Genomic DNA, 144,179 nt, shown 5'->3' with positions numbered 1-144,179 from the left:
TGTTGAAAGCACAGAAGGAGTGGAATTCTATGCTTTGGAGGGCTGCATGTTGATTGCAAATAAATTAAAGATTGTAAAAGAGATAAGTATCACAAAATCGTATTATTTATTGTATTCAAAATGAGTGACATCTTCGGAGTACTAAGGGATTGTTCATCATTGTGTTAGGATTTTACTTCACTTGTTGGTTCATATTCTCCAAAAATTGGACGTAAAATTTATTTGAACTTAGCTTATTTTAGTTGTTTCCCTAATTATCTATCTTAATTTCAAATTATTAGTGTATACGTAGAAAAGAAGTAATTACAATTTATTTTAGTAGGTGACTGAAGAAGATGAGTTCGATGTGTTTAAAGCTCTGCAAACACAAAAGTTAATCATCCATAAAAGGAAGTGTTCAAAATGAATGTGGTGCTGGTATTTTTCCTTAGGTGCTTTTCTTTATTGATTGGGAGATAGTGGTTGATGTAATTTTATAGGTTGTTTGTTAAAAAATAGTAGATAATTAGTCTAAGTTTTGGGATGAATGATTTTACTTGTAGTATGCAATTGTTCTCAAGTTAAGTTATACATAATTGGCTTGTAAGTAGTTGATGAATGTTTTAGTCATCTTACTGAGTGACACTAATATAATGACTTTTATAAAATTTAATGAATATAACATTAAATATTTTACTCTCATTTGTAATTTAATTTTGCATATTGCAATGTATGATATTTGGGGTGCTTTTCAAAAATTCTGACATTAATAATACAAAGTCAACTACTTGTCTAGTGTGGCATTCAAGCATACAAAAAAGTATCAAAATGTCATTTCAAATTCAAAATAGTTCAAGTATGGTACAAAAGTGAAATCTAGATTGTAATTTTAATTTAGACTTTGATTAGTAATAATTGTACAAGATGTACTACATTAGCAACATATTACAAAAGCCAAAAAAGTCTTCCAAACTATATTGTTGTTTGAACTAAATTAATCAATGTGTTTCTCATGATATCTTTCCAATATAACAAACAAATTTTTCTAGCCTTCTTTTGATCAGAGTTGGAGTAGAATAAACATTAACTGCACTTTCACCACTTTCTTGGATAGTTTTGGTGAACCTTGTCTCTGTAGTTTTGAGATAGAATTTTATTAACTTCACTTTTAATGGCACCTTAAGTTGGACCACTTAGCCTAGCTACTCCTTATTTCTACATTTGAATTACTCTGAGTTTGTTACACTAGATCCATCAAAAAGCTTCAGTTGAGATGATAATTGCAATTTGAATTTGCTACTCCAAATTTACTCTTCCCTTAACTCTTTTACCATTTTCTCCCTGCCACTTGTTCCTTTATTAATTACAAAAAGAGTTTAGATTTATTAATTACAAAAATGGTATTTATGTAAGCTGCAAATAATAGTTGATGCTTGAATGGGTTCGTTCACTGGTAGAACATTTGGTTGATTACTTGCATCATCCTATGATGGCTTACTTAATTACTTGCATGTAGTCTTATTACCCTTATGAAACCTAACAGACTCTTTTAGGGCTTGATGCATAGTCTTTTCTATTAAATATGCATTTTGGAAGTTTAGACACAACCTATTATAAATGAGTTGAAGTTAAGCCTTAAAATGGTTAGGTCATAAGCTTATTCCTCCTTTCATGAATAATTTGTCTAAGTCTTTTTATATCACAATAATAAATCTATGTTCACATTACAATTTTCCACGTTTATTTTTTTTCTTCTATAATTTATATAACCATAGTTAAATTTTAATATTGCTTGCAATTATGAAAACTCATGTCAATTTTTTGACATTGCCTGCAAGTTATTAATAAGTACGGTTAATTAACAAGGGTTTTAAATTTTCAACTTCATCTTACCATAATTCTCTTATGTTGTTGCCTCTCCACTAAAATCTCTCTCTCTTTCCATTGATTTTGCCTCACTCACTTCTGAAATTTTAGGTGCTCTCCAACGTCAATGCCAACATAATCATGTTCTTTATACTAACTTTATTATTTATTAATATAAAATTAATAATAACGATAGTTACAAGTGTAATGGTGGGTACAAAGAACTAACAGTAAATTTTACCTCATATACAATTAAGCAAACGGATGCTTGGAATGATAATGTAATTAAATGAACATTTATTGTTGCCTTGAAATTGTATACGTTCAATCTACCCCAAACAAACGACTCAAGTAAATCCCAAGAGAATGAACAGTTTGGGTTGAAATTCCTTTCTCCAGCATCGGCCCCAAAAGAACAGTGTAAAAAAGTCACAATGAACTGCAGGAAAAGGACAGTTCTCCTACCTTGTACTGTTGATTTCTGAGGATAGATTCTCTTTTGGGTCTCTTAAGATTTGTTTTGCCATTTAATTGTTGGCTTGTCTTAGTAAGCACAGGCAATAGGCCAAGTGCAGTTGATGTTGATACTCTGAATTGGTGTAACACCGACACACTTACACTTAATCCAACCATGTTTCCAAGTTTCGTTTATCGTCACTACCAAGTACCAAATCAAAGTATATGCTTCGTACTTTCTAATACCTATATCATAATTTAGGTATTAAGTATACATCCATCTTTTACTTAGACAAATTTTAATTTTAAAGAAAAGAAATCGAGAATAAGATATTAGGTGATTTTTAAGAAAATGTATTAACATAAATTACTTTAAAATATTTTATTCCTCAAACAAATCAACTTTACAGAGTGTTATCATAAAAATTTGTCAATCGCTTAGGTAGATTAAAATAAAATAATCAGATACATAAGTGTTTATGGTGAATTTTTTAGTAAATAAATTAATTTAAAAATAATTTTGAATTAAAATTTAAATCTTCTTTTACAGCATCTTTTACGGTGTATTTTTAATGTAATTTGTTCAATAACGTTGTAGAAAAAGAATAAAAGAAAGATTGCAAAATAATCTTAAAATAGAACAAAAAAAAATTGAAATAAACAACTAAATTGAAATTAAATTAAAAATAAATAAATACACAACTTTAACAATTAACAACACACTGTTGGTATCTATTTTACCGGGTTTAACTTGTGAACAACTTTGATGATACAGAGATCTTGGGTATAAGTGTTTTAATGTAAAAATTATAACCCCTAAACTATATAATGAAATACTATTTATAGATTTATAGATACAACACAAATTATTTACTTAAAACCCATTAATATAGAAACATAACTACTTAAAACATGTTCTTGTAACTGCTTTTTATATGTCATTCATGATTTTTGTCATGTATACACTGATCTTTAATTGCTAATAATAGTTAGTACTAACTCTCAATTAATTTGAATTTTTTGACATAAACCCAATACTTTTTAAGACGTTTTTGTTAGTATGTTTTTAGACTTGAAACACTTCAATTCTTTTTGATGAAGTAGTATTCAACCAACTCTAGAAAAACACATCAAAATATTTTTTTTAAATCAATTCTGTATATTTTAACTTGTCACTTTCTTCAATTGTACTTCATTATTCAATCAACCAAAAATCATCTTGAAGTGTTGTACATTTTTTAAACTAAACTAAATTTCTTTAGCCATTTTTTTATGAGAACTTGTTAAAACCATTCTTTCATTTCGACTAAAAGTTATTTTTTTCTTTAGCCATAATCTACCCAAAAATCTATCGAAAACTCGTTCCTTTTTCCACTAATGAAAAAATCAATGTTTCTTTGATTTTGCTTTACTTCACAAAACTTGTTAAAAAATAGAAGAGTCTTGGGATTATGTCATATCAATTTTTAGTTAAAACTCATACTTAAAGCTACATAAGAGTCATAACTTTTTAAGAAAGAGTAATGGACTTTTACCTCATTTTCTCAAATAATAAGTAATGTATCAAACAAATTTAAAAATTGTATGATTGGATTTTATATATAAATAGATAAGCTGATAAATTATCTATTTACATTTAGTAATATAAATAATTAAATTTGATATTTACATTAACTAGATAATTTTTTAAAGGAAAAAAAGCAATATTATTATAAAATAAAGTCTTGAGAACATTCTCTCAAATGGGTTGAATAGAAGGGTGAAAACATAATACCCGAAGTAAAGCACAAGACATAAAACGAAGTATTAGACATACAGACAAAATTCACCTTTCTGGGTTTTGTTCCTCATCTTTAAACGATCTCTCCCACACAATTTTTATGTATTGTTAAAATGAATTATATTATTTAAATGATTTTAGTTCAATTTGATCTGAATTTCGAATTTTTTGTTGCTCTATTAAAATTTAAATTTGTGTCAAAAAAATTTATTTTTAACATTTCTCTTCAATTAATTTATTGAGGTAAAGAAACTAATTCTGAATTTTATGTATTTTATAAATTATCATATTTAATTTTAATTTAATTTTTTATTTTAAAATTTCAGTTATCTACTTTTATATATAATAAATGTATAGTCTTAATTTTAAAATAATAGTATTTCTAAGAACTATCTTAAACGGAAATAATTTTAAGAGTTGGCTCTGTTTTTCATCAATTTATATAACTTTTTCAAAATTAAACATTTATATTTTTATTTCAAACTTAATTTTTTTTAAGCTTTCATAATTTATGTTTTATTTTTAAAATTTTTATCTCTTTATTTAATCTTAATTAATACAATACAAAATTTACTATTAGTAATTAAAATATTTTAATATTTAAAATTTATTACATTTTAAAAATATACAATATTTAAAATTTTTATTTATAAAAATTTATTTTAGTTTCATAATATTCACATAATGCACAAAAACTTACTGATGTTCATCTTATGAGTCAGAAACTTTGATATATGAAGAAAAAGTGTTCAATTAAAGTAATGTTAAATATGTACCTTGAAAGTATCTCTGTATTTCAAGCAAAAAGATTTGTTTTAGCTGATGAAGAATGGAATATTGATTCAAAACAAAAGAGCAAAAGAAGAAAAAGAATTAAGGTAATTAAACATTAACCATATGAATGGAACGAGAGTATAATAATCATAGCCAAGCAAATGCATAAACCTATTTATTACAATTCAAAAGGAATACAAATCAACACAATGAAATTAAGATACTTAAATTAAAGTTTGACACCTAAACATGGAATGTTGTGTATAAAGGCATGTCTCAGTCCAATATAAGACACATAATTTCCGAGTTAGAAATGTTTGAAGTTGCATCATCTTAGGACATGACACTAAGAATTAATTAAGACTCATAAGGAATTTAGTAAATGATTACCTTTCTAAGCATGTTGAATTCGTTCAATTTTCCTTGTTCTTTTTCATACAAACTGAGAATTTCAAGCCTGGTAGAGGAAGAAGATAACATTAATTGTTGTGCTTTGAGGGTGAAAGTAAGGAGGAAGGGTTTGTAAAATAATGGGACAACTAGGATCTTGGCTACTAAAATATTGTATGTTAGTAATTCATTATATAGTAACTGTTGCTCTGTACTAAATTAGTAATTGATATACTATATGTTAGTAATTGTAATTTATGTAGCAGATGTTGTTTCATACTAAATTAACTACAACCCATATATCTTCTAGTAACTTTATATAAACAATGGACTTTTGAGCTGGCCATTATTTTTGGTTGGTTTTGGACTCCATGCTTTTTAATTGGTTATGTAATTTTTTTAATAATCTGACACATTTGTTTTACGAACTACATTTTTTTTAAATATATTTTATTTATCATATTAATAATTATTCACTAAAATTAAAATGATTCACACTCTTGCATTAATTATATTTTGATATTCTCATTTATTTTCTTTTTATTTTTCTTAATTTCATTTAATTAAAATTTTTAATATTATTCTTTTTTTAATCATATTCTATTTGAGTTATATTTTTATTTGTAAAATTTATTTTATTTTAACCTAAATAATATATTTTTTCATAATTTTTTATGTTTTAATTATTTGTTAGTTATTTTCTCTTTAAAATTATTTATTTTATTTATTATATACTTGTAGAATATTGATATGATTTAGTTTTATATTTATGATTTACTTTTTATTTTATTTTATAAAAAATAAAATATTTTTATATTAATTTATAATTTTTAACATATAATTTTTCTATCATTATGTATTATAAATTGATAATGACTATATCTATTTAAGTTACGTAGACTTTATACAGTAACATTTTCAAAAAAAAATTTAATAAATTTTGGTAGCAATTTTTCTAATTTTTTAAAAATATTTTATTCATAGAAAATATTTTTCTTAATATATTTTACTGTTTTATTACAACCTACATTGTGACAATATTAGGTTACGAAATTATTTTAAGTCAAGCTAGATTTATTTAGTAAACAGACTAATTGATAACTTAATTTCTGTCTAATAATTGAAACTTTGTAATTTAATAATTCTATATATTAAATTTTTTTTTCTTATAATTATCATGTCACATTTATCATTTTTTTACATTTGTGATTAATATAGTCATTGCTTTTAACAACTGAAATGTTGTCTTTCATTCATTGAATATTTTAATTGGTAATAACTACATTGTATTAACTATATACTTAATTTATTTTATTTATTTTGAATGTATGTCTTAGCTCATTAAAAAATCTAAATTTAATTGATTGATTGATATTATTTCGAGGCTTATGATATTGGAACTTTTTACTTTTAAATAATGTCTATAAATTTCATGATAAGTATCTAAAAATTATAGTAAACTTTAATAGAAATTTCTCTTATGAAATAATGCGTTGATCTAATCGCAATCACATAGAATTATCAAAATCTATTCTTTCTATTAATAAGTTCTAATTGCATAATAGAATTTAAAAAAAAAATCGTATTCTTATAATTATTAAGAAGTTTAGGCACATGTTGTAGATATTTGTCAAATGATTGAATGATCCTTAGTATACTATTAAGGAGACTTAGGTATATATAAAATTTTGAAATAATAATAGAATTGATTTGTATGTTACATGCATACATTCACATTAGAAATGGTAATCATATATTTATATGCATCGAGATTGGATTGATAAAAGGTATCAAGTTACACACACTAGTGCAAGCACTAGATAGAAGAGAACAAGTTGGTGTAAAATCTTAGAGAATAGTTAAGGGTGTTGAGTACCTGCCAAGGCTGCACACTATTGCTGAAATATTGTGGCCAAATTTACAACACTCTAAAAATGTGTTCACTAATTCAATGACAAAGGTGTTTATGTTCTATATATAGATGATTATAGTTATATTTATTTCCTACTCTTCAATTTATGTGTAAATCTTTCCCCTTTATTTGTTTTGTAGCGTACTCATTCTCAATGATGTATACCGGAAATTAGATGTTGATGAAGTAAATGTCATGAGAATATTTTAAATAAAATATTGCCTATAAAAGTATAGTCATATTTGTTAAATCACGATCATAAATAAAATTTATAGTTATGTTTAAAAATTTAATAGACTAAATTATTTATATAAAAAATATTATTATAATTTTATATATTTGCTTAATTCTTCAATAAATATTGACTATTTTCACTGAGAAGTTGGGATGTTGCAAAAATCTTTGTTATTTCTTAGTGATTTCTTGCACTCACTTCTAATTAACGATGCCTTAAACGATAATTAAACTTTGTCATTGTCATGAAAGGGAAAAACATTGGTCCAAGTTTAGTCTAAATAAAAGTAAATTTGGCAATTTTTAAGGTTTTTAACGACAAAATCGATATAACAATTTATAATTACTTACCAAAAATAAAGTCGTTATTGTTTTTAAAACTGTTTTAAGGGTAAAAAAATTGATCAAGCTTGGAATAATTATAATAAAAATTCTAAATTTTTCTAACTCATACACGTATATTCCAATTATTAAATAAAGATATATATATTATAAAAAAAATTTAAAATATTTCTTTGGTGAACCTAAATTATAATACCTTCATCCCAAATACGCATGTTTGGTGGGATAAATTGACTAAATAACAATTTGTTTGTTTTTGTAAACAGTATTTGAAACTTTGACATATATGGTCGAGCTTTTTTCTGTACAGTGAGTTTGTTAATTTCTGAATATAGAGGTTTACTTCTGTACAAAACAAAGCTTAATCAGCATCTACCTGTGGTTCAATGTCGATTAACAGTTAATTTCTTTTGCCAATTAAAAAAGAAAAGTTAATTGGTAGACTCATAAACACGTAGCTATAGTCGCGGAGACTTTCTTTTCAAAGGTATTTATTTCTAACAAGATGACTAAAACTCTGAGAAATGTTAGTCGATATAACGTGCAACTCACATAATTTATGTTTGGAAATAGGATCCGTCAATAATTAGAAGAAAATGGAAAAATAACGAGGAAAGAATTAAGGTGATGATGTGAAATATTTGAAGAAATGTTAAAATTTAGCTTATCTTAATTTTACGAAAAAGAAAAATTGACGTGATAAATTGACTTAATAACAGCTTATTATCGTAGACAGTATAAAAGGTTCCAAAGTTTTGGCGCTTTAGATTAATGCAAGATTAGGCTAATTTCGTACGAAGCTTCGTAGACAAAACGCATCTCACATGACCAATCAAGAAATGGTTGTCGAGTTTGATTACTGCTTTAAAGTTTTGTCACGACACCAAGTCTTAAGCACAAGCAAGCTCGAGGGGCAGTGATGGTGATATCTCACATTTTTGTTGCTATCATCAACTAGTCACTCCAAAATAACGTGCTTCCGTTCCATTAAAGTGGAGAGAAATGCTATCTTTTGAATATATATCTATATATATATATACTCTTCAATACATTTTTGTGCTCACTTTATTTCTTAAAAAATAAATTGAAAATATAAGTATTTTAATTTTTTCAAAAATGTATCAATAGAAAAGATTGCATTCATTGTGCCACTACTAAACTAGTATCTCTCTCTTTTAGGGCTGTGATTTGTGAACTAGTATTAATTTCTCTTAAAGGGAAATAGGAAACAGTTCGAGGGATTAAAGTAAATTAGAGACCCAATGAAAGTGCCAAGTGGCCCACCACAATTTTCTTGGAAGGTTCATGGGAAGGAGGGTTCTCATTGTGGGTACTTCATGTGAACCCGAAACAAAGAAAGCGATCCACTTAAGTGCGAATAGCTTTCAAGAATAACAACAAAGGAAACAACATGGCATGCAAGATAAAGGCTAAGACTTGAACTTACGAAACCATTACGTCGTTTGGTACGAAACATCATAGAATTAATATCTTGTGAAAGTAATAATGTTGGTGAATCATTGACATCCATTTGAAAAAACAATAGTTGTTTTTCCATGCATGCAACGCCTTGTTAGAAAATGTATTTTTGTCCCCGTTGTTATCGCGTGTGCATGGGAAAACCCGTTTCATTTCCCTTGCATTTTTTTGTATTCTAAACAATGTTTTAGCGGATGACAAATTATGAAATTTAACTATTCTGATGTATGCTGCTTCTTATTCCCTTTCAGAGGGATCCTAGTTTTAGATTTCATCATGTTAGTGAGTATACCATCTAAACTTCCATTGAAGCTTAAAAAATTTATTTGGATATCGTGTTTGTATTTAAGGATATCTTTCAAATTTGTTGAAATTATACGAACATCCCTTCGATCCATTTCCAAAATCTGCAAATCTCTCTATTTAGAAATATTTTTTCAAGCAACTTAAAAAGATAATTAGCAGATCATGAAACCAAGTATAGTTGGTCTTCTATTTTAGTTAAGGTCAGAAATCATAGCCACAAATACTTCAATGTATCTCTAACACAGATACATAAATGTATATGTTTGGAAAGATCACTACTGTAACTAGTCTTAATTATTTTCTTACTATTAGAGCTAACTACTATCCTTAACAAAATGTATAGGAAATGGTAACACTAGCAATAATTCAAACTTCCAAAAAAGATAGACATACATAAGTTTTAGAAAAAAGAGAATCAATGCAATTTTCACAAAATAGATATTTTTGTAGTATGGGGAAAGAAAAACCACAACTCTAGGCACTACAAATATTATGGCCACGCAAAATCAAAATGATTTGATGTCAATGATATAGCTAATTAAGCTAAGCTTGCTCATCACATACCATAATTAGATGTAGCATCCCGATGTTAGGCAGTGATTTAGCTTATTAATTTTGTGAATATTTATGCCAAAAATCGACACTGAAGAGAGCATAATTTGTTGCCTATAATTGCGACAAAAGCTGTCTACCTCCTCTCACACATTGCCTAATTTGATGAGAGTACTAAAACTCGACACTGATGAAGAAATATCCTCTCACAAAACTTGAAATGGCAGGCTCCTATTAATGATAATTTGATGTAACTCAGGCCTTGATATAGCTACGTGTCCCTTCCCGTTTTTATTGTTTGCACTATCCATTAAAAACATGCGCCACATGGGTGGGTGACCTCAAACGCGTTCCACATCTTTTAGGCTCATCCCCATCTGCCCCTCATGCCCAAGAATCACCATCTATTCCCACCAAACACATACCTCCACCCACATACATACTCTCTTCTTTCAAGCAACAATAAAAATACAGAGACCATTTTGAAATTTCTATCACCAAAAGTAAAGTCAGAACAATATTTTTATTTTTATGTTATCTTAAATTAAATTAATATTAGTATTCGTGTTTTTTTTCTCTTTTAAAGCATACAAGAGAGAGAGAAAGTGGGGGGGAGAGAGGACCCATGCAATCAAATGCTAAAATCACCTAAAAAAATTAGGATATCCTCATCTACTATGGTTTTGGTTTTTTGGTAGACCCAACCGGTAGGTACTTAACAAGGAATAGCCACACATGTATGATGATATTGTGTGAGTGAGAGAGAGAGAGAGAGAGAGAGAGAGAGAAAAGGGCATCTGCAGGTTGATATTGGAAACAAAAACTGGGTTTAGTACAGCTATATAGCTTCCATAGAGGAGACAGCTTGACGGCTTGGGATTCCAATAAATGTTCCTATAGCTAGTTACAAATTAAGATTGAAGTCAATTTTTTTATTATATAGGTTACATTAATAATTTACATGATCCCTTCATTTTTCCGGAAAAATTCCAGGGCCAGACAAAAGGAAAATAATTCAATGCCCCAAAATGAATGTGTATAGGCCTGAACACCCGTGCTAAGCTGCCACAACACTCTCAGACCCAAACAGGTTCTATTTCCGGGAAAATCCAAATAGAGGGGTCCAATTTCCCCTTCTACGGTTTACCATAACTAAATTTTACAGCAGTGAAACGAAAGCTGAACAGATCATAAAGTAGGGGACATTGTGCAGAATTCCCTTTGCTAGTAGTACCCAAATGCCCAATAATAATTAACATTCATCCGCTAGAAAATACTATATTACAACACATGTAGAAAATTAAGGGTAATTAACATAGATGCTTTAAATCACCGTTCGTACTAATAACACAAGATTAAAGGTTTCAAATTAAATTTGGGACAAAGTTACAAGTGGAAGAAGTTCACTATATATTATTGTTGACGCTCCTCCACTAATTTCTTGCAAACATTAGCCATGCAAATTAAACTGCTCCAACATGCACTACCCGCTTGAGAAAAACAGTGAGCTTGAAGTTGTTGAAGGGCTCGTGCTTTGGTATGGCCTTTGCCGGAAGTAATCCGGCGGCGACACTGCCACCGTCACCGACGACGACGACTGAGCTCCAGAGTCCGGTGGGGACCCTGCCAAAATATAATAAAAATTTGTCGCATGAGATATTGAAAGACAAAACCTTAAAATGAGAATTAAGTAATGCCTAAGCCAATATAATTGAACTAAATGTTTAGATAGTTTGCATGAAATCATACGTTCCAATCTATTGTAAAAAAAAATTAATATAATCGAAGATATTTCGGCTCAAAATGAATAATTAATGATAAGAATTAATAATTAAACATACTAAGAAAGATGGGCCGTACTTGCAACATTATCCAAAGAAGGCTGAGATTTCGGGATTTCTTGAGTTGGCTGCTGAGTTTTTCTTCGGCGGCGATTATGATCTGCCAATCTCTTCCTGCAGCTGCGTTTTCCGTTATCAAACTCAGAAAGAAGATGGAACCTGCACGTCAAAATCAAATAACAAGAACAATAATTAAATAAACATAGCACCTAAAAAAATAATAATATTTAAATTAGTTTCATGATTCAATGCCGCGGATTTGAATGGTACTAACTAAAAGGAGCAAAACGATGCGGTACGTAAGTAGTAAAACTGAAAGTTGAGTGATTGCAAACAAGAAACATGTTAGGGACGCAAATGCCCTCGGGATTTCCCCATGTACGATCAACTCAATCATTGTCAACACTCCCCCCAAGGGCACTATCGTCTTTTCGATCCCCTCCTTCGTAGCCTCCAACCCCATTGGGAGAACCAAGAAAACAAAAACCAAAATGGAAAAGAACCACGTCTTGTATGCTTAATGCATGCTTCCCCATAATTTTGTTTATTTTTGGTCAATTTTTCAGAAAATCTTTTTACAAAATATTATATTTTCTCGGAAATTAATGTTGACTGAAAAATACACATCCAAATCAAGGATCTTTCAGCATTTTCAAAACCTTTTCAATTTCATAAACTTTTTTTAATTAAACTTGAATTAAAACTTATCAACAAAACTGCACTACTATAAGAAGCAAAGGCAGAAGAACAGTAGAAAGAGGGTTTGAAAGGACGGAAATGCCCCTCGGGTTTTGCCCGTGTACTTGGGGGAGCTGAGCTCAATGATTGGGTCTGAGTGGGGGCATTGATGTCATTCCAAGGGTAACAACAACCACCACAACCTGCTGCATTGCTGGCAGAATCGCTGAGTCAACCCGGCGGCGATGACCGTGGCGGCCTTGGAGTGATACTCACACACCTTGTGGCGGCGGTGGTAGTGCTTCGCCTGCGACAGATCAGCATTGCATCCCTCGGCCTGGCACCGCGGTGAGTTCGACGCGGTCGAACCGGGTTCGGCCGGTCTAGACCGACGGTAGAGTCGGCTCACGAAGTCATCCTCGGAGGATGAGAAGTAAGTTCGTCCTCCCAGGTTGAGGCCAATTCGTGAGCCGACAAAGTCCATGGGCCGACCGACTTCCTCGGATTTAGGCACGAGGAGAAGGCCCGGCCCAGGTCCAGGCCCACATGTGGCTGCGTTGACGTGAGGCAGCGGGTCAAGGGAGAGCACGGAAGGGGGTGGGGGTTGGGGAGGGGGGTAGGAGGTGGAGGACGCGCCGTGGAAGGCGCGTGGATCGAAAAAGGGGTGGTGGTGGTGGTGAAGGTGTTGGTGAGGTTGTGGGTTGAAGTGGTGGTTGGTGAAATCGACGGTGTTTGTGTGGGCGGTAGTGTGCGTGGGCCCATGTAGGAAGTGGTCGGGCAAGAGGGTGTGAGAAGCGTAGTGGTCGAAGATTTGACGGTGGGTTTGGTCGGCGGCTGCGGCGGCGCCATCTTCATTTCCGGTGAGCATTATCGTTGATGGGTTTCCCCATTCGTATTCCAACATAGTTTCTGGTAAAAAATGAAAATCAACTTAGGTATGTGAGTGAATGAGTAAGAATACCGAGAAAAAGAGATTTTTTTTTTCTTCTTTTTTAAGGTTTCGGTGATGATTGTTGTTGTGGGTTTTGAAGGGTTTATGGAGAAGTGTCGTACCTGTGGGAGTGTTGAAACTGAGTGAAGTGAAGTAGTAGGAATTGATTGGAGAGATGAAAACCCTAATTTGGAGAAGTTAAGCTTGGCTTTCCATTTTCTTCTTTCTTCCACACTCCAATGGCGTGTAAGTTAAGTCTTTTTTTCTTTTTAAATTTTTTTCCCCTCTCTCTCTCTCTCTCTCTCTCTCTGTTTGAGTCTTCCTTTCCCTCTTGCTAGATGGATGTGCGCTTAAAAGATCTCACTTTCACCCTCAAAAAGCTGAACCCTTTTGTCCCCTTCTCCATCTCTCTCTACCAATAAAAGTTACTCTCGCTCCTTAATTATCTGTCTCTCTCTCTCTCACTAGGTGAGTGTGTGCGTTTGTGTGTGTTGGATGTGTGGGTGTGGGTATGTGTGTGACTGTGAGTTTGAGTTTTGAGGGAAACTGAGTTTATGAGGCGGCTTGTGCAGACAGTGGGTAATTGGTGGGTGATCTGTACTGGGATATGTTACAAGTTGAATGGAAATTACTATTTTATCCAATGAAAAATAATATTTTTACATTTTTTTAAGAAAATGAGTAATTGAAATGTAATTACTCTCAAGATATAAAAAAAATAAGAAAAAAAGAGAAAAAAAGGAAAAAATACAAGTGATATAATTGAAATAAAAGGAGAAAATAATGTAGAAAATGGAGGTGTGGAAAAATTAGAATTCTTTAAAATGTGTGTCGCTTTGTATTTAATAAAATGATGTGCGAGCATCGTTTTCCTTTTCATGGATACATATGTACATATTTCTAAGCAAGAGATTTTTCTACAGTCCAATGAATTACCCTGGGTTAGTGGCAAATAAGTTAGAGGAAGAAGCAGCATCAATGTTTGGTAGCAGCAGTAATTAATTAGCAATGTGATAACTAGACAAACTAATAAAACAAAAGGCGATTAACTCAATTGTGAAATGAACAAAATGATGAGAAGCTACAATGGATACATCGATAGATGGAGAAGGAGGGGAAAGAAGGGGTTAATAATCTGAAGCAGTGTGACATTAAATTTATGGACCCACGATCTGTTTTGAGTTTGGTCTGCTTGATCAGTGGTGCCCAGACTCAGATGATCGTCATGATTAATTCATATATGGCTAGGTGGATTTTATGCTTGCTTAATTGAATTTTCGCTTTCTTGCTTTTAGAAACGCACCCCCTTTATTTCATTTTTGAACATTTGAAAGGGACTCTTTAGAGCAAGTGCAACTGCATATGTTTCATTATTTCAGTGTAAATGCATGGTGTTTTTACATTAAAGTTTCAAGCCATGTGATTGTTCTTCTTAACAACCTTTATACATGAGCATTAGGGGACTTCATAAATTCATTTATAACTATCACAAATCTATCTTAATGGTTATTTAGTTTGATTTCTAAAATAATTCAACTTGAAATTCAAGTTTAATTAAACGAAGTAAAGTTTGAAACCTTATAATTAATTGTTCTAATTAAACAAAGTTTACAAGTCATAAACTCGATCAGTTTAGTTTTAGTCCTAGAGCTCTGAATTTAACACTATTTACTTCATTTCAAGTGGTTTTAATTTTAGTTCACCAAAGAATTTTAAGCTGAGTAAAAACAAAAGAGAAAAGCTGTCAGTGCATAAATCAGATCCTACTTGATTTCTTAAATATCAACAGCTTTATAGACTACACGTACTGTGAAACATAGAGCCTTTCTTTATCTTGCAATATACTGTAAGAACTAATTTGCTTTCGAATTAATCACCATTAAAAGCGACCGACTTTTCAACAAAAGAATTAATATTTTAAGGTAAGGAAAATTGTAAATCTATTATATTTAAGCACGAGATTTTCTTTTGTCCTTTTTTTCAAAACCCCATGTGTTATATTGTTTGTCAATATTTTCTCATTGGATAATTAAGAAAAAGAGATAAAAAAATGAAGAAAACTTAACTAATTTTAAAAATTCACAATCCTGGAAAAAAAATATCAACTTTAAAATAAATATAAATTGGTTTTGAGATTCAATAAATACTGATCATATTTATATATATCCGAGAAGAATGTTAACCAAATTAATTATGTATGCACAAACTCCAACGAGAATAGGCATAGGAGCAGAATGGGGTTGGTTGACTTACAGTTTACCTTGGAGGGTTAAGTATATTGGGCAGTAATTATCTGAGCACTTGATTTTGTACAAAAACTAAGGCATATGTGCAGTACGAGTCAGTTGACAAATTGTGCTATAGATGGTCATGCAGATCAAGCTATCTTCAACTTGAGCAACAAACAAAATGGTATCATGTCAATATTGGAATAGTACTTAGACAAACATGCAGCAAAAATAATATTATTATTCTCTCTCACTGAACCAGCTAGCTAGCTCTTCATTTCATGTGTACTATACTACTCATTAGTTGAAGGCCATTTTTGAAGCCTGAACGGAGAACAAGGGGTGCTCACATATCTCAAAAGGAAAACAAACTGAGAAACCATATAGAGAGAGAGAGAGAGAGAGAGAGAGAGAGAGAGAGAGAGAGAGAGAAAGAGATGTTGAATGTGTCAAACAAATAGTCATTAATGGAGCAGAGGGTTTGCATCTTGTGGTGATCATGCTTCCACATTAAGAATGAAAGAGTGTCAATTCAAGACTCTAGAGAGTCAAATGTTGGGACCTTCTTTGGCCCAAATAAACTCCATGCGAACCAAATATTCAGCTGCATTTCTGAATTAATCACGTGGGCTCAATACATGAGACCCAGAGAGTTGTGCCGATTCTTCTTACCAGCTACGTTTTCCCTTCTATTTTTATAAACTCGTATAGTATATTCAAAGTAATAGTTTATTACAAAAACTAATGAATGAGCATATTATAACTTTCAACTTATATTATATAAATAATTTCTGCCCTTAAGTATATTTTCCTTAAGTATATAAATAATTTTGATCTTGTTTCTTATAAAATTATTAATTTTGTTTTAGTTTTATATTTTCAAAAATTCTGTATTTTTATTCGTATCTTCATATTAAATAGTAACGCGACTGATTAAAATATTATTAAATATTAATTTGTGTGTGTCACGTATTACTTTTGTATGAAGTTATATCGGTAAGAAAGATTGTTTTTTTTTTTAAGTATAGTGACTATAAAATTAAAAAAAATTATAAAAAGTAAAATGCAGTGTATTTTAAGATATTGAAAACAAATTTAAACCGTGATAAAAAAAATATACTAAAAAAATATTATATCAACAATTAGGCATTATACTATCAGCATTAGTATAACTTTTGAATTTAATAAAAATAAACTAATAATACAAATATTATGATTCTATTCTAAAAATATGATGCATCGTATTAGTAGATTATGTTAGTAATATAAGAGTAAACATGTACTAATAGTATATCATATTATTAGTTTAGATCTATAATATTTATATTATTATTTTAATATTATAATAAGATAAATGTTACACCAACCTAAATAATTCTAGCGTTTAACAATTTAGTATATGGTATTTCTTGGACTGATATCTTTTGTGAATAATGCAAGGATTCTAGATAACATACATTATTCTGAAAAATAATATAAAAACACTTTAATTCTTCAGAAAAAAGATAGGCATTGTTGATAATCATCTGAAAATGTAAATAAGAAGAAAAAAAGGTGTTGTTTATACCCAGTTGTTCAGTTACATCAATTTATAGTAAAAGGAAAAAATAATTAACTAACATTGATCTTTAATGCAATAAATATTTACTTTCTAAATAAAATCTTACTATTTTGAAATGTTCAAATTTAACTTTAAAGAATAATATCAACATTTTTTTATCAATTAAATATTTGAATTGACTGAAGTTGAGCAATTGACTAACCCAACCGAGCAGCTAGGTAGGTCTTTGTGGTTCAAATTAATAACTATAAAACTATTGCAGGTATACACTGATAGCTTACCCACTTGGTTTAATCAGAAGCTATTATCGATGTGTTGGATGCTATATGATTTCTTTTATCCGCATTCCATAGTTTGTAAATTTTATACAACTGTTCTTTTGTCCTTTGTATCACACAGTGTAACAAGCTATAGCATGATATAGGAGTGAAGCACTAATCCAAAGGATAAGTCACCTAATTGAAGAAACTAAAAGGCCAAATTAAAGAGACGAACAAAAAGCAAGTTAAAAGAAAAGGAAAAGGTTAAGTAAGTTAGGTTCCCTAGCCCATATTTGACAATTTCCTTTGCACTATATCTTACGTTAATGTTAATTTCCCATGAAGTTGCAAAACTTAATTATGTACCACCAATTCTATATACTATTCATTTATCTTCACACATATTTTATATGGTGAACAAATCTCTATATATACCAAACCAAATGCTGGCATTTTTGGAATATTCAGATTGGAACATTAGGTTAATAATTATGAGAATTAATTGATCTCTTAAATACACCAAATTAATGTGAGAGCTACAAAACAGTGGTGAAAAAGAGGGGTTGAAGGAAAGTAAAAAAAATAAAAGTGGTACTAGTGATAGGCTTGTGTGGAAACTAGTTATATAAGGAACCTTCCGTGGGGCGAATCACATTGATCTTACAATAATGTTTGATCACTTTGAGAAGACGGAAAATGATGCATAAGAAAATGTGTCAAAGTACGGTTTCAGTCCTGTGTTGGACATCCTAATTCACAGCAAAACAGAAAGAAAATAACCAGCTTCACAAAACCCTTTGTAATCACTAATCATGTTCATCTATCACCTTAATTTTTGTTTGCCAAACTCCTTCTAATTATTCAACTATACCTATTCTAAATCAAGTGATTTGGGGATGAAAATCCAAATCTCTCTTTTTTTTTATTTGAAAATCCAAACTCTATCCACCCTACCACTCTTTAAAGACAATTTTAAATTAATTTCAAAACTTGATATAATTATCAAATAACTGTTTTTTTTAAGTATATTAATAGGAGCTTGATTTCTATTTATGTGTGTAAAACAATATTTTGTTTACAAAGTTAAATCTTTTTTTAATGATCTTTATACTTCATAAAAAATGGTCTTTGACTCTAAGCTAAAAGTACTTTGTATACATAAAAAAAGAAAATTAAGCTATACATAATAGAGTAATTCATTAAAACTTAAAAACCAACAATCATCTCCTATAATTTGAAGAGCATTAACACATATACCTATACTATTAAACAAAAATTATACTAATAAAAACTATCTCAACACTTAAAAAAATATTATTTGCTAGTAAATGATATATCTTCAACTATTAATATTGCATGATACTGTTAAACATTTTTGTTGGTATAAAAATTTGATATACAATATTAATATATTATATTATTAATATAAACATAATACCTATATTAATAATTGAATTTACTTTAGACAAAGATTATATTAAAAAAGTAAATTTAATGCTTAATTTTTTTTTATCGTTAGTAATGTATTTTTAAAACCAGAAATAAAAGTGACAAGGGATAAGATTAACTTAGAAATCCATAGATAAATACAACGTGGGATATAGATTGATCATAAACCTAAGATGAAGTGGCCTACAAAGATAAGCAAACCCTATAACTTGCTTCCAAGGTAAAGGGCAGTGCAAGTTGGTTCCCATGGGGCACTCACAAAATGCCAAACCTGTTTAGAGATGTGAAAATGTACTTCAACTAACATCAACATTATTTGAACTCATGAGTAATAAAAATAAATAAATAAATAAATAAATAAATATATATATATATATATATATTTAAGAATCATTTTTTATATTGTTTGTGACTTCTTTATCACTTTTTTTCTTCTCCTCATTAATTTTTGGGTCGGTTATATAACTACAAATTATTCAAGTCAAAATCCTTCTCAATTATTGCTCATTCACATGTGAATTTTTTTTAACATGATCTCATTTTTTTTATTGATTTTGTTAATAATAGTTCTTAAGATTCATTTTTAGAATTGGAAATAATAAAATTATATTGAAAAAGTATTTGCTATACTTCTTAAAAAAAATCACCCTTAAAGCGCATGTCTTGCCTATGTTTGGAGTCTCATTTTTTGTTTGTTGTTTTAAAGAATTAATTATGTATAAATGAAAACTAAAAATTTTCTAATGGTAAGTAAAAATATGGTGAAATTAAAACACCAGTTGAAATATCATGTTTTATTAATAAAAGAAAATTATTTTTTCAAAATATTGATAACTTATAAAATATTAATTATTCTTGCTATTACAACTTCTTATTTTTAATAACATTTTATTTACATTCAAATATATCCATTCATGATAACCACGTATTTATGGATTAATGTGAGGCAACTTTCATATCCTCCGTCACCGATTTAATTCGATTAACATGAGATAACATGACTAATTTAAAATATTATAATTTTTTATTAATAAAATAAATAAAATATATAAAATTTAAAATTTAATTTATAACTTTTAAAAGTTAGTTTATAAAAATTAATTCTACATAACATTTAGTTTATTAAAAATTGGTTTCATTTTATTTTTAAATTTTTAATTAATTTACACTCATACAAAATAATCTTAACACTTTCTTTTAGTCACGTAACATATTTAAATTAATTACATAACTAATTTTAACAAATATCTCTAATTTAATTACTTAATTATAATTAAGCTATAATTTGTTAACTATCTTAAGTATTTTTATCAAACATGATTTTAACGACAAATAGACATTTTAACCCGATCATGAACCAATTAATGTAATCGGGTCATGATCCATCGAACGTAAGATTTAGATATGTAAATTGCTTGTTCAGACATTATTTACAGTCGGTAAGTCCTAAATATTATCATGTTATGTATAAGATATTTATTTATATTTTGAAATTTTATAATTTTTTTAGTCGACTATAATTTTTTAATTTTAAATAGTGAAAATATTATTTTGCACAAAGGAAAGATATAAAATCTTAATCTGATTCAATTAACTTGGAGACAAGTTGAGTTGAGTTATCAAGTTTACCCCAACTCACAAGTACTCCCAACCCAAAGTTTCTATGATTGTAAATATAAATTTTTCTAATGTGTTTAAAGATATTAATATATACCTAAACGATACATTTTAATGTTCTTTTAAGACACTTAATTATAAATTAAAAATATTTATAAAAATAATTAAAATTATAATACTAATTAAACTATAAAAAATCTAAGAATAATATAATTTTATAAATATAAGATGCAAATGTTGAATAATATATTCCTAAATTTAAAAGGTAAAATAGAAGAGGGTTGAGGGTAAAATGGGTGAAAAGATGAACAGTATAGGGAGGGGTGATCGTATCCACAATGTACGATGGCGATGGTATTTGGGAGCGTATCAATTATAGTTTGTTTAAATCTGAGAATCCCACTCGCACATCGAAATGAGAGATACGAACGCGCCCTAGGCGATGAACACGTGTCGGAGGGTAACCACTTGGTGGCTCAGTTGCGCAAGTACACGAAGTTTGTGCAGTGGAAATGGATGCGAATGAGAGGGCATGAGAGTCCAAAAATGTGCAGAGAGTGGCAGATGAAGAGAGAGAGAAAGTGTTTCTCTGAATAAAAGGCTGACATAGACGTTGACCCTTTGTACGGAATGTCTGCTTTTACATCAAGTTTTTTTCATGACATTTCTCATCACTATCATAACATCATTATTAAATGTTATCACTTTGGGTTTCAAGAATTCGGATGCACATCAAATAAGCCCAATTTTACATTGCTTGCTTGGGTTCAAGTGTGTGAGATTGACCCAAAACACCCACACAGATCACTAATTGTCATGACTTGGAATCCATCAGTTCTAGAATTTGCTATATCATTTTTAAAAAATTAATGTGTAAATATGTGCAAAAATTTATTTAGAAAATAGATAACTTTTTTCATATTTCTTTTAGAATCAATTTACTTGTCACAAAAATTATTGAGACAGACATGATTTTGGACAGTCAAGGTCTTAACTAAACATTCAACAAGCTCATCCATCTGGCTGTTTTCCTCTTTCTCGGAAAGTTGCACAAGAATTCCCTTTACTTTGTAATCTTTTATTGCTTCTCGCAAAACAAATTCTTTCTTGTACCCAAAATGGAAAGAAAAAATATATTTTAGAAAGAAATAACTCGTTTTTCTAATTAAGACAAATATTAATGTTTATTTTATTTAACTTTTATTATTATTATTATTGGAATTAGTTTTTAGTAATAAGAAATTTAAGAATAATCGTGATACCGAATAGAGACAAATCCTGATAGGCACTTGGACGCCCTCAGCTTCCAAAAACATGTTTCTTATGAACAAGGGAAGTGCCTCATACCTAAAAGGCTACACCAAAACTATTTAGTTCCCACATATTTTTCTTTACCCCTAAGAAACGGGTTTGGACCACCAAACCAAGAAATAAGAAATAGGAAAAGTTTGTCACCCGCTGAAACTTTGGTTGCTTGATTGGTGACTAGTCCTTCCATCAAGTGTTGGAATTATCCCAACACTCCAATTTTTACCCCATCTTTTCTACAACTTACTACCTTCCGAAACACTATGTAAGAACGGAATCCCCTTAATTTATATTGCAATCCCTTTCAAGAGTGTCCAACAAAATCTTTGACATGCAATGATACTTCCCCTGTAGAATTCTTTCTCCAAAGGGGACCACAGAGAAACGTGTGCGTAAAAAACCACACGGTTGTTGAACATCAAAGCTGTTCAAAGCCTCCGGAAAATTTTCCGTATGGGGACTTGTCCAACAATTCCGAGATCAACTTTTTTTTTTCTTGATCTCATGCATTCGTAGGAGACCATGCTATTTGAGTCAGATACATCTACAGAATATAGTGAGGCTAGTTCTTCTAACGAGTGCTTTTTCCATACATAAAATTCAAATCTAAGACACTGCTGCTCAAGGGAAATCAAGCATGTACCACTTGACATTGATGCACGGCACTTCTGGGTCAAAATTTAGTGAAAATGCATGGTGACTCCAAATAACAGTTGAAGAATTGATCAAATTGTGTGTAACAGTAATTCCATTACTAGGATTGAATGTATAAGTCACAGTATAAACATGGGAAAAGAAAACAAGAGGCATTTTACACACAATTACAGCAACACACTACATAAGAAACCTTAATGCCTCAAGAAAATTTCTTCCAGAAAACTGCCATTTTCTACCCAGTTGATGCTGCAACAAGGTTTCATGCTATATAATCAGTGCAAAACATCTTACTTTGCCTTGTCATTTAAGGTTACAAGCGATTTGAGCACTCCTGGACTTATCTTGTCAGCAAGAACACCTGTCTCTGAAATAAGGTAAGATTTTTCTTTCACAATGCTCTGTAGCCTCTTCGCCTCAAAGTCAAGCTGTGCTTGATCTGTAATTAAATTACATGGTCAGTAAAAGAAGATTCAAACCAATTGTTAAAAGAAATAAGTTTTTCAATAAAAGGACTTGGCTCTGGCTACAGTTCAAACATCGAACTGTTGCAATAACAATAATGATCAATTAAAGAACAGGAATGGAGATAATTGGTCTCATCGCAAAGTCTAAACTATAAGTTGATGCATAATAATGATCGTCCACGTTCATTCATTTGCCTATTTAAGTGCACGTTCTGTGCTCCAGAATGGAAAGTAAACTAACAGAAAAATCATCTGAAAGTACTTATGTTAACAGTTTTAGATTTAATTCTAGACTTAACAATTCAGACTTTATTCTAGACAAAAGAATCACTATTTTATGAGAAGTTACATCAATTTTCAGCATTGCAGAGGGTTTGCATCACACAAAAAAGCCACTGACCAGAATCGGGTTGAACCAATAAACAGTATGAAAGGCAATTTAAATATCTTAAGAAAAAGATTCAGAAACAAGAAAAGAGAAACAATTAATACATATAAAAAGGAAAAACATGTAAGGAAATTTGATTGCATCTGCATATTGTTTGTCATATCAAATAGGAAAATTGTTGATAACCTATACTCCAAAATAATGCATATAACCCAAGCTTGTGCTGTCATCCACTATAATATGAAAACATACAAGGAGAGGAAAAATCTTTATCCAAGTATTCCCAAATTGCATTGAAGCAAAGACGATAAAATTGCATTCATTAGGGGTTAATACCAAACATAACTGTAGAATGGCCACAAATACAGAAGTAGTAGCTAACCAAGCATTTTGCCCCAGCACATGAAAAAAGACACCCAACACAGGCAAGCACTTTCAGTGATTGTCATGCTTTCTTTATCTCATTATTTGTTTTTTAATGGTTAGAGGATAGGGTGGACAGGAATGAATGCAGAACCTGTTTCCAATATTGTATGAGCAGCATGAAATGGAACTCTGGCAAATAGATCAGTTCCTGGAAACATCATCCACGTCTGCTCAGAAGTATCATGGTTGCCACAGGTGGTGCAAACCTCTTGCACCAAAGGTCTTGAGCTGCTCCCTGCTACTCCCTTCATTATTGATTCAAAAGCAGATGGAACACTACTCTGTGTTGTCCGAGCCCTTCTCCTTAATGCAGTAAGTGCTTCTCTGTTCCCATTTCTCAATCTATCATTTTCAACCAGCTGTATTTTTACCAAAAAGGATAATTGTGTAGCCACTTAATTTTGTAGAAAAGCTATTAAACAAGAGATCCAGTAGAAGAAAAATAGTCTTTATTGACATAATGAACAGTTGATTTCTGGATTGATTCCTTGGTATTGAATCGACAAATGCTAAGGACATAGCACCGTAACATGCAAAATTACTTTTGGATTAAGTAATATGTTACTTCTTGTGCAATGTGCAACCGAACTGAATGGTCTAAGTTATGCGTCACTTTCATTGGTTCTTTGTAGTATAGGGTGTGGAGTGTGGAGTTGATGTTTGGGTTCTGGTTCAATATTTTTATATTATGTAGCACTCTCCTTACTTAAATGGGAGTGAGAATAGAGACTTAGGAATAGCAATAGACACACCCAAGAAACATATCAGAGAATTATGTTAATGGGAAAAAGACATAAAGTAGGGGAATAGAAGGAAGATGTTACTCTCCTAATGCTTATTTGGTTTCTTATTTGGTTTTCTAAGTCTTTGACAATTGAAAATTTCAAATACCTGATGACGGGCTAAGAGAAGATGTTCAGCTTCGAGTTCCAGTTCTGTTAAATTTTGTTGGAACTCTTTCATGGTCTCATCCATATTTGAGGAAAACAAAGTGCTGCAAAGTTCAAAAGAAAATTGAAGCATTAAGTTGAGTGAGGAATAATGGTATGGTTAGATTACGGAGGCACAATAACAGAGCAATTGAAGGGCATACACATCACACTTAGGGCTGTGAATGGATTGAATTGGCACAAAACCAATCCAAATCCATTTTAAATCCAATTATATGGATTGGATTTTAAACCAATACATTTTATTTTATTTTAAAACAATAGGAATAAAAAGGGGAGTAAAATAAAAAGACAAGGTACTGAAGCAAAGCAACAAAATGGGCGAAAGACTAGTATTGCAGTGGTCCAGCATATTAGTAGAATGTTGCTCATCCTAGCCTGCACATATTTGAGATAGAGATTGACATGGCTTTCCTAACTGGGTCAATGGTTCAATTAAATCATACCTCCCCAGCATGTAAAAAAACCAATTACAATCACGCCACCAGCAAAGTCTGAGATTAGACCTAGTCTTGCTTATCTGCTATCTTGAAAACATACTTCTCTCATAACTATTTTTGGGATTATGCCACCCAAGCAAAAAAACAAGGAAAGAAAGCATAACAATACAAAATAAAGAGAGATTGGAAAAGATTAGGTGCATACATGAGAGAAGAGGCGCAAAGGATGAAGAAATGAGAAAAGGATACCAAATGTTCCTTTCCTTTCTCTGTCTTTTCTTGCTTTGCTAATCTTCCTTCTATCGCAGGCTGGGCGCTTAAGCAGTGAACACAAGGGCCACGCCCACGAACAAGAAGACTCAATGTATGTGCTGTGATTCAAATTAGGGATTCAGGCCATTTTTTTTTATTTAAATAAATATTTACATCATGACAATTTTTAATTTGAATTCTAAATAAGATTAAAATTTAAAATTTAAATAGTATGATTATATTTTATAATAAATAATTGTAAGACTAAATTAATACTCAAAATAAATTAAAATTTTAAATAAAATGTCTTGTTTTTAAACTCAAAATTAGAATAAAAAATAGTACTTTTTATTATTAACAATTCTTAATCACAATTGAGGATTCTAAATTAAAATATAAATGAAAGTTTTAAAATTGAGAACTATAATTTTAAAAAAATATTTCAATTAATAAATGACATTTTTATTTATATGATAAATTAATATATTTTGAGTGAATACTAAAAGTATAAACTAAAAATAATTAAAATATAATTTAATAAATAATTTTTTTAAAATAATTCATTAAATATGTTTCAATTATTGTTAAATAATTTATATTTTAAAGAAAATATCTATTTATTATGATTAGCATCAGAATTAGAGACCAAAAACAGTTATGAGATGGACAATTTTTTTTCTCAATTTCAATGGACTGATTAGAGAAAATACTATAGATGGAATAAATTTGAGACAACTAAATTCTATAGAGACAAAAAAATGTTGAAACAGTTAATTTTTGTTTCTAATACATAAATATTTTTCTTTATTTTATTTGTTAAATTTTGTCTCTAATAAGAAAAATCATCTCAATTTCTGTTTCCAACAGAGACAAAAAAATTAATTTGATCCTATTTTCATGTCTACCATAAAATAAAATACATATTTAAATTCAATCATATTTATAACTACTAAGGGCATTTAGACATTTAAATTTATTTTTTTTATAATATGCCAAATTTCTCTAGGGAAAAAAGTGTGTTAATTTTGTGGTAAGGAATATTTTCCAAACAAGAAAACCTAGTCACTTTATACAACCTTTTTTTTAAAGGTTAATTGCATTTCACCTCTTTATGACTTATGAGTATATCCATATTTATATGACGTGATACAAGTTATCTTTGATTCCCTTAAATTATATACTTTTGACTTATAAATATCTTAGTATTATTAATTACAGTTATTTAATATATATTTTTTATATACTATCACATTACTTATCCCATTCATTATTTTTCTAAAGATGCAAACACCCCAACATTTTCCGAACTATATCACAAATTTCAGTTTACCACTTCAAACGTACAAATAGACCCTTTAGAGCATGAATATCACATGGCAAGAGAAGACTTTTTCTTCCTTTCTTGATGACACATTCCTCTAACTGTTTCAATAGTCTAATCACTAGATGCCCTTCTATTTTCCCTTCACCTCTTTTATTTAATCTTCTTTTCTTTCACCTCTTTGTCATTTATATATATATATAGCCAACTTTTTTTACTGTTAAATCTGCATTTTTCTCTGTAGAAGTTAGAACCACTCATAGTGATAATGGTGGCTACAGACCCAGTTAGAGTTTTGGTCACTGGCGCTGCTGGTAATCTTATTTTCAATACAAAATACTAATTTTATTAGTGTGGTTCAATGTTGATTTGCAATCTAACAAAATGTGAGGAATTATTATTCCAATTTTGATTTTATAGTTCACTTTCCCTCATCCTTGTTTATTTCGTGACCAAAGTTTAAAAAAGGTTCTTTTCTTTGTTGCTAAGGTGATGATTCTCTTGCACATGCATTTCGTGTGGACTTAGTTTTGGTATATGATTGCCTTGTTGTAGAGGAATGTGCATATATTCTATGATTTAAAATTGATGTTACATGCATAAACTGGTGATGAAGTATATTGTTTCTCTTGGATATTAACAGAAACTAATCATGGAGATGTTAGCATGGGAGATTGTGGACTACATAGTTTTCAAAAAAATTCTTCTTGTCTTATTTTGTCTTTTATTGTTTTGGAAGATCATTAGATACATGTTCAGTCTTCTCAAATCAGAGACGGAACCAATCACTGTATTGGTTACCGGTGCTGCAGGCATGATTAATTTTATCTTCCTCCCACTTTTCAAATCTACTCTAATGCATTGCATATTTTTATATCTTAACATTGTGCTGCAATGCTGCAATTTATATATATATACAAATATAAATCTTATATATCTCCATTCAAGTAATTTCTTATATATACAAATATAAATAGTTAAATCTTATTTAAATGATTATAACATAAATACATACACACATTTATGGTTGACTTGTATTTGATACATGAAGTTCTCAGTCGATATAGGCTGACTTTGTGATATCTTGATCATGCTTTATCATACATGTGATATTTTTTGGTCCATATAACAGGAAAAAAAATTAATGAAATGGTCAGCATAAAAAATTTAAATATCTTCTACGAATCTTTATGTAGTATTAAATTTCAAAACATGCATTGTTTTTTTTTATCTTCAATCTTATCCTACCGAATCTTAAACTTATAGAACACGTGAGAATTTATGATCACAAGAATAACTTGAAATATGGGCTGTGAAATTGAACTTCATTGGCATGCACATTTTAATTTTGATTTGGTTCAACAACAGGGCAAATTGGTTATGCTCTTGTTCCAATGATTGCAAGAGGGGCAATGCTGGGCCCAAATCAGCCTGTGATTCTGCATATGCTTGACATTGAACCAGCAGCAGAGGCCTTAAAAGGGGTGAAGATGGAACTAATTGATGCTGCTTTTCCACTTCTTAGAGGTATATTTTTAAAATTAATGTTGATCTAAGTATAATTGTTACATCATGCTTCATTTTCTTTGTTGATATCTTACACTTTTTTTTGTGCATATAAATGCAATAGGTGTTGTTGCTACTACGGATGTTGTGGAAGCTTGCAAGGATGTCAATATTGCTGTGATGGTGGGTGGATTCCCACGGAAGGAAGGAATGGAAAGAAAAGATGTGATGTCTAAAAATGTCTCAATTTACAAGGCTCAAGCTTCAGCCTTAGAGAAACATGCTGCAGCAGATTGTAAGGTTAGAAACTAGTTTATCATCCTCTTTAGAGTTAGTATGTTTTAATTTTGAAAATCATAATGGCAGCATATCACTGTTACTTGTCTGAAAATAATGTGACAATTCTAAACATATAATGGCCACATTCCTTATTATCTTTTGAATGCAGGTGGTAGTGGTTGCTAATCCAGCAAACACCAATGCTCTCATTTTGAAAGAATTTGCTCCTTCAATCCCAGAGAAAAATATTACCTGTCTTACACGACTTGATCATAATAGAGCATTAGGCCAAATCTCTGAGAGGTTAAATGTTCATGTCAGTGATGTGAAAAATGTCATCATATGGGGCAATCATTCTTCAACCCAATACCCAGATGTCAACCATGCAACCGTCACTACAAGTAGTGGACAAAAGACAGTTAGAGAATCAATTGTTGATGATAATTGGTACCTCAATTTCAATCCATCTCAATTGATTCCCTTTAATTTTGAATTTTTGGTTTAAATAAATTTTTAATCCTAAAAAATGAGTGTTTTAGTTTTGGTCGTGTAAATATTTTATTCATTTTTAGTCTCAGTTATATGTTTTTAGTCCCTAATGAGGGATTCAAACGGTCAAATCACATTGTTTTTATTCAATATAAGGAGTAAAAATAAATATTTTTACAAGAATTTGAATAAATAAATTAGTTGGATATAGTTACTGCATTATGTCACTAGCATGTTTGAGTTCTCATTTGAATCTTTTGAATCATTCTGACTCTGTTTACGGGTCAATGTGTAAAAAACTATTGAACTACTTGCTTTATGGAGTCTAAATACTTAACTAACAAACTTAAAAAAATGAAATAAAGGGCACAAAAGAATACCCCTATTCCCTGTCCATAGGAAAGTAATTTTTCTTTGATATAGCCAATTTATTAGATCTTTTATACACTTGTTAGCAAGGTAGCTTAATTCATCTTCACCAAGACATACACTACTTTAGGAATCAATGAAACTAGTCCTATAATCTGGAGCTCTGGCACGCCTCAGATGTGGAACCATTGATCCTTAACAAATTATCAAATGACATATTAAATTTCTAACCATTTAATCAACAATGTGTGTGTGTGTATAGAGATATAATAAATAAGTAATATCTAAAAGCATACACATGCAATTTCCTTGTATCCGGAAAGTAATTTTCTTTTTTATCTGACTTAGGCTAAACACTGAGTTCATCACCACTGTTCAACAACGTGGGGCTGCCATTATTAAAGCTAGAAAACTATCTAGTGCATTATCAGCAGCAAGTGCTGCTTGTGATCATATCCGTGATTGGGTTCTAGGTACTCCTAAGGTTGGTTCTCTTTATCTAAAATAAAATTTCTTCCTTTGCAACTTGTTGCTTCATTATAATTTGAGCCACCTATTTATATTTCTTTAACTTTTGTTGCATTTGTATCAACTTTAGGGAACATGGGTATCCATGGGAGTGTATTCTGATGGATCTTATGGTGTTCAACCTGGCCTCATTTACTCATTCCCAGTTACATGTGAGAAAGGAGACTGGACTATTGTACAGGGTACATTATTTTCTTTTTCTCATAAACTATGTAGGATTGAAATTTCTTTCTGTTCTTTCAAGCCTGTGGATTCAAATTGCTCTTACATTTGTGTCAAAAAATAAGTAAGATCAGTATCATGGTTTATTTGATAATGTCTATGATGCTTTTGGCAGGGCTCAAGATTGATCAATTCTCAAGGGAAAAGATGGACAAAACAGCCCAAGAACTCGTTGAGGAAAAAACATTGGCCATGTCATGCCTTAATTAACTTGTCATGTTTTCTTGGAATAACTACTCAATAATTGTGCCTCTTAAAAATAAAAAAGGAGAGACTTTCTTAAAAGAGTTTCAGTTTCTTAATTGTATGCTTACATGGAATGTAGTCCTTTGCATAGAAAACATGTGGAAGTTGATTTTTACTCACTTTTAGTTATTTGAAAAAAAAGTTAAGAGAAACACATTCTTTTAACATATTTTTCTAACAAATTCTATTTTGCTCCTATGAAACTTATATGGAGTTTCACTAAAAGATGTGAAGTCTGTCATTTTAACTAATTACATTTATCATTTAGCAAATTTTATATGAATTTCATCCAATAATAAATTATGTGTTAAAAAATGTTATAGAAATTAATGTTAATTATTTATGAGAAATGCATTTGTTTTTTAGATAAAACTTAAGTATATTATTTAATTTGTTTTTTAATCTCTAATCAAAATTAAAATTTTATCTTAATAATTTAAACAATAAAAACCAACTTTAAAGTTCAAGAATATTATCAAAATATTTTAGCTATTACACGTTTTTTTAATCATCGAGTATTGTCTTGGTAGTTTGTGTTTTTAGTTAAAGATTATGATTAAATATGTATTAAATTTAGTAAAATAATACCTGCAATAATATTTTTTTTATTAATAATAATTTGACATATTTTTATACTATCAATAATTTTATATAAAATATATATTTTTTAAAAAAATTAACCATTGAATTATGGATATTTGTTAGCTTAATTATCTATGTCAATTTTTAAAAAAAAATACTAACTACAAAAAACGCAATTAAGAAGTCTTTATTTTAAATATGTCTTCAAAATTTCAGACAATTCAAAAGTATTTGTTGCCTCATTTACGTCTAGTAAAATTAATGCAATATATAATTTTAAATATATAAAAAATAAGAATCATTTGATAATATTGTTAAATTTTGACACAATTTAATATTATAACTAAAGTAATGTATAATTATAATTCAGTAATTAAATCAATAAAAAATATATTTTTATTTTTATATAGTTATTAAATAATATAAGAATTAGCATAATATATACTTATGTAATTTAATCTATTCACTCATTGACGAAGAGGTGTAACTTCTTTATTCACTAACAAAGATGTGTAATGTCAGGTCAACATATTTATGAATAAATTATTCTTATTAAGTTATGTCGCATATATTTGGACTGTATAAAATTTCATATGCTGAAATGTGAATGAGTAAGTTGTGCAGTCACTAAATAGAAGTTGTGTTGCAATGTTGTTTGGTTCATTGTTGAATAAGACTAGTAGTGAAAAATTTGATTGGATATCAAACATTTATATATAAGCATTATTTCTTTTAAATGGTGCTGTATATGTTTGAATTATGGGAGAGCTATATAATTGCTGGACAGAGAGCAGTGTATTTGTAGTGAGGTATGATGATATTGTTGAAAGGGGTTAACTGTGCGGTTTAGGAATTAAGTTTTAAGTATGTTATGCGTGAGATAACTTAAGAATTATAAGAAAGGACTTTTGTTGTTTCATTTTAGGAAAAATTAATAGTTTAGGATGTTGAATATCTCGCTCAAGTGAGGTAGTTCTCGCTCAAGCGAGACTGAGTCGTACAAAATGGAATATTCTAAAGTGTTTTCGCTCAAGCGCGATCAGTCTCACTCAAGTGAGACAAGATAAGATCTCTCCAACTGTCTCTTCGCCGGTGAGAAAGGATCTCGCTTAAGCGAGAGGCAACCTCGCCTGAGCGAGCCCAAGCGAGAGAAGCTTGCTCAGGCGAGGAGTAGCAAGAAAACTAGGTGACTCTCTAGACCTGATCTTACTCAGGTAGAACGTTGCTCACTTAGGTGAAATAGATCTCGCTCAAGCGAAGTATGATGTTTCACTGTCTGATTTTCTCGCCCAGACGAAGGTGAGCTCGCCTAGGCGAGAGCATATCTCGTTCAAGTGAGGATTAGCTTGCTTAATTGAAAGCACGCAAACTGTAGGGGTATTTAAGGGAGCCTCAACACCCAAAAACTTCATTTCTCACCAGACAACTTTTCTCTCTCATTTTCTCTCTGTTCTATCACTTCTTCTCCTTAGATAAAACCTTCTCAAAGTTGAAGTCCTTCCTGATCAAAGTGAGATCGTCTATCTCATCAAGATCTAGGTGAGTTTTTAGAGCTCAGTTTTGGTCCTTATTCTTGTTTCTTGCTCTCTCTTTTTCAAGAGATTTATAGTTGGTCGTCTTTAGTAAATCTGAACCATTCGGGCCGTATTTCGTACTCAAACGCTCGATCTATCTCTTCGGGGCTCATTAGGAGCAAGATCTTAGAACTCGTTCCAGGTAAGGGGAGCTTAACTAAGCTAATTCGATTCAAGTGATAGATAATCTCGTTTAAGTTGACGATGAGTTGTTGTATAAATAAGCTTTAGAGTAAAAACCCAAAGTATGTATGGTTGAGTATATTCTCTAATGTATGATAATTGTTTGGAATGTTGTGGTGGAATATGATGTGTTGCAATGTTGTGTTATATATGCCGAGCATTTTAATATATGCGAAAATATTCAAGAATGTTTTGAGCTGTAGTGTGAACCCGATTACTATTCTTATGTTAGGCTTAGATGAAATTTGAGGCATAAATTGGCTTGCTGCCAATTATGTTTTGATTGATTATACCAAATGTTGTTCAATCTTTCTTGGGTAGAAGAAATTTTCACACATTGAGCAGAAACACCTCTAAAGGAGGGAGTTTTTCATTTTATTCTTTTAGCTATTAGGAATGCAATACAAAAATAAGGACTTTGGTCAGTACCAATACTGTGGGGTTTCCCTGAGATGTATTTTCAAATGATATTCGTGGAATGTACACATCTAGAGAGGTAGAGTTTAGTATAGGTTTGATTTCCAAGATTAAACCAAAATTTGTAACACCTTGACAGATGGTGCTGAAGGAGTTGTTGTAAGCTGAAGGAATTGTTATATATGAAATGTCAGATCAAGGATTTAACTTAGAATGAGATAATTGGACCAAAGATAATACCTTGAAAAGTATCAAATTCTGAGGTGAAGAAGAAGGATATGAGTTTTAAATTCTGTGTTAACTATCACTAGTGAGTAAGTTGACCATTAAAGGTAAGTACACGTTTTGTCGATTGATGATCTGATGAATCAGTTGAGAGCTGCTGAGTACTCTAAAAATGATATGAAATCTAGGTATTATTAGATTTAAATTAAGGACAAGAACGAACCAGAAACAAATTTTTACACTTGATGTAACCATTGTGAACATGTGATGATATCTTTTGGAAGTCATTAATGCTCTAACAATGTTCGTGGATCACATAAACCGAAACCATAGATCTTCCCTAGATCGGTTGTAGGAGTCATGATTTATGACACCCTCGTTTCTTCTAGCTCGCCGGAGAAGCATGTGGAACAACTGAGAATTATTTTGGAGATTTTGAAAGGAAAAACAATTGTATACTAAGTACTTAAAAGTGGAACAATTATCTTAGTCATGTGATCTTCACTAAAAGAATTGTTGTTGACCCTTAAAAGGTGGAGTGATGATACAATAAGAGCGGCTGAGAACAGTTACAGAGATTCATTGTTTCGTAGATCCAGTAGAATATTACCAAAACGTTATAGGAGAATTTGCTGAGCTTGGTTCTTCTTTGACGTGGTTGACTAGCTGAAAATAACTTTAAGATGGGCGGTTACCTTAATGCAACATTGGGCTATAATAGTTTTCACATCACATCAGTTGAAAATTCTTAAGCGAAACTATTTTACACATGATATTGAATTAACTGCATTGATAGTCACTTTTGCTGTATGGAAATACCATTTTTTTATGAAGTGTAATTTGGTGAGTCCTATCATCACAAAAACATGGGAATACTTAATTGAGTAGAGAGAGTTGGATACAAGACTAAAGCTTTGGATGAAATTTTTTATTAAAAGATTGCAATTTCAACTTTGGTACCATTCTGGTAAAGTAAATGTGGTAACAAACATCTTGAGTAGGGGTGTGATTTAGGCTTTCTCCCTGAAAATTAGTGAATCCATTGTAATAGAATGAGTTCGAGACCTGAATCTAATCATTGACTTATTTCTTGAGAATATGGGAGTGGCAAGATTGTTGTGTCTAACAAATTTTTGTATGAGATTAGGACGAGACACTATGGAATATCAAGTTAAAGTAGGTTGTAATTCTGTTATGATTAGACCTACCAAGGGACTTCAGCAAAATCGCTGATGACATTCTTGAATACTAAGATTAAATCAATGATACTAGAGAGGCTGAGTTAAAGAGAAAAGACCTTGGATGAAGAACTTAAAAGCAACCTAAACTTTTAACCTGAAGTGATAAGGATGCATTAAAACCTAAGAGAAGTATTCGGGTAACTAGGTATGAAAAATGAGACAAGTAGATTTAATAATATTTGTTTTACTTGTCAAGAGACAAAGTCAAAACGTCGAAGTTTAATTAAGGAATTACAATCCAAAGATTTTGTATTTCATCTGCCAAGGGTTATGAGAAATCAAGATAATGTTTGGGACATGGTTAATGAGCTGGCTAAGCGGGTGCATTCCTTGCTAGTTCGCATGGCAAATGCTTTGCAGACAACTTTTTAGACTAAGTGTCACGGAGATTGTTAAGCTGCGAGGAGAATCTTCTAGCATCATCTCTAACCGAGACTTTTGTTTTGTTTTGCAATTTTGACAAAACTTTTATAGGAACTATGAGTACTCATTTAGGGTTGAATGTAGAATACTACTCTAGATGGATGACCAATCAGAATATATTATTTAGATCTTGAAAAGCTTGTTGTGAACTTGTGTTTCTTTTTATTAGTGGGAGATTAGAAAGACATGTTTCCTTTAGGGAATTTACCTACAGCAACAACTATCATGCAAGTTGAGGCACAACTACTTTTGTGAACTTATGAAGCAAGAGATATTGAATAAGTATTTGTTGATTTCAAGCGGAATCCCCTTGATAGTTAGAGCTGAGATACCTCAGAAGGTCACGAACCAAGGTTGAGTTTATTCAATGAAGGCTGAAAGCAATTCAGAATTACCAATAGTTGTACTTGAATTAGTGCTGAAGGCTTTTGAAAGTTGTGGATGAATGACCATGTTTTCTAGTGAATGTTACTAGCCACGGATGTTTGACAAATTTTAAACGCGAGAGGCTGACACTTAAATTCTTTTAGCAGTATTAGACATTATGTTGCAGAGAACTAGTAGCATGCGAGTTAACTTTACTGCCTTCATTAGTAAGAAGTCGTAAGACTTTTTATGTGTCATATCTGGAGAAGCACGTTTTGAATCTGTTTTTTGTAATTGAGCTAAATATGATGCAGATGTAAGATGACTTGTTAGCCGAGCTTCTAGCTGCACATATTGAAAGCACTAAAGTTGAGAAACTTAGAGCAAACCATCCGACTAGTGAAAGTTATTAATAACTAGACCATTGATGATGCGACGTAGGAGTTAGAGGATAGGACGAGGAAATAATACCCTTATTTTTTTTTATTATTAGTGAATTTTCTGGGACGAAAATTTATTTCAAGAGGAGAATTGTCAGGCTAATATATTTATAAATGAATTTTTCTATTAAGTTATGTTGCATATACTTGGACTGTATGAAATTTAATACGCTGGAATGTGAATGGGTAAGTTGTGTAATCACTGGATGAAAGTTGTGAGTTGCAGTGCTGTTTGGTTGATTGTTGAATAAGACTAGTAGTGAAAATTTTGATTGGATATCAAACATTTATATATAAGTTTTATTTCTTTTAAATGGTGCTGTATGTAACGTCCTAATTCTTAATATTCTTGATCTGCTGAATTTTGACAAAACCTTTGTCAAAATTTTAAAAAATTAAATTATTAGGAGATAGTTAAAGTGACTTTAGAGTTTTATATTCATTAAATAATTTATGATTTTCTAGAATTTTTAGGAAATATTCAAAATTGGCCTATTTTGTGGGCATCTTAGCAAAAAAAAAAAAAATCAAACTGAATTTGATTATATAGCAAATAAAGCTGTAAAATTTTAAAAATTTTACAACAGCCTAATAATATTAGAAAGATCTTGGAAAGTAAATTTTTACAATGAAATTTGATAAATTTCAAAATTCTTTTTTACAGCACATCTAATTAGCAAACAAGAAACGAACCAATCTGAGAGCAATTTGAGTGAATTAAAATTTTAGTGACCATCATAGTATTATTCTAAATATTCTACCACCTTGTTTTAAAAAATTTTCCTACCTGTTAAACTGAAAAAAATTTACATTTGCGAAAGTGTAATTTTTAAGTAAAAAAATTTGATAAAGTAATTAAATTTTGACTTTTAAAAGTGATTAAGAGAGAAAAGATAAATGAAAAATAATTTTCTTCTCCAACAAGCTTCCTGTAAGTTCTTTCCTCTATTTTTCTCTCAAATACTCCCACTTTCAAGTTTGATTTTGAGGGTCAAACTTTGATTCTCTTGAGAAGTTTCAAGAGGTAAATTTGTTACCCTCATCCTCATTTACCTTGTATGGTTTTATTTTTCAAAATGGTGCTTATTTAATTTTCTCTTCTTACTTGAATAGGAATGATAAGGGTGTTATCTTGCTTTTATTTGTTATAGTTTTACACCTAGGATACTAGAATCGTGCTTGAAATGGAGGATTAAAAGTGGTTGAGCTAAAAACCTAAGAACCTAAATTTGCATGTCACTGTTCACTAAATTTTGGGACTTGTATGGACTGAATTGGGAGTTTATGTATCATGAAAGTTGTATCCCTTTTAATACTTGAAATTTAGCCGCTGGTTTCACCTCAAACAGATATTTATAACTCAAGTTATGTCCATTTTACTAATAGGTGTTCTAGCTGTTACCTTAGGAGGTTACCCTGTTCCAACAGCTATGAATTTTGATTTAACGAGACTGATGAGTGTAAAATTAGGACTTGACTCCTCGTAAAATTTGTAGGAAATTGTATGGCTGAAATTTAGAAATTAGTTTCATGGCAATAGCTTATGTGTAGCATGAGATATGATCAAATTACTAAGGTATGTTCAGAGTGTTAGTGTAGTTGAGCCTTGTTAGAAACAGCCACTGTAAACTGAAAAATGGCACTATTCTATAGGGTATTTGAACTTAATTCCTTCATAAAAGTTGTAAATAAATGAATCTTTAAAATTTAGAAACTGGTCTCATGTTAAAATATTAAGTATATCTTGAGTTATGGCAAAAACATTGAACCTTGTGCAATCTGCTCGAAAATTTCCCTGTCATGACTTTGACCAACTTTATTGTACAATCTATCTTGAATTAGACTTTAACCTTTCATCAATATTGTAGATAATTACGTTATTGAAATTTGGGCTTTGACTTTATGCCAAAACTATCTATATAACTCTAAAAAATTCTAAAATACTGAACTTTGTTCATGTTCAGCATTAGGATTCTTCCTACTCTAACTATGTACCAACTAGGATGATTTTTTTAAAGTTAAGTGTAAGGTGAATGTGAGCTTAACATATTACCAAAAATGGATTAACAAAACAAATTAAGTTTAAATTCTCACGAGATAAAATCAGAGAATTATAAGGTTCAAACTAGCATTTCATTACATGTATAGAGTTCGTCGGAAATCAACTTCAAGGGTTTGAGAGAACAAATGTGGATGTAACAGGTAAGGGGTGGGCTATGTAGTAAGGATTACATCATAAAGTTGTTTAACCTTATTTGTTGAAATTGTCTAAATTTTGTTATGATTGATGATTGTGATTCCCTTATATGCTTAATTTTGATGATGATTTGCTTATGTGTTTGGTGGTGGAAATATATGTTGGATACTTCATTAAGACATAAATTGTGTTATATGATATAAATTGTCTTTGGATGAGTATTTATGTGCATGGTGGTTTTTCATGGGAAAGTTTAATGAAAATAAATTGAAATGATTCAATGATGGATTGAGAACCCTTATAAACTGTATTAGGAAGTTTTCTGATTGTAACGGGTATTTGAAAAATTTTGCGAAGTCTGTATTACAAGGAAAACTCTTGAAATTTTGAAAAATATTCATACTTCAAAAAATTTTTAATCATTTTCGAACAAATTTAGGAATTTGGGAATATGAGACTTTTCTAAGAAAAATCACTTAGGAACTCATACATTACTCATCCGAAAATAGTATTTTGAGCAAAATGGGGAATCAGTGACTATGGACTCTGGGAATACGATAGGGAGGACTTGGGGATAGGAAGGGTAGTGGTTGGAAGCCCTAAAAGACTCAGGCTCGCTACCTATCGTTGGGGATCCCACTGTACAAACACTCCTGTACCTGATTGTGCTCTTGCCATATATCATGGTCAGTGAGCTACTAAGTTCATATTTGAGCGTGGGTCTCAACAATCCCGTAGGTGGATTTCCATACCTAGTAGTGTCAATTCTTGGCTACCCCAGCACTGATTTAAGAAATGATTCGAGTTCGCATGCATGGACATTTTAGAAAAACAAACTAGGATCATGCACCATCATCATCATTCATTTGGAATGGGATTGATCTGTGAATGTTTATGATGTTTGATTTTAATGTGATGTATGAATTGTGGCTCACCCTATCGTTTTTATATGTTGTTTATTTTCTCTGTACCTACAGTACTTATTAAACCTGATCGGTTACCACCTGTAGCAGAGAGAAATAGCCCAGATTCCACACCAAATGAATATGACGATGAGGCTCATTAGCCCGAAGCTACATTGATGGCAGCACGATTGGGATAGACACACCTATACTTTTGTGGGCATACTTACTATATTTTTTAGGAGAGCGGCATCATGACCCGGAGGTGGTGTCTCTATTACCATAAGGACTAGACTAACCCTTAACTTAGATAATAATAATCCTTTTCAGCCCATATCACCACCAATTCCCCCTTCAGCTAAGGAGGAGGAAATGAATATTGATATTCCAAAGGATTATGATCCTTTAAATACCGATGAGGGAGATTCATCTCCTGAGTCTGAAGATATAGATTCGGAGTAGGACTGACACTATATTTTTTTTTGTATAGTGGCAAAAGGTTACTCGTAGGCATTCTTTTATTGTACATAGGCCTTTATAGTACCTGGTAGAAGCCACTCTTTTTGTTTAGTTGTACTGCTCTGTAGGAAGTCATCCCTGGTGTTGTCCTTATTATTTTGAAGAACTGTAACTAATATTTTATCTGTATGTAATTATGTTACTAGGTGAAATGGTAATTGAGTTCTCCAGTATACAGTGCTATGTAATGTGGAGAACTTATTGACCATTTTGCCCTTTGTATTACTGTAAAAGGATATCTAAATACTTTTGAAAGTTTACCTTAAGTACTTTATGCAACGACGAAATTCTGAAATATGTTATTGAACTTTTACTTGTTAAAGTTTATTTTTGCGATTAATGGTTTAATACATCGATATTATGTATGAGGGAAGATTATTAGTATATAAAATAAAAATCATTAATTCTCTAATTGAGGGTTTATAAAGTAAGGTGTTACACTGTATAATTGTTGGACAGAGAGCAATGTATTTGCAGTGAGGTATGATGGTGTTGTTGAAAGTGATTAACTGTGCGGGTTAGGGATTAAGTTTTAAGTATGTTGTGCATGTGATAACTTAAGAATTATAGCCAAGGACTTGTATTGTTTCATTTTAGAAAAAATTAAAAGTCTGGGATGCTGAGTATCTCGCTCAAGCGAGGTAGTTCTCACTCAAGCAAGACTGAGCTGTGTAGAATGGAATATTCTAGAGTGTTCTCACTCAAGCGAGACAAGATAAGATCTCTCCAACTGTTCTCTTGCCCAGGCAAGAAGGGATCTCACTCAAGTGAGAGGCGACCTCGCCCAAACGAGAGAAGCTCGCTCAGGCGAGGAGTAGCAGGAAAACTAGGTGATTCTCTGGACCCGATCTCGCTCAGGCGAGAACGCTGCTCGCTTAGACGAAATGAATCTCGCACAAGCGAGGTGTTCTTCGCTCAAGCAAGAATAGCAGAAATTTGAGAGGTTTCACTGTTTGGTTTTTTGCCTAGACGAGGGTAAGCTCACCCAGGCGAGAGCATATCTCACTCAAGCGAGAATTAGCTCGCTTAAGCGAGAGCGCGAGGACTGTAGGGATATTTAAGGGGGCCTCATCATCCAGAAACTTTATTTCTCACCAGATAGTTTTTCTCTCTCATTTTCTCTCTATTCTCTCATTTTTTCTCCTTAGATAAAACCTTCTTGAAGTCGAAATCCTTCCTGATCAAAGTGAGATCGTCTATCTCATCAAGATCTAGGTAAGTTTTTGGAGCTCAGTTTTGGTCCTTATTCTTGTTTCTTGCTCTCTCTCTTTTTCAAGAGATTTATACTTTGTCGTCTTTAGTAAATCTGAACCATTGGGGCCGTATTTCGTACTCAAATGCTTGATCTATCTCTTCAGGGTTCATTAGGAGCAAGATCTTGAAACTTGTTTCAAGTAAGGAGAGCTTAACTAAGCTGATTTGGTTCAAGTGGTAGATAATCTCGTTTAAGTTGATGATGAGTTGTTGTATGAACAAGCTTTAGAGTAAAAACCCAAAGTATGTATGGTTGAGTATATTCTCTACTGTATGATAATTGTCTGGAATGTTGTGGTGGAATATGATGTGTTGCAATATTGTGTTATATATGCCGAGGATTTTAATATACGCAAAAATATTCAAGTTATGTTTTGAGTTGTTTAGTTTCATTGTATAATATGTATTGAAATGCTTAATTAATATTGCAAAATGCTTGGTTTTGCCGTGAGAATATATGTATAGCTGTGTTGTCAATGCTGGATGAAAATATATGCATTGTTGTATTGTTGAAGCTGAGATTAGATTTAACTCTATTGTATTATATTGATTTAAATGTGCTGCATCACATTCATTTTTATTATTCTAGAGCTACATAGAACATTAAGCTGTACTTGTCTGGATCCAAATACTGGGATGGGTCGCTCCTAGACCGGAACAGTTTCTCTGGATTACTTAGGCTGTGAAATCAGTTGAAACTGAAATGCTGCATTTGCATTAGTTAGGCTGGAAATGGGCTGGACATGTTGTATCAATTGGCTGAAATTGTTGTATAGATTGTTGTGAAATATGGGAATTATATAAATGATTTTAATGCTTTTATACTCAATAGTTATGATTCTTATTTATACAAACTCACCCTTGCATTTGTTGTGTTGTTGCGTGTGTGTACTGCGATGATCGTATGATGATATGTGAGTAGAAGTAACAGGTGGAACGTCCAGTTTCCACGCTGGAGAGTCCGACTGAGGAGTAATCCAAGCTGAAAACTTTATGATATATAGATTAGTCTAGGTTTTATTATGAACTTGAGCCACTTGGCTATAAATCTAATGTTTTGATGTAATTATTGTGCAAGAACCTTGGATTTTAGGCTCTATTTGAAGCAACTGTTGTAATTATGTATATACACTCATAATTTTTGTAATATATCATATATATTTAAATATATATGTCTTTGGAGCTTTATTCTTATGTTGATTTATTTGTTACAATCAAATCTTTTTTTAAAGAAATTATATTATTTGTAATATACCAGTACTAACTTGTTAATGTAATTTTTATATTAGAAGTAGTGATGTGTGATGACATTAATCTCTTATAAAAAAAAAAGGGTCATGACATGTAACGTATATCATGTTTAGATTTTAAACTAATCTAAAATTATTCAAAACCTTGTTTATATACATTAAATTTAAGATAATTATTTTTAAATGTCGCGTATAATATTAGCAAAAAAAAAAATAACGTATATAATAAATGTAATATATAATTATAATTATAATAAGTCTCTAATTTTAATCAAAGATTTTATAATTAACTATTTAAATAATTTCAAAATGTAATAAAAATAAATAATATATAATTATAATTATAATAAGTCTCTAATTTTAATCAAAGATTTTATAATTAACTATTTAAATAATTTTAAAATATCATAAAATAAAATTTAACTTATTTTAAAAAATAAATAGATAATAATAACATGACTAATTGGATTTTGGGAATATATAATTTATTTCTAATTAATGTAACTTATACCAGCGAGATTTGATTCTTCTCGTGTATATAAAATAAGTTGAAGAAAATTTAATAAAATTTATTTTTCACTTTTTAACTAATTATATAATTTAAATAAACAACTCTAATTCAATTAGGTAATTATATTTAGCTATAAATAATAAAATTTTGATTAATTTTACCGAATTAATATAATTTAATCAATATGCTTTACATTCATTCTCATATATGATTTGCAAAGATATCATCAAAATATAAACGTTGTTTTATAATAATAATAATATCTTACAAAATAATTTTATTTTTATTCATTATTTAGCTTTTAACATATAAAGCTTTTTTTATTAAATAATTTCAAAATTTGGCATGATACATTTATGATATTTATGAGAAATAATAATAGAAGTATTTGAAGAAGTTATTTTTGTAAATTATATAAAAAAAAGTACTAGGATAACAATGAAAAAAATAAGAAATTATTATTATTTTTATTTATGAAAAAAAATAAAATTAGTGTTTTTGTCCATTAATTTTAAAATAAGTTTTAATTTTTTTAACTTTTTTTTATTTATTTTACTCTTTTAACTTGTAAAAATATTTTAAATATATCATTTTTCTATTAAAAAAACTAATTCTATTAAAATTTTTATTATTTTCTGCCATGTGTATTGTGATAGCATTATTCATTATTTTTCTTAGATCTATGATCTACAACTAGGAATAAAAATAAGTTAAGCCATCCAACAAGGATTCACGACCTAACTTTTTTAAAGCCTAACTTGATCTAGACTTAATTTAAGTTTTTTAAAAATTTTAATTAATTAAATAAGTTAAGTTTGAACTTAAAAAAAAAAGCCTATTAGGTCTATTTAAAATTTATAATATAATAGTATATTAAATGAATGAAATTTTAAAATAATAAAATTTTAAATTAAAAAAAATAATTTTTTTCATTAGAGTCAAAAAATGCCTTTTAAAAAAGAGAAATCTATTGAATATCTCAATATAACATATTTATTTAAAATAATTTAATAGCCTATTTATAAAAAAAGTTTAATAACCTATTGAATATCTCAATACGAAATAAGTCATTAAAAAGACTAATAAATCCAATCAAACTTTTAAAATAGTCAGCTTAATAAAAAGTCTATATTCTATTATAGGTAATAAACCAGACTTAGCTTTAAAATTATTAACCAACCAAGTTTGTTTATACAAAGTCTAGTATAGTCTAGTATACTCCTTCACCTCTTACTTTGCTTTTCTTTTTTCTTCCTTTTTTTTTGTGTTTTGATTTGTAATTGTTCAATCTTTTAGGGTTTAGAGACAGTGAAATGATTTGTGGATATATTTTGAGTATTGATGTGTACTGCGGTTTATATGGGTGTTTTCAATTTCACAATTTTTGAATTGGGTATTGCTCCTTTTGTTAAGATTATTGGATATATCTTTCAAAGTTGTTGATTCAATTTATTCATTGTCTTTTATCCTTAAGCGTAGTTTTCTAAAAGTGTAATACTGCATGTTACAATACTGAAATTCAGAGTTGATTAATTTTTATTGCTTAAATTTATACTAATTTGCAATGCCATTATAACTGAGTGTTAGTTGATACAAATTTTATTCATTTTGCTGAATAATGTTATACACTTTTTTGTGAATTTTTCTCATTAATGTTATTCCTCTTATATAATTTCTCTAACTTGTACACTTTAATTTAGGAATAAGTAAATTCTAAATATTTGTAAATATATGTTGCATAAAAACTTGACAAGTGAGTTCATAAGTTTTATCTTTTCTTCGTCTTTCTTTCATAATTTGAATTGGATTTAAAATGATTTCATTGATTGCCAATAATAGCTATCAAATGTCTCCTTTAGTTTTTTTTTGTTATAATAAGAAGTAGAAATAAAAGAAAATTCAAAATTAACTCACTTTTAAAGGAGTGTAAAAAATTATTTATGCACCTCTAGCTTGATGAAAATAAAGATGAAATAGAAGAAGCAGCAGAAAAAATAAGATCTTGATGAAATAATGAAAAAAAAATATTCAAGCAAAAACAACAGGAAAAATAAGATTTCACCGAAATACATAATATATGTGATAAAAAATGACAAAAATTTATAATAAAAAATAACTTATTTAAAATATTTTATAACTCAAAAAATTAAAATAGATTTAAAACAATTAAAAAATAAAATTAGATGACAAAACACTACTTTTACCATTTTTAATGATAATAAATTTTAAAAAAATTTAAATACCTTACTTATTAAATTTTTAATTATTATAAAATTTATACTAACAAACTATCATTCTTTATCCATATAAAATATTAATTTAACTGTTATGAATATTTTAAAAATAAAATAAATTTATAACATGTAATTTTTTTTATAAATCTATTTTTACTTTTGAAAAATAAGACCGAACTTGTTGTAACAATAAAGGAAATCATAAATTGTGACATTTTGATCCTCTTCAGCTAAATCTTTGTCAAGCAAGAACATAACCAATCAAATGCTAGTTTATCGAGTTGAATTATTTACTGATCGATTCTTCTATTTTTTATTGACCCACGTTAACCGTTGAATATAAAAATGAATGAAGATTCCGACAGATAAGATGTATTTTGAATATGTTGATGATTATTATATTGATGGAGAGAATAAAAAAGAGAGTGAAAGGTGGAAAGGAATAACTAAGGATGATGCAGAGCAAAAGGGTAGTGTGGTGGTTCCTCAGAAAGGCAAGGCTCAGCCTTAACGCACACAGAAACCTCTCTGCTTCTCAACATGTCATTCTCGATAACCACGATCACAGTCAGGTAACACTGTTCTCACTACTGTTATTATTATTATTATTATTATTATCATCATCGAATCTGTGTTTTTCACAAATCACAATTTCGCAGGTTTTGGTCGAAGGAAGTGGTTCCTCCAGAATGGCAATTCTCAATAGACCCTCTGCTCTTAATGCTCTCAACACCTCTATGGTTACATTCCTTTCCTCATTTCTTTGAATTAATTATTAATATTATTTTTCATTATTTTTCTATTTTTTTTTTGCACGTTCTGCTATTTATTTCAGTTTCCCCTTGTGTTTGTGACTGGTGATAGTAATTGATGGAAGAAATTTTATAATCTGTTTTGTTAATATGCTTGTGTGATTAAACATGACAAATCAATTCCTAATATTTGTCTTTTTCATATGTGAAGAACAAAAAAGGGTAATATACTCATTTGGGTGCTAATATAGCTTTAATTCGATGATTCCAATATTTACTCGAGGTCTTAAGGTTTTAAACTTTTAATCACTCATATCAACATCTTTTATTATATTATAACAAATGCTAACCGCACTCTCTTTGTTATTGGGTGAGGTTTGAGTAATTTAGTTGGGTCAATGTGAGATTTTACTCAATAGTAGAGAGTGTTGCTGCTTGCTACTAGCATTGCCTTTAGATGATTTTGTTGTGATTTCACACTACCTTAGGAGTAACATGATTTTGGGTTATACTTTTTGGTTTCTCAGGCGGTTAGACTGCATAAACTTTATAGGAGTTGGGAAGACAACCCTGATATTGGTTTTGTGATGGTGAAGGTAATATATATTTTCTATTATCTTTTTGCCCTTTTCTAATGACAAGAAACTTACACAGTATTTTAAATTTTCTGAAGGGCAGTGGCCGGGCATTTGCAGCTGGCGGAGATATTGTTGCCCTTTACCATTTGATAGACAAAGGTAAAATTTAAAGATTTTTTTATTAAGATCTGGATGTTGAAGTTCTGCCCCGAAATCGTATTCCATTGTCATAGTTTTGTGATAAAATATCCTTGTAAAATAAGATAGAATATTGTCAACATCCTTAAATCAAATGCAGATACTAAGAGCTTAAGCTAATAGGTGGAGGCTGTGGAACGGTCTTGCATGTGCATGTTTGGCAAGCAAACAATTATCGTTGGGAAATAATTCTTTTTCTTTTCAAAAGCTTTTTCAGGAAGCTGACAAAGAAACTATTATTTCTACAAAATAAGCTGAACTAATCAGTTAACAGAAGTTACAGTGTGTTGACTTCTGAATTAAAAGAATGAAATGCTAAAAGCAACAATTCATTGATTAGTTCAATGGCATCCTCTCATTCTTCTAAATCTTGTGTTCGCTTCTTTACTTTGTACCTTTCCAAACTAGAAAATACCCCTCATATTCTCTTCAACATATTTGGTATTTTTGCTGCCTAGGGAAGCTTAAAAGAAACTTTAGGTTGCATCCATACTTTTGGTTTGATATTTTTCATCCAATTTGGTTTTAGTTATTTTCTGCCTTCTGTTTTAAATGTGTCTTTTTCTAATATATTTTAATTGCTTTAATTTTTTGTCTGTTTTTATGCAGTTATTTTGATTTTTTTCTTTCTATTTATGCAGGGAACATGGAAGCCTGTAAAGAATTTTTTAGAACAATATATAGTTTTATATACCTGATAGGTACATATTTGAAGCCAAATGTGAGTACAGCATTTGCAGGCTGATAAGTCGTTTTTACTCTCTTTTTTAGACATAAGTCTAAAATACTCGTACTGCTGTTTCTTATGAATAATAATTTATACTTATCATAAATTGTGTAGCAAATTTAAATTAACAACTTGCACATTGATTATACTTCAACTTTTATGTAAATTCAAACACTTTTTAGTATTATACTTTAGTGACATACAATTAAATGGAATAGTACTATAATATATTGTAATTTTAGTATTTTACATCTTTATGGGAAAGGTGGTTAAATTAATTGGTCAACAAATTAAATTACATATTTATTTAATATTTCCTTTTAATATCTAGCTTGATATTCTGACATAAAAGATCATTATCCACTATTCTATTATATAATTTATCAACAAAATTATTTGATAAAACATTTCATTTACATGTGTATTTTGTAAAATAAAATATTACTGAGATGGTATTATCCCATTCATCACACTGGCTGGAAGCAAAGTGTTAGATAACTTAAAACCAATTTTCTTGTTTAATTGCTTGTTACTATTAAACAGAAGTTATGCAGTAATGAACTTCATGCAGGTGGCTCTTCTGAATGGCATTACCATGGGTGGTGGGGCAGGAATTTCAATCCCAGGGACTTTCCGGGTTGCAACAGACAAAACTGTGTGTAATCTGTAAACTTTTATGAATATGTACATGATAGAACCCTTGCTAAACCCTGCTTTGTTCTCATTCTTGACCATTGATGGACTAGTTATTTGGAACATGGGATTTGTGATTTGGGAATTAGGTTGACTATTAGGAATTTGGGAAACTGTAGTTTACATATTTGGATTTTGGGATGTCTTCACAGAATGTATTTGCTATGTAGTATGTACCCTATACACATCACATGTGATAATTTTAAACTTCTACAAGTTTGTTTTCATTTTGGATAAGATGTGTAAAGCAGCAGTTGGTTGCATAGGCTAAGCTTCTTTTCAACTTATCCCCAATTTTGCAGATTTTTGCTACTCCTGAAGTTCATATTGGATTCCACCCTGATGCTGCAGCATCCTTTTACCTTTCACATTTACCTGGTCACTTAGGTATAATTATTTCTGTACATGCCTCATCTTCTGCTTTAAGTTTATGAAAATTACTCCACATGGATAGGGACTAACCAGGGAGATTCTATTTAATTTATTTTACTTAGATAATCCTGAAGATATATAAGCCTGTTTGTTTCAACCTTTTTTCATGAAAAAATCACTTTTAAAAACGTTTAGTGTGTTTGTTTAAGCTTTAGAAAAAAATCAGAATCTGAAAAAAGTCAGATTTCTAATTCTTTTTGAGAAGTTGTTTTGAACAGCTTTCAAAAGTTGAAATTATCTAAAACAAAAATGTTTTTTATAATTTTAAATGAACAAAATACTTCTACTTTTCATAAAATCTCTAAAGCTTAAATCATTTTTTGATACATTCTTAAAATCACCTTTTATGAAAGCTTAGACAAATGGGCCTTTAATGTTGTACTTTTTTCCTGGTATTATGCACTTTCTAAACAATTAGATGTGCCTTAATTGTTAGAATGTGTTTGTTTGAAACAATTTGTGTTTCTTGGTCAAAGTTAAGCTCCTCTTTGAAAAACTTCTTTTTTATAAACAGACTTGGTATAATTTTGCTACAATCAGAATTTGTGGGAAATATAATTACATTAGTTGTACAAAGATTTGCACTTTGTAATTGTAACAGTTACTTCATCACAGATTGCTGCCTTTTGCCATTGCAAACAGTAATTAGGGCCAGTAATGGTGATCAGTGGTAGTGATGCAAACCAGTAAAAATAAACAAGGAAAAGAGGAAAAGAAAGCTGATATTACTTGATATAAAAAGGAAAAGATCAGTAGAATGAGTACTATTGCCCAGAGCTATGCTCCTACAGTGAGCTAATGCCGTCCCTCCATAGCTAATTTCTTAATTTTCAGACAATATACCCTCTTACACACCAACCCCACTACTATAATGGACTCCCCCCTTAGCCACTTATTCCCTCTCTGCCACGTCACCCTCTTTGCCTATACATTTCTTCTTTCTTTGAGCCCATATCCTTAACCGTAGCCCTAACAGGTAGTCATTGGCTTCAAAAGCTCATTTAAATTTGGATTGCTACTTTAGTTCATAGTAGAAATTTCAGTGGTATTGAACTGAGTTACAATTCCTTTCACTCAAGTCTATCACTTTTCTGCAAGTCTTTATCTGGATTCTTCTGGCTTGCTCTCCTATAAATCCCTTTTGAATCATTCATTCAATCGCATAGCCATAAAAAAATCCTTCTGCCCAACTTATTTGGAATTGTGTATCACGTGCAAATCAAATTTCAAAATGTTGCAGAGCATTTCTGCATTGCCAGGCAGGCTTTATTTTATACTGCACTGCATGCGCACCTGACACCACTACTCAAGCAGTTTTATAGTTCTGCTTGAAGGTTTGGCTAGACAGGAAAAATTCCACGGCATTGTGCTTCCTTTCCCATTCTTTGGTGCATTTGTCTGGAGCAAACTGCATGCATATTTGGAGTTGTCTCATTGGTCTTAAATTTGCTTTGGGACAGGGTATGCTTTAGTGTCTCTTTTGTTTTTTCCCCAAGGGCTAACTATGTTTTAGCCTTCTCTGATATGCAAAGGGATTGGATGTCGTTGCTACATTCCTAGTTTCCTATATTGTTTTGTTTGTTTTACTTCTTTCTGCTCTTGATGATACCCAATCCTTCCACAGTTGTAATTATCTTGACCGTAATACTTTTCGTATAAAGAATTTGGCTATAATCACAGGTGACTAGAGAACGGCTTAAGGATGGTGTTAGTTTAGTTATGGTGGAATCTTGATTGGTACTTAAGCCAGCTTGGAATTGTAGTTGTGCAATGATAGAAACTGAATCAGAATATGAATGAAAGAGTGTATTATTATTGAAAAACCCTGAACTTGATCCTGCCCCAGTGTGGTGCAACACCAAGAATAGGAAGAATGTAATTGATTTCCTGGATATTTGACAAATCCAGGTCTCTCCCTAGTCCCTACACAGTTCTGATTTTCCTCCTCTTTTCTCTCTGGTTTCCAGCCCTATTTATAAGTAATTAATAGCAGATTCTATTATTCTGTTACTGTTTTCCCCCCTCATATTCATAATAACTATATAACAGATTCTATTATTATGTAACTGCATATTGAGGCCTTTGTTGCCCTAATTCAATTCCTCCTACTATAGACTCTAGTTATTGGAGGATGTCTATCATGCAATAACTTGGTCCATCTTTCAAATTGAGTCTCTCCTTTTCTTATTTTTACAAATTCATGATGGAACAAATCATAGACTCCTAGTCCTTAGTGATACATGAAATTAAATGTGAATATTGATTTTCTGCAGCACAACTGTTATTCTTATTTCTTACTCCCGTTGATGATGATATTATGTCATACACCAATGTTATGTGTAGCCTTCTTTATTGCATCAAGTATTTACAGAACAGATAATCAATTGATGAAGGAATTGTTAATTGGTTAATCCTTCTCTCACTAACAAAAATGGTTGAATGAAATTCACGTTTGTTATTGTATGCAGGAGAATACTTGGCTCTAACAGGGGAAAAGCTCAATGGAGTAGAGATGGTTACCTGTGGGCTTGCTACACACTATACACTATGTGCAGTTTTGTTCTGTTAAACCCTGCTTACTTGTTTTATTTCAATCTGAATAGATTTTTCAGACTATAACATTCAAAATCATTGTTTGTCTTGTCCTATAGAGGCTTCCATTAATTGAAGAACAGCTGGGAAAATTGGTAACTGATGATCCATCCGTCATTGAAACCACTTTAGAACAGTATGGTGACCCTGTACACCCAGATAACAATAGTGTGCTACAAAGGTTTGACTTGTCTCACATTTTCTCCAAGGGTAGTCTTTATTATCATCATCATTATTTTTAGGATAAAGAAGAAATAATGCAAATAACTGAGAAATTATGTGAGATCCAACTCTGTAAAAAACAGAACAAAATATGAAACTAAAAAGCAAGGCCTTGTTTGATATTTGTTTTTAAAAACAGTTTCTAATTTAAAAAAAATATATATATATATATATATTTAATGATGTTCTTTTGACAATTGTTTTAAAAAAATTTTAAGATAGAAAATTGTTTTTAAAACAAAAAATCAGAACAACTTTATAATGTTTTCTTATTCTTGTTTCACAAATAGGTTAAAAAAATGAAGAACTTGACTCTATATTTTTCTCTTACCACTTTTGTTCAAACTGTAAATATATTATGCTCAAACAAGTTTTTTAATTTTTTGTTTTGCAAAACACTTCTCTAAAACAATTTTTTTTAAAAAAAGAAAAGAACAGAGTCAAGTAGGGCCTAAGTTCTCAAGATGCTCTCTTTTGCTTCTTTGTCTCATATTTTGACACACAACATATGATAACCCTTGTTTCTATTTTCTTTCCTTCAGGATTGAAACTCTAAATAAATGCTTTTGCCATGACACAGTTGAAGAAATTGTTGATGCTTTGGTGAGATTTTGTATCTTTCTTTACAGTCTTTAAAATTTAAAATCGGAATTAAATTATTAAAGGCCTGTTTTGGTTTAAGAAAATGTTTCTTTTAGGTTTCATTTCTGATGTTCATTTATAATTAAAAAAACGTTTCATAAATTCCAATGATTTGTTTCCTATATTAAAAAATGAAGTGAGCCTAGCTCACCCTAAAAGTTAATCTATGGAAGAGAATTGCCCAAACTTTATCAGGAGTATTTTAGCTAATTTTTAATCAATTGTGGACATCTTAACAGACCTCCTGCAAGCCTTGGACATTGGGGTGGAAATAGGGTTAGCTGAGTTAGACTTCATAAAGGCTGAATCTGGCCCAAGTCTTGAATTTAATGCTTGAGCTTGGCCTCTTTACCTGATATGCGTCATTTTTTAAGGTTTGGCTGGCCTTTTTAAAATGTATGGCCTAGTCTGCAAGTCTTTTTTAAATCTTAGGTTTAAATGATATTTTTATTCCTATGATTGACTTATATTTGTAAGTTAGTTCACACATGTAAGAAATTTGTAAATCAGTCCCTATACATATATTTATTTTCAATTTAGTCCTGCAATTAAGTTCAAACTAAATAACGTTAAATTATGGTAGAGTCAAGGCTGTTTTTATAAATTTGTGAGGCCCCTTTGATTTGCATCTTGGTTTTGATAGTGTTGAGGGGTGAAGACATGCACAGGTGAATGCATCGGCAATTCTGTCGCCGCAGCTCCAATGAGAGCACGTTCAAGGATAGAGAGGGTTTTGATGAGGAATCAGGATTTGGGAATGGGTCGGAGCCATTTGTTAGCTCAAATCGGGTTAGAATTAGAAGTGGAGACAAAAGGGAAGATGTGGATGTGGGTGAGAGTGAGTGTGGTTAAATGGTTGAGTAGAGAAGAGGAGGGTATGGGTATGGGTATGGGTTGGAGCCATTTGTTGGGACAGATTGGGTTAGAATTGAAGGGGGAAGCAAAGGGGAGGTGTGGGTGTAAGTGTGGTTGTGGGTGAGAATGGTGAAGTGGTTGAGAAGAGAAAGGAATTTAGTGAGAAGTGGAGAAACACAAGAGCTGGGGAAGGAAAATAATATTGTCATGGTTTTGTATATTCATCCTTATACTTGACTAATATTTGTAAGTTAGTCTTTCCATGTAACAAATTTGTAAATCAGTCTGCATATATACATTTATTCTCGATTTAGTCCTTTGCTTGTTTAGCACTGTTTAATTTAAACTTAATGGTAAGGATTGAATCGAGAATAAATGTATGTACAGAGACTGATTTACAAATTTTTTACATATAGGGAAGAACTTACAAATGTGAGTCAAGTATAGGAACAAAAATACCATTTAAACCTAAATCTTACTTTGCAATATATTCCGAATAGGTAAAGCAACGTACCTTTCAATAAGATAGTAGGCCTAAATTGATATGTAAATCAGTGGATTGAAGTCTTAAAATAAAATGAATATATAATATCAAAAGATTACATTAATAATAGTAGTAATAATAACAAAACTTAGCTCAGGTTTCTTACATCCTTGCCATCAAGTTCTTCATTCAAATGTGACACATGGAATTTTATTTAAAATTCTGCAACATATTTAATGGAAGTTATTTATTATTCGAGTAATCTATTTAATAAATAAGTATCCTTTGGCCTAAGCCTAATGTAGGCTAGATCATATTAATGCCTCAATGAGTAGCTTGTCCTATTTTCCCCCTTGAACTAAATATTTGAAATATAAAATATGTAGGACTGGACATCTCTAAGTGGTCTTATATGTCATATTAAAAATGGATAGGACCTAACTCTTCCCCAAGAGTTAACTCAAAAGAAGAGTCTAATTATTGCATCTTATTGCACATTTGTTTCCTGATCTTTGTTAGAGTCTAATTAGTAGAGGTTTTGAGGTTAGATACAGATAGAAGGGCATGAATGTTGTATTTTCGTTTACAGATAAGTTTGGTATCGCTAGCCAGTTAACGTCTTCACTAAAGGCTCTTAGTTGTAAATTGGTTACTATCTTTATATTTATACTACGATAGTACAAGAAAGATAGGCCCAACCTAATGACATTAAATTACGAACTGTTTTCCAACACAATATTAATGTCATTTGGGAAGTGAGAACATGACTTGTGGGCTTTGACAACTAAACCTTGTCAGTAGATCTCTTTTAAAGTTGTTATGAGTTATTCTTTATTCCTTTTTATCGGAGTAAAAGTCGTGTCATTTACTCTTCATTTTTGGCACGTGTTCAACTATTTTAATAAGTTTTTTTTATTATAGATATTACTATAATATTTTTGGTATATAATTATTTTTTATTATGTCTTTTCTTATGTAACTATTTATCTATCTTAACGTTCTCATTTCTGCTACACTTATTTTTTTCTTATATTATTCTTTTAAAGTTCAATATTTATTATCATGTAGGATAATTAATTGTACAATAATATGACAAAATTTTTCTTTTAACTTAATAGATACTTTATGATGACAAATTACTTTTGATGCCTTTTTACTTTAATAACCTAGTTTGTATTATGAGTAATATTTTTATTAATTTTTTAATCATTATATAGAATCGATCCGAAATAACTAAACTTCGACACTTACTATTTTACATTATTTTTAATTTTATCTTTCAATACATGATTATCATCTTGTTTTGACAAGATATGCAAAATCTATTTCTAGTTTTTGGTAAGAGGAAGCAACCTCTTTTTCTCTTTCTTCTTCATGTCCTATTTTTTATTTAAAGGGATAAAATAAATGCGCTCTGAGTAAGTTTATTTGTACCTATTAACTGTTTTCTTGTCTATACATTGATGGCAGTTGGAAAATATATATTGGCATGTCTTTGCTTGTCCTTTCTTTTGCATGTGGTGGCTTGACTCTTCAGCAACTATTTTATGAGTTATTTGGTTTTAAAAAATATTATCTGTTTCTTTTTTGGTCACAAAAAAGTCATGCTTTTATTTTGTTTCTTGTTTTGAAAATTTTGTACAGGAAACTTAATGAAAACGGGAAATTTTTTTTTCTTTCTAAAACAAGCCGGCCCTTATCTTTTCTCTTATTATTCTTAAATTTCCTCCGCAAAGATGCAGCTAGTGAAATAATGGATGCTGGTTAACATTTTATCTTTTCTTTTATCTTATTATTCTTAAATATCTACTAGGAAAATGCGGCAAGTAAAACAAATGATGCTTGGTGTATTTCTACCCTAGATAGGCTAAAAGAAGCTTCTCCATTGAGCTTGAAGGTGTCCTTAAGATCTGTGAGTTCCTTTTGCATGTCTGATTTCTTTCCTCTTATAAAAATTTGCCTTTACAATGTAATTCGTCCAATTGGTGTAGATACGAGAGGGTAGATTTCAGACCCTTGATCAGTGCCTTATGCGTGAGTACCGTATGACTTTACAAGCAATATCTAAGCATATATCTGGGGACTTCTGTGAGGTATAAGTATTGTAAATTCTAGGAAACAGAAAGAAACTTATTCTTTCTTAACATGAGTTGATTTGAATTCATTTTAGGGAGTGAGGGCACGCGTGGTGGACAAGGACTTAACTCCAAAGGTACTGATTATTTGCATTATTTTATCGAAATCGTAATTTTTCCATATAGCCAATATGTCATCTGTCAATGATTGCAATTTCTTCATTGTGAACAAATGTTGTCAATGATTTTCTTCCTCTTCATGTCATAAATCTGGATTTGAAATCCAAATTTCACTCAATTGTGAATCAACTATATGCAGTGGTATCCTCCAACCTTGGAAAAGGTGTCTCAAGATATGGTGGATCAGTACTTCTTACCTCTGAGTGAAGTGGAACCTGATCTAGAGCTTCCTACAAAAAGTCGTGAAGCGTTTTTATAGTTTCCCTAGGACAACTACATATACACCATTGAATTTGATATTTTGCAGGACAATGTTCAAGTTTTTGTAGTTGTTTACCACAATAGTATGCAGCTTGTTCCAGCTGTAGATTGTGAAACAACTTTAGTTTTCCTTGGAAAAAAGGAATAACAGCTCTTGAACAATTCATATCGATAATTAGGACGTTAAAACTCGAGAGTTTACGTAAATTCAGTGTCACAAACTCATCAATTTATTGAGGGGATATTAAAAGCATTACTATTTATTGAATTGTTCAAATAATATAAGGTAATTCTTTATGTTTAACCTTAATTAATTGCATTTTTAGTTCATGTAATTTAACTTAAACATGATTTTAGTTTCTTTAGTTTTAATTAATTATATTTAGTCTTTATAATTTTTCAATTGTTTAAATTTTTTAAAAAGTAAATTTTATTTTACGTTACTTACTATGCATGCTATTTATAATTTTAATATAAGTACTATATATATTATTATATTTTTGTTAATTATTGAGAGTTTAAGAGGATTAAATGTAAAACTTAAAGCTAAAATTCATCCATAAACTAAACTAACGAAACTAAAACTGTTATTAAAAATTTAGGATGATCGCTAGATTTAATTTTATAAAACTAGGTTAACCAGAAAACTTGATATTTATTCATAACAACTATGTTGTTCTTTGCAAATCTAGAAGTAACTACAGTACTTACAAAGTACATAAGAATAGAAGCTTGTTCATAAATTTCATTATTTATTAGTTTTATTTACAAATAAAATATTTATACCAATTGATTAATTTTAAAGCAATATAATATTATAATAAAATAAATAATAAATATATAAAAAAATTTAAATAATTTTGACAAAATACTTAAATTTTATAATTTATATTTTTCTTCCTTAACAAACAAATAACAACAAAATAGTATTTAAATATTAAGTATTTTTGCCCACGGCGTTTAAACATCCTTGAAAAAGGAAATTAGAAAATTCTTTTCGCTATATCCTTTGTCATATTCTTTTAATAATCTTTTACTATTTTATAAAATAAGTGTTAAGTAAAAGAACATATATTTATTATCTTGAAAATATAAAATATTGTTGATTTCTTTATTTAATAATTAAAAAGTTTTATACATATAAAAATAAAATGAAAATTTATTGAAGATTGTGGCAGGCAATATTAATTATATGAAATGACAGCGTACCTAAGAATTAAGATTGTTTTGCCATAAATAGAACTTCAATTTGTTATCTGCAGACTGCAGCTGCTAATTAAACCAAACGGAGATACCCAAACTCCAAACACAACAAATCACTCTTTTTTAAATCTTTAATTTTTAATGTAATACTCATTGAAAAAAACACTTCTACTTTAATTTAATTTAAATAAATTTATTTTATAATTTTAAAGATTAAATCTTCATAGCTGAAATTGAAATTGCTTCTTTGATATTAGGAGAGTCTTATATTTAAGATAATAATTTTTTGATTTATTTCTTTTTTTTCCTCTAAAAAAATAAGTTTGTATACTTGCAATAGATAAATAAATATTTCTTGAACATTATTTTTTGTTATACATTGTTTTGTTTTTCTTTTATTTTCAGAGAGGATATACCTTATTTGATTATACCTAATTTTCTTTCAAAATTGTATTTATTACTCAAAACACAAATAATGTAAGAACCAAGCGGTGGAAATAACATGAGAAAAATGTTATGTTGTTTTACACTTAGTTGATTTTTGTATAAAAAAAGTGAATGAAAGCATGTTTTTCTTATATTTTGAAACTTTGTAAATTATGGTCTATATTTTACAGTAAATAAATTTTAAATAATATAAAAACTATAACTATTATAAAAATATTATATTAACAATTTTGAATTTTTTTATTATATAAAAATATTTTAATATAAATTATCTAATTTTTATTTTTTAATTCATCTAAATATGTAAAATATATATTTTTTTATTTTTTCTATTCAAATAAAAAAAATATTTTATTTCTAAATTTTTAAAATTTTTTCTACTTACGTTTTTCACTTCATCAATCCAAAAACAAAGGATTAGAGTTACTAGGTGGGGCACAACAACAACCACCTTAGCCTCATTTTAATGCATGCAAGTGATAGATAACAGGGCAAAGAATTCCCAACCACCATCTGATTCATAATGATAATAAGTACAAGTTGCTGATATAAACTCATCATGAAAACATAATGCACAATTTCCCATTTTCATTAGCATTTTCTTTTGGCAAGCTAAGATGAGAGGATTAGATTACTACCTGCCAACAATGGCTATGTTGTTGGTACAGTTTCTTTATGCAGGTAATAGTCTTGTCGTAAAAACTGTTCTCTTACAGGGAATGAGCCCCAGGGTGTTCATAGTGTATCGCCATGCTTTTGCAACAACTGTGATTGCTCCCATTGCTTATTTCCAAGGGTACTCACCATTATCTCCCTCTCTCTATTTCTTTCTCATTCTGCTAATCCCTCTCATGCTATGCTAATTATTTTCTTACCCTTTCATTACAGGAAAAATTCTGCCTCATATTCCTTAAATTTAAGAAGCTTTTCCTTGATATTCTTCACCGCACTAATTGGGTTTGTTTCTCTAATTTTACATATTTTAAATATTTGTATGTATATGATCCAAAATTATATATATATATATATATATATATATATATATATATATATATATATATATGGAGCATTTCAAGTGAGAATAGTTAGTTATTATAAGAGATGATAAGTGAAAGAAGAGAATTAATCGGAAAGAGAAAGAAAAAAGTTGATAGTAGAGTAGAAACATCAAATCTAAACTCTTTATTTGATTCAATAATTATTATTAATTCTTCTCACTTCTCATAATAATAAATTTCTCTCACTTAAAGTGCTCCTATATATGTGTGTGTGATAGGGTTGAAAAGTTACCTAAAAATATGTAATAAAAAGTAAAAAAAGATAATTTTTTAACCGTTAAATTATTTGATTTGTGTTATTAGTATTTAATGTAAGTTTTTTAATCTTAGGCATGGTGTCAATGGATCCTCTATATATATATATATATATATATATATATATATATATATATTTTGTTCTTTGACATGTGTAATTTGTGGTATTGTTTTAGATTTAGTGAAATGAGTTTTTAAGGATATGAAATTATTAATTAGTCTTTGGTGTTGCTCCTATTGATATGATGTTGCAGCATTGCATTGAGTCAAAACTTATATGCTGAGGGTCTATCTCTGACCTCTGCTTCAATCGCAAGTGCAATGGCCAACTTTGTTCCAGCAGTCACATTTGTTATGACAACTTGTTTAGGGTAATTAATTAATGGCTAAAGCTCAAGTCAACAATTGTTTGCAAATCCTTACACACAGACTTAGAATGTTGTGTTAATCAAAATTCAAATGTATGTTTCTTTCCCTCTGAAATTGATTAGAATGGAGAAAGTGAATATTCGAAGCTCAAGATCTTTAGCCAAGATAGTAGGGACAATGGTGTGTGTGAGTGGAGCAATGTGCATAGCTTTCTTGAAAGGTCCAAAGCTATTAAATGTAAAAAACCTGCCATCACAATCCATCATGGCTTCAGGAAGTGAGAGCTGGTTGCTTGGTTGTCTAACTCTCTTTGGATGTTGTTGTGCCTGGTCAGTTTGGCTCATTGTACAGGTATTTTTTTTATTTTTTTTCTAAAGTGAAAAATTTACTTTGGAGGGTAAAATTAGGGATTATTTATTAAAAAATTTATAGTCAAGATTCAAACAAGGTTAAATTAATATATTAGTTTTTAATTATTTGAGAATTTTTAAATAAGTATTTATATTTTAAATTTTATAAATATGTTTTAAACTTTTAAATAGATCAAGAACTAATGGGTACTTTAGTATGTTTGTGTACTTATGAGTCCTAACATACACATAACCATGAATCTACTTACACCATGAATCTACTTACAAAATCTTCAAGTATAAGAACATATTTAAAAACTCCTAAATAGTTTAAGAACCTACACCAGCCTATAGATTAATTTGATCTTTAAATAATTATATAATTTGTTACACATCTGTAATTAATCATAATCTCAACTGACAATTTTGTAATCAATAATTTCAATTTTTTTAACTTTATGCAATGTAAGGTCAATGATTGAAGAGAAACATGAATTCAGTAGCGTTTATTTTTCATGTAATCTCCTTTTATCTGTGTTATTCAGGTTCCAGCCACTGAAAGCCACCCACATCACTTATCTTTTTCAGCTTGGATGTGTTTTATGGGAACATTAGAATCAGCAGTAGTGGCACTATTACTGGAGCCAGACCTAAATGCTTGGAAGATTAATTCTCTACTTGAACTTGGTTGCGCTTTAACTTCAGTATGTGGATTATCTATTTCCCATGAAACATACAACACTTGTAAATGCATTAATAGTGAACACAAATCACATGTTTGTGTCACCATTTCTGTCTCGCTAATAGAAAAATTATCACTTTATCTTTAAAAAAAAAAAATAGAAGAGAGAATTAAAGATACTTTTTTTATTCATTTCTTCAATTTTACACCATCTTTCTAAATGCAGTATAGTATGAGTTTAATTTGGGTATATTTTTGCTGTAAAATTTTTTATACTCTTAATAAATAAAAATACATCACAGATATATTTTTATATCATTGATTACATAAATCAAAGATTTTTTTTAATATAATAATCTACAATTAATGTAATGAATGCATGCAGGGGGTAATGGGATCATCAGCAGCGTATTTTCTGCAAGCATGGTGCATTTCAAGGAGAGGTCCTCTCTTCTGTTCGATGTTCAATCCTCTTTCCACAGTGATTGTCACAATATTGGCTGCTTTGTTACTTCATGAGCAAATCTACATTGGAAGGTATTTTAATGTTGATTAAATGACCCGCGTGAGCACGTAATTAATCTGAATATCAAAAAATTAATATGGCTTAAATATATTTTTTAAGTTTTAATAAGTATGAAAAGTTTTAGTTTTAGTGTTTAGAAAATTTATTTTTATTTTTAACTATTTTAAACTTTTATTGTTTGGTCTATATAATTATTAACTTGTCGTTAGATAATTCTAATTGGACAAATAGATGTCCAACTATATAAGTTTTATCATGGGTGTAAACTTATCATATATATTACAAATATGAAAACAACCTATTTTTAATGTGTTGAAAGGCACATATAAAAAGTTAAAAATAAATTATTTTTTTCAAATAAAATTATTTATTATCTTAAAATTATAAAAAAATATTTAATACATGCTTTTTTATGATAATTTAAACTTCTTAATATATGCTGTTGAATACATAAGAAAATTAATATGAAAATAATCATTTACATGATTCAATGATAAAAACTTTAAATGTGTATTGTATGTATGAATTTTTTCAATACATATAATGAGTTGATATACATGACAAAATTTAATTAACTAAACATTTGTTAGTAAAATTAACAATATATTATTTATCCACAGCTTGATAGTAGGGATAAAAATAAAAATATAAAAATTTGATATAAAAAAAGAATAATTAGAAAAATTAAAAATGCTAGCAAAATACTTTAGTATGAATGAGAAACATTAATTTAGGAAAGAAAAAAAAAGTAAAACTCACGTAAATTTTGTAATTTTAATAAATTTTAACTAATAATAAAAAATATATCAAGAAAAAAATGTTAAAAGAGTGTGTAGTATTCTAACATGATACTTTCATTTGATATGGGTTAGCTTGACAGGCGCAATTGGAGTGATCATTGGCTTGTACGTTGTGCTTTGGGGTAAAGCTGAGGAAGTTGTAATGAAAGTGGAGACTGTCACAAAATCGATGGTTAATCCCTCAGAGGAAGTAAAAATATTGATGAAGGAAACTTCTAAAGAAGTACATTGTAAAACTGATTTGAAAGAACCCCTTTTATTTGCTGAATCTCTACTAACATAGAAACATATAAGTCAGGCTAGACTTTACTCTAAACAAGCCTGGCCTGTAATATAATTATTAGGCCTGAATTTAGCCTGTTACTTGTTAAAGGCTTTATTTTAGGCCTGACCTGACTTGTTTAAGTGGCTTGACCTGACCTAAAACCTGTTAACAAAGCCTGTTATAAAAAAAATTAATAAAAATATAAATATTTTATTATCAAATTAGTTTATATACTTTTTTAATTTCTATTTACGTTCTTAATAATTATTAAATAATTATAATAATATTTATATAATTTTATAAATAACTTTTAAAATATTATTTAAGTATTAATTATAAATATTTTATATTAATAAAATTTATATTTATATTTTTTTTAATTTATTTTTTAAAATTATATAAATAGTAAAAATTTTAGTTTTATTTTAGAAACATATTTTGTTTATTTAAAGACGTCTTATATTCAACAAATAAAGTTATAGTAAATACATAAAATTGATAAAAAAAAAAAAACATTCACACAGTTTGTTGAATTAATTAAAAAAAATTATTATGTTTTAAAAAAATAAATTTAAACCTAATGCAATATATATATATATATATATATATAATGACAATAATAATAACTATTAAATTAAAAAAATAATTACAAAAAATAACACTTACAAAATTTATTGAATCAGCTAAAAAAATTATTATATTTTAAAAAGTAAATAAATATCGTCATTATAAAAATTGTATATGATAAATACTTATATTATAAAATTTATAGATGCAGAAAAATAACATATGAGCATAGGAAGAATTATTAAAATTTATATTTAAATTAAAATAGTTTATATTTCTAAATTTTTATCTTAATTAAAAAATATGTGATAAAACTTAATATAAAAATTTAAACTTAATGTACTATATATATATATATATATATATAAAATGAAAATAATAATAACTATTAAATTAAAAAAATAATTACAAAATATTTAATTTTATTTGTTTCATTAATTTGTTATTTTAAATTAACAAATAAATGTAAAATTAACTATATTATAATATTAATGTAATATAGAAAATATTACTGGTACAATAAATTAAAACATATACTTATATATTACATATAAATTAATGAATTAATAATAATTTAATTAAAACATGTGCACGTTACAAAAATATATATTATTATATAATTTATTTATAATTATATTATTTATATTATTTGCTACATGGTCTAATTATATATATATATATATTAATATATATTATAATAAGTTTTTTATTTTATTTTTTTATCACTTTCTTAATAAATTTTTACTTTCAAATAAAATATAATTCAGATTTAAGCAATTTCTATTTATTATAAATAAAAAGAATTATAACATAATATATTAATATAATAATTAAATAATTAAATTAATAATAATAAAAATAAGAGTATAAAAAATATGTTAATATAATTTTATTATTTTATTTTTAAATTTTATTTCGTTTAGTTTTGATTACGTCTTATTCTTGTTCAAAGACTTAACTATTTTTTAAATTGTTTAAATGTAATAATTTATTATTAAATAAATTTATTATTTAAAAAATATAATCATTTATAAGTATTTTTAATTTTTAATAGAATATAATTTCTATTTATTATAATTATAAATAAATAAAATTATAACATAATATATTAATTTAATAATAACAGAATTAAGAATATAAAAAATATACTATTAAATAGCTTTATTATTTAAATATATTTTGATAGCTCTATTTTAAAATTATATATATATATATATATATATATATATATTTATACAGGCCGACCTGTCAAACTTAACATGCTTTATAAACAGCTCAGACCTGACTTATTTATTTAAACAGGCTTTAAAAAAAGCCCGAACTTAATTTGTTTATTAAAAATGTTAGGTCAAGCCACAGGCACTGTTAGGCGGCCTGACCTGTTTCTATCCCTAATCTCTACCACAAAATAGGAATCAAACCTAAGTGATCAAGTAACACTTCATTTTTTTCTTATTTCAACTTCCTCTTTGTTTCATAAATTTTGAGTACGAAGTACAACTATGTGTTAAGCACATAGTATGATCATAATCACAAATTTGTTAGAATGATATGCAGAGTCCCAATTATCTCAATAATTTATAGTGTACAAAAGAAGGATCCAAATACAATAAAATTACAAAATAGAGGGAGAATAAAAAGGAATAAAAAAAAAGTGACGAAGTTGTGAATTTGAGATGCATTGTGTTTGACCTTGTTTTAAAAAAGGGCACAATTATCTTCGTATTTTTATCTGTGTCGCTAGACTTGCACTTGTGATATTATATATATTGTAATAATGTTGTATATGATGACCTTGTGAATTTAGGAAGAAATTATTATTATGGTAATTCTAATATATTACATACAAAATGTATGTTATCATGTATCATTGAAATTTTGGATGTTTTTTCCTTTTGTGTTTTATGTGTTTGAAAAAATAGAGTTTAATAAAAAAAAATTGGGCAATTTATCTTTAAGAGCTTTATTTGATTAAGTCTATACCACCATGATGGATCATTTATGAAATTAGTTTGGGAAGTTTTAAAGAATGTGTCACCAACAATTCATGAAGAATCAACTGAGGTTGCTTCTCTGAGACGATCATAAAGAGAAAGAAAATCAATTAATCATGATGATTATTACACCTTTCTTGAAGTGTCAGACTTCAACATTAGGTGTACGCTAGATCCAAAAAAATTATATGAAAATAGTTTTTAGTATTTAAAATACTCTATGAATTATAATAATGTGTAAGAGTTGGTAAATTTCTATTGATTTTAACTCGTGGGGTGCAAGTTGATATTTAAGACTAATAAAGATTTTAAAGAAAGTGTAAAGCAATTTAAAGCAAGATAAGTGACAAAATGATTCACTAAAAAAAAAAAAGACACTTAAAAAAAAATAAAATTACATAGTTTTCTCTTATGATTTCTTCAAAATTATTATGATAATAGTAAATCATTATGACCTTAGGCTACAGTAGATGGATGTGAAAATAATTTTTCTAAATAGAGATTTTTTGAGGAGGTTTGTATGCAACAACTAGAAGATTTTATTTAGAATGATAAGGAGCACTTAACGTGTAAATTGAAGAAATCAACTTATGGTTTGAAACAAGCATAATGACACCTTAAATTTGATCAAATCATTACATCCATGGGATTTATGAAAAATAAGGTGGATCAATGCATATCTCTCAAATTATGAATTTTCAAAACGAAATATCTGGCAGTATTCTCCATCCCAGAATTAATTAGAGCATACTTAAAGGTACTAAACATTTTGGAAGGTAGTGGCCGCATGCCCGCATCCAACATTTGTTGAAAGTATTTACAGGCTTCATCTAACTTATTTTCATGGCACAAGGCAATGATTAACTTGGAGAACATATTCATTCTAGGAAGGAGTCCCTTGGCTTTCATCTGATCCCAAACTGCCATTGCAGTATCCAATCGCTCTTCATTACAAAACATTCTAACCATGATCTCATACGTGCTGACACTTGGCTCACACCCCCACTCATCACTCATCCTCTCAAAAACCAAGCAAGCTTGTTCAATTCTGCGAGCCTTTATTAGGTGATGAATTATTATGTCACACGTTCTAGAATTCGGACCAATCCCATATTTCTTCATCTCATCAACCATCCTATACGCATCATCTATCTGCATTGAGTGACAATAAGCCCCAACAACAGCATTGTAGGTGTGAGCGTCGGGTGCAAAACCACTAGCCTTAGATTTTTCAAAGAATTCAAGAGCTTCATGCAATCTCTTGTCAGAACCCAAACCACTAATCAAAGTAGAATATATATGGGGACTAGGCCTCGTACCCTTTGCTTGCATCTCATGATAGAACCCAATGGCCTTGTCATATTTCTTAGCCTTACAATATGCACTAATAATTATACAATAAGCAACAACATCAAGCTCAAAACCCTCATCCTTCATCTCCCTACACACCTCATCGACCCTCAACAAGTTTTGCTGCTGACTCCACCCTTCTAACAAAATGGTGTAGGACTTAACATCAGGCGTTAGCCCTAATTGCCGCATTTTATCAAACACCTCTTGTGCTTTCTCAACAAACCTGGATTCGCACAAAACATCAATCAACCTATTGAAATCCAACACTTGGGGATTCAAACCATACTTTTCCATCTTTTCAAACGTCTCCACTGCTTCGTCGACCTTCTTTGCTCTTGCGTATCTTCGAGCAACGAGGGAAAAAGTGTTACCAGTAAGCAACTTTCGGCGATTCATGTCATCCACCAAAGTCCAAATCATCTTGAACTGTCTAATCTTACCCAATGCCTCGATCGAAGCATGGAAGCTCTCTGTGGTGTGTTTGAACCCTTCCTGTTTCTCTGCCCAACGAAAGAACGAAAGCGCGAGTAGACCCGCATTGTTGAGCCTGTTCAAAACCTCAACCACCAGCTCCGGCGACGCCGTCACCGGCACATTGCGGAGAGAGGTGTCGACGGTGGAATCACGAGTGTTTGATAAGACTTTGCAGATAGTTTCGGCGTCTGTGTGAATTTTTGGAAACCCATATGGTATTTGGGTGAGTTGGAATGTGTGTATGGAGTGATGATGCTCAAGATTTGAACCTGGTGAAGGTGAAAGGGATTTTGAGAGTGGAACAAGATTGGGGTTGGTCAATTTTTTGTATGATCGTAAAAGAGCCATGGAAGTTGGAACCCTAATTGGGAATTTGGGAGGTGTTATGGTTATTGGTTTTCGGTGATTCAGCTTAGCTTCACCTCTTCGGCCATGTCAGCTCAAGTTATCTGCATGCAAATCTTGGCAATGGAGGGGGAATAATAACAGTGACACTGATAGAAGTATGCTATGCCAACTCCACTGATCTGGTCACGGGGAATGAACTTCACCCCTGAAAGCATTTTCTAGATTGCTAGAATGTACCAATGCCTGCATAATAATCATCCCCCACCTACAAGTCCGTTCCTTCAATGGGTTGGGCTTACTAAGGCCCAAACCTGCTAACTGTATTCATTTATCACCTGCAGATTAAAATATTTAAGGTTTTTGGTTTTAAAAATTATATATATATATATATATATATATATATATATATATATATATAACATTAATTGGTTGAGTATTTTAAATTATAATTTTATTTTTCAAACATCATTCCTTAAATTTAAATATAATTCTAAATCTTGAAACTACTAATACATTATATCAAACTAAAAATATTAGTTTAAATAAACTGAACGTTGAGATATTATAATATTAGCAATAAATATAGTGCATGTTAATTTAAATAATTTAATTTTATTATTTTTTTATCAAATTCAAAATATTATCTTCTTAATTTATTATTAATTAATAGAATAAAATAATCATTATTGAAAGAGAATCTTTATAATTTTCATTTATAAATTTCATAAAAAAAAATAATGATAATTTTTAACATAAGACACGTGCTAGTCGCTGAAGTCATTTACATTCCTTACAATATCTAAACTTACTTTACATCGATAATTTCCAACACTGAATAATTGAACTACAATTGTTTTCCTTAGTTACTTGATAAGGAAAACTATAAGACAGCATTCTGACATGTGAGTATGATTTGGTTCGTGCTTGTTGGGCAGATGAAATTTCGACCTATAATATTTATGAGACATGATGAAAATATGATTTTGGTATGTGATTGTGTACTAATTAATTTCTGATTATAATTGTTCAGTTCAAATTAAGAGTCATTTTTAAAATAAACAAACTCAATCAATATTGATTAATTGGAAGAATGTTAGTTTTATTATTATTATTATTATTGATGATTTTATTTTTTTAGTGTGCGTGAGATTCTGATTTAAAAGATACACTTTAACTATTTAAAATTTAAGGTTTAAGATTTAATATGTAATTTAAAAAATAATTAATTAAAAAAATAGTTTAAAATTATGCAATTTAATTTATACATACTTCTAATATTCTAAACTCTAATTCAAAAAAACATGATGTAATGAAATTTAGCGATTTAAAAGAAATTATATTAAATATTTGAGCAATTATTTTATCAATATTTTTTACTAGCATTAATTTTTTTAATATTTTTATAAAATTTTAATTTCAAAATATATTAACTATGGTTTTAAAAATGTAATTATAAAAAATTAATTTGTGTTTTTAAAAATAATAAAAAATATTATATAACGAAAAAGAAAGATGTATTTTCGTAACTTATTTAGATATTTTTAGTTAAAGTATTTTTTTATCTTTTATAATTATATCAATAGTAAATTATTTAGATAAAAATTATTTAAACATTGGTACATTAAAGAGTAGCAAAAATTAATTTCTGGAACTTTGAATTAGCAAGCAAGGATGGTGAAACTGACAGGTCAGACAAAACGACGCAGTATCATCGGGTATCCATTTTCGTCTAACGGCGAGCGGTAAGAAACGCAAGAAACGAACCAATTCAACGCCATCGATCGGCTACACCGTGCTTCCTTCCCTCATTCTCAATTCAAAACCGTTTTGATTCCTTCACCTCGCCGTCACCTTTCTTCGCGTCACAGTTTCTAAGGTACGATTTCTACAACACATGCTTCCAATTTTCTTTTTCCTTTTATTTGTGCAATTTTCGCGGTTCGATTCCATGTTCATGAACTTTGTTTCTCGCGTTTGGCAGAAACTGGTTTCGATGGTGCGAGCTCCAAATCCACCGCGTCGGGAATCAACCGTGCCCTTAGTCGTGAGTCACGTACTTTCTAATTTTTCACTATTTATGTAAAATTGATATATCCATGCACAGATTCCTGGAAGATATTTTTTCTTTGTTTATTATTTTTCTTTTTATAAATAAATATTATTAGGTTAAGTGATTTCCTATCGTTTAAACATTGGCGTTCTAATCTGAAGTTTTATTTGCACTGAGGAAATGTTCACGTGAGCATTGAAATACTATGGGGTGTAATATTCGTAGTTTTGACGGAACAAACTAATTAGGGTAATATGGTTTGGTTAGTTTTGTGATTTGCTGAATTAGTTTGATTGTCTGTGTGTGCGTGTGGGGAGGATTCATTGTCAGGTTGCGGTGTTAGTTTTAGGAATGGCGACAATGTTTTGATGCTCAGAACTGAACAATAGAGTGTTTGGATATTAACGTGTCTTAACGAATGGAACTTTGTCATTTAACTGAAGGAATAGATATCTCGAGCGGAAGCGGCTATACGTTGTGTTAAGAACTATTGATCGAAATATGGGCATAAGAAAAGAAAAATGTAGTAGTAAACACATTCATAACAGAGAAATGGTAATGGCTGGGATTGGTGGATTCATCTTTATCATACTACGTGCATAGTGAGAATTATTCCTTGAAGGAATATTGAATGGTTATTCCTTCTTATATGTCATGGAATCACTTTTACTTAAATGAAAAGAATGGCCATAATCAGGGGAATGCATATTCCCTTCCTGTTTTTCAACCAAACTGGGAAATTGGCTTATCTTTTTCCCATTGCATTCCCTTAAACCACACATGATGTTAGTGTATTGATAATAGAAGGCGATGTTTTTGTTGTCCAAATGGTATTGAATCTATTGATCGTTTCATGTGGCACATGCTTAATGGTACCATATAAAGGTATTGTCTTACACCAGAGCACTTAAATTTCTCTCTGGATTGGGAAGAAAGAATGGAAAATAATTTCCCACTGCGTATCTTGGAAAGTAAAGATGTTTCCATTGTAAGGAGTTAGTCTGTTACCCTTTTCTATGGCTTAAAAGGCTTCTTATGATATGGAAAAAAAGGGCTAACCCCATCTGGCACACAATGAGATTGGGTTTTATGTTGCTCTCCATTCTCCACAATTCAAATCTGGGCCTGTATGTTGCCATTCCATTGTGCTATTAAGCTTGCATAATTTATTAAATAGTATACAAAGTGCCTTTTAGTTTAGAAAGAGTGGAAAAGTGTGCTTGCCAGGATTGAACTTGGAATTTCCAACACAGAATTCTATTCTAATACTAAACCATTAATGCAGATTAGTTGCTAAGCTCATATTGCCATATGGTATGTTACATTTTATATCCTTATATTGTGTTGGAAGCATATATGCACACTCCAAGGTTGGCAAGTAATTAAATTATTTATCATCTTAATAAACTATTGTACACCAGGATTTCATTTTTTTCAAAAGGTAATTTTAACGTATTAAATTTAAATAAGCAGATTTGATGTTGGATATATTTATCACGAAACAACAATTTCAGTACTTAGCAAACTTTCAAGACATAGGAAGAATCTATGTTGCATGAATGAGTATGGTACTCGTACACAATGTGGACATGCAGATGGAATTCAACAGTCTTTAAAAATTGAAGGTACTGTTACATTAATATAATTTTGACTTAAATATGTTTTTAGTTCCTATATTTTAGTGTTTTTTTTTTGTTTTAGTCCATTTAAACGATTTTTTTTTTAGTTCATTTAAACAATTTTTTTCTTTATGGTGCCTATATTTTAGTAAATTATTGTTTTTAGTCCTTGTAGGTAGCATGGTCTAATAAAAAACTGACATTTGACAACATTTTAGTGGATGAAATCATAGATAGAGAATAAAAACAAAAAATCGTGAAAAAGTAGAGACCAAAACAACAAAAAATTATTTCAAGAGACTAAAACTAAAAATTCGCTAAAATGTGAGAACAAAAAACATATCTAGGCCTATAATTTTTTAAATAATATAAATAGAATAGAATGAAAAATATAAAAGATCTATAGAATATTGAGAAAAAATCTCTAATAAAAGAAATTGACAAACTCGTGTCTCACATCTCACAAGCAAGGATGACTGGATTTGATTAAGCAGAGAGAAAAACATGGAAAATTTGAGAGAAAGGTGAGGAAAATCCCAAATTTAACCGAAAAACTGCCATTTTGGGGTAGTGTAAATGATCTAGCTAATACTAGCTAGTACGTAAGGCATACCTAGCTGCACTTAGTCCCATTAGTATCATACTCAAGTTGCATACCGTGTTTTTTTAAATTAATTTTGATAAACACCCAAGTAAATGCAGCGTTTACCGGTACCCGTTATGTATAATGTATGGGTACTTGTAAGAGTTGAAATAAAACGAATGCCAAATAGGATGATAGTGCAAGGAAAGAAAGATGATAGTGCAAGGAAAGAAAGAGATAACAACGTAAATTCTGCAGACACACCAAATATCACATCCCTGCCCGAAATCTCTCCACCAAAATCAATATTTACCCTGCTTTTAATGCTCATTTTTTCCTTTTTCTCTTATTCCTAACCAGTGCCTTCCTTTTCTCATGTTCCACTCCTTTTCCCGCGTTTCTTGCCTTGTAGGCAATGTTGTTACAACGCTTTACAATCCGAAGTTCTCTTCTATGCCTTAAACATTCCTCAAAGTAGTACTTATATGAGGGCTAACAGCTTCATCACTTATCCATTCCTTAAATCCCAATCAGTTTGATTCCTGAGCAGATCTTAGTTTATAAAATGAGAGGTGGTTCCAATTTTTATATGATTTGTTTTTTGTGTTTGATCTTTTGGGACTACATTGTTAAATCTATCAAGAATTTTCTTTCCTTTATTTCTTGCCTTTGCCCAAAATTGGTTTCAATGGTGCATTCTCAAAGCCAACAACATGGGGAGTCAACCACCTCATCGGTGGTAAGTCATGTATTTGTGAAATGTGATTTCTTTCATAATTTATAGTTACCAAGTTTTATGTCTTCAGAATGAACATCGCAGCCTATGCCATGCCCACTTTGTTCCTTATATTCCAATAAACTGGGTTTGTTAAAATAATGAAGTGGATTTTTTTTGTGGGTGTCAAATGGGTGGTTAGAGTTAAAATTCTAATAACTAGACAAATGAAAATGCAAATAATTAATGTTAAAAATGTAATGTTCATGCAAGTATTAGTTATTGAAACAAATAGTTGGGTTCTGGCAGGGAAGTTTAAAATGGGAGAAAGTTAAGATGTCCAACATTGGCTAGGAATAGAGCTAAAATATTTCTTATAGTTATAAGGACTAGGATAGTCCTCCTCCTATGAGCTAGCTTTGAGGAGCGAGTTAGACCTAAGTTTTCACAATGAAGAATGAGAGATTGTTGTGTTGTTGCAAGAGCAGTTCTGCTGGATGATAGGAAAGATCTGTGTCAAATAGAACTAAGGAGTGTGGTAAATACACACTAGGGATTACTTTATCAATATAAAATACCTATTGCCTGTTTGTTTATTGACAGCCAAACCCCTTCTTCCTCCTACCTCACCTTTGCCAAAAGGAGAAGGTAAGAAAACACCTTTTTGTTGAGGTCAAGCTTCTTTAGCTTGTGATCAGTATCTTTCTATTTAAATATTTGGGTTCTTAAGCTCTGTATTTAATGATTTCTTTGGAAGGGCATTTGTTCTTGTTGAATGTGGATCTTGCTGTTAATGGTAATTTGGTTCAAATGCTTTATTACTATTTTGTTATTGCATTTAGTTGTACGTTTTCTTTTTTCTAGGAGTAGCTGCACCTTCCTTTGATGATTATCTTGATGATTTAAACAATAATTTTATTAGCTTTTTACTTAAAACTAAACTAACCTTATCTTTTTCTGGTACAGGGAGAGGGTTTGACTAATGAAGGGCTTATTCCTCATATATTTTCTTCTATGCCAGCTCTCAATGATGCTGCTTCTTATCTTGCAGAAACAACATCATACCTAACTGGTTGTTTCTCTGATTATTCAGGCAAGCTTCTTTTTTGTTTGTCTTGTTTTTCAGAGGTTTTAGTTTAAGTAGATTCTTCTTTCAGAAGTTTAAAGAATTATCTAGTCAGTTACTATAAGTTTCCATAAACAAACAGGGAAATAATGAAGCTGAATTATTATGTGGCATTTTGAAATAATGATATGGCTTATCTGCTAGATAAATTTTAAGGAGATACTTAACTCATCTGCTTTTACTTGAAAGTAGAAATGATTCACTTAAGGTTTATGTTACCTCAATTGTTTCATTTATATGTGGGAGTTGAAAATTTAGTACCTAATCAGATTGCTTTGGAGTAATGGTCACCTTTCAGGAAATAAAGACCTGCCTTTCAAGGGATAGACGAAACCACAAATTATGAGATTATTATATTAGAAGTTTAATGTATTTTTTTGAAACCTTATTGAAACCCAAGTACATTAAAATTCATGTGACATACATGGCCTACCCTTTTTATGTAGATTTCACTTGAGAATTTATTGTAGGTCTAATTAGATTTTTGGAAGGCTGCAGTTTCTTGTTATTTTCAAGTCTTTGTGACAGTTTTTGTCTAGGTATAGGACTTAGGATTCTTTTCAATATGCTTCTGTTCTACTTTATGAAATTTCACCTACACTTATTTTGAATTTGTTTAATTTGAATGACTTTTATGGATTGATTTTATTCCTTATACAGCTCTCTGATCTATATACCCTTTCCTCATGCTTAATTTCTGACAAAACTTGTGCATTTGAATAATAATGATTGTGTTTCATTTTTTTGATTCATAGACTTCTGCAATTTTAGATCTTAAAGCTTTTGTTAATATTTCAGTAGAAAATTCTCCCGGACATTCTGGTCCTCCTGGCTCTCGTGCACTAGAGCTTGTGGATTTTCCTTCTGCAGAAATTGGGGAGTCTTCATCTCTTGAAATTGATCATATTCCTTCAAACAGTAACCATTTAACAAGTGTTGAATCATCTAATACTGCAACTCCTGCACCTCTACATAGAAATGATGAAATCACAAGGACTTCTGGTGGAGATCTGTTACAAAATTCCAGTGCACTTGTTGAATCAAATCGTGCTGGACAAAGTGGAATTTCTATTTTCCAAAGGTATTCTGTGAACTTATTCTAGATGTGATATTTTGGATAAGCACTTACTAGCAACATCTTTTGTTTGAATTATGAAGCTGAACTGTTATGATGTGTCGTTGACTCATTGTCTACTGTTACTTTACTGTCCTCTTACTATTATTTTTGGAAAAGCTGAACACCTGAACTGTTATTTAACTGTTCAATTTGTATTTTTGTAAGTTTTTTACTGAAATAGTTTCCTCTGCTATATTTATTTGGCCAATAAGGTGGTGGTACTGTACAGTTTTTTTTTTTTTTTTAATATGTCTCATTTTCCTTTTTTTGGTTTTTTTTTTTTTTTAAATTTTTCTACTTTGCATGAATGAAGGTTTATAAAATAAAATCTGCGACAGGAAAAGCTTATTAACAAAAGTTAAGTGCTGCTAGGTAGCATCTTGTGGGTAAGCATAAAGAAAGGTGTAGAATAGGAAACTGCTGGTTTTATTATGCTAGTGGTGCATAGTGGGCATTTTATATATTTACATTTCATTGCTTTGTGTTTGGTAACAGCTGTTATACGGCCGACCTGAAAAACTCTACAGCGGATAGCAGGATGGCTGCTATTTTGAAGTTCTAAGTATTATACCTAATATAAAAATAATATCTAAAACAGAGAGAAATGAAAGACAGAGACAAAGATAAAAAATAGATAAGGAAATAAGAAAACAGAGAATTGGTCAGTCACTAGAAAATGTGCAGGTTTGCCGATGTTTTATCAGAGATGAAGAAGATGACCAGAAATGTCTGGATCATATTGGAAACTTCGCCGGAGTTGAAGAAGACAATGGGAGATGTAGAGGACCGGAACACGTCTAAGTTACGTTAGAAGCTTTGACGAAGACGAAGAAGATAACTGGAGGACAACTCTGTCACGTCAGAAGCCTCACCGGAGAAGGACACTGGAAGCAAGATAATGTTGCAGAGAACGAAGATGGGAAAGAATGAACCAGAGAACTGAGAGACGAAAATGAAAACTTAAGGCTCGTGAGGAAGAACATATCAAAAATGTAAAAGGGGGCAAAATTCCAAGATTACCCCTATTTAAAGATGTCCAAAGTTAAGAAAGCAAGGGCAAAGTCGAGTTTTGGCCAGGGATGAAATAGCGGCCGCTATGGCTGCGATTCTCCCGCGATTTGGCCGCTATTCGCGGCATGATGGCCACTCCACTGAAATGCGATGCTATAAGCTCCCCATAGTGGCGACTTGCCGCTCCTCCGCAATAGCGGTCACTATGGCTGCTATTGACTGTTATGGTTATAAACTATTGATGTTTTAGATAGACTTGACTTATATTAAGAAACTAGGGCCTAACTCATTTCCAAAAGTTAGCTCATAGGAGGAGGACTATCCTAACTCTTATAAGGAGTATTCTGGCTTTATTCCTAACCAATGTGGGACATCTTAATTTGAATGTTGGGCTCCACACCCTCTGCACGTGGGTACCACTAACTCTCTGCTATGGCTCATCTAGTGTCACTGTTTCTTCTACGGTGTACTCTCACACTGACCATGAGTGTCATACCGTAAGCTCTCTCTCTACCGTGGCTCATCTACTCATTTGAGTCAGTCACCTAGATTGACCTAACTTTGATACCACTATTGGGTGGAAGAGTTTTCAGGTAGGGAGCCTCACAAGGGGTAGGACATTACAATGTAACCCCAAAATCTTAATGTAATGGGTACAGGGGTCTATGGGTCCATGTCTTTCTAGACTCTTAACTTGCCCATATTCCATTCTATATGGGACTAATTTACACTTGACTCCAACAACTTACTACTGTGTGTTTATGATAGACTATGATACGATAACTGTGAATTTACATATTTTCTTAGGAAATGATTGGTTCTCCATGCATTATTTTCTCTTTATTGGGTGTATATGTTGCTGAAGTGTGAACAGTTTTAAATGCACTGAGATGCGTGATCTCCAAGAGTAATGAATTTTAGGAACCTTTGAATCCTCAATTAAGGAAAATCCATGGTATCTTGTATTAAGTATTTCTGGTTAGTTACAAAAAAAGATATTCTTCTCTTTCTTGAGTCTCCGCATTCATTTTTGTATATTTATTTTGTTTGTTTTCCCTAGTTATGTTTCCTTTCCAAGGAGTCATGGGTAAAACAAAAATTTTAATGTAAGGTATTATATTTTCATTAAGTAAAAGTAAATAGAGAGTCTATAGGCACTGCAAATAAAAGTTGACTGTTATCTCCTTGTGTAATTTAATATTTACAAGCATAGCATACCATTATCGTATTGGTCCCACTCTGGGATATTTGCAAGTTATCTTCTACATTGATAATTGGTGCATATTTCCAGGTGATAATTGATGATAAACATAAAATTACGCTCTCTATATCTTCAATGCATTAGAATCACCTTCCTTAATCTCTGATTTTGATTTATTTGATAGGGAATCTCTCTCCATTTACATGACATCAAATTTATAAATTTTTTCTTTTCCTTTCTAAATATTGTAAAATGCACCCTACATCAAATATTGCACCCGAATGATTGAAAGATATGATATAAGCTCTGCCACTGTGCTTACTGTTAATGCCACCTTGATATGATGTTGGTTTATCCATCTAATCTTCAATTCTTATATTATTATTATTTTTAATTTTTTGATAGAACCATCTAAACTAAAAGTTAAGCCCTTTTAATAATTGAGATGGGGATGATAATCTATGCTTTTGTTACTTCAGCCTGATTGATCGTGCTCGAAGGACTGTGCGTGGATCTGCAGATGATATAGGATGGCTTCAACATGATCCGGGTATGCCCCCAGTTGAAGATGGAACAGAGAGATTCCTGGAAATTCTGGACAACATCAAGTAAGTATCCTGTTGCTTTATTTTTCTCCAATATTTCTCTTTATCAATGTTAACTCAATTTTCCTTTCTTTCAGGCATGGTGTTCACAAGTTACCAAATTCAATGGTTTATTTGTTAATTCCAGGTAAAGTGATTGATTATGCTCAAGTTCAATTTAACCATAACCAACAACACCCATCCCAGGCCCTCACATACAGCAAAACCTGAAAGCCAGTGATGCAGCTGGAATGGGATATGTTTTATTAGCACTTGGCCTATAGGATGAAAATAGTAAAGCTGCCAAAGTTCATTGTTTCAACTTGTTGGAATTATGTAATTATAGTAATATTATAAATAGAAAAATTAGTATCTTTATAATTATAGTAACTTCTCATTCTGCATCAATAGTTCCCATTATAAATATATGTTTCAATATGTAGTCAAAACATTGGGATTCATCCTATGTTTTTTTGTTCTCTTTTCTCAACATAACTAATTTTTGTGCTATTAACTGTTGTGCCTTTTGCAATGGCAGGTCTTTTCAGTAATCATGGTCCACTTTACTTTGTCAGTACGAAAGTCAGTTTTTCAAAAATGGGTTTGACTTGTCATATCGCAAAGATTCATAGTGAGGTATATTATACTAGTTCTTGTGGTAGTAATATATAATCAGTAACATTAGTAAATGTTGATAGCGATAGAAACTTAGTATCTTATTACAAAAAATAGGAAAAATCTCCCCTGATTAAATAACTACAAAACTTCAAGGATCTGCCTTTCCAAAAGCTTCGAATCCTCTCCCTAATGACAAGATACCTCTAACCTCTTAAACCCCTTTTTTATTTATTGGCATCATGCCTTCTTTTTCTAATTATCCCAGCCCTAAAATGACAAATTTTTATGACTCTCTCCTAACTCCTAACACTAATAAACTCCCAAACCAACTAATTATTCCATTAAATATGGGTTATCTAACAGTAGTAATAGTTCTTATGAAAAATTCTTGCTCTAAGTTTTGTGAATATCATATTGATGTTCTTGTTTGTACATTACTGAATTGAGTAATTATCTATCAGGCTTCAGTTGAGAAAAATGCCAGAGAACTAAAAGAGTATATTGAGGAAATTTATTGGGGTTCAAAGAAACGTGTTTTGCTTCTTGGACATAGCAAAGGGGGAGTAGATGCTGCAGCTGCTTTATCATTATACTGGTCTGATTTGAAAGATAAAGTTGCTGGATTGGCATTAGCACAAAGTCCGTATGGGGGTACTCCTATAGCTTCAGATCTTCTGCGAGAAGGACAGCTTGGTGATTATGTAAATTTACGGAAACTTACAGAGATTCTTATCTGTAAAGTAATTAAGGCATGTAGTTCTCTTTTATTATGACCCATTGGTTCTTTCTTATTTGTGCTTCAAATGTTTGTTTTCTTTAAAATGGATCTTTTTCTGGTATGGCATCTTCTTGCATGTGATTATTAGAGCAAACGGATTTGCTTACATGTTTATTTTTGTTTTTCTGTAGAACTTTTGACCATCTGTTTTGTTGCATGAAATCTGCATTTGCTTACCCATTCAAATAATTCCCACTAATCTACATATTTTTCAGTTTCCACGAACAAAATTGAATGGTGTCATTAATCATTATATGATATGATTCTGCTTATTTTAGTGAATTGATAATTAAGTTTAATTGATTTTTGTTTGTTTAATGTTGTTCATGTAAGCTACCGTTAATTATGTTATTTCTTTTTTTAGCTTCTGTCAATGTCCAAACATTATTTAACTCATCATCCCTTGCTATAATTATTATTTTATTTTTACAAAGGGTGACATGCGAGCCTTAGAAGACTTGACATATGAAAGACGGAGGGAATTTTTAAAGGAACATCATCTACCAAAAGAAGTCCCTGTTGTTTCCTTTCACACCGAAGCTAGCATTTCCCCAGCTGTTTTAGCCACATTATCTCACGTTGCACATGCTGAACTACCACCCTTGATTGCCTCAAGCGGTGAACGTACAAGACTCCCTGTTATAATGCCCCTTGGTGCTGCTATGGCTGCTTGTGCACAGTTGCTGCAGGTGAGATATGGGGAGAAAAGTGATGGGCTTGTGACATGCCGAGATGCAGAAGTTCCTGGATCTGTTGTGGTGCGACCTAAACGAAAATTGGACCATGCTTGGATGGTTTATTCAGCGCTAAATGATGACACTTCTGAAGGAGATGCGTCTCAGGTGTGTGAGGCTCTCTTGACTCTACTTGTGGAAGTCGGGCAGAAAAAGAAGCATGAGCTTGGAATGAAAAGTGAATGACGCATTCAAAGTTTCTGTTGGATTGCACCAGTACATATTTTTCTCTTCAAATCTCTATGTTCAATTTAGTTTTTATTATAGTCCAGGCGAAACAAAAGTTGAGGTAGGTTATAGATAAGAATATGCATTCATTCATATATATAGATGTAGAGCAAACAGCTCATTTCTATGCAAACCTTTTATTTTATAAAAAGTAATTATTTCTTAAGCATAAGTCACAATTCATGATTTTTTTTTAATCTTTGAGAGATATTTATATTTCCAGTGTTATTACTTGTAAAAATTACATGTGAAAAAAATTATATGCTGATTTTAATAAACTCTTGAAAGTAGCTAAAAAGAGAGCAACAATATCGATATATTGTAATCTATTTTTTTTAATGGTGCTTTCAAAAGTCTTTTTTTTTTTCACATAATCAAATTACCTTAGCTGATTTTTTGCTAAAAAAAGCATTTAAATAATAAATAGTATGGGATAAATTGAACTTGAAACTTATACTTAGCTAAAGCAAAATTTAGGACGTGTTTAGTTTGGGGAGGGAGTGAAGTAGGGGAGAAGGAGGGTTTGAATGGAAGGAAGAAAGGTGCATAAAACTTTTTATTTTTTTTTCTTCCTAATTTCACTCATCACCTAAACTCTTCCATACATGGGACGGGTTAGGTATCCTTGAGTCCAACTGAATATGTCAAATCTATTATAATTGCCGGAAGACTAACGCCACTCAGAATTCAACTGAGTTGATCCAAACAGAATCCTAAGTACATCGACCTTTACTTTTTTATTAAAATCTTTTTCATCATATCAAAATATTACTTCATAAAAACAATTATAATTAATTGATTTATTTGATTTGTGATTTAAGAAATACATTAAATAATATATTTTATTAAAAAATAACATTTAATGTTATTAATGTAAATTAAGCTTTCGTTGTATCCTTTGATATATTAATAACTAATCGTTAGCTAACTACGGTTTGCTTGTTTTGGAATCTTGGGAGTTTCATTTGACCCATTGATCAGAGAATAGTAATTTGCCTCTTATGAAAGTACATCGAAAAACTTAATTTTCGGATTCATAAGCATTCACCGAAATACGTGCAAAACAACAATATATTAATTTCAGAGACGATATTTTCCCATATATTTTTATAATAATAATTGTATTTTCTATTTCTCTTTATTGCAAAAATTATACAATTTTATTGTATAATTAACATTTCTTTATTAATTTTATTTGTCTTCGGAGTTTAATTATATTATTATTTAGTATTAAAATAATATTAACTAAAACAGAAAATTTATGGTAAATTTTCTATGCTTTATTTTTTTTTTACTAAAAAATGTATATAACTATTTTACTTTTTTTAAGCTTGTTGTTTGGTCAGGAAAGAAGTTTTGATTTAAAAATTTATAATCTATAATTGTCATTTTCTCAGGCAATATTGTGTCCTTTAAACTTTTTTTTTCATCAAAACTAAATTTTAAAATGCAGTATTATATCAGAAGGATTAAAATTAAGACAAAAATTAAAGTTCAAGAGTTAAATTAAACAAAAAAGTTTGAAAACAAATTTAAAATAAAAAATAAAGTTAGAGGAGCAAATCACTACCTTTACCTTAGAAATAAAAATAAGAGGTAAATTTGGACAATTTTTATTTTAGTGTTTGAGATAATTAAAAATTTCTATTCAAATATGTGTTTCAGAGGTTTTAGGACTGTGATTTGTTAGATTTGTTTAATTTTAAAAAAATGTTTACTTTAGAAGTATATATTTTAAAATAAAAGTATTCACTAAAAGATGTTTAATTTTCAAATTTCATATAATCTAATTATTTTAATTAATAGTCAAAATTGTTCAATCAGCATTAAGTTTTAGATATCTATAAATCATCATGAAAATAACATGTTATTCGTTAAATTAATTTTAAAAAATTAAAATGAAAATTTAAATATGAGTATCTTTATTTGAAATTTATATTTTTTATATATACAAATATGTATTTAATATGATCGATATAACAACAAAAATCAAGTCTTATTCTAAAAAATGAGGTCGTATTTAATATAAATGATACATGTTAGGTCATGATTAATTATTTTCGTGAGAACAATTCTCATTTGTGTATAAAAGAGCTTAAAAATATTTTAATTCAAATTTAATGAAGAAAACATAGGTTTAATTTTATTTTTAGTCTTCATACTTTAATTTATTTATATTTTTTATTTTAATTATTCACATTATTTTGTTTAAAATTTAAATTAAGTCTCTCACATTAAATCTCATCCGATAATCAATAAAACATGTAAATAATAAATAAAATGTATAAAGTATAATAAAAATATTTTTATTTAATTATTTTATAATTTTTTACAAATAAATAATATATCGTGTCTTTGATATATTTAATAATTTCTGCTTAAAATTTGGAGTGAGAAAATAAATTTAAATAATTTAAAAAATTATAAAAATAAAATGTAAGTAAATAAAAAAATGACTAAATTATATATAAAATAAAATAATTTAAAATATAATTACACAAAAAAATATGTTATTGACATATTATTTTTATTTGTTTAGAAAGTATTGAGATTAGGATATGTTTAATTTGATCTCTGACTTAATTTAAATTATTCAATATCTCTTATTCAAATTACTTGATTTTTCTAATGCATTTTTTATATATTAAAATATTGAGAGCTTATTTGATTTATTTTTATTTTCAATTTTTAAAAATTATATTTTAAAATAATTTTATAATTTTTTTAAGAAGAAAATAAAAATAAAAATTGTTTGATAGTTTACTTTTAAAAACTGTTTTAAATTCAATTTTCATTAATTTTGAGAAGATAAATAAAAAAAATAAAAAAACCATAAAAGTAATTTTAATTTTTAGTTTTAAAAACTAAAAATAAAATTTTTTTAAAACTTAAATTAACAAACAAATTTTTTATTTTTAAAAATAAAAAAACTAAATTTAAAAGAGAAAAACAAATAGGTCCTAAAAAACCAAAACTTATTTGATTCAAGTAATTTAAATTTTTTTCAAGTTAACATATTGATTATTTCAATTATTGATTCTACAAAATTAGTATCAGTTTGAAAAAAACTTCCTCTGAAATATGGCAACTGATAAACTATTTAACAAATCAAATAATCTAAAATCTAAATATTATTATTATTATTAATTAAATAAAGAGAAACGGTTAAGACCCACAAAAAACTTTACAAAAAGAAATACAATAGAAAACCTCCAACTAAGCATGGGAAAAAAGTCATCACCAGCAATATTCTTAGAAAATCGAGAATAGGGGTAACCTGTTACAACTATAGTAAACCTGACCATATCAGCAAATACTCTAGGCTCAAGAAAAAGACTAGCAATCTCAATCTTGATTCTCGACCATGTTATAAGACACCCTTTCATTTAGCTATCAGAGAGAAATCTAGAGAGAAGTGCTCTGAGATACTATCTTTGTAAGCTTTTCTCCAAAAGAAATAAAATATATTTATCTTCCCATTCCTCAAACCTTCAAAATTGTTGAAACAAATGCCTCTGACATAGGCTATGGTGACATTATCAAACAAAGAGTCAATTCTCATGAGTATATCATTGCATAATTCTACACACTACACAGCAAAATTATTCAACTGTTAAAAAGGTTATTTGTTTACCTAAATGGTAAGTAGAAATTCCTTCTTTCGTGATTTGAAGCGGGAAAAGAGTTTTAATAAAAGGAGTTCCCATAATCACTTCATTTTTCAAATTTTTAACATGAGCATATCATTGAATATATTTTAAAGCATTGGAATTCTGTATAGCAGAATTATTCAACTGTTAAAAAAGAAGTTTTGACAATTATTTTATGCGTCTCAAAATTTCAATCTAATTTACTAAATCAAAAATTTCTTATTATTGATCAAATTCATGAAAATTTCTTTTAGATCCTCAGAATCAATTTTCTTTTCAGAATCATTCTTTTGGGAGTTCTAGATTGTTCAGTTGATGACTCAACAATTTGACTTTTTGAGTAGATGACTAATAAGAAATTTTTGATTTAGTAAATCTTTCATCTCTTTCTCTTAACCCTAATTTTCTTCTCTTTTTGTATTTTGTAACCGTCAACCCCTCCTGTCATCTCCCTTAAAAAGGTTTCTCTCTCTATGAAAACTTACCTTTCATTGTAGATATATATTATTTTATTGGTGAGAGGTTTTTTTACCCATTCTCTTTATCTTCTTTAATACTTTCTATTTTGTTTTTGAATTATCACCTAAATTTTCTCCTCCTTCTTCTTGTCCTCGTATCACCTTATCTCATGTTCTCTAAGTTTTCGTCCGTCCTTTGTTATTCGTGATCTTTTTTCCATTCTCTTTCACAAGTTAGTAATGATGAACTTTGATACAACTCATTGTACTTTTTGTGGCTTTTCAAATTTCTTAAATTTGAAACAAGTTTGTTGTATCAGCACAACTGGCTATATCCATATACAACAACAATAAAAAGAGACAGTGAAGAAAAGTATAATTTTTTTCCTTATTAGTTGTTTGTTTGTGGAAACAAAGTTCATCCTGGAAGGAGAATGAGTTTTTTACTTGCTTTTCATAGTATCTTAATTATACTTTTTTGTTTGAAATGCCTTTTAAGAACATGTTATGTTTTGTAGTGTTTTATTTTTTACACATTGCAGTATTGTTCTTTTAAAAATATCTAGCCTTATTAGATGTAAGTATAATTGGACTCTCTCAATGAGACTTTAATCTCATCATCTTTGAAAAAAAATAAAACTTATTTATTTTCCTCATGTGATGCTTATTTTTACCCATCATGCCGGATACCTTCCTAACAAAACCATTGTCCCACTTCAACAGATAGATTCATAACATTTCTATGTGAAACCAGATATTAATATTATTATATTGATAAATAATCTTGACAATATCATAGAAAATCATGACAATCTCTAAATATTATTTTTAAACAGAAAAATTGCTGATAGTTGATATGTCTCTAAGGAAAAAGAAGAAGAAGAAAAGGAAACATCTCTTTTTCTTTTTTATGCTTTGAATCTTTTCACTGGGATGTATACTAAATTTTCTATTGGTGTACCAAAAATAATTGATTGACTATTAGTTTAGTTGACGCCACTCTACCGAAGAAGCTTACCACTATCACACAAGGATTTGCCAGCTAATTGAAAAGGCCAACTGAGATTTAGCTAAAATTTGAACAGATTCTGATATGCAATCAGTTCAGCAATATTCCATGTTCAATTTTTATCTAATTTTCAAACTATAAGTTTTTATTTTTAATGTAATACATATTAAAATTTATTACAATATATGCGCACATATAATTAATTAAGATTATTTTTCTAGTTTTTGAAAACAAGAATCTTGCAAATAGGAGTAAAAATGTGCTGAGATTTGAGTTAAGTTTTGCTTTTGCAAGACCTGAGTGTAACTTGACTTCTAACATTAAGGTCCGAAATTAGCCAATTTGCGGAGTATAAGTATTTTTTAAGGTTTGGATTGGCCATTTTAAAATCTCAACTTGGCCTACATGTTTATTTAAAAGCTTACCTTATAATAAGATTTTTGAATAGGTTCAAAAAACTTACTACTAAATAAACTAATGAACCTAAATTTATATGAAAATTAACAAATTAAAGTTAAGCTTTTAATTACTAAAATAAATATATGTTAAGTAAATATTTACATTATTAGTGTTGTTGTTAGTGGTGATGACGGTAGTACTATATGAATGGTACAAAGTATGACTTTTTAATTAAATATGTTTTTAAAAATGTCTTCACTTTAGTAAATAAGTTTCATTTGACATGATCTTATTTTGATTAAGCCATAGGCTTCTAATGAGCAATTTAACTTATTTCTACTCCAATCTACGTGACAAGAAGTATGATTCTCATCCACAGATCTCTCTCAAGAAGAGGTTCAGCCCCATATGAAATAAAAAAAACCCTAATCTCATGGTCGAATAATCTCTAATTTTAGAAAAAAAAATATTATCCTTAACCATATGAAATAAGATTGCAAAGTTGTATTTAACTTAATATGTTTGGATGTTAAAGTTATTTTAAAATAGAATTAAAAAGAAATTTTACGTTATTAAACAACTACATAATATAAGATGTTATCGAGTCTTGAAATTTGAAATAAATTAAACAAAGAAAAGTGAAATAAGATTATAAAATCAGTTTATCTAATTTTTTAACATTTCTTCATTACAAAAAAGGCTTCCTCATTGATAATTCACTGAGATTTCACAAAAACATCGCCTCACAAATAAATACTAACAAATAAGTGATTCTTGAGGCAACATTAACAAACACCTCAAAGACTTTAATAGTTTGAATCCTTTGACGAAACCAAAAGGAGCAAATTTCCTTTGACATTGTTGCTTCATGCGAGATTCCATAATCAGTTCAGAGAATTTCCTTGTTAATTCAAATCATTATATTCCAAAAGTGCTTTTAGAACGTGGTAATTAGCAATTGTTACTTTTTAACATATATTCACTTCTCTACCCAACTCTCTTTCTTCCTCTAACAAAAGAGGAAACTTGCATCAAAAGCATACAAGTATTTTTTATCATTTGATAACAAAAGCATCATATGCATTTCTTTCCAACGTGAAAGAAAAAATGAAACTGGAACCTTGTCTTTCTTTTCGAAACCAAAGTCATTGTTCCAAGTGACCTTCTGCTCTTCAAATTTAGAACCATCAATCATAAATATTAATTGAACTATCTATCTTTATTATATATTTTGAACATCTAATACTTAAAAATGATATATTGCTTGAATTCATCATCTCTTGCATTATGTCACATTATTATTTTAAGGGAAAAATTGACTTCTCTCTTCACTTACATTAAATATGTAAAATAACATTTTGATTATCAATAATTTAAAATTTTGATAGTCATGTACCATAGGTTTTTTTAATATAAAATAATAAATTTTAAAAATGTTGATTTCTTAATTCAAAGTTTTGAAATTGAAAAACAAAATATTACAATTGCACCTTGTATTTATACAATATAATATAACATTTATTATTATAAATTTTTAAATTAAATCTTAATTTTAATTTTGAACTTTTCATGATTGTATCTTAATCTTGAAAAATTGATCTCTTTAATTTTATTTGATAAAATAGAGTATTTATTAATCATAATAAAATATTTATTTTTAAATATTAAAATAATTATATAATATATCTTTACTTTTTTAAAATACTATTAATTTAATAGTACTACTCACTAATGTAAAATTTTAAAAGCATCAATCTCCATTATTGACTTCGCATTTGAATGTTAAATGTTTTAGGGTTTCTAATCATTGCAATTTTTCATGTGCTGTGTTCTTGCTTGTTAATTAGTGTCAGTCTACAATACATTATATTGTTATTCAGATCTTTTGGGCTGCATTTATACTTAAGCATGACAACCTCTTTCGCATTGCCTACAAATATTCTGTTCCTTTATTGGGAATCGTAGTATCCTCAAAGATAATGGTTTAAAATAATAATAATAATAAAAAAAGCCCATACAAGAAGATGAATCATGTGGTCAATAATTATATATATTTTTCTTTTCCTTCTTTTCTCGCCTTTTTTTGACTTAAAAAGGATTTTTTAATATTTTTAATTTAATAAATTTATTACTTAAATTTTTATTATACTTTTTATTAATTTATAAAATAATAAATATAAAATAAAAATTTTAAAATATAAAAAATAACCTGCATAAGTGTATAAGCGATCGAAATGCCTGATTTATTTTTCAGGCACATTTGGTTTTCATAATTTTCCAAATTATATACAAATTATCTCTAGTCTTATGGAAACAATTACCAATATTTTTTTCTTAAATATAAGAAAAAAAATGTCTTTTTTAGATTAATTAACTAAGTTCTTTTTATACTTTTTTTATTATAATATTTGTGTTAATATGATATTCACCCTTCATCTATAAAACTGGATACATTCACTTATTTAATATATAAAATATCAATTTGACTATTTAATATTGTAAATATTTCTAGAATAGAGTACAAATTTATGACATATAACTATGTTTTATTAATATTGAGAAATTAAGGATTTTTTCTTATTAAACAAGACCGGAAGTAATATTAATTAAATCATTTAATTGAAATATACAAACAATGTAAAAGTTTTCATATTATTATTTAATTATAAACTAATTATATCAATGAGAATTATTTACTTTTGAAAAAAATATTAATTATTTTATACTTAACCACACATCAAATTAAACTAGCAAACTTAATCTAATATTCATAATAACCTTTTTTAATAAGTACAAACGGTGGTATTCTAATTAATATTGATTTCAATTACAAAATAATAATAATAATAGTAATAATAATAATAATAATAATAATAATAATTCAGTGTCCATTTTTCTTACGCGTCTTTAATCTTTCTTGACAATACTAATTTTTTATTTTTTTATAGTTATATGAATAGAAATAATTAAAGTAATGTAAAAGAAAAAAAGTCAAATAAAATAATTTTATAGATATAATTTATTATGAGAATGAATTCTTAACCAATAACGTTTTTAAAGAGCTGAAAATACTTTTAAGAGTTAGTTTTGTTTTCTCATCAAACCAAATAGTTTTTTTTTAATATTAAGTTTATATATTTTTATTCAACAATAAGTTAAACTATGAGCCTTTACAATTTTTTTAATTAGAACTTACTAGTTTTTATTAAAGTTTAGGGTCTGTAATATAATTTGTCATTATTATAATGATGTTGTTACTATTATTGGCCCTTCTTAATGTTATGCTCAGTGAAAGAGCATAATGCCTATTGTTAATAGAACCAAAAACACAGAAAAGCGAAGCAATATCTTAGCCCTTAAAACCATATCTTGATTCAATTTGTAAGCTTTGGTGGCAATAGAAGAACAACATTATGACAATTCAATGGCTCCCCAACATAGATCCTTGTGAAATTTGATGTGTATAGTATTAATTAAGGTGAACAATCACCAAACGGGAAGATACTTTCTGATGCGCATTGATCACAAAAAATCAAAAGTTGAAGCCAAGTGATGTGTGTCGTTATGGACAAAATCACATTTCCAATAATTTGTTGATTTCAGCAAGGAATCAGGAGGTTGATGTAATCGTCATACTGTTTACTTGCTTTTTAAATAGTTCGAATCATTAATAATATTTATATTTGGTACAAGAAAATTATAATATAATCAACGATGTTATTATTATGGTTGTTAATTAGTTCCTTTTTTTCTCATGTCATAATCATAAGAGAAAGATCGTAACTCTTGCCGATAGCTTGACTCCACAGAGACATGATCCATTTTTCTTTAGTTTTTGTCTCTATCTTTTCAAGCCTATTATTACTAAATTGGTGGCTAATATTTTATATATTTTCTTATGTAATTAATTTGTAAGCTAATAAATTATGAGTATTAACTGCGGGTCTAGTTGTTTGGGTATGCAAAATTGATGTGATGAATAGCTAGAAATTATAATCATTGTACTTTGAACCCTAAACCGATGGGGACATGCATGTATAAAATATTATTGGCAAATGGCAAAACATGTCGTGTTCAATTATTTATTGTATAGTCAAAGGAGATATTATTTTATTATATAGTTGGGTTCAATTCTTTCTATCACTCTTTTCTCATAGTGAGGTCATTTAGCACTTGCTATATATAATGGTTTTGAATAATTCTAATAGGGAAACAATCGCTTTTGGCTCTGTTAATTTACACTGTCTTTATACACTTTTTCTTTGGTTAGATGATGATGTCGCCTTCTTTGAGTACCTACATGTGTATCTATACAGACTGAGAATAAGATGATTTTTCTTTTGATTAATCATTATGCAAAAAGTGACGCTTAGAAGCAAAATTTTATTCGATCTGGATCCTTCTGGGTATTCATATTAGCATAACATCACGTTTGATAAATTAATTTATAAGCCAATTAATAAAGGCATGATTACTATATGATGCATTTAATCTTCTTGGCATGTCTTTCCAACCAAAATATTAAAAAAAAAAAAAAAGGGGAGAGAGGAGTGGAAGAGTTTAGGTTGCCTATAGCTTTATACAATAAATAAATACAATAAATTTAAAAAAATTAATAAATAACATAAAAATAAATATATTTTACACCAATATAATTTAACTTTTCTTCTTGTAAATATATTACACTTTGAAATATAGTTCAAAATTAAACTAGGTAGGTATAGGGTTGAGAAAAAATGGGGTGTTAATAAGGAGACTTAAAACGTACGCAAAATTGAAATCACCATAATATATTGAATATTGGGTACAAATGATATGCAGAAAACACGGTTTCACATTTCATTTGCTTGATGGTTAATAGTTATCACAGTACTAACTAATCATTTGAATAAATTAATGTGTGGAGCTTAGAATCTGTGGGTTCATACATTTAAATTAAATGTATCTGAGAAAGTTATAGAAATATATTCATAAAATAATAAAATATGCTTTAGTTTCAACAAGTTGATAGCTATAAGCGCTATTGCTCTTGTTTTTACCATAAAATATATATAATAAACCTTCATATAATTTAATAATTAAATATTAACGTTAAAATTAGCCCCAATCACTGCGTAAAACCAGACACATATCAAAGCCACCGTCAATGTGTAAACGATGAAAGTACGCATTTACATACTATGAATCACTTTTTTTATATATAACATAAAAACTCACATCCCACTAGCGTGGTTTGCTTTTTCTTTTTTAAAGTATCAGACTTCAATTTTAATCTTTGATTTAAAATTTTTTATTTTTAGTAGTGGTGTTATATAACCAAAAATAAAATAAAAATAGTAAATGACACAAAAATTTAGTGCATAACAATTTAATTAATCATGTCATCAAAGAGGACAAAAGTATTACGTTTAAAAAAAAATCATAGAATAAAATTAAAAATTAAAAAACTAAAATTAAAATTTGATAAAATATGTAAAAACTAAAAATGTTTTTTATTTTTTTTCCAACTAAATGAATGGATACAAAAGAGTAGTAAATGTTGGGCATATATACAAAGGCTTTAAAATGCATGATAATTTTGTTATGAATAAATCATATAATTAATACTACATCAAATTCAAAACTTCAAAATTATTAAGTAATAAGTCCTAATTATTTTTATTATTCAACTTTTTTGTTTTTTTTTACATACAATTTATACACTGATACTTAATATCAATATAGTAAAATAATATAGTATTTAGGTTTTAAAAAAAAGACAAAAATTGATTGGGGTATTTGTTAAATGATAAAATTGGTATCTTAAAAACAATGTGTTAATTTTGACGTCGACCAATTTGATTTAATTTAATTTAAAAGAGCATCATATGCTAGTACTATTAAATCAATAAGATATTTTAACACTGACACGCGCATAGTCGTCACATACTTATTGTATTAAATATAGACATATTTCTCAATATTATAAAATGATTAAACATTTTGGATGCTTGGAGTCATGCTTACGCAATAAATGCTTCCATATTTCAAACTCTATAATTTTTAGAAATAAAAAATTGCCAATCATTTTTTTAAAAATGCCTATTGTTATTATAAATAACTATAGAAAATTCATTGTTTTATTAATCAGTTGTGCCACGCCGTGTTCAATAGTTTGTTGAAATAATATATAATATCTATTACCTTACTTGAAAAACTTTGCATGCTTGACTATATATAATAACATAAGTGAAAATGAGGAATAGTGTAAATCTAAAAATTCTCATATTAAAATTAAACTTTTTATTTAACTTATATCTAACGGGTTATAATTTATTATTTTATTAGCTGTTAAATGTAAATTAAATAAAATATTATAAAAAAATTTATACTTACACTATTATAAGAAATTTCTTCTTCCAAATGAGAATAATTTTATTTATATTTTATCTTTGAAATATAAATCTCTAGATTTATGAAACTTAAAAGTCTAGTCCAACTAAGAAAATGTTATGAGTATAAATTAATAATTTATGGGTGCTGTGAGAAAAAAAATATTAAATTAAATGGAGGTGTGTATTTGGGTTTGTGAAAAAGAATATAATTTTTTTTACTGAAAAAAAAATATAAAATTAATCATGAGTAAAATGTATATGGTATTTTCATTACTCTATGATTGTAAGCATATGACTTAACTAATCAAATTAAATTTTTGTTACTTGTACGATTTGTTCTGCTTGTTTGTTTGTATTTCTTACAAGGGGAAGTCGTAGCTATTTATTCAAAGGCTATAAAAAATATCTTATCTATTAGTAAATTATAATAAAACAAAAAATTTGAGAGATTCCTTTACCACACAATATTTTAACGGAAATGTATTGGACATTCTACTTTAAAATTAATTTAACAAAATATCTAATTTTAGTATTGATTAAGAAATTTTAAATTATTAAAAATATAAATTTTAAATATTTTCAAGTAATTAACCAATTCAATTAATATAGGTAATAGTCTTTAATCAGTACTATCTTTAATACACTTTAATATAACCCTTTAATTTTTTAATTACATATCACATTTCAATTGATTAGTTAGCTAGGTATATTTATATATATTATAAAATTTATTAAAAGTATAATATGATATTTTTTATTTTTATAAAATATTTTATTATAAATATTATGTAGAATTTTTATTTTTAAAAATAAATTGTAATGTATTAATTTATTATTTTTATTTTATCTTTATGAATATTCACCTTTTAACTTTTACATTTTATTGGATGTTTTATATATTTTTAATAATTAAATTGACATCAAGTAAATTTTTAGATACAAAATAAATAATTTAATATTTCTTTCTTTGAGCAAATTATAATATTTTTTATTAATGATATACTTAACCTAAACAATTTTTAATATAAAATAATCTATAATATTATAAAAAAATCTATTACAAGAAGTGACATATGATATTTTTTATTTTTTAACTTATTACTTTGGTAATTCCTTTTACTATTTTTATGTTTATATATCTTTTAAATAATTATATTTTTAATTTTTAAACTCAAAAACACATATTAAATTAGAACAATTATTTATCAGTTGATTCTGGACAATGTTTTTTTTTTTTCTCAGTTGATTCATGTACTGAATAGTTATTAAATGTTTATCTTGTTATTAGTTATTTTTATATGTTTAATGACTAAATTAATATAAAATGAATTTTTAGTTACTAAATAAATAATAATATTTTTATTTAAATAAAGTTTAATATTTTTTATTAAATAACATAAATAAAAAATATAAATAATAATAATAATAATATAATATATATTATAATACTGTACATCGTGTGACATGAAATATAGTTACTAATTAAAATAGGCATTGTGTAGAAACCAGATAGTGATTCTCCATAATCCATGTTGGGGATGCTTAAGTACGTGTTTCATTTTTTATAGAGATAAAATTTTAATTGACATATGGTTTAATGAATAAAATAATTTTCTTTTATATTTTCTTCATAATAATTTATATATGTGACAAATATTTCAACTAATAACAAAATATATCCCAAGTCAATTTCATGACAATGTCAAAGACAAAGCGAAAATAAAAAACCAATGAGAGAGCTAACTAAAATCTGCTCTCCATATTAACAAAATTTCGATCTAAACCAAAGGAAAGGATATGTTCCAATTCTCTCAGATAGTGTTTTTCATATAATTTTTATTCAATAGATTATAAGTATCTTTAAAATTTTATAATTTAGGTTTTTATTTAATTTCTAATTCTTAGTATTTTCATTTAAAGATAATATAATTTAAAAATAAAATAAAAGATTAAATAATGTAATAGTTAAAATGAGTAGTACAATATTAAAGGATATTTTTGAAACTTTGTGTGTAAAAATGAAATCATAATTTATAAACAATTCTATTTATTTAGTGAAATAAACTTATAAATTATTTGAAATAATTTGTTTAACACTCCCAAAATCTGCTCCCTTTGTTAAGACATCTTTTCGATCAAAGTTGAAAAGGTCATTCCAATCGTAAATACCTTATATGTATATTAAAAAAGGAGACTTGTCTCATATGATATATTCTTAATTGGTACGTAATTTACTGGATCGTGGAATAGTCTTTGCCTCACCTATACCCTTATTCAACCCCTAAAAAACAAAACTTTGGTTTATTTCATTGCCACCTGTTTTAATCCCATCAATACAGAAAATATTTTTTGAACACATAAATTAGACAACAAAAAGTTATCCTTTTTTTAATCATAAATGCATATTTTTACGATGCATATATCAAAAGAATAAAAAGTATGTCAAAAATTAAATTATATAATATCACTTATGGTTGTCCTTTTTATTTTAAAATATATAAATACATATAAAATAAAAAGATTAAAAAAATAGAAATATTGTGAATTCTTTTTATGTAATAGTGAAACTGTAGACAAGATCAATTTACAGATAAAAATGTAGACTATTCTTCAACTAGTTATTCTCTGTTCAGAATGTAGTTGCAGCTACTAAACAAAAAGATAAACTCTGAATTTACTCTCTCTTTCATGTTCTTATTTGAATATTGTTTTTTTGACTTGAAACAGGCTCTAGTAGTTCTCCCAAAAAAGAGGTTCTTGAAGCCTTAATCCACTGTCAACTGCACATACATTCCAAGAATAAGAATTGGAGCAAAGTGCATGGTTTTGATCAGGGAAAAGATCTGGTAGGTCAAACAAAGTGTCATCATCAAGGGTAGAGGGAGAAGATGAAGACTCATGAGTATTGTCCATTGATGATAGAGTTGAAGATGAAGCTTGTTCTGCTTGTCTTGGTTCAGCTTCTTCAACTTGACAATACTTAACCATTTGAAATGTAGTGTTTGCAGCCTTTGCTGCTGCAGCTTGAATGTCCTTTGGTGATGTTGTTGTTGGCCTTGGAAGTTGTTGAGCCAATTCAGGGAAATTGAGATATGCTGAATGACCCTTTATGGCTAAGGCAGCTACATCATGTGCTCTTGCTGCCATTTCTGCTGTAGGGTATGTTCCAAGCCATATTCTTGACTTCTTTCTTGGCTCACGGATCTCAGATACCCATTTGCCCCAATTTCTCATTCTTACACCTCTATATGTGTGATGATTGCTATTTTCTCGCTGCCTCTTCTTACACCCTTTTGGGTCCTTTCCATTTTCTTCCAAGTTTTTAGCTTTTTTGGCTTCATTTGGTGGAGTTTTGGTGCATGTAACTGAATTTGAGGTAGAGGATGTGCTAGAAGTGTTGGTGTGGGTGGTGGTGGTGGTGGAGGAGGTGGTGGAGGATGTGGCAAAGTTGTACTCAGCATCACTTTCCATGTTGATACGTTTTCTCATGGTAGCTAGCTAGGGGGGTTGATTGGTATGGTACACAAAGAATGAGTGGTGGGTGCATAAAAATAAATAGACCTGCTTGGCTAATGAATTATGATTCTCCAAAAAAAAGAAAAGGGGTTTATGTAAAGAGGAAAGAAAAAGAATAAAATAATTAAAAGAAAAGGTAGAAAAAAAAGAATATATATAAAAAAGATGCGTTCCACAAGGTACAGTTGTGCTACATTCAGCTAATTTGTTTTCCATGTGGCAATTGAATAACATGATTGTCTTAATTTTATAAATTAATGTTACTTACCTCTGGTCTTTTCTAGTGTCTATATTTTATATATGTTGATAACTTTTCATTCTCCTCTATTTTCACATGTGTTTGCACAGTTTTGATCTCTTTTTAAGAGCAACAACTCTGTGTTTCTGCAGTAAGTGGTAGGTCCTTAGTTTCACTACCATGATTTTGGCATGAATGCTTCATAACAACCCTTCATTCTGACTTATCTATATGAGTTATGACCATTGATTTGTGAGTGGCCGGCTAGGTCCTCTCGAATATAACAGAACTAACCCCATAAATTCTTTAATATTATGATCTCATCCTTACTTATTGGTCTTTCTTTTTTCTTGGTGATGTATATAAATTTCTATAGTTTTATTATATAATTATTAGTTTACTTAGTAGACAGAATCAATGCCCTTCAATATCAAATTTTTATATCATCAGCTTTGTTAGTATGTCCTCTTCAACTTGACCCAATTATGTGTCTTAACCTGATCTGGCCTTGAGCTAGAGATTGTTCTAATTCCAAAATTGTTATTACTTATTAATATTTCTCCAGTTGTGATCACTTGGCACAGCCAATAAAATCAGGACTATTGTCTCACAATCTCTGGTGGAAATTAACTCTATCAAACAGGTATTTTGAATACCAATTTTTCTTTAAGAAAGAAAAAGAAAAGAAATTTAATTTTGTGCAAATCACCAGTTGAGGCTACCCACGTGGGTTTTGGTATTGGAGGAAGAAGACAACTGACGCAACACACAGAAATAGGAGTATTCCATTTTCCCTATAAACAAACAATGTTTCAGTCACAAAACAGTGGCAAGTATTATGTGTATTGCTAACTGTCAATTGTTATGCATTTATTTAACTATTGCTCTCAAACCAATATTTGACACAGCAAAGTTTGAGACTTGAGACACGGATTTACTTTAGCACAAAAACATGGTACTTACACATGCTGCACATGCTTCTGCCCCACTTTTGGCTCCAATGCCAATTTTTCTGCCCAAAGGGTCAACTATTTATGCAAAATTTGTCCACTCTATATATATATATATATATATCAAAGAATTGCAGGGAAGATGAAGTTTAAAGCAACAAATGCTGGTAAGAGACTTATTTAACTAGAATGTTCTTTTTATTATAAAAACCAAAAGAATAAACTTAGATTATATAACTTTACAGGATGGTAAAGAATAAAAGATAATTAGAGTTAATAGCAAAAAAAAAAAGTTAATAAGGGTTATTTTAACAAAAATTTAAAAGTTACTTAACTTTTTAAGATGTGACGTGACTTTTATATCTTAATTTTAGTAATTAATGATAAGATATAATAACTAGATTTTGTTTCTAGACTTTATGTATTTATTTACGTAATTTTAGCTGAATATTTGCTCAATAGAAACAGTGCTGGGTGCAGAAAAACAAATGCAATGGTGTGTAATGGAAAGGAAAGGAAACAAATTATATTTTGTGTATCAAACATAAAATCTGACTTGAATATTTTTCATTTATCTTAAATAGTTTGTCATTTTAAAATATTAAAAAATTAAGTATTTTTTTTATTAAGATTAGTTGTTACCGACTAACCACTATAATAATTTTAATATCACTTTAAAAATAGTCCTCACTAATTAATAGTGATATTTTAACAAAATTAGGGATTAAAATTTTGAAAATCAGAAGTGAAGTAACTAGGAAACGGGTTTGACAGTTCTAGTTAATGGGGTAGGTTTAACAATTACTCGTTCCATGAACAGTTATATGAGAAATGGGTAGCTTGTTGTACAACAAGATGCTATTTATTTATTTATTTATTTATTTATTTATTTAATTGAACTATAACACTTTAATTCTAGAGGATTTTTTCTTTTTAATTATAGTAATTAAGACACGTGTTTGTTTCTATCTTGTTAACGAGGTATCCACCATGCTACTAGGACCAAAAGGTGTTCAAACAAAAAGACTTTCCTAACTAATATTAGTTTCTTTATTTTTACTTAGATGAAATTATTTATATAATAAAATTGATTAAAATTATATGTATTTTATTTTTAATTAAATTCTTTAATAAATATAATGTTTGACCTTTTTATTTAAAATATTAATTTGATATATTTTAATCATATAAAATATAACAAAATGAATCATTTTTTAAGTTTTATGATTGTGTACAAAATAATTTAGTTTAATTATAATGACAATATAAAATAATTTTACCCGGTCATCCAATTATATATTATCATATCAGTAAAAATTATTAATTTATATAATAGTTAGTATAAAAATCATACTTATGAAGTTTGTAAGTTGATTGACAAAGTAAAAGTCTTTACACTAATTAATTGTGTACTAAAATTAAACTCATAAAAAAAATATTTATAATTCATGACTCAATTTTTAAAGTTGCTAAAATTTAAATTTAAATGAATAGTTATAATTACATATTAATTGATTGATTGAAGCAAAATTTATCAAATATTAAATTGATTGTGAAAAAGTAAAATTGAAATTAAATTATTAAAAAAAATTATTAAAAAAATCGTGCAAATGCATGTTTTCATAACATATTATGATAAATGACCTTTTCATGTATCATAAACAACAATTGATATATAGTTATGTAATTTGTACTTGAGTAATAAAATCAAAATGATTCATAATTGAAATATTACAAATAATTAAATTAATTATGATATAAAAAAATTTAATACTATGATAATAATGTCAATAATATTTACTTATTTTCAAATTATAAATAGATCAATAAATATTCTTAAGTTAAATTAATTTGTTAATCTTTATATAATTTGATAGTCTATCTTTTTCCACATTTCTTTTTTTATATATAGTTATTTTTCATAAATACTTTTTCCAAATTCATAAATCATATTATTACTTGGTGATATTTTTTACTTGATTTATATTAACATATTTGAATACTATATACCAGTAGAGATAAGTTTAAAATAAATTTTTGTTTTTATTTTTTACTATTTTATTATAAAAAAATTTATATAAAGTCTGTCTAAAAACTTGAATTTACAATGAAAGAAGTAGAACTTTAAACCTAAACTTTTTGTAAAAGCAATTTTCAAGATTCTTCAAGATTTTAGGAGTGATTCAAAATTTCTTTTTCATTCTTGATGTTTTTTTTATTTAGAATATTTTAGTTATTAGACATTGAATATATTAGTATAAATATACTTTGAAATGCATGTTCTTAATAAATTTAGTATTAAATGTATCATAAGAAATTTACCTATAAAAAATAATTATAAAAAAATATTAAATAAGAAGTTGATAAATTAAAAATACCATGTCATTCATATTTAATTGAGATATAATAATATTAATTATTAAAAGGTTGAACTAAAAATTTAAATTATAAGAATTTAATTAAAAATGTTAAAAAACTGTAGGAACTAATAGTTCAATTTAATATATATATATATATATAGAGAGAGAGAGAGAGAGAGAGAGGAGAGTACTGATTCGGTATTAGTTACATTATTTTTATCATACATTTAATGATAAAAAATGCTTTGTGGAACGAAGCCGGTTTTGTATTACACGATTTTTTTGTTTGATTGGCCGCTAATTATTTATTAAAACTTTATTTTCCTTTCTCAGACTCCTATTTTGATTGGTTAATTTTCAATTCATAACATTTTCGTACTAAAATATTTTGTACTATTTAACAATGTTAATTTGTGGTTAGATATAATTAAGATTTATGTCAATGAAATTGATTTTAAATTTTCAAAATCTGCCTTTTCTTTTTAGTTTCTTATGTAACTAAAAAGAAATGTGAGTTTTCAAATTCTTAAATAAAAGCATTTTTTAAAAAAATATCTTAAATAAATTTATTTTTAAAATTTATTCTTTTTCCGTTATGTTATATGACTTTTTTTTTGCATTTAATATTTTTTTTTCATTTTAATCTTAATTTGAATTTGAATATTTTAAAATATTTTATCATTTTAATTTAATATTTTAATTTCATAAAATATTTATTATTAATAATAAAAATATTTAATATAACACCCTCAATTTTGTGACCCTTGTATGAAAAGAAATAGAAACTTTAGTGTAAGATTTCTCGTTGTAGTGAGGAAGACCATCCAAAAATCAGGTTCTCTTAAGTCTTCTTGCTGTAACGAGGAAGTCCAGAACCCCTGCATACCTTTTTTCTACCATAAGGCCTCCCTGGCTTCTTATTTAGGTTCTATCTTTTGTAGATTTAGGTCTGGAAAGAAAGCCCTGCCTGATGCTGTAGCAGCTTATACTTATGCGTTGTATCCTTACTCGGCTCGGGCTCTTTTGATTGATTCCAAAGCCTAGGCTCAAGACTTTCGTTCCAGGTTTTGGTCAGAAAAGGCTTTCAACAGATCAGCATGCCGTAGTGAATATGTACCCAGGCCCTATACACACTGCCCGTCACACCTTGGGAATTGGTTTCGCCCGAAGCATCGGACCAATGATCACCCATGACTTCTGTGTACCACTAGTGCCACAAAGGCTTTTGGTGGTCTTATTGGCGCATACCACGGTGGGGTATAACGAAAAGTAGGAGTGTCTATTGGATCGGATAAACTAATAAACCTGATGATTCAAATCAATCCAAATCGGAAAACAATCCAAACCGATACTTAACGGGTCCGATTAGATCCAAACCGATCAAACTCGATGTGGTTTGGTTCGATATCAGGTTAGCACAAGTCAACCTTAGACCCGATGACATACCCGATTAACCCGTTAATTTGCGTTGACTTTTTTTTGTAAAAAAAGAAAACACCTTCACATGCAATAAAGTGTATTTTGAATTTGTGTATTTGTGTTGGAATGTTGTATAATTACGTTAAAATTATGTGTCAAGAATTATTTGAATAAAAAAATTAACATTTTTTCTATTTTTTTATTTTAGGTTATTTAATCAGACAACTCGATGATCCAAACCGAACCAACCTATTCGTATTTAGTTTGGATTGGTTCAGATTTTTAAATTTGTTTGCACAAATCTAAACTAAATCAAATCAATCCATTTTGATCGGTTCGAATTATTTTTTCTCCAAATTCAAACCAAATCGACCCGTGGATACCTCTAACAAAAAGTGGATAAGGTTGACTCAGCTAATACTCTCGCTGGAGTGAGAAATTCTAGCTGAAGCGAGGAGATTCTCGTTGCAGTGAAAATGACAAGACATCAAGGGGAAAAAGATATCAAGTTTTTTTGCTGCAATAAGAAGCTCTTGCGCTGTAGCGAAAATGTCGCGAGTAGAGGGGTATTTAAAGGACTTCAACGTCCAAACTTTCATTATTTCTCCTCAGCAATTTTCTCTTTCATTCTCTTTGTTCTCTTACTTTCTCTTCTCAGAGAAACCTCTTCCGAACTCGAATCTCTTCTAGATCTGAACTTAAACCTCTATTCCATTCAAATCCAAGTAAATTTCTTGGAACTTGGTTTTCCAACTTCATTCCTATTTCTCAATTTTCTCCAATCTAAAGTTTTATATTTTATGATACTTAAGAAAACCTTAACCCTTAAGGCAATATTCTCCATTGGAAACATCATATTCCTCCTTCGGATCTTTAGGAAAAACTCAGCTTACGAGACTCATATCCAGGTAAAGGGAGTTGATCCTAAACCCTAAGTCTTATTTATACTTTTTTGAATTAAAATTCAGATTCTCTTTCTTAAAATGACAAATCCCTAATGCTTTCTTAACAATTACGGTGTATAAATGAATTTTTTAGTATGAAAAACCTATGATATGTTTTGAGAATAAGTTTTTAAGAAGATTTTCATAAAGGTGTTATTCAATATATATGTATATGTGTTAGGAAAAGGGGATAAATCTTAGGATAGATGATTTTTATAAAGACTGAGAGATTGTGATCCCCAGCAATGTATCTCTAAACTATACAATTAGGTTGAGTTCAAAGATATTTGACATTCGGTACATTGTATTGATTTGTATGATGTGAAATTGATTGATGAAGAGTGTTTGATTATTTTTGAATGATGAAATCTATTATTAGTAAAAAGTAATAAAAAGAATTAGTGTGAATTCGATTGCATGTTAAAGGAAATTATGAAAGAGAATTGATGTAAATGATTGATTGATGATTTAAATGTAATGAATGACATAGTATGGTGAATTTTTATTATGAAGAGAAAGAAAAAGAGTGAAAATTGTGCTATCATGAGAAAAAAGATGAACAGAAATAGATATGAATATTTGAAAAGTGTTGAGGAAATATGTGTCATGAAAACTAACTAAAATGTGTATGGATAGTTATAGAGATTCACTAGGAGTATAAAATATGGAGACGATTTAAAAAATCTGGGAGAAACGTAGGGTAGTGAATGACATTCGCTTGTGTATACATAATTTATTGATTGTGAATGCATTACATGGTCTTACACTAGTTTTCTGACTAGACTCTTGACTATACTTTTGCTAAGGGACTCTTTATTGTATACGTTTATCCGTGTGCAAGGGCTAATTGACAACTATCTATACTTATGAAAGACCTCAAAGGATCTTAGAGGCAATGATTGTGAATTATGAGATGTGTGATTATAATATATAAATCATAACGGATTGATTAATGTGATTATAATACAAGTATTGTAATACATTGACAGGTGTAATTATAATACATGTATTGTAATTCATTGATTAATATGGTTATAACCCGCTTATTATGACATGATGATCTATGAATGAATAAAGTGGTATAGTGTCAATGATGGAATGATTGAGGTTGGTTGTGTGTGAAATATTGTGTATTGAGGTGATTGTTATGATGCTTGATCTGTTGTAGGTTCATTAATATAGTACATGAGCTAGTACTATTTTGACATGTATTCTGTATCAAATAATATTTTATGTATTACTTGATTCATTTATAAGATAAAGGATTTAGTGTGGCAGATAATACTCACACTTATGAATTATTTTTCAGGAAATGAAATTGAAGAATAAATAAAGATTATCTGTTATAAGATCATATCTTCCGTAAAATTATAAGAAAGATTACTCTGTTAGAACTTAGATTAATTTTGAAAATTGTAACAATTTTAATTTAGTCTTTATTCAAAGTTGGCAAGGATATGTAACCATTTTCATATTATCGATTCTGAATTTATAATATTTTGATAAGTTTTATTGTAAATAATACTTTGAAATGTATTTGTAATTTTGATAGTTAGCTATTTTTAATTTGTAGTTTTCATCTAATTTTAGATATAAACTTACTTACTGAAAGGTAGTGTTGATCATTTTTAACTTATATGCATGTAATACAAATTAAGAAAAATGTCAAGCTGTAAATTTTAGTTTTTACTATATTTATAAATTTAAAATTTTGAAAACTATCTCTTATAATATTTTGAATACCCTTAAGTTTTCATAAACTGAATAAAAGAAATGTAAGTTTTACTCTTTCCTTCAATTCTTTAAGCTGTAAATATAAAGAAATTTACTTTATTTTTCTTTTTCATTATAAAATATTATCAATATAAAATAAGAAATTAAAGATGTTACATTTAATCTTTTAAATTTAAAAATATTTATACAATATATTTTAAATTATTTATTTAAATATTTTATTTTGCATAAAAAATTGCTAGGTTTATTTTAATTTAATAATAATACTAAAATAGCTTTAACAATATTATTACAAAAAATAAATGAAGTATATAATTTTATAACTAATAAAACTTTAAAAACTAATGAAAGTTGGTCTGAGTAGTAAGCGGCTTGGTATTACTTAAGTAAAGTCTTGGGCTCAGTTCTTGTGTACGTAAAAAATCTCTGATGGTAAATTCACCCATCATATTCAGGTACGCGATTTAGGTCAGATCCTGATTAAATCAGATAGGAAATAAAATAAAATAAATTTTTAAAATCAATCACTTAAATAATGAGTAGAAATTATAATTAAATGTCATTTATTCAGTTAATAATAATGGTAAATTTAGATTCTTTCTTCTTCTTTTCTTATAAAATAATATTTAGTTTAAGTAACGGTACCAATTATATCCTAGATTCAATAATATAATTGCTGAAATGACACTCTGAAATTTAAATGATATATTATTTATAACAGTGAATAGTTTTAAGTACATAAATATTAAATGATATTACATTCTAAGTTTAAAAGTTATAGTTATAATAATAACCAAAAAAAAGGGTTATAGTTATAATAACATCATTTCAAATCCTACATTCTGAAATTGGTCAATGAAACATAATAATAGCAATTTAGGAACTTAAAAAGTAGACTGATAATTTAATAAAAATAATTAATTGATTATAAATCAAGTCAACAAAAAAAAAAATAATTACACAAAAAATATAACAAAAAAATAATAAATAATTGCAAAGTCAAATTTAAATATCACTACATAAAAAAAAAAACCGCTGATCAACCTTTTAAAATAAAAAGAATGATAAAAAGATAAATAAACATATTAAATTTATGCTAAATTGACTACAACTCTTGGCGTCTCATTCCAATGTACAACCAAACTTACTTCACCTTGTCAACTTTCTAATTTAATAAACTTCAACAATTTAATGCTTTGTAGAGCATTTCTTGTGAGACTTGCTTGATGAATTTTTTTTTTAAACCTATTGCAAATGGACTTCTGCAAAATTTTGAAACATTTTGTTACACAATGTATTTATTATACAATAAACTATGTTTTCTTTGAATATCTAGAAAATCAATATATATTTTATGATGAAAATAATAATAGATTTCAATATATTTTTAAAATTACACCCTTTCAAGGTAAGATAGAACAAATTATATATTCTAAAATTAGATTAAAAGTTGACGATTTTTTAAAACTAAAACACAACATATAAATTGTATTAAAAAATTAGCAAAAAATACTACCTTTTACTTCAAACATGTAAAGAGGAAAAAAAATTGAAACTTCTCACACAAACAACATTCAAAGAGAATATATATCTTGAAAAAAAAAACACTAAATAAAAATCAGTAAAGAGAACAAATTAAAGGGTTCGGGTTCTTGACCATACTAGTCACAAACGCCTATTCCAGTACTAAGTATTATTATATACATATGAAAAAATCATGAAGTTTAAATTAGCACCTAAAGAAGAATATACCAAGGTAAGAATATACCTAGTTCAAGTAAAAAGAAAAAATGTCTTCACACTACGGAGACAAAATACTTTTGACCTATCCATACGAGATTGTTTGAGATGATATAGGAGTATTTAAAGATTTTGATAGATTTTAGCTGCTTGTGAAATTTTGCATGTAAGAATGCATGATAGAATATATCCCCTCAACACTAATACGTGATGAAGAGATAATAAATTTTTATCTCAAAACAACTGTGACTTGCTAAAGAAAAAATGTCATTCTACTACAAGTCATTGAGTCGCTATGATGCGAAGCTCAGCAACCTAGAACTCGTCACACTAACTACGATATTTCTCCAACAAAAGAAATCTAATGCGGGATATGTAAGGATTACCCCAAAAACTTAAGAGCCAAATAGCACGAGACATGCAACTGGGATCTGCAATCATTATTACCACACCTTGCACAAAAAAGCATTTAATTTGCATATACTTAAATATTACAACAAAATTCAAATTTAACATAGAAATCTGCCAAGAACTGTAAACTAAATAACATTACCAGACGATACCTAAAGGTAAATTATCACGCAGCTATGACTGCATTATGCAAATGGATGATGACCATTCAGAACCATTCTAGATGACGAATGAAGTCTAGCATAAGCTGTGCTACTGTTGAGCACATTGTACTCTAGACGGACCAGATGGCTCATCATCATCTTCATCATATGCCTCATGGAATTGGTGTTGATGCTTTCGTCTCATCTCCTCCTTCATGTTGACATCATGCAAAGTGGTCTCCTCACAATCATCAAGCTCCATATCTGACAATTGTTTGCTGGTCTTCTGAGGTAATACCTTTTCTAATAACTGGCATTGTTCAGGGGACAGAAACCCTGAGTCTGGGAAATCAACATCAAACTTGATGTACAGGCGTCCCCTCATGAAGGGCCTATTGTGTTGTGGCATTCCCTCATCATTTATTGCTTTATGTTGACCTACATAGCATAATTACAAATCATGCATCAGAAAATGGAATATAAAGGTTATATAAAATTCCAGTTGTGTACTACCAAAATTATTAAATATTACCTGGCTTGATGACTTCCCCAGGGTTTGATTTGATCAGAAGTTGCCTACCATCAAGATGCGTGACAGCAAACTGGAAGCCACAGAGTGACTCGGTTAAGCTGAGATTATGATCAATATAGAGGTCATCATGGTCCCTCCTGAACCTTGGGTGCTCCTTTACTTGTAATACAAAAACAATGTCACCTGTGATTGTGTCAGGCTGCACAGCAAGACCAAGTGCAATTAATTTAACAAACCACCATTAAGACAAAAATGATCAACTTCAGGCAGTCTTCACAAAGTAAACACTAATAGTACAAGAACTATAAACTTACAGCTTCATCTGCTTGTCCTTCAAAAACAATCTTGTGACCCTGCTGCATCCCCTTCTCAACATGCACCTCCAGCACCTTCTTTTCCTGGGTAACCTTGTTTCCTTTGCACTGAGGGCATCTATCTCTCTCACTGATGACCTCACCTGCATGCATGACAGATGAGCTGGAGAAAACAACACCATACAGCAGCCTATCAAATATGGAAAATGAAGTTTCCATTACCAGTTCCTCTGCATTCAGGACAGACATGTTGCATTTGTTGAATCATGCCTAGACCAATCTGCCTTCTTGTAATCTTCATACCTGTGCCTTGGCATCCAAAACAATTCCCAGCTGTTCCACTTTTTGAACCTTTCCTGATTTGTCAAAAAATTGCAAGTAAAACAACTGTTGTAACTGAATAGTTGTCAAATTTTGACAATTAATAAGAAATTCCATTAAATATATATATATTTAAATAATCAATAAAGTATACAAACACAAACAAATAAATTTGAAGACTGACATGAACTAAAATGCCCCACCATAAGCCACTAGCATTATAATTGATCCTGAGTCCTAAAAATATTAAGTCTATCGTAACATAAGATATAGTGGCGTGACTTAGAACATAAGGCTCACTTAAACACCATGGATTCCACAGATCTTTTGACAATTGACCATAGTTATCAATAATGGATAGTGGGGCATAGCTGCCAACACCAAAAATGATATAGCTGGATTGCCACTATTCTGAATTTTTTATATAAATACATAAATTGAAAACAAATACTCGAATTCATGACATACTGATAATTAAACATAAAATATAAGTATATAACAATAAAAGTAAAAAAAATATAAGGAGTTAAAGCCTCTAAGTGGTGTAACAAAACATTAAGGACCAAATAAAACTAGAATTGAACAAGAGAATTCGGACAAAAAAAAGAGAACAAAACATTCAGAAATCAACATAACACACAAAGAAAAAGAGAAGAGGACAGGGAGAGAACAACTTTGGGATAGTAGCAAAACAAAGGGAAAACCAGAGCACTTAAAATGCAGAAGAATGGATGGTTTGCCAGAAATCACCAGAAGCTGGCTAGTAAACACCCACAAGCTCACCAGATATTCACCAGAGCAGTAGGTAGATAGTTTGCACAACAGAGGCTCAGAGAAAAGAGGGTGCAAAAGTGGGGAGGTAAGATTGGTTTTTCTAAACCCATTTAAAGCTTTTTTTATTTCAACTCAAAGACCCCAAAATATCCCTAAACATGGCCTGCAAACTGCAATGTTAAAAATTTAGGACATTATTGGGTTTTTGAAAACTTTCACAGTAGCATCCAACACATGCGCAAAACACTGCGATTTCCACAACTATAGTGTCTGCAACAGCCACAACACTGAAACACCATGACAAGCTTGGAATAGTGAATGGATACCGCAACACAACACCACAGCACACTATTCACAACCTAGCTTCTGACATGGATCAGACAAACAATTGAAGCTTTCATCTGAATACAACTATAAATTATGGCAGGAAAAGTTCTGAGAAGTGACAAATATTCACAAAATGAGTGACTTTTTTCTATATAAATCCAGTAGTTTAAGTCACTGTTTATTTCAAGAGAATTTTAGCCACCGCTTATCTCAAAATATTATTTCCATGCACCATAGTTGTCAATCCCAAATAGCAGCAGAGGCACCAACCCCAAAACTGCCATAGCAGTTAGTGGGAAGACAGCTATTCTAAAATTTAGACATACAAATTAAATAATTCATATTATGCACAATATATGTGCTTGAAAAATAAAAATTACATAAAATTAAGGACATTCATCATTCATAACCAAGAGTTATAATTTTAAACTGAATACAAAAGCCAAATATCAACATTAAGTTATGGAACATCTCAGCTCAGAGAGATCAGAGTGATGTTACCAAAGTTATTAATGGCAGGCTATAGTGGCGCTATAGGGGAATAGCATAGCAGAGCAGTGCAGAGTAGCCATAGGCCCCTATAAAATTTGAATAGCAGAGCAATTTTGAATAGAAGCCAAAATAGCAGCTGTAGCACTGCTATGGCAGTGTTGGAGTGAAACTAAAAAAAATAATCATTTTCTCCCTAAAAAAGCACTGGTTTGGGGGATTTTTCTACTTTTATTGTTGTTTACTAGTATATTTTGCCTAAGAACTATGACTTCTTATTTTTAATTATGAACATGTCATGTATTTTGAGTATGTTCAAAAACCTTTTAGCATATATACATATATAGTACAAATAATTTATTTATAAATAATATTTCTAAATAGCGGTCGCTACATCATTTTTTATATCATTTTTTATGTTGACCGCTACGTACCACTATCCAACATTGATAACTATGGCTGTTACACTAGACAACGTGGGATTGGCAGAGGGACGGCGAGAAAAGGAGAAATGTCTCAATCTCACCAAAAATTTGCTAAAGTGCTGAGCAGCTAACAGTAAAGAAACATGTTGGCTTCTCCATAGAAACCCTATTTTTCTATGAAAAGAATAAATCCTAAAAATACCTCCTTTCTAGATCTTTAAGTCTCAAAACAAACTGGGGTAAAGTGGGAGATTTTCTGCCTGAAAAGAACAGAAACTGAGATGAATCCACTATAGTGCACTATTGACCACTATCCCAAGCACATAATGTTCGACATGGATGTCCACGTTGCTCTTTTATTGAAACCCCATCCTTAACATCACTTCATTCTCCATTTGGGATTCCACGTATACAGCATAAGAAATACTGAATACAGTGAATTCTAGAAAGAAAAAATAGCAACAACCTAATACAATATTCTTTTAGTTTAAGCCAGAGAGAACATATTCATAGAACTGCCATATACAAACATGTATATCCTAAAACTAAATGTAAAACAAAGTAAGGCAAATTAATTAAATAACTGCATAAAATGATGATATTCTTTTAAAAATATCAGATGTACAAAAAATATAAACAGAAATAAATCCATACCCTTTACATTTTTGGCATAATATGTTTCTAGAAAGTGATAGTTTCTTTGTTGTGCCATTATACACATCCTCCAAGGAAACCTTTAAAGAATGCACCACATCTTCACCATGCTTCTGTCTTCTACCTCGTGAACTACCACCTGCTAAGAGATAATAGCAATAGTGAGTTGGCCGATAAACTCAAAACTGCAAGATGATTCACAGATGATAATGAAATAATGTAAATTTAAAAGTGAAAATCTCACCACCAAAGCTTGCTCCTCCAAAAAATGATTCAAATATATCAAATGGATTATGAAACGAGGTTCCTCCTCCCGTCCCTTCTTTAAGGGCATCCTCACCAAATTGATCATAGAGTTCTTTCTTTTTAGGATCACTTAAAACTTCATATGCTTGACCTAACTCCTTGAACTGATAAGGGAATTAGATATTTAGAATTAAAACATTATGCACGGACAACATGAAAAGTTGGCAGTTTTTCTATCACAAAAGTTAGCAAGTGAACAGCATATTATATATAATGAGAAAACTACAAACCTAAAAATATAGCATGCTCAAGTTATCTGCATGCAACATTAATATTAAATCTCTTTACAGTTTGCAATATATACTAACTTAATTAAGAGATAACTGCAGAGTCACTAATATAAAATGTTTATAATGAACTTATAAAGTCAGACAGTGAAAATCGGCCCTAATAGAAGAGAATGGCATTTGCATGGGATAATCAAAATGCAGCGAAGAAATAGTGACCACTAGGGATAGAAACAGGTCAGACCGCTTGACAAAGGCCTACAACCTGGCCTGGTTTAAGCCTAGCCTAACCTTTTCAATAAACAAACAAGGCTTAAACTTTTTTTAAAGCCTGTTTAACAACACTATAACATTAATTTTATTATTATTACTATTTAATTATTATATTAATATATTATGTTTAATTATTTTTTATAACAAATAAAAATTCTTTAAATATGAATTATATTTTATTCAAAATTAAAATTTTATAAAAAATGATAAAAAATAAAATAAAAAATTTTATATACAACATATATATATAATAGAATCATATAATAAATAATATAAATAATATAATTTTAAATAAATTATATATAATAATATATACTTTTTGTAACTTAATATGTATTTTATTTTTATTAGTATAAATTTTTTGAATAAAGTACCTATAAAAAAAATTTACATACCAGATATATAGCACATAGCAACATAACTAAATATAAATGTCAATTTTAAATAATTATTTTTTCTGAATTTGACATAGATGTAAATAATTTTTTTTCTTAAAAAATATAATTATTAATATACATTCAAAATTCAATAATTAATAAATATTTACAAAAAAATATAAATAAAAAATTAAATTATTAATTAATTAATTTATAATATATACATATATATATATATATATATATATATTTTAATACATTGTATCAGTAATATTTTTTATATTATATTAATATTATAGTATAGTTAATTTTACGTATATTTATTAATTTAAAATAATAAATTAATGAAATAAATAAAATTAAATATTTTGTAATTATTTTTTAAAATTTAATAGTTATTATTATTGTCATTATATATATATATTACATTAAATTTAAATTTATCTATTTTTAAAGATATAATAATTTTTTTCAGCTGATTTAATAAATTGTGAATGTTATTTTTTGTGATCAATTTTATGTGTTTACTATGACTTTATTTATTAAATATAAAATGTCTTTAAACAAATAAAATATGATTCTAAAAAAATTAAAACTTTTAATAATTTAATAATTTTAAAAATAAATAAAAAAATAAAAATTTATTTAATATGAAACATTTATAATTAGTGGTCAAATAATATTTTAAAAATTATTTATAAAATTATTACAATTATTTAATAATTATCAATAACACAAATAAAAAGTAAAAAAATATATAAACTAATTTGATAATAAAATATTTATATTTTTATTAATATTAAAAAAAAAAATTTGTAACAGGCTTTAAACCAGGCCAAACTGAAAATAAAGCTTTTAAAAGATAAGATGTTATGTTAAAGGCTAAACCTATTTAAAGTAAAAAAAAAATAAAGCTTTTAACAGCTAACAAAGCTAACAAATTCAAACGCCTAATAATTATGTTATGTTACAGGTCAAACTTGTTTAAAATAAAAAGCATGAATTGGCCTGTTTCATCCCTAATGATCACAAAACTTACCTTTTCAGGATCTCCACCCTTATCTGGATGGTTCTTCATTGCTGCCTTTCTATAGGCCTTCTTGATTTCATCTTCACTAGCAGTTTTTGAAACACCAAGAACTTCATAATATTTGGTGTTATCACTCCTCCTTGGTCCACGCCCAAACATGACTGAAGCACCTCAAAAAGCACTAAACAAAGAAGGAAGGAATTATAAATTTAGAAAAGGATAAGTCATGGAAGATTCACTTCATTTGCTAAAAATAATTTAACATTTACATGAGAATCCATCGGAATAAAAAAAAAAAACATAACTACACTGATCCACGAAGGCATGGTCGTCCCACCCCCATAAACTCCCCAGTTTACACCACTCACTAATTAGACACGGTCATGCCATGTCAAATCATGCACAATACACCACATAGGTAAAAAAAAATGCATCAACTATTCTCATACAACAAAACATACCCAAGTTAAAATTCTGAATAATTCAATTCAAAACAGTCCTCTCATAAATTCCTTTCCTCTGAACTGCTAAACGTTAATCCAATCTACAAACCTTCAACCAACCCAAGATTAAGTGAAATGTCTTATTAATTCCCCAGCAACGAAGGAAACAAATTTAACTTTCAATATTATTATTATTTATTATTTAAATTTCCATACCCAACAGAACTAAACAAAATACCGTAAAAAAAAAAAAAAACAAAAACAGAAAAAGCAGAAGATTACCCAAAATCCAAAAGAAATAGTGAAAAGCTTATCGTAAACCTGAACCCGTAACTTCATGGAAAATAAACGCCAGAAATTTCTCAATACAAGCACAACCGAATAAAAAATTGACAACTGAATTTCGGATCGAAGATGCTGAGGATGGAAAACCCCAACGCAATTGAAACAGAGGAGTGAACGGATCTGAACCCTAGAAATGAAAGAGAAAGAAAGAGCTTACACAAAGGCTTTTCGTTGGGTCAGCGTCGTGCTCTTCCCCTTCCTTTCTTCTTCTTCTTCAAGGAAGAAGAGAAACCCTCGAAGATAGAGAGAGTGGAGAGAGAGAGAGAGAGTTCCGAAGAAAGAGAGTGAGAGAGAAGAGGATGAATAAAGAGAAGGGGAAATGGTTTTGTAAGTAATGGAATTGCTATTTCCACTCCTGGTTGGATTGGACCCTATAACCAGACAGTGGAGTTGTAGTATAGTTGTGGCTTGATGCGTACGCTGATTTTGTTTCCTTGTTATGGACTTCCTTAATTGAGAAGCACTTGTTTCAGATTCGAAGAGAGCGTTACTGTGATTTAGGAAGCCGTGTAGCATTCATAGGCCTCACTTGTTAGGTACTAGTAACCTAGTCATGCTTGGCGGCGTACCTTAATAACATTTCTTTTTAATTATTTTTCATGCTTGTTTAGAATGTATTTATACAACTAATTTATTTTTTTAAAGAAAAACAATTTTAAGCTAACTTTATTTCTTAAAAACATAGACTAGAAACACTTTCTAGTTGAGGTTTAGTAATTCATTTTTTTTTCCTCGCCAAAGTTAAACAATGACAATAAGGTTCACATGACTTTCTCATCAGATTAACAGCAGTCAATATGTCATTTTTTATGATAATTTTTCTTAAATTTGCATAAAATTTATTTTAAATCTAATTATATGAATTAAATTTTAAATTATTTTATTTTATTTTTTAAAATTTAGTTTTGATTTAAAATTAATTTTAAATCCAATAAAATATATTATAATTATTATATTTTTATACTATTATTAAATCATTATATTAAAAAATTAAATTTTATAATAATTAATATAAATATATTTAAATATATTTTTACTAGTTAATAATATAATTTTTATATTTATATTATATTAAAATTAAATTCATATTTTTTTATTTTGTATCATTTATCCACTACACAAAAAAATTATACAAATTAAATTTTAAATTAATATATTTATTTTTTAAAAATATTTTAAATAAATTTTAAAATTTAAATTTGATTTAAAATTAATTTTTAATTTAGTTTTTGTTAAAATCAATTTTAAATTCAATATTTTACATTACGTTAGTTTTAAATTTGATTTTTAAAGTAAAACTAAATTTAAATATATTTGTAAATTTAATTTTTAAGATAAAATTAATTTGTTGTACTGCACCATTGTATTAAATTAGTATATTTTAAAAAAATTATTAATATTTATTAATTATATTATAATTTATAGAACCTTCTGTGAAACATTTATGATTACTTTTAACTTATTTTTAATAAATAGAATTGATGAAAAAAGTTTAAATTAAAACCTATAAAAGTAAATATTAATAATATTTTTATATTATTTTAAAAATTAAATAATTAAATTTAAATATAAAAATAATAATAGTAATTAACTTTAAAATATTTTTTTATATTTTAATATAATAATTATATTATTTTTTTTAAATTATTTTAAATATTTAATTTTAATTATAAGAATTAAGGTTAATAAAAAAATATTAGTCATAAAATATAATTATATAAAAAATTTATAAACTGATATAGCGCATAAGTCTAATAAGGTAGATATAAAATAGTGTTTTCATAAATAATATGGATTTGAAAGAATAAAGAAAAATCCAGTTTTGGAAAGTAAATTTAAAATACTAAATAAGTTACAAAAATATTATGAATCAAAAAATTAGTTTAACATGCATAAAAAAGCATTAGGAGGTAAAACTAAGCATAAAAAATCATTGTTTTTTCCCCTAAGATATAAGCTTGTTAATAGAAAACTAGTGGCCTTTTTAATCCAATTGTTATAACTAATAACCTTATGATATAAGTTTGAGTGAAGTTTAGATTTACAATCAAACACTAATTTGTTTTTATCTTTTGAAATTAACCAAATAAATATATCAAAAAAAGAATTCTAAAAGTAATTGACCAATTTCATGAAAATATCAAAAAGATTAAAATTTAATCAAGAGGTTAAATCACTAAAAAAAATTACATCAATGATAATTATATTGTTCTAAACTTCTTGGATATAGTTACAATCTCTAAAAATATGCATAATGGATTCATCAGCATCGTTGAACTAAGGGCTAATATTAGTATTAACGAAACTTTTACGCCTTTTTTCCATATTAGTTAAGAGTTAATTATGAGAACCTCTTCAAATGTAAGTTTTCATTCTTTAAGGATCCTTTAATTTTCAAAGTCTATAAAAAGTAAAAGAATTATTAGACAGGTATTCTAACATAAATATAAATTTATACAGTAATTTTAAGGGAAAAATCTTCAATTTGAATTATATCTACAAATAAAAAGATTATCCTTAATATTTAGTCTTGAAGGAATAATGCAAGCAATCTTATTATAGATTGAAATAGGAAGGTTATCTTTTAAAAAATTTTAATCACAAGTATTATTCTTATTGGCGGCCAACCTCCTCGAGAGAGCGATGTGCATGGACCAGGTAAGTAGGGATGCAGCTCTGTGGACCACTCGTCGGGCCTGATAGGTGGTGGTATCACACCCTTCTCAAAGGAACCGTACGTGAGACTCTCGCGTCATAGAGCTTAGTTCTCTCTCTACAAGGTTCCTAAGCTCTAGCTATCGCCCTCTTCCTTTGGAATACGGACTTGTTTTTAGTTTTAATTGGTAGAGTCTTTACCCTATTCTTTCCTTCGTCATGAATAGCGGCCTCCGAGCCCCCTCTCCCCTAGCTCTTATGATTCCAAGTAATAAGAATAGTCAAAAAGCTTTTTAGACTACCAATATTAATGACCCAAATATCTTCTAATCATCTAAGTGAATTTCCATTACCAATTAAGTAACATTGTTCTTAATAAAATTTTAAATTTTAACTAAGTTATTTTAAATATTAGAAGATTTAGCCACCTTGTTAACAATAAGAATATCAGACACTCCACAGCTATATTTTTTATTTAGAACTCTAGCGATAAGGTTGCAAAATCAGTGTCAACCAAGCTTAATTACATAAGTTAAGTTAGTTGTCCTTAGATCCTAAATTCAAGGCCATTATATGACTTAGACTTGCATATTTTATCCCAAGATACTAAGTGACATTTACTTTTAGCAGTGTTACCATAAATGAAGCTTTAACATAATTTTGCCACTTCATCTAAAACTACAGTAGGAAGGATTTGAGTTTGCATTTGATATTTAAGAATACTTGACATAAACTTGGGCTGAATCAGTCTATTAGCAAAAGAGAAATTGTTAACCCTCTAACTTGAGAATTTATTTCTCACATTGTCAATGAAAAAGAAAAAATAAATTTTGAAGGTTTAGAATTTGTCATAGGCATTCCCAAATACATTTTCACATTATCCTTGAGCTTAATTTTAAGCATATTTATAATATCACAAACAAGTTTTATTTACATTATTTAAAAAAAAACTAGATTTGCCTTTATAAATTTGTTATCCTGAGTACTTGCAAAAAATCCTTAAAAATATCATAAATAATAGTAACTTAATTGAAATTTACTTTAACCATTAAAATTAAGTTATTTATGCAAACATAAGATGAGATATTTAAGGCCTATTATGACCGGAGTTAAAAGGATTTCATTTATCAAAATTCACTGCATCATTAATAGCATGAGAAAATATTTCAATATATAAAACAAAGGTATAGATAAGAAAAAATTAGATCTCCTTATTAGAAAAAGAGATATACAATGGTTGATAACATTAATAAATTTAAATTCAAGCCTTGTAGAATTGAGTGACTGATCATAAAATTCCAATGAACCTTATCATAAGCTATTTTTAAATCAAGTTTTAAGATCATGTAACTCATTTTACTATTTAAAAATATTGAAGGAATGAACCAACTCTTAAAGAATAAAAATATTATTAATAGTTGATCTTCTCAAAACAAAATTATGATTAAAAGAACTTATAAACTTATGCATTACTAGATTAAGCCTATTATGGAACTTTTATGACAACTTTATTAATAATATTACACAATGAAATAAGCTGAAATTGAGATACTTTCTCATCTGCTCTGAGAATTAAAGTAATAAAGGTTTGGTTAAAATTCTCAATATCATCTATCTATCTAAGCAAATCTTGAATGAATATAAATAAACAAGGATGAAATAAGTCTCATTTAGACTTAAAGAAAATAACATGAAGTTAATTTGGAGTAGGAGTTTTATAATCATCAATTATGAACCAACCATCTTTGATTTCCTTTAAACTAACATATTTATTAACTTTTTTATATTAGCAGGATCCATAATGGAAAAACTAGAGAATGTGGAATACTTTATATCTCCTAAATTTGTAGAGGAATAAAGAGCCTTGAAATAAGACAAAATCGTAGAAATAATTTATGTATCATAAGTTCAAGTATTATCTTCTTTCAAAATAGTCTTAATTTTATTTCTCCTTCTTCGAATAATGGAAGCTTGATGGAAAAATCTAGTGGTCTTTATCACCCACATTTATCCAATTCACTCTAGATGAAATTAGTTAGTTTCTTCTTGAAAAAGGACTGATTCATACTCATTCCAAAGGTTTTCTCTCTTATCAATGAGGTTGGGTGTGTAAATTTTATGAAACTAAAAAATTAAAGAATTATAGTTGTCACAGGAAATATATGTGAATCGGGTTTTAGAAAGATTTAATATAGTTGATGCTAAATTAGTCAGCATACCATTGGCCAATCACTTTAAACTCAGGAAAAAGAGTTGCCCTACCAATCAAGAAGAAAATGATGTTATGGTCACTATTGTCTTACTACTCATAGTTGAGAGTTTGATATATGTAATGGTTTGTACTAGGTCTTAAGGTATTTGAAAGGTATCTTTCATTTGTGCTTGAACTTTGGAGGATCAAAAAAATTTTTAGAATGCTACACAAATGCAAATATGGCAATTGACTTGGATGGTAGAATATTTACTTCAGGACTTTTGTGAAGGAAATTATATCTTGGAAATCTAAATTGCAAAGATGTGTAGCATTATCAATGATTGAGGCAAAATATGTTGTTATGACTGAAGCAAGAAAATAAATACTTGAAGAAGTTTCTTTAATAATTAAGACTAAAGTAGAAAAGGTATAATATTCATTGTGATAGTAAAAGTGCTTTGAATTTAAGTAAAAACATGATGTATCATTCTTGTACAAAGCATATCTTGTACAAAGCATATTAAAATTAGATACCATTGATTGCATCATGCATTGGAAGAACAATAGTTTATGTTAGTAAAAATTTACACTAATGAAAACTTTGTTGATACAATGACAAGAGTTAGAGCATACCAAAAGCTTCAACTTTATGTTGAGTTGATCAACATAAACTACATATGAATGCTTGTAGAAAATATGCCTTTTGGCAAGGCAGATTTATGGGTCTAGCCAAAAAAAATTTCACCATGTATTAATGTAAACTTAACAATGTAAACTTACTCGTGTAAAATGTAGAGGGAGGCAAACTGTATAGGTCTATATAGCTACATTTCCAAAATTTATAATATGAGGTGAATGAAGAAAAGACATTGAGAAAAAGCAACAAACAAAAGCTTATTGAGTGAAAATAGAGAAAACTACTAAGAAAAAATATATATAAATAAATGTTGAGTGTGTGAACAAACTACATTGGATTAGGTATTATCTATAACTACTTGGTATTGCAAAATTTATAGTATTTGAATAAGAGTGAGTCTCACTGAAAAATGTTATATTTAGTATCTAATGTAAAGAAAGTGAAAAAAATATTATAATTATTCCTTGATATAATAAAATACTTTTTGAAGTTTGTCCCCTAATTTTTCCTTACCATTAGAGGGGTTTTCACATTAAAGATTGATGTTATTTTATGTGAATACCAATTTTTTCGTCTCTCAGGAATTACTTCTAATTTTTTTAAAAAATAAAATAAAATCGTTTTACAGAAAAATAGAAAATTTTGAAAAAAAGGAGAGAGCCTTGTTCCTGGAAATGGAAGCCTTGCACTATACAGGCTTACACCACAATTTCAAAATTGACTTTATACATGAAAGGATAAAAAGGCTAAGAGATTTGATATTTTATGGAACCCTAAAAATGTGAGATTGAAGAGGGGTATGAAAAACTCAAGTAAGAAATTCAGAGCGATTTTTTTTTTCGGGATTCAGTGGAAGAAAGCAAAAAAAAAAAAAAATTCAAAGAAGAGAACAAGTTTTTCAGGGAACAAAAAATCAAGAGAGTATTTTTTAGAAGAGATCTGAGAGAGAAGAAGGGAATAGAGCAAACCTTTTCTAAAAATATACCAAGAAGAAGAAAGAAATGAAGGAAGAAATTGAACCAAAAAGAAAAGGAAAAATCACACTGTTTTAGCCACTCCATCTTCAATTGTTGCTTGGATCTGACAAACTCCTTAATCTCTTAAGGTATGGTTATTGCTCACAAACTCACTTTCTCTGGACTATGTTTTAAGCTTCTCTTTAAAAAAATAAACGGTGTGGAGTAAAAGATGAATGATATAGAGATAAAGGGTCACGAACTTTCAACTAAGTTGTTATTATTATTATTATTATTATTATTATTAGTATTATTATTATTATAATATAATAGCCTGAGATGTATTGAGCATTGAGCGATCCTATAACGCCTTAATTTAATTTTTAATAAATAAATTTTAAAAAATAAAAATAATAAAATTTTCATTAAAGTGGTTTTCCATATGCAAGTTTAATAAAATGTTTCGAAATAAAGATGGATTACAAATTTGTATCAATGATTGCTACAGGACTTAATTAATACATCAAATTTTCAAAATAAACTCCTAAGCCTTATAGCAGTTTCATCCATCCTTCACTGGGTCTAGTGTTGATCGTCTTAGTCACCTAAAAAATAAATATAAAGGTGAATACTCTACACCACCACACACACATAAACAAGCATAGAGTCTCACCTTGCCCATTCCACACCTTTTCTAACATATTTTAAATCATGCATCCACAAATGCAAGGCATTTCATTGTCAATCACAAACAAGTGCACTCACTGCACCATTAACACTCATTATACAATATTCCCGTGCAGTCAATGCACTAGCTACACTCACCGTGGCATTGTGATCACAGTTTCTCTGATGCCCTCAACCTCAGGAACTTACTCAATTCACACCATGGATGGTCTCCGTATAGCTCTCACTCCATGAATACAACGTGTGCGATATTGAGCCCCAAGTAAATGTGTTAGTCAGAGGCTGAGTTAGGATGGGAGTGTGTGGTCTGTGGTGCACCCACGCTCACTGTTGGTGTCATCACCACCCTATTTTCCTCAAGGTATTTCTATCGCCCCCATCTTCACATTCTTAGTGTATCGCTAAACCATTCACAACATTCCAACATATTCAGACATAACCACATTTACATTCAACATGCCATCACACACTCTTTCCATCATCTCATATTGTACAGTGTCAATCAGTGACACACTTACACACATTTCACCCACATTCTTAATCACATTACACACAATTATAAGATTTTCACACAAATCCTACCACAATCAAGTCATCCATCACACTCAACATCAACCAACATAGAATACATTATATCCAGCACAAAATATCCATCAACACACGTATTTTCACATCCTATTTGCAATCATATTGCCATACATAGTAAAATAAACAAATCTCTAGCAAAATGAGATAGGACAGAGTTCCCTTTACCTTGAAATGAAGACCCACAATGTAAATCAACAATAAATGTGTTCCTCAAACGGATTTTGTCCTAAATATAGGGAAAATCCCATGAGAAACCAATAAATCAAAGAAAAGGGATGAAATCCAAAAACCCTAACTCACAAACTTACCTCCAAACGCTGCAAACTCATTTTTAACCTTCAATCTTACTTTCAAACGGCTTTTGAGGCAATTTAATCGGTAAGAATGACTTGAGAATCGAGAGAAATGAGATAGGACTCGAAGGGAGAAGTGGGAAAATGATTTTCCCAACCTTAGACCCCTCAAATATCTCTTTAGTCGCGACATTCTCGCTACAACAAGATATACCTTACCGCAATGAAAATCTCAGAGGAAATTGCGCTTTGGTTTCTGCAGAATCTCACTACAGCGAGACCCTCTCGCTACAATGAGACTGCACCCAGAAATGCACCCTCCACTGTCGCCCTTGTTCCCTCGTTACAACGAGAACGCTACAGTTTCACCTCTTTCTCCCGGTGCCTTCTCGCTACAACCAGAACGACACAGTTTCATGCCTTACGCTTATGGTCTTCTCACTACGGTAAGAATCCTTTCCCTACAACAAGAATCCTCTCACTTTAGCGAGAATACCCTGCAGCACCCACATTTAACCTGCATATATATATATATATATATATATTCAATCAACTCCAGTCCAGTCACAATCCAATATATGGACCTCTTCACAATCATATTCACACATTCATACATGTCCACATCATACACACATATACACATCATCATATACAGAAATCAAACATACAAACACATGAAAATACACATATATAATTATATTAATATATTAAAATATTATTACAAAATCCGAGCTGTTATAAATCTCCCTAAACTGCACCACTAGGTAGCAACCGTGAATATGTTATGTACCTGCACACACAACAAATAATCAAATCAAATACCTTTTCTTTTGTTTATTATTATTGTTACCTACATTTTTAAAACAATAAATGGTTAAAGATTGGAGGGTACAAAAGATCTAATCAGCGTAAATATCAAAGAGTTTTAAAAAGTTCAATCAATGTGTCGGTGATTTGGTTTTATGTTATTTTACTTTTTACTATTATGTTTGTTTATTTTATTTCTTTATTTGTCATTTATTTTATTTTATTTGCATTTTACCTTTTAATCCTTTTTTAATAATAAGATTCTATGTTAGTTTGTTTAAAATTTAGGTATTTTATTTTATTTTACTTTATTTTTCTTAATCTTATTTATTAATTTTGTTAGCAATAAAAATTAGAATAATAATAAATGATGATTAAAATTGAATTAATCTTAATATTTGTGTTTTTTTTTATTATTTCATTATTTTATTGGTTGAATCTCAATCGTTTATTCATGCTGCTTAATATTATTATTATTATTATTATTATTATTATTATTATTATTATTATTATTTATTGTATTGTATAATTTTAAACATTTGATAATAAACGAATTATATTTTCAATTTAATATTAAATAAATAAATAATACAATATTTGAGTCAATTTATAATATTAACGTGTAGCTTCTCTACCGTCATGTGTTATAAATTGATAAAATTTATATTTACCTACATTACCTTAGGTAATATATTAATAGTTTTATCCAATTTCTAAAATTAATCAATTATTATTATTATTATCTAGAATATTTTCATCATATTAATGCAACGATTTATAGTATTATTGTGTAGCATTTTTACTTTTATATACTTTAAATCGTTAAGACTTTTGTGTACTAACGTTACCTTAGGTCCTATGCAATATAAATTTATCAAATGAAGTTATAATCTTTTTACTAGGTAACTATTTTCTTTAATCAATTTAAATATATTTATTCATTTTATTAAATAGAATCAATTCCATTTTTTTAAAAGTCATATTTCAAATTTTGATAAATTAAATAACCAATTATTCATTCATTTTACTATACAAATTTTGCAATATCAATGTGCGATTTACATTACCTTCAATTGTTCAATAAATTATAAGAGATTTATGTATAGCTTACGCTATCTTAAATTTTCTTTCAACATTAATCATAATTAAAATTTAAATTCAAATACTTTGTTTACGAATAAAATATTTTTAATGATTTGCAGTATAGTTGTGTGATCTTCTTTCATCTTTTGTATTATTTTTCGTAAGGTACATGTATAATTGCGTTATCTTGTATAATTTTATAAAAATAATTTGAATTTCAAAATAAACTTTCTCTTACTAAAATCAATTTTAATCAACCAACTTCATAATTTTTAGATAGAATTATATAACTTTGAGTTCTCCATTGCACATGGGATACGTAGGAGCAGGAACTGGACTCGTCAAGTCAAAATAATTTTTTCTCTTTTAAGATATTGAGTTAACATTTCAATAAATAATTTTTTCTTCTAGAATAAAATAATTAATGTTTAGGGGTTAAATAAATATTTTTCAAAATTAAAATAAATTTACACAGTTAATTTATGGTAACTGTTTTTAAACAGGATGTTGTAGAGTGCTAATACCTTTCCTACACTAAATGATTTCTGAACTCATTTTTGGTTTCAAAGATCATATTATTTTAAAAAAATTTCAAAGTTTTTTTAAATAAACTTTGGTGGTGACTTCTCTGTTTTTTTAGAAAATATTTTTTTATTCTTAAAAGATGTTTTTTTTAAATACGCTTTTGCCGTACCGTTGCGACTGCCTTGGTTGCGATATTTTATACACAATATCACTTCACTGTAAGATGAAATTTTATTAGATCAAACTTAACATTATTTATCTTCTTTGAAATTTTAATTTACACTCTCACCACACTTAGTTTTTTCCAATAATTTTGTATAATTTTTCAATCTTCAATGATTGAACCACTTTCACTCATTTTCCATATAAGATATGTAAGATATTTTTGAAGTTTTTTTATTCAAAGTGTTCTAGTTGTAGGCTTAGAAATAAGTACATATTTCTTAATAGTCTCAAAATATAATTCAACTTTAGACAACATTAGTAGTTTCTAATATTTTGAATTAGACCTTAAATAAGTTGAGGATCTACGTTCTATTACAAGAGTAAAGTACTTATCAATTACCTCTATCACTATGTTTCTCCACAAGTCCTTCGCATTATATGTCCACTCTCAATCAATGCAAAATTTCATTTATTATTATAAGACAAATCTAATTTTCTTTTCTAAAACTAGAACATATAGTTTGTTCTTGGCTAATTCAATAAACACCTAATTCTCTCGTTCCTCCTTCTTTCCCATAACTTCATCCTAATCTTGAGTAATTTGTCATTGATAAATTCCAACTTATATTTTATCACCCAAATTAGAGAAAAATGCAATCCTTTTCTCCTCCCCATTGTAATGATCAAATATAATCCCATCCGACCAAGCTTCCTAGTAGTACACATTAATAGACAAATTAAATTTAAGGTCATATCTATCAAACAAAGGAAGCAGTGGCTACTGAACCCATACATATAGCAATTTAAAGATCCGTGATCACCATGCAAAGCTTTAGTAACACTTACTACATTCACAATATAACCATAATCTTCCAAAAGATTCTCATATCTTACATCGTGCTGCAGCCTCCCAAAAGAAACTGTCCTATGGTGCCATGATCCTAACAATCCCTCCTCTTCATTCCTCACCTAAAAATTTTGAAAACTTGTTTCTATACATGAAATTTCAAACCAAAAGAATCACGATAAAAATATATTCAAACTTTACAAAAAAAGAAAAGAAAAAAGACCAAGTGAACAATGCATGACATATATCAAACACGCTAACAACCAAAGTATAATGACGATAAAAACCAAAGGAGCAAAAATAGAAGCACGTGTCAAGATTAGTAACACGACAAGGGTACTCCAAGGCTTGTATCATATCACTACGTTATTTTAAATCTTTTGAAGCAGTTACTTGTTGAAAAAAATAATATAATTACTCTCTAATATTTTATTTGAAGAGCAATTTTGTATATAATCATTCTCTAAAGTAACTTTAAAAAATAGTTATACATGAAACTGCTTTATAAGTAACTTTAAAGAATAGTTATATACTAACTACTTTCACAAAACAAAATTTAAAATTTACTCTAACAAAGTTAAAATAAGGATAAGATGTCGCTTAACTCACATTTAAGAGCACGAAAATTATCACAATACAGGAAATGACATTTGATATAATAAAAGGTTAATAATGGTTATGAGTTTCTTTTTACACATGATGGTGAAGAACTACCAGTAATTTTATGGTGATGATAATGTTAGTTTGTAAGAAGTAATGACAATGATGGTTGTAAATATTATTGGTGGTAAAGTGAAAATAGAGTATGTAGGAGTAATGTACAGATGATATATAGATTTGTTTTTGCAATTAAGTCATAATAATGTAGCAATTCAAGTTGTTGCCATTCATAGAAGTAATAACTGAAGTTGAATAATAAAAATTTAAACTATGATAATAACTTTCATGTTTAGGAACACTTAAATCACGATTATGCCAAATTATCTAACTTTGTATAATATTTGTTAAAGTATTAACTACTCTTCAAATTAACATAGAATCACCCATTAATGTCTTTTTTATTATCATATATATTATTAAATGATAATAAACTTACATTCCTTACCTCTTGAAAATTCCTTTTTTTTTTTTTAATTTTCTTTTGACACATTTTCTATTTCATTCGTGTTTCCTAAGATTTATCGTACAAACATCTATCATTGCTATATTACTCTTTTGTAACCATTAATTGTTCAGCGTCTCAACCGTGTGAATGACTTCGTAAAGAGTCCCTATCAATCACCCTTGTCATGAGTAATCATAAAAGGTTTAAATTCAAATGATTTACCCTTAATTTTTTTCATTTTTGGGTTTGCTCCAATCCAGGACATGTTTAGCCAAAACAATCTAAGATCAAACTCTTTTAAGATGTAAATATCACTGATGTTTGACATGAGTCAACACATTAATTAAAGGGATTTAAAATGCTAAGGTATCCTAATCCAAGTTATCGTTCCCACTTTTTCTTCCTTTTAAATCAAGCAGAGGTGTGAACACCTAAAAAAGAAAGGGGGATATATATGCACCAGGTTGTATATTTTGGTCATTCTTTAATTCAAGTCTTTGGTCATTCTCTAATTAATGTATTTCGTCATTCTTTATTTATAAATTATTGGATCGGCACTTAATTTAATTTAATTTTTTTTATCAAATGTCAAACAAACAAATGCCAGTTGTTTCCTCCATAAAAGTTGAATATAATGGTGTGTTAGCCTCTTCATAGTTTTTCATCTTTAATCCATCAATCTGAGAAAATGGTGTTGTCTGATCTTGAGATCTGCAAGCCAGCTTCAAGTTCTCACAATGAAATTGGTATGCATTTCTTGATCAGCTGGTCACCCCTTGTTTCTTTTATTAATTATTATATTATTAATATTGCTATATAGCTTAATTAATCATCCATTTTCAGAAAACAAGATCAATTCTTATATGTGCAGGTATTTCTAGATCGGAGAGAGATGTGCCACCAGCTCATTACTTGTTCAAAATCGAATCATATTCGGAATTGATGAACACAGGGGTGGAAAAGTATGAGACTAATGTCTTTGAAGCTGGGGGATACAAATGGTAAGATCATTTTCCTTATCCCTGCCTCATTCCTTTCTGACCCACTTCAGAAATAGTTCCTTTTTTAATCTTTTATTTGTTGATTTGATTGTTTAGTAGAACAATTTTTAAATTATCCTTTTGTTTCAAATTTAATTGTAACCCCAAAAAAAAAGTTTTGTTTATTTTTATTCCTTTCTGGCGAGAGATATTTAAATTATAACTGGTTCTTTTATTTTAATATACATTTTTTTAATCTATATTACAAATGAACCTCTAAAGTTTTTTTTTTCTACTTATAATTCTAAGTTGACAAAAGAAAATGCACACTCAGGCATTAAGATTAATTAATTTAACCGATATATGTTTATTTGTTTTTTAAAAAATTGTTTACTTCTGTATGTTAATTTTTATTAAAATATTAATATATGACTCGAATAGGATTATTTATCATAAAAAATATATAATTTTAAAAAGATTATTTACATTAAAAATTTTTGAAATGTATTTCATCATTCAAAACTTAACATGAAGGGTGTTATGTGATTCACGATCTAACTTAATTATGTATTTATTTAAATATAAATATAATTTTTTTATAAATTTTAGTTTTAATTTCTCTGTTTATTTTTATAATTTTAGTTCTTATTTTTAAAAAATTATTTTTAGTAAAAAATATTTAATATATCTAATTAAAAAAGTCACATAATAATTATTTATATGATTTTTTATTAATATTAATTATTATATGATCATGTTAAGGAGATAGATTAAAATATTTAAATTGTATAGTTTTTTTAAAAGATTTAAAAGCTTAAAGGAAAATTTATTAAAATTACATTAAATTTTATTTTTTAATGATTTTCTAAAAAAAAAAGAGCATTCAATTTTTCATAGTAATATTATTGCATAGATCGTTTGTGACATCAGCATCTTACGTCTACATTCAATCACAACGAACGTAAGAAAATTATTTTCCTGTCTATATCTCCTGTAATTGATTAAATAATGTAAAAATAACACAAAGAGATTCATATAAATAATAGGTGATAATGATTTTATTTTTTCCTTTTATTTAATATTTAATTAATTGTTATATGTCATTTTTTTGTGTCGAGAAGGATATATGTGAAGTTCTATCTCAATTTCAAAGTCATATAATTTTTAAATTGTTTTTAAATATTATTATAATGTTTTGTACTTAAACCAGTCTCCATTTTAACTTAACCTTTTTATTTGAGGAGTAAAGAAAAACATGAAGAGAAAAAAGAATAAAAATTAAAATTAAGAAAATAATGGAAAAGAAAATTTTAATTTTTTAAAAGTTTTTTTATTTTTTTTAACCAAATAAAAAAAATAAATTATTATTCATATTTATTTTATTCTATTTATTTTTATCCAAACAAAATATAAAAATCTCGTGAGAAATATACTTAAAAAAAATGTTTGCTTTTTCTATAAGGGTCTGTTTAGCGAGGAGAATTTTGTAAAAAATGAGAAGGAATGATGAATTTTCTATTTTAAAAAAATATATTTTAAATTAGTTTCTTAAAAAAATAATAAATAATATAAATTTAATATATTAATTATATATTTATTATTATAAATAATATATAATTTCTCTTAATTTTAAATTAAAAATTATGTGTTCTCTTCCTTCTCCTCTAAAAGTCTTCTTCCAAAAATGTTAATTTTAGGTTCAACAATTTAAAATATTTAAGATGCTTGTTAAAAGCTAAATTAATGTAAACAAATAAAAAATAATTTGAGTTTGAGTTTTTATTTTTAAGATAAAAATAAAATTAAAAATTTTGTCACTTATAATAATATAAAGTCTATGAGAAGAATTTTATTTTTTATTTAATATTTATAACTATAAAGACTAAATATAAATAGTTGGTTAATTAACATTCATATAAAAATTAGTGAATAAATAATTATTTAAAAATATCATTCGTTTTATAAATTAATTTACAATATCAAAAGTCGAACATAAGAATTTATTATTTTGAAAAGCATAATGAATATTTTAATATAATTTAAATTTTATTTGAATATTTTTAAAATTGTAATTACATAAAAATGAGGCATTATTAGTGAAAATGGATTTAGAGTGAAAACAAAATTATCACCAACAAGTAACATTTATTGCATTTTCGCACACTCTCTTTTATGAATAATAAATAGATATAGAGTGAACTATTGCTAGTTTATTGATGCTGTACAAGGAGTCCATTTACACACCAACTCATGATGGTTCAATCAAGATAGAACAAAAAAGAAAAATAGAGTAAACACTCCCAAATTATGAATAGTAGATTTAATTCCCCTGCCCGTGTGTGGATTGATAGAATTAATTTTATTTATAAAAAATCATGATTGAAATGTAAATTATAACTTTTATACTCTATAATATAATAATTATACTAAATTAATATATATATATATATATATATATCATAAAATTATTTTTTTTATATTGTAGTAAAAGGTTTATCTATTATAAATAAATATTTGATTATGTATAGTAATTGAATAATACATTATAATCGAAGAGAGAGAAAAATACGAAGAAGTGAACAAAATAGTAGTAAAAATTAAAAGTAAAATTGAGATTTAATTTTGAAATTAAAGAATGGAAATAATATCTTACTTATTTTAATTTTATAAAAATATTATTTTAATATATAATTTTACAAAATGATATTACTTTATCTTTATTAGAATAAAATTATAATAAAAATAAAATAAAATGACTAAAATATATAAAATTTAAAAATTAAAGACTAAAATAAAATTTTTATAAATTAAATTAATCAATTATAGTTTTAAACGAGTATTTATTAAGAAAAAACGACCATATGTACAAGAAAATATGATAAGACATATATTTTTATCGTAATTTTTAATGGTTGTCTAACTAACTAATAAGCCACAACGCATTTATTCTACAATCTTAGTTATCTTATGTTTTACTGCAAATTTTATTCCATAAAAAGCTAAATATAATGTATAAAATTTATTATTTTAATATAAAATACATGAACTATTATTTTATTTTTATTTAACTATTATATTTTATATTATCATATTTATAAAATAAGGCTATTGCTTATGGTTGCATTCTTTGCATCAGGAGGTTGATACTCTATCCAAGTGGTGATAAGAAAAGCAATGGCAGTGGTTACGTCTCCTTATACTTGGCAATAGCAGATACTGAGAAGCTTTCTCACGGTTGGGAGGTTAATGTAAACTTCAAGTTATTTGTGTTTGATCAGAAAAACAACAAATATTTAGCCATCCAAGGTATAGATTAATACTATGTGAAATTTTCCAAAAAGCCATGTCCATTTACAAGCACATGCACTTAAATAGATATTATTAAATGCTGATGTTAACATTTACCTTCTAGTTTCTACGACATTTTTTTATTGTTATATTGGTTAAATGAATTGAAATTCATCAAGTTATAGAATTTACTGTGTATTTAATGAATCTAATACCTGATTTTGTAAGTTTTAGTAATTTTAACTATTTTTTTTATTTGTTTTCTTAAGAGGATAATATGCAAGCTAAAAAAATGTAACTATATCTTTGTTTGTATATATTAAAGATATTTTCAAGAATCAAGTAGAGATAATACATAATTAAAAAGGGTAATTAATGTTGCCTTCAATTTTTAAATAGACATATAAATAAAAGCAAAATTCTCTTTTAAAAGTGATCAAACAAAGAAATGAAAATGAATAATAAAGGCATGATTATAAAAGTAAATTGATAACATTCTTATTTTATCTTTTGTTTTTCAAGTAGCATTCTTTTCTTACCTTAACTCGTATTGAGCACAAAAGTGGCAAGTTTTCAATGTGCTTCTGAATGAAATGTTATTTAATCGTGGCAGATATTGATGGCACAGTAAGAAAATTTCATGAAATGAAAACAGAATGGGGTTTTGAGCAATTACTTTTGTTGGAGAACCTCTTTGATTCATCTAATGGATACCTTGTTCAAGATTCATGTGTGTTTGGAGCTGAGGTTTTTGTGATTAGTCATTCTGGCAAATGGGAAACTCTTTCTGTGGTCAAGGAGCCAGCTCATGGCACCTTCACTTGGAAACTTGACGACTTCTCAACATTGGATAAATCATATTACCTCTCCAATTCCTTCACTGTGGGGGAGAGAGACTGGTGATTAATTACTCAAGCATTAACATATTTCAAACTTTATATATATATATATATATATATATATATATATATATATATATATCTTGAAAATCATTTGTACTAGTTATTTTCTTAATTCAAAAAATATTTTTTTTCTTATATATATATATGTAGGAAATTGAGAGTTTATCCCAAAGGAAACGTAGACGAGAAAGGAAAAAATCTATCTGTTTTTCTAGAGCTTACAAGTTGTGAAAGGTTCCCACCGAAGAGAACAGTGTATGCAAAATTCAAGTTGGGAATGTTGGACCAGCTCAAGAATAAATATCTGGAGAAAACAGGTACTAATTAATAATAGTTTTTACTAATATTTCTTCTAATTTTGGGCACATAAGAGTTATATATATGATTATATTAATTAAAATTTTCTTCTAACTTTTATACTTTCTTATGCTGCAGCAAGCCACTGGTTTTGTGCCTCAAGCGATGAATGGGGATATCCCAAGTTTGTAACACTCAAGGAACTACATGAAGTAGCAAAAGGATATATTAAAGACGATACTCTAGTTGTGAAGGTTCAAATCCTTTCGATATCCATAGCTAAGATTTCCTCCTAGAAATTTTCCATTCTGATTGATGCAGAAATAAAAGTAAATTAAGAGTTCCTTGTGTTTGTGATGGACAATATTAATTTGGTATTTTGGTTTACTTCAAATGCAATTTAACTTTTGCTTGTACGAGGATAATACATCTTAGATTCAAGTGATATTGAATCATACATATGATACTTATGAGTTACAAATTAAGTTTCTACGAAGCCTGTCAAACTCATCACACAGACTCAAATGTAACACAAATTTTCATAATAATAATAAAATAAGTTAAATCTTGCAGCATAGCTCAGGTGGTAAGAGCTAACAGCTTATATGCAAGAAAATTAGTATTTGAACTTTGATTCTTGAAAATTTTCGTGTTTCCTTGTCGCTCTTTAAATAATAAATGAATAAATAAATAAATAAATAAAAAGAACTAGAGCACTTCAAGAAATAAAAAGTAGTTACTTTACTACACGTTGACTTGAATTTTCACTGATTTTACCTTTAAATTTATTGACCTTCAAATTTATTGGCTCACTTGCTTTATTGGGTTGGTGTTGATTGTAGTAAAAGATAAAAAATATATTTATTAATTGTTTTGATAAATACAGTATAATCTTTATAGTTACATAGAAATAAAATAGTATTTTCCAATAGTATTTTAGATGAGAGAGAAGTCCTACACTCTATTATTTTGAGATCTTGAAAATGATTATCACTTATTAGTAAGAGAGAAATTATTTTATTAGCTAATTGAAATTTGAACCTACACAATTGTATCTATCTTAGTTTTGCATAAGTATGTTTCTGTTTTTTATTTTCTTGAGTAAGTATTAATTTTTTCTATGTATATGTGTTTTGAGTTCTCCTTCAACTCTCTCTAATAATATATGTTTTGCCTATATAAAAAAAAGTTGCTTACTTTTCTAAGGTTTTTTTCCCTTGATTTTCTCAATAAGATATAAGTAACAATACTTTCACGACTTGCCAAACAAAATATGCTCCCCCAAATAATTATTAATGTTGAGTCTTAGAAAATTTGAGAATTCTAGAAATTTTCTGTTTTAAAACTTGTTGGCTCATAGGGAGAAAAATAAATTTGAGGTTTGTCTGTACTAATAGTTTAACCAGACTGCATATAGCTGACATTAAGGATAATCATCTCCAAAGAGATGAGGTTAGATATACTATAGGGTCATTTCTGGTGAAAATGAAGGGCTTCCATTATCCACAATTGACAACATTATTAATAATGACTTCATTAGGGAGAAAATATTTGATTTTAATATTACCCATTGATTAATAATTAATAACTTTATGTCATGTTTATTTTTTTGAAGAGAAAATATTGACGGTTGATAATGTTAACACGAGGAATCTATTTTTTAAGAGAATTTTTATTATAATTAATTAATACTAATCAATTAGTTATATAATGGTTTTTTTATAATTTTTATAAAGATAAAATATTAATAATTATAATATTTTATTCCTAAAATACAAAATTGTGCAATATATATATATATATAAGTATATTGGGTGCATTTAAAGAGCTATGTTACAAACTTGAAGAATATAATTCTTCTTATTACAGTTAAATTAAGTTTCTTTTGATGAAATAGTTTAAATGTTTTTGGTTAGTATATTTAATTAAATTAAAAATTTACAAAAACTAAAATAAAATAAATATTTTTGTTATTTAATTATTTTCAACACCCTTCTTTAATTAGAAAAATTTTAAAATATCTCCCTCATCCTATTCCTTGCAATTTTAAAAATTTTCATTAATTTAATTATCTCTCAGCAATACTTTTTTATCATCAATATCTTCCTAAAAATTACTATTACAAAATCTATCAATCCAATAGCCAAAAATCAAATAACCTTTATTTAACGAAATATTTTTCGTTACTTTTACATAAATAAAGATATGAGTTTCATAGAGTCAGTACTCTAACACATTCAAAATATTAGACCTTATGTTTGTTAAGCATATCAAATTTTCTATCATACTCTTAAAAAGCATAGGATTTTTTCTCTCTCTATTATTATATTTTAACAATTTTAATTCACATTCTGCAAATATGTTCATAGTATTGCAATTAAGCATTTTAAATTTGTTTACCTTCCTATTAAAAAAATGTTATCATCCTTTTATTTCACTTCTAATATTCAATAGTAGGATATGATCTTTATATCTATCATCTTAAATTATAATTTTAGGTAATTTCTAAAAAATATAAGACCATTTAAGCAACAAGAAATAACCAAGATATCACAATTATAAAAAAAAATAATTTAAAAAGTATATCATGCTAGCAATAAATAAATCCATTTTTTTTATAGTGTCAATATATCTACTTTAAACTCTTGGTTACATTAGACTATATTACAATTTCTAATAAAAGAAAAGGCTATATAACAATTTATTCATTTCTAGAATATTTTCTTCTTACCTTTGTTAACTAAGCTCATTGGTTGTTTAATATAAATATTTTTTCTAACAAAATCATTTAAGAAGGCTAACTTCACATCAAGTTAGAAGATTTTTTAATTCATTAAGTTTTGAAGAAAATTAGAAGATGAAGAGTCTCAAAGCAGCGTTAAGTGTAAAAACTTAGTATAATTAACTTCATATTATTACTGTAACATTTGATATAAATCTTATTTGGAATATCTTACCTTTCCTTTGTCATTTTACTCACTTACATGACCGTTGGAAAAGTATCGTAACTTTTAAGTGTTATTCTTTCAATGACTTTGATTTTTTTTTTTCATGATTTGTCCCTACCTACTTTTTGTCTTTCATGACTTTATCAAAGTTCAAAAGTTCATTATGAATACGAAAATAAATAAATTATTGTGTAAAGTCAATTTCATTGTATAATTCTTGAATACTTCTTATATTTTATGATTTTTTAAAATTCTCTTCAAAAGTAAAGTTTAGATGCTGATATGATTTTATTAAATTCCATTGTAAAACTAATTGTCATTAAATAAAGTTATTTAATAGATATATAAATTACACCCTGATAATTAAGGTAAAGAATATAAAACTTTCTAACACCACCGTTCAAGTGAAAATTATGAAAATGAGGAGATCCCATGTTAAATTTTATCTTAAATCCAATTGTTATTGAGTGAGGTTACTTAATGGGTATATAAACCATGTCTTAGTAATTGAGACACATGATGTAGGAATTTTTTAATATTTCTAATATTAGTTGGTCAATTTGAATTTATTGTAATGCAATTATTATTTATAGAAATGAGTGTTTTGACAATCATTTCACTTTGGTCTTCATTTTCATGTACATTTTTTGGAAATGTGAGTATCCTTTTGGGATTAACGTAGAGTTCCTTACTTCTATTTGAAAGAGAAATGTTAGTAACATAGTATGTTAAATACATTATTTATTATTGACTAAAATGTATGGAAAACTATAAAAAAAATCATGTAAATCTTACTCTCTTTTATTTCTAGATTAACGTTTCTCTCTTATACTTTTATAGTTTTTCAATAAATTTTTAGTTAATAATAAAAAATGTGTTAAAAGAATATGTTGCTAACATTCTTCTTATTTAAAATTGTCATGTTAAACTTATTTATAAAATAGGCTTGGAAGTTCAAACTTCTAATAAAATCATGTTAGACAGGTAATTTTTAAAATCATGTTAGATTTTAAAAATTACCTATATCAAGTAAGTAGATTAATATCAAGTAAGTAGGTTAAGTTTAGACACTACATTTAAGAAACAAACTAAACATAAGTTTTATTAAGCCTACCTTAACCTATTTTTACTCTAGCAATAGCAAAACGGTGAATTAAAAAGGATTTGTTATTTATGACGTAGCCATGCATGATTAATAATGAATATAAAGTATTGGTAAATTAGAGTCAAATAAAAAAAATATTTACGTCACCATATTAAATGTTATTAATTATGTAAGAAGGTAAATAATAAATGATTTTTTATATCTTAAATGCATTTCTTTTCATTAAATGTTCCCTATATTTGATAGACTATTTTTAATATTTTTTTTATTATTATACGAATTTCAATAAATTACTATAAATAAAATTTAAGTAGATTTTTTTTAGTGACACACATCAAATTTTTTTAATAATAAATATTTAATCGTTAGGAAAAAAAAAAAGTACACCAAAGAGTACATTGATGTAATATTGTTCACTTGATTTATAGCTTAAGCAAAATATTTGAATACATAAATTTAGAAAATGTCATATATCCTCTCACTCGAAAATGAGAGGGTGAATATTATTTTCTTGATGTATAGCCACCATATTATCACAATGGTCTCATCTGTCTTTCTTTCTGTGGTAGCTAGTAAAATTATGTTATATTATTATATATAATATATAGGTTTAATTTGTGTGAACATTTAGAAGATTATATATTTATATAATTAATACAAAAAATATATAAATTTTTTTATGTTAAAAATAATTTATCTGTTTAAATTTTAAAGAAGTTAAATGAAGAAATTATTTATAATTTAAAAAAAAAAAAAGAAATACAAGTTGTTTTTAATTTATGAAAAAAAATATTTTTTATTATTGTATAAAGACTTTTCTAAAAGTTTATCCAAATTAAATTATAATATTTATCTATTATTAAAGTTATTTATTTAAGAATAATTTTTACTTACTAAGCTCCAACACATCTCTCCCTCCCCCCCCTCTCTCTCTCTCTCACACACACAAAATTGGTCATCATGTCTTCCTCAGAAGCCATGAATTCAATTGTTGGTAAAGGTCATTCTACTGAGTTTTGTGGTGATGCTAATGGTTCAACTGCTTCAACAAGTATCGGCAAAACAAAGCTAAACCCACTTGCAACGGAGTGGCACATTAAGAAAAATCGAGCACCTGAGGGAGAAAGGTGCCTTTTCCTAACATTTTCCAAAGGGCTTCCATTCAATGAGCGGGAAATAACTTTGTTCTTTAATCAGTATGTTACTTTCATCTCAATCTGATTGATAATTGGGACTAACATTTTATTCTATTTGCTTAAATTTTTTTTACTATATATCTATACTTTACCCATTTGTGCATATCTCAGCTTAATTTATAGCAACCTTAATAGTAACGCCTTTAATTAGTCTGTAACAAAACATCTTTTTTTTTTCATTTTCATTTTCATTTTCTATGTGGCCTTTCAACAATTTAAATGGTGCTTTCATAATGTTGTTGTCAGAATGTTTGGTCAATGTGTGCAAACCGTTCTCTTGTTCCGAGCAGATCAAAATCCTCCAGTTTGTGCCAAAGTGGTTTTTCGATTTTCATGTATACCCACTGCAGTTTTGGGAAAGGAAAATAAAGTTCTTTTTTGGGTGAATGACAAACCAATGTGGTGCAAGAGGTATGAACCAAGACCAAGACGAGCTTCGAAGACAAGGAACGAGTACCGTACCTGAATTATCTGTATAGTACTTTTGGAATTGTCTTCTGTCAAATTATGATTATCACATTATGTTTCAATTAATTGTTGTTCTTCATATATTTTTAACTTGATAATAGTTTGTTAAACTGAAATCTTTTGTTAATCCCATTTATCGTTCCCAACATTTGATGGTGCCTTTGATTTTGATCCAATGTTGGTTGGTAAGTGCATAGAAATGAAAGCATATGTTCCATGTTATCTTATCTAAAAATTGTAAATGAAAATTTGGAAATAGCATCTTTTTTGAAGCAACAATAAAGTTTGTCTTTTCTTTAATCAATTTCTATCGAATCCAATTTTGCTTTCAATTTTTAGAAAAGATGTGGCTTAATTTTTCTGTGACGTTTGATTGTTTCAACGCAAGCATCTCGTCTACCTGACACTAATTAGCAATGAATGCATGTTTAAACATTTATGAGTATCAATTAATTTTTTTTGGATAGTTACTTTTATAGAAAATTTTATAAGAATTTAAAAATACCAAAAAGGAAAATTATTTCTCATTTTTGTTAAACATTAAAATGCATAATTGGAAATGCATTTTTTAAGGACTAATGCAATGTGCGGTGCAATTTTTCCTTTTTATTTTTCCCCTTTTTATCTACTTTTTCTTTCTTTGCCTATATTCTACATAATAATATCATTGAGAAATTCAATTGGTGAAAATAAAGGCGATACAATATATAATTTTAAACTTTTTATTTATATTAATAATTGATGTTTAATCACACACTATAATGTCCCAAATGTTGGGTATTCAAGTTATTTATTATTCAATATTTAAAAGTTCATATTTATTAATTAATTCTATCTCATCCTCATGGTAAATGTAGCCATATGTTGGAATATCTTTTTTAAGTGTTAATGTATTTGTTGAAGAAATATAAAATGGTTTTGATCAAAATATTTGTTTGGATATTAAACAAAACAATTTTATTAATTTTGAGTTTTTTAATTACAGGGGGTAGATTTAAAATTTTATCTTCTGAAAGAAAATTTTAAATATTTTTTTCTCAATCCCTGTTCTCTTGCCATTCAATAATTCCTTGTTGGTCTATAATATATCATTGCTTTCCATTGATCTCCCCTTATAAATTCGTCCTTACTACCTTCTTGTTTGTTGAGAAAATGTGATTCTGAAAAGATGTCAAGATTAAACAATTTTCAGCCATGAATTGGGAATGGACTTGTATGAGGAACCTTTGACTTAGATTAGGATACAACAAGTAGTTATGGCGAGGGATAGTGTTATGGACCAAAGTCATGGCTATACATGGTTGAGTTTCTACTATTTTTGCTTTTCTAAGTGTGAAATGCCTGCGTTTATAATCATTCACTGATATACTGTGTTTCACTTCTGTGAAATTTGGCATAGCTTCATAGGAAACATGTACGCAGCTACCTCTGTTAGAAAATTTGAATTGTTTGATAACTTATATAATCCAAACATGAGATTTTTTTAAATGATAGAGGTTGAAATGCATCAATTTAATTATTTTACAATCTAAATTCCCTGAAAATTCAAATTGATCTATCCAACTACATTCTAGGAATATGAGAAAATTATTGCTTTAGTATATGATTTTTTAAAGAAACAAAAACAAAATTATTGTTAAACAGGATATATTGACAACCCTCTTAAGTTGGTATTATGAATAATGAGACACGTAACTAATACATATAAATCCTCAATGTTGTACATTTGACATTCTTTCTTTGTTTATGAATTAGCGACATGATTAACTTTGTCGTCCTATTTGTGATATTTCAAGGCATTTAATAGATTCTCTTAACACTTCAATCTTGTTATGTAGCTTCCATAGCCTATTTTGGCTATTTTAGGCCCAATGCATTGCTAGATTACATTTACATTCAATTATAAGTTTTAAGATCAAAAGAGAAACAAAAAATGAGATAACTCAATATCACCATTATCTTTACCTTGTAAGCGTAGCACAGCACTTAAATAGCTATAACTCTACCAATCATTCTGAGCATTTTATTGATAAATTTTGTTATAGTGATCAATTGGGCATGAGAAGTTATGATCTTAATATTTTAGAAATTATGATAGATTTGATTTGAAATCCTGTTCACAGCTAACGTTTAAAGAACATAGAGTATTGACAACAAAATTATGTTATTAGAATTGAACTGTATGTTAAATGATGGTGGACTTAACTAATTCATATATGTGAAAAATCTTTAGTGCAACTCTTGTACATCTTATTGAAAATCAATAGTGTGAGTATTAATTTTAAACGTGTAGCCAAGGAAAAGCTGTATAAGTTTTACTAACAATTCAATGCAATGATAGAAACTAACATAAGCAATACTCTTTCATTGACTAACAACAATTTTATGAAATCAAGCAACTAAAGAACATAGTTCATATTAATTTGGCATAATTAATTCACAAGTAACTTGGTTTCTAGTTGGAATATATACAAGTAACTTAACGTGTAAATATTCCGTTTCACACTCAAGTGCTAGATTCTCCATGAATTGCCTAATATTACAAGAGGATTTGAAAATCTGAATTATATAGCACTTCAAATGTCAAGCAATTTTTTTATAATTAATTTTCATTATTATTTCATAAAATTTCATTTTTGCTCCTAATTTGGCGCCATTTGAAGGGTTAAAGAATTTAAATGTATGATAAGCATTAGAACATTATAACTTAAAATATAGACGTGAAAATTCGAATGATGATATCAAAATCAAAAGTTGAAAACCATATAGAAAATTGATTTTATTTCAATTGTTTGCTTATACTGATAATTCTAATCAACTAGTCATCTTCAAGCTTTTTGTTCTTATGTAATATTCAATACACGAAAAAACGAACATCAATTTCGTTTTAAAAAATAAATTTGATAAACACATTTATCTATTTTTATCATTTTAAAAATAAATGTCAGTTGGTGAATTAATGTAGATATAGGAAGATTTTATATTGAAAAATGTATAATTCTATGTTAGTTCTTTAACTAATTGATGTAAAAAATATTCTTTCCATTGTTAATTAATGACATCAGTGTTCTTCGTACAATTTAGTAATATTCGTTAATGCCAATAATATTAATGTTATTTTTTTAGACATCAATATTTATATACTATTTAATCTTCGTTGAGTCTATAAATGAAAAATATGCAATATTTATTATTAATATTCATCTACAATCTTATTTAATATGTAGTGTTTGTCGTCAATCTTTGTTAAGTCTGTAAAATGAAAAATGTATAAGGTTTGTTAACGAAAAATATACAATGTTCGTGTTTGTTAATGACGTAAGAAAGGATAAAATGAAACAAAAATTCTAATAAAAACTTGAGAATGTAAGTAAGAATTTATGTTCGTTAAACTTTAATTTATACTATTTTACTAGTGCTTACCTCTGAAATGTTTTATTTCAAATCAATTTTACATCACTTCTAGAAATGTTTGATGTAAAAAGTATTTTCTACATTAATTGTTCTTAAAATTGATGTAGAAAGTACTAACATGTGAAATTGGTTAAAAAATTTTAATATTTTTTTTATTTTTCTAATTTTCTTTTACTTTCTACTTCAGTTCAAAAAACAATCACTGTAGAAAATACTTTTTGTATCAGTTGTTAAACTAATTTTAAAAAGTTCATATTATTTTTAAAAATGTTATCGTATTGTTATTAAATCGGTTATACATTAACTAATATAAAAGTATGTTGTAGAAAGATTATACAACTACTGAATAAACAGGAAAGATTTTTTCAACTTTTATGACATCCAAAATTAAGATCAAACTCTTTCATTACTCTTGCATGATTAATATGTTATTCATTTAAGACTACCTCATTTCTATGCAAACCAAATGCTCCAAATTACTACCAACCAAGTTGTCATCCATGCTTTCTACTATTTCCTACCTTTAGCTAGACACAAAGCCAAAGCAAAGTGTTAGGATGATACAAAACATTGCATTTCACAGTGGACATACTGCTGAATTAAAGAAAAAATCAAGCGTTTTAATTGTATTTATATTCTATCAGGAAAAAAAAAGCATTGTAAGGTGGATTTTTTTTTTAAAAAATCACACAGTGCTCTAAACAATATAAAGTACTTGAAATTTATTTATTTTTTCTTTTAAAAAAATATATTAATAATAAAAATCTTGAGAACAAACCGTCAAATAAATTAGAAAGAACGTCCCCTATAAAAAAAAATCAATAAATAGCTATAAATACCCCAATAATAATAAAAAAAAAAAATTGAAAACGGTTTTTGCTCATTGCCAATTCACAGAGACAAACACACTCCAAGTGAATTTAGTAAAAGTATTGCCATAAACAAACCGCTTAATGGTGGATAGTATGCTTATTAAAATTTAGAACGTTATTAAAAATAGACCTTTGCTTCCAACTCATATTGTTAACGGATTTAAAGTCGTCAAACCTAAAGTAAATGGACGAATGATGAAAATAATAAAAGACAATACAATTTGAAATCTTAGAATACAATTGCATAAGCTGTTGGGCATGATGAATTTTTTAAGACCTCAAACTGTAAAATAAACCAGCAAAAGAGGATACTTAATTTGCAAATTACTCCTGAGAGTATTAGTAAAACAAGAAGGACGTAAATAAGTACTTTAACCTACGAATGTGAGATATTTAGATGAATTTAGGAGAAATAATTCAAGAAATAAAAAAATTGATTTACACATATTATTAATTATTTTGTGACATTAAAAAAAAACTTTTTTCAATGAGAATTTAATCAATAAGATTTTGAGATGTCTTTAGTAGGAATTGACACCTTAAAATGATTGTAATAACAAAATCAAGGAACCTATTTATGATAACTCTAGCTATAACACCTTAAATTTAATTTCAATTTAATAAGAATTTCACAAATTCAAATAACCAATTTTCATAAAATACTTCAAAATAAGGGAAATGTTACAAATTAATATCAAATAACTGCTACAAGACTAGTTTATTTATAACAAATTTTAAAATAAAAACTAAGTCCTATAGCAGTCCATCCATCCCTTCACTGAGTTCGGTGCTGATCGTCTTGATTACTTGAAAAATGAATATAAGGGTGAGTACTCTACACTACCAAAAACACACATTTAACATAGAGTCTCACCTCCAGAACCTTCCCAATACATCCAACAAACACAATCATAGGCAGCAATTCACATCCATAAGTATAAAACACAAATCCATGCATACGCATACCAGACACAGTCACCATAGTACTATGATCACAGATTTACATCATGAATGGTCGCTGGTTACCCCCACCTCACGGATACCACGTAGGCAGTCACAGGTCACTAAGCAAAGATAGTGGTCAGAGGTCTAGTCAAGAAGAGAGTGTGTGACCTGTGGTGCACCTGTTCCGCAGTTGGTGTCACCACCACTCTTTCTTTCCCAAGGTATTCCTACCGTCCTCATCTTCCACACCCCCAGTGTATCGCTGAACCATTCACAGCATATCAAAATGGCGCTAATACGCCTATTCACACATATATTCCATTCACACATGCAATGATCATGCTTACACACGGCACACGGCCCACATTGCATTCAAATACACGGCACTAGGTCCATATTCATTTCACCTCACACAGCACATAGTCAATATTCATCTATCATGCAACATTTACATACAATCCACATCCATCAAGTTCGGGTCAACACACATAATGTTCATATATCACGACACATGGCCCACACGCTAAATCCACCAAGAAGTGCTCCCCCTCACAGATTTCATCCTAAATACATGGAGAAACTCCATGAGAACCCAAGGAAACCACAAAAACAGAGAAAGGAGATGAAAAACCAAAACCCTAACCATTAAAACTCACCTCCAAGCGTTCCCCACACAGATTTAACCTTCAATCAATCTCCCGAACGACTTTAAAGGCAATTTAATCGTTGGAAAAGGGTTTGAGAATGAGAAAATCCAAGGAATTTCGAAGGGAGAAGGAGAAATAATCCTCCCCAAACCTTAACCCCCTTTAAATCCCTTTCTGGTCGCGACACTCTAGCGAAAATATTAGACGAAACTGCACCCTAGTTTCTGCAGAATCTCCCTACAGCGAGACCCTCTCGCTACAGCGAGACTGCACTCAGAAATGCACCCCAAACTGTGCTTTGTCGCTACAGCGAGACGTCTCTCGCTTTAGCGAGAAGGTGATAGTTCTGGTCCTTCCTCCTAGGGCCCTCTCGCTACGGCGAGAGTCCTCTCGCTATAGCGAGAACAACCAAGTATCACGCCCTGCACTTAGGCACTTAGCCCATCTTAGCCCTATCCAGTCATGCATACACATAATACACACATCCATATACTTAATACACATAATCATCATTATCAAGTAAGTCAACACACACACATATATGCATTTAGTTTTATATAAATACAATAATTAATATTACCGAAATTTGGGGCGTTACACTAGCAACTTTACTTGAAAAATTACAAGAACATGAGCTTGAGTTAAAGTCATCAACAACTAAATAAAGAAAGAAATAAAAAGAAAAAAGAAAAATATTGTTAAAAGTCACATCCTCGTCCCTTAAAAGGTGATGAGAAATGATGACTCTAAACTAAATGAAGAAAGCTTACGTTTTTGAGAAATTTTTGGAAAATTATTAAAGAAAAAGAAATTTTTTTAAAGAGAACCTCCTTACCAAAATAAAAGAAAATAAAACAAAGTAAAAAATTCTCTACACTTACATGCTTTAAATGTGGGAACTCTAATCACACCACAATTTATTGCTCCTATCTTAAAAAAAAAACAGAAAAAGAGAAAAAAAATTCCTACATAACATAGGATATGAAAATGGCATAAACTCTTACAAAACTCAATTGATGAAGAAGCGAATATCTGTCTAATGGAAAACTATTCTGATAGTCACGAAAGTGAGGTGTGCTTCTAATCAAGGAGTGCATTGGTGCCTTGATAGCAAATTCTCCAAGAACATGACGATAGTAGACAAATCAATTTTTTTTTAACCTATGGAAACAATACTAAATAAAAATACCTTGGCGTTGGAAAAGTCAATTAATCTCCTTCTACCTAAATTGATAATGTATATATATATATATATATATATAAAAGTAGATGAATTAAAACATAATTTGCTTAGCATTAGTCAATTATGTGATAAAAGAAATAAAATTATATTTGACTCAAATTGCTACATAATTAAAAATAAAGATGACAGGCAAGTTAAGTTTGTTAGTGAAAAGTAGACAACATTTAATTAGGCTAGATAATATATCTTTATATAATGCAAAATGCTTAAGGACTTAAAAAAGCATAAATCTTAGGGGATGCATTGGTTTAAGATTTCATAGGATTTTAAAATATTTTTTTAAGCAAAAAAATCTATTGGTATTTAATAAGGATTTTATGTCACTTAAAAACAATCTAGTGGTATTCAATTTAGACTTTTAAGATTTTTTAAAGAGTTCATTAAAATTCATTGGTATTCATTTGAGATTTTTTACAACTTAAAAACAATCTATTGGTATTAAAAAATATAAGAATTTTAAATAATTGTTATATTAGAGGAATTTTGAAGGACTTTTTAGTGATATCTATAAATACCAAATTTATAAAACAATCTCATCTAAATCCATTAGATTTTGGAAGATTGTTTGAAGTGACTTTTCAAGTGCTTCAAGAATTTTCAGATGAGTTTTTCATCTCTTTTTTTTCTATGCTCTTGCCTTATCCATTTTTTTCTCTGCTAATAATACTGCACTATTGCTCATATATAATACTGTACTACTGTTCTCATTCCCCTATAATGATAGTACCATTGACTTGTTCTATTTAGTTGAGTTTGTTCCTTAGATATATAACACAGAAAATGCTTGAAATTTTAACTTTTAAGTAGTAATTTTTTTTATAGAAAATGGATGTGAGATTGATAATTTTCTAACTGACGCCAATTTTTAGCTCCATTTTGAGGTGTAAGATATCATCTACAAGATTTTGCAGGTCAGAATAATAACCCTGAGAATGAGAAAGAATTGTTCAATCTTCATCATGCGTCTTTAACGAATGTGATGGAGAGAATATTCGGTATTTTTAAATCAAAGTTCACAATTTTTAAGTCAATACCTCCATTTTTATTTAAGATATAAGTAGAACTTGTGTTAGTATGTGCAGAATTACATAACTTTCTTCACAAAGAATGTTGTTCTGATGAATTTTCAATTGAACCGATGGACGAACTTCATCTTTAACATTATCGGTTAATGAAGATCATAATTTTGAGCCTATTATTCAAACTCAAGAGCAAGAGCAAGAAAACTCTAATGCTTGGAGGACTAGTATAGCTATGGATATGTGGGTGAATGCTATTTAGGGGACATGATATTAAAGAGAATTTTATTATTATTATTTATCCAAACATTGTTGCTTTTTATTATTTTTGTCTTTGACTCTTTTTAAATATGAATGTATGAAAAAAAATCTTGAGCTCTTTATGTCAAAAATCTATGAAATTCTACAAAGTTCACAAAGTTTCGCATAATCTATTAAAATCCTGACTTAAAAGTCTTGCAGAATTTATTAAAATTCTAACTTAAAAGTCTTACAGAATATTGAAAAGTCTTAAAAATCATAAAAATCCTACAAAGTCTTTTAAAATCCTAATCCAATACACCCCCTTAGTTATAGCATTGAAAAATTGCTCACATCCATGTAAATCATTTAAATAAATTGATTTTAAAAGATTTTGTAATTGATCTGCCAAAGCAATTTAAAAAGAATCATATTTATGATTCTTATCAAAAGGGAAAAAATCATGATTATGGAGTTTGAGTTTAAAATCATGATTTTGAAACTTTTTACAAAAATAATGACATTGAACATAATTTTTCTGCTGGCTCTTAGCTAAAATAGGATAGTTAAAAAGAAAAATAGATCTTTAAAGGAGTTTACAAGAACTATGCTTAATGAGGTAGCCTTCCTAAGTATTTTTGGACAAATGTGGTAAGTGTTGCATGTTATGTAATGAATATAGCCTTGACATAATAGTTTTATAATAACACTCGCACACAAGCATGCTGTGATAATTTAAAAATAATAAAAACATGTTTAAATGTTTGTAATCTAATCAATAGATAAAATTTGTACATTTTTTATAAATATTTTGAAAATATATACTTGAAAATAATACAACAACAACACACATAAAAAAATTTAATGATGGGTTAAACAAGAAATTTTGAAACTTTAAAAATGGATTGTGCAATTTGTGGTAAACTAATATGACACATGTTACTAGAAACGATGATATTTATGTTACCATAAATAAAATATCTTAAAAGCTATTATAGTTATTAGCTGAAGACATATAAATGTAAGAATGTGCCATATATAGCATATGTGTGAAACATTTCTTATATTTAAATTAAATTTTTAACATTTTCATGCGGTAATTGCTCTGCCAAGTAGATGTAAAAATGTCCCATAGCCCCTGTGCGGAACTCATTTTTATATCTAGACTCTAGAGTCAAGGTTTCACCATCGTTAATTCTGATTGAACTAGGTTGCGGATAACAAACAGACATCCCAACAACATAACCTTCTTCATTTCCTGCCTTTTTTCCCGTTCCATATTTAGGTGTTAACGTGCATAAAACTCTTCCATCCTAAATTAATAAGAAAACATATATTTAGAAGTGA

At 28.6% G+C, this 144,179-nt stretch overlaps 10 protein-coding genes across 19 annotated transcripts; 5 read left to right on the top strand and 5 right to left on the bottom strand.

Annotated features, from left to right (window-relative positions):
* Positions 1–11,174: 11,174 nt before the first annotated feature.
* Positions 11,175–14,006, bottom strand: LOC113849330 (squamosa promoter-binding-like protein 8). Of its 4 annotated transcripts, none has more exons than XM_027479171.1 (4): positions 13,643–14,006; positions 12,793–13,498; positions 11,931–12,070; positions 11,175–11,693 (listed from the first exon to the last, which is right to left on the bottom strand). In XM_027479171.1, exons 2-4 carry the CDS (start codon positions 13,491–13,493, stop codon positions 11,554–11,556), a joined length of 981 nt encoding a protein of 326 aa, XP_027334972.1. In that variant the 5' UTR covers positions 13,494–13,498; positions 13,643–14,006; the 3' UTR covers positions 11,175–11,553. The 4 variants fall into 4 exon arrangements, with proteins under 4 accessions (XP_027334972.1, XP_027334973.1, XP_027334976.1 ...); XM_027479172.1 differs by having other exon boundaries at positions 11,912–12,070; positions 12,866–13,498; XM_027479175.1 differs by having other exon boundaries at positions 12,866–13,498.
* An 8,661-nt stretch (positions 14,007–22,667) lies between these two features.
* LOC113850573 lies at positions 22,668–25,653 on the bottom strand. Its single transcript, XM_027481155.1, has 4 exons — positions 25,474–25,653; positions 24,770–24,872; positions 23,970–24,237; positions 22,668–23,036 (listed from the first exon to the last, which is right to left on the bottom strand). The coding sequence occupies exons 2-4, from the start codon at positions 24,851–24,853 to the stop codon at positions 22,888–22,890; spliced, it is 501 nt and encodes a 166-aa protein (XP_027336956.1). The 5' UTR covers positions 24,854–24,872; positions 25,474–25,653; the 3' UTR covers positions 22,668–22,887.
* Positions 25,654–27,333: 1,680 nt separating this feature from the next.
* On the top strand, positions 27,334–30,485 carry LOC113850251 (malate dehydrogenase, cytoplasmic-like). The gene is given in 8 exon segments (XM_027480709.1): positions 27,334–27,402; positions 27,485–27,653; positions 28,210–28,368; positions 28,472–28,647; positions 28,796–29,073; positions 29,833–29,968; positions 30,083–30,194; positions 30,350–30,485. Coding segments are annotated over 8 exon segments (1,194 nt in total). The 3' UTR covers positions 30,445–30,485.
* A 14,706-nt stretch (positions 30,486–45,191) lies between these two features.
* LOC113850166 (3-hydroxyisobutyryl-CoA hydrolase-like protein 1, mitochondrial) lies at positions 45,192–55,536 on the top strand. 2 transcript variants are annotated; one of them, XM_027480570.1, is made up of 14 exons: positions 45,192–45,370; positions 45,458–45,538; positions 46,078–46,146; positions 46,224–46,287; positions 46,968–47,027; positions 47,608–47,708; positions 48,049–48,133; positions 50,647–50,732; positions 50,830–50,951; positions 51,535–51,595; positions 54,787–54,885; positions 54,965–55,066; positions 55,144–55,185; positions 55,368–55,536. In XM_027480570.1, the coding sequence occupies exons 1-14, from the start codon at positions 45,251–45,253 to the stop codon at positions 55,485–55,487; spliced, it is 1,212 nt and encodes a 403-aa protein (XP_027336371.1). In that variant the 5' UTR covers positions 45,192–45,250; the 3' UTR covers positions 55,488–55,536. The 2 variants fall into 2 exon arrangements, with proteins under 2 accessions (XP_027336371.1, XP_027336369.1); XM_027480568.1 differs by having other exon boundaries at positions 46,968–47,047; positions 47,625–47,708.
* Positions 55,537–57,721: 2,185 nt separating this feature from the next.
* LOC113851556 (WAT1-related protein At4g30420-like) lies at positions 57,722–61,622 on the top strand. Its single transcript, XM_027482069.1, has 7 exons — positions 57,722–57,935; positions 58,028–58,096; positions 58,707–58,823; positions 58,944–59,172; positions 59,717–59,875; positions 60,239–60,390; positions 61,252–61,622. The coding sequence occupies exons 1-7, from the start codon at positions 57,757–57,759 to the stop codon at positions 61,460–61,462; spliced, it is 1,116 nt and encodes a 371-aa protein (XP_027337870.1). The 5' UTR covers positions 57,722–57,756; the 3' UTR covers positions 61,463–61,622.
* Positions 61,623–64,674: 3,052 nt separating this feature from the next.
* LOC113850832 (pentatricopeptide repeat-containing protein At1g71060, mitochondrial-like) lies at positions 64,675–66,240 on the bottom strand. Its single transcript, XM_027481361.1, has one exon. The coding sequence runs from the start codon at positions 66,178–66,180 to the stop codon at positions 64,675–64,677; it is 1,506 nt and encodes a 501-aa protein (XP_027337162.1). The 5' UTR covers positions 66,181–66,240.
* A 1,639-nt stretch (positions 66,241–67,879) lies between these two features.
* Positions 67,880–78,719, top strand: LOC113850058. Of its 4 annotated transcripts, none has more exons than XM_027480383.1 (10): positions 67,880–68,056; positions 68,162–68,224; positions 69,745–69,855; positions 72,114–72,240; positions 73,072–73,354; positions 76,082–76,210; positions 76,285–76,334; positions 76,725–76,822; positions 77,266–77,553; positions 78,017–78,711. In XM_027480383.1, the coding sequence occupies exons 4-10, from the start codon at positions 72,162–72,164 to the stop codon at positions 78,500–78,502; spliced, it is 1,413 nt and encodes a 470-aa protein (XP_027336184.1). In that variant the 5' UTR covers positions 67,880–68,056; positions 68,162–68,224; positions 69,745–69,855; positions 72,114–72,161; the 3' UTR covers positions 78,503–78,711. The 4 variants fall into 4 exon arrangements, with proteins under 4 accessions (XP_027336184.1, XP_027336183.1, XP_027336182.1 ...); XM_027480382.1 differs by having other exon boundaries at positions 69,704–69,855; XM_027480381.1 differs by lacking the exon at positions 69,745–69,855 and having other exon boundaries at positions 78,017–78,719.
* A 14,445-nt stretch (positions 78,720–93,164) lies between these two features.
* Positions 93,165–93,923, bottom strand: LOC113851354 (ethylene-responsive transcription factor ERF039-like). Its single transcript, XM_027481818.1, has one exon. The coding sequence runs from the start codon at positions 93,921–93,923 to the stop codon at positions 93,165–93,167; it is 759 nt and encodes a 252-aa protein (XP_027337619.1).
* A 9,593-nt stretch (positions 93,924–103,516) lies between these two features.
* LOC113848943 (dnaJ protein homolog 2-like) lies at positions 103,517–111,285 on the bottom strand. Of its 3 annotated transcripts, XM_027478390.1 has the most exons (9): positions 110,884–111,235; positions 110,664–110,714; positions 109,948–110,119; positions 107,970–108,135; positions 107,726–107,864; positions 104,958–105,091; positions 104,736–104,878; positions 104,422–104,620; positions 103,756–104,327 (listed from the first exon to the last, which is right to left on the bottom strand). In XM_027478390.1, exons 3-9 carry the CDS (start codon positions 110,095–110,097, stop codon positions 103,999–104,001), a joined length of 1,260 nt encoding a protein of 419 aa, XP_027334191.1. In that variant the 5' UTR covers positions 110,098–110,119; positions 110,664–110,714; positions 110,884–111,235; the 3' UTR covers positions 103,756–103,998. The 3 variants fall into 3 exon arrangements, with proteins under 3 accessions (XP_027334190.1, XP_027334191.1, XP_027334189.1); XM_027478389.1 differs by lacking the exon at positions 110,664–110,714 and having other exon boundaries at positions 103,517–104,327; positions 110,884–111,285; XM_027478388.1 differs by lacking the exon at positions 110,664–110,714 and having other exon boundaries at positions 103,760–104,327; positions 107,726–107,867; positions 110,884–111,011.
* A 12,671-nt stretch (positions 111,286–123,956) lies between these two features.
* On the top strand, positions 123,957–129,031 carry LOC113850831. Its single transcript, XM_027481360.1, has 6 exons — positions 123,957–124,014; positions 124,140–124,269; positions 127,385–127,554; positions 128,150–128,435; positions 128,589–128,755; positions 128,874–129,031. Exons 1-6 carry the CDS (start codon positions 123,957–123,959, stop codon positions 129,029–129,031), a joined length of 969 nt encoding a protein of 322 aa, XP_027337161.1.
* The last annotated feature ends 15,148 nt before the right edge of the window (positions 129,032–144,179 follow it).

The sequence above is a fragment of the Abrus precatorius genome, unplaced genomic scaffold (genome assembly GCF_003935025.1).
Source record: "Abrus precatorius isolate BTA unplaced genomic scaffold, Abrus_2018 Scaffold9, whole genome shotgun sequence".
Taxonomy (NCBI): Eukaryota; Viridiplantae; Streptophyta; class Magnoliopsida; order Fabales; family Fabaceae; genus Abrus; species Abrus precatorius.
This window is presented reverse-complemented; position numbering and strand designations above follow the sequence as displayed.

Coding starts and splice junctions, on each gene's coding strand:
- LOC113849330 (XM_027479171.1), bottom strand. CDS start 13,493: ATGTTGGAATACGAATGGGGAAACCCATCAACGATAATGCTCACCGGA. Junction 12,071..12,792: donor TTCTGCCAGCAATGCAGCAG/GTTGTGGTGGTT, acceptor TTTGACGTGCAG/GTTCCATCTTCTTTCTGAGT. Junction 11,694..11,930: donor TTCTTTGGATAATGTTGCAA/GTACGGCCCATC, acceptor ATATTTTGGCAG/GGTCCCCACCGGACTCTGGA.
- LOC113850573 (XM_027481155.1), bottom strand. CDS start 24,853: ATGGATGAGACCATGAAAGAGTTCCAACAAAATTTAACAGAACTGGAA. Junction 24,238..24,769: donor TTCTCTTAGCCCGTCATCAG/GTATTTGAAATT, acceptor GTAAAAATACAG/CTGGTTGAAAATGATAGATT. Junction 23,037..23,969: donor TCATACAATATTGGAAACAG/GTTCTGCATTCA, acceptor ATTTAATTACAG/ATCAAGCACAGCTTGACTTT.
- LOC113850832 (XM_027481361.1), bottom strand. CDS start 66,180: ATGGCTCTTTTACGATCATACAAAAAATTGACCAACCCCAATCTTGTT.
- LOC113850831 (XM_027481360.1), top strand. CDS start 123,957: ATGGTGTTGTCTGATCTTGAGATCTGCAAGCCAGCTTCAAGTTCTCAC. Junction 124,015..124,139: donor AAGTTCTCACAATGAAATTG/GTATGCATTTCT, acceptor TTATATGTGCAG/GTATTTCTAGATCGGAGAGA. Junction 128,756..128,873: donor TAAATATCTGGAGAAAACAG/GTACTAATTAAT, acceptor CTTATGCTGCAG/CAAGCCACTGGTTTTGTGCC.
- LOC113851354 (XM_027481818.1), bottom strand. CDS start 93,923: ATGAGAAAACGTATCAACATGGAAAGTGATGCTGAGTACAACTTTGCC.
- LOC113850166 (XM_027480568.1), top strand. CDS start 45,251: ATGATGCAGAGCAAAAGGGTAGTGTGGTGGTTCCTCAGAAAGGCAAGG. Junction 54,886..54,964: donor TGAAGGTGTCCTTAAGATCT/GTGAGTTCCTTT, acceptor CAATTGGTGTAG/ATACGAGAGGGTAGATTTCA. Junction 55,067..55,143: donor TATCTGGGGACTTCTGTGAG/GTATAAGTATTG, acceptor AATTCATTTTAG/GGAGTGAGGGCACGCGTGGT.
- LOC113848943 (XM_027478388.1), bottom strand. CDS start 110,097: ATGTTTGGGCGTGGACCAAGGAGGAGTGATAACACCAAATATTATGAA. Junction 108,136..109,947: donor AGGGTGGAGATCCTGAAAAG/GTAAGTTTTGTG, acceptor TTCCCTTATCAG/TTCAAGGAGTTAGGTCAAGC. Junction 104,879..104,957: donor TCCTGAATGCAGAGGAACTG/GTAATGGAAACT, acceptor TCATGCATGCAG/GTGAGGTCATCAGTGAGAGA.
- LOC113851556 (XM_027482069.1), top strand. CDS start 57,757: ATGAGAGGATTAGATTACTACCTGCCAACAATGGCTATGTTGTTGGTA. Junction 58,824..58,943: donor GTTATGACAACTTGTTTAGG/GTAATTAATTAA, acceptor GAAATTGATTAG/AATGGAGAAAGTGAATATTC. Junction 60,391..61,251: donor GAGCAAATCTACATTGGAAG/GTATTTTAATGT, acceptor GATATGGGTTAG/CTTGACAGGCGCAATTGGAG.
- LOC113850058 (XM_027480381.1), top strand. CDS start 68,174: ATGGTGCGAGCTCCAAATCCACCGCGTCGGGAATCAACCGTGCCCTTA. Junction 72,241..73,071: donor TTGTTTCTCTGATTATTCAG/GCAAGCTTCTTT, acceptor TTAATATTTCAG/TAGAAAATTCTCCCGGACAT. Junction 76,211..76,284: donor GAAATTCTGGACAACATCAA/GTAAGTATCCTG, acceptor CCTTTCTTTCAG/GCATGGTGTTCACAAGTTAC.